The sequence below is a fragment of the Eptesicus fuscus genome, chromosome 11 (assembly GCF_027574615.1).
Source record: "Eptesicus fuscus isolate TK198812 chromosome 11, DD_ASM_mEF_20220401, whole genome shotgun sequence".
Lineage (NCBI taxonomy): Eukaryota > Metazoa > Chordata > Mammalia > Chiroptera > Vespertilionidae > Eptesicus > Eptesicus fuscus.
The window spans coordinates 43,132,537-43,250,635 of NC_072483.1; the positions used below are offsets into that span (position 1 = coordinate 43,132,537).

Sequence of the window (118,099 nt, forward strand, 5' to 3'; positions counted from 1 at the left end):
CCTCACTTATAAAGCAGATGATTATCCACCCACTACAGCTGGGCCTGATCTAATCTAATTCTGAAAGACCAGCTTGCAAAGATAATAGGCATTACAAAGCTTTTGTTTTGAGAATAGAACAGGTGTTGAGGTAAAAACCTACAATGGCTGAAAATAATGAACAGGGACCTGTGAAAGCACAGATCTAAACCATGTGGGTTCACTGTGTTGAGAAACCACAGTAGAAGCTGGTCAACCTTCTGTGACCCATTGGGGTAGAACAGCCCCCTGTTACTTTTATGCCTGGCAGATGCCTTCTGGGCTGCTCTTTTAATGGAAAGCAGTCACCAGGGATGTAATTCAGAATGCAAATAAGAAGATACATATATGTAAGAAAATGAAAAAAAAAAATGTGAATGTGTTGACAGCTTCCATCTGAATTCTTTTTAGGACCAGAATGACAAAGTGGGGTAAAGTGGGAGAGGGTCCTCTAAAAGCCTGGAGGTGCTGGCACGTCACTGAGGAAGTCAGAGGGAAAAAATTGCTCACTGATCTGAAGAAGGAGATGGAAAATGAGAGAAGTAAAGGAAACACTTAGATGGTGAATTCTGAAGATTGGTTGAAGGCTGTGTTTTGGGATGTGATCCTTTCTTGTAACCACTCTAAATCTTCAAAAGATGCAACAGCAATAGTTACACAATGCTGATGTGAGCGGACTTTTATGGAAACTGATGACGGGATTGTGTTTTGTATCAGTCCATAAAGTTTTAAGATTCAGAGCAAAACAACACTAGTTTTTGATGGTCTAGAGAAACATGAGAAAGTAAGCCAGAAGAATTTGCCAAAATTATGGAATAGGCTCCTGATTGGAATGGGTTTATGATCAGGTTTAACCATATCACCTGGGGGCAGGGATTCCTCAGCTGGCATTTAGGTTACACATACTGAATCACTTGTTCCAAAGGAAATTTTTCACCTGAAGCCCTTATTTTTAATTTCTTATTTTCTTGTTTAAAATGTCTACTTTGAAAGGTCAGATTGTCTTCTAGAACAGGGAGCACCTTCTGAGTGTTTCCTAGGCCCTATTTTTCTAAATACTTAAAGTTAATTATCATGTCTATTCTTACATCTTTTTAAACAAACGAAAATTTATTTTGAAATGCTTTGAGACATAGAGCACATAAAACCCAAGGTCATATTACTCAACTTCCATTTTGCTTATATCTTGCAGATGGAGGAACAATAGTTAAAAGGTGTCACTTAGAAAAAACAGTTTTTAGCACTTCACCAAAATGCAAAATTGTTTAAGAAAAGTCAGAAGTCACCCAAAGGCTGCCAGTTGGGGATAAAATAATTTTTCCCCTCAGAAGATGCTTCACTATTTTTTTCTCTCAGAACCTAACGAGTTAAAGAATGTTATTATCAGAGGTGACTATAAGAAGCCTGGGCTAGATTCATTGTTTTAATACTGGCCTGGTGTCCTCTGGCCAGATAAAGCTTAAACATAATGAATACATAGCTGCCATTGTGCCTTGGAAATACACATTTCCAAAGTCTTTCAAATTTTAAACCGCAAACTGATATGTTGCCTGAGGTGTTATCTTATATTGTTGTCTGCGTGTTCCTAAACCACCTCTTGTTTTTAGTGCTCGATCAAATTACTGAGCTGTCTGCTGAGATTAAGCAAAGTGATGATTACACCTAAACCATAAATACATTTCAGTTTAAAGTTTTGACACTTTGTTTTTTTACAAATAATATTAAATGAAGGGGTTAATGTAAGTTTTCTTGGTGAGGTATACATTTAAGTTAAATACATCTTAGATAAATTCAAGTGATTTAATGTTTATCAGTCACCTTGAATGAGTAAAATGAGCATACAGTGGCAAAAACAAAACACAACTAAATATGACATAGTCTTAGGTTCAAGGAGCTTACAATTTAAAAAGATAAAGTAAATGTTTATTTAGCAGTCAAAACAAGTAAAGAGATGTGTACTGATTGGTATGTACTTGAAGATCTTTTTAAGAATTTCAAAATATTTCTCTGTAGGTTCTGTGCATAATAAAACAAAAGAAGGAACCCAACTTAGTAATATAAATCAGCTTGTTGGACAAATGCATCACATTAAATTGCTAATGACAATCATTATAGCTAGAATAATCCAATAAAATAATATGTATGCCTTTGGTACAATTAACCATTTTATACCATCACTATTTCTTCAAATACTTAAGTGCTTACTACATTCGAGGCACCATGCCATGAGCTATAAAGAATAAAAAGAGGCTTTAAAACACATTATCTGGCCCAGCCAGCATGACTCAGTGATTGAGCATCGACCTATGAACCAGGAAGTCATGGTTCGATTCGAGGTCAGGGCACATGCCTGGGTTGTGGGCTCAATCCCCAGTGTGGGACATGCAGGAGGCCACCAATCAATGATTCTCTCTCATCATTGATTTCTCTCTCTCTCTCTCTCTTCTTTCTCTCTCTCTCTCCCTCCCTTCCTCTCTGAAATGAATAAAAATATATTTTAAAAACACACATTGTCCTCAAGGAACTTTTAATTTGGTTGGGCAAAAAAGGGTACTTCATACAACATAACTATGAGAATGACAGAATTGCAAAGGAGAAAGAACTAAATTGCAGCTAAAGTTGTCAGGCATGGCACAGGGAGAAAGAAGATAAAAGGGTTGATAGAATTTTGAAGGGGCGAAGGGGGGATGGGCATTTCAGATGAGAAAATGGAAAGAATTCAGGGGCAAAGGCTAAAGGGGTACAGAGCAGTTTTGGTATAAAGTAGTGCTTTAGCGATGTTAGTTAGAATAAGGGTTCTCTCCCTGCAGTCATGGGAGATAAGGCCAGAAGGACACACTGAGGTCATATTATGAAAGCTTTGAATATAGGCTATGGAGTTTGTACTTTATCCTGTAAGTGCAAGAGTTTCATGGAAAGCTTTGGAGCAAAAAAAAAAAAAAAAAAAAAAAAAAGTGGTATTATCAAAGCATGCATTTAATAAGATAATTCTTGAAGTGATGCACAAAATCATCTTGAAGGGAGAAGTGCCTGAAGGCAGAATGCTCAGGTAAGAGTTCATTAGTTTAGGTCTTAGGTGGTAAGGACCAGCATTAAGTGGGAGTGAGGAAGGCAGGACAGACTAAATCTGCATGTGCCCTTTAAAAAAATAATAAAATAAAGCATTTAACATGTTGCTATAAATATATAAAATAAAATTTCCAAAGCTAAATTTACTGGTAATCTTTATTGTTGAAAAGCAGATGTTAGTGGGATGACTATGAAAGTATTCTATAAAAAAAAACATGAGTTTTTATCTGCATGATGAGTATAACCCAGTTTTACTTCTGTTCCCTGAGTAATTTTCCAATTAAGACATTCCATTGAGAGTTTAGACTGGTGTATTTTCTTTCTTCTCATATTAAGAGCTGAGAAGCACAGGTAATCTTCCCTGAATGCATGTAGGTTCTGAGCCAAGCTTTCAGTTTAACCACTGCAGCTGTGTTGACTTTACATTATAATTTATACTAGAGGCCCAGTGCACAAAATTCATGCACGGGGGGGGGGGGGGGGTCCCTTAGCCTGGCCTGCACCCTCTCCAATCCGGGACCATGTCTGACTGCCGGTTTAGGCCCTGGATTGTGAGACATCCCTCTTGCAATCCAGGACCACTGGCTCCTAACCACTTGCCTGCCTACCAGCTTGATCACCGCCTAACTGCTCCCCTGCCAGCCTGATGGCCCCCATGCCTTCCCCTGCCAGCCTGATGGCCCCCAACTGCTCTCCCCAGCCAACCTCCTGGCCCCCAACTGCCCTCCCTGGCAGCCTCATGGCCCCCAACTGCCCTCCCCTGCTGGCCTGATTGCCCCTAACCCCCTCTGCCTCGGCTCCCACCACCGTGGCTCTGTCCAGGAGGAAGTCGAACAGTAGGAAGATGTCCGGTCTCCCAGCCTAATTAGCATATTACCCTTTTATTAGTATAGATTTTCTACTTTGTTAACTCTCTTCTCCTCTTACTCTTCATGAACCTTACCATCTTGGTTCCTCCTTTCCCCTTAGTAAGCATCACCAAATGATTTTTCAAAGAGGCAAAGGATGAATACACTTAATAAGTGCTAATAGCTCTCCCTACTGCCTCCTGCCTGTTTCTTCCCTGAGCTCCAATATGGCATTTCTACATCTTGCTTGTATTTTGCCCAGCCTCTAAACAGATGGCCCCAGCTAGCATCTCTCTTATGTCCAACCTCCTACCTTATTTAATTGCAGCACCATCACCTATCTGGGAACTTTTCTGAAATTTAAATTCTCGGGCCTCACCCCTAAGGTACTTCTCAACCCTAAACCCTAGAGGTGAGGCCAGGCAATGTGTGTTTTCACAAGCCCTCCAGGTGATTTGGGCACGTGAAAGTTTGAGAACCTGCGGCTTTAGCGGATGACTGTACTCTTGTCTTTCTCTCCTAGTCCAGGGATTCTCTACCTCATGGTGTCTCTCATCCACTCAGTTTGCTCTGTTATCCAGGCAAATCCTTTATATACTTGTTAGAGTAATTATAAATTCTTAAAGGAGCCTGTTTGGTGTAGTTAATTATTACCCCACCATAGTCAGTGAAGCATATATGGTACCCTACCGCCTGGTCACTGGCTGGTCCATGCTTGAGCCAATCTTGGCATATTGGCCAATACCAGGTCCTGTCAGGGGCCCGCGCTACTAAAAAGGAGACTAGCACTGCAGCAGACAAACCAGAAGGAAGCTTGCTCTGACCAATAAATTAACCTTTACCTGAGTAGCTGTGTGCAGCAGAGTAATCAGAATTTTCTTAGTTGGGTAAACTGGACTTCAGAGTCTTTTAAGAAAGACAAAAAGCAACAATTATTGCTTGACATCATTGGAAACAGTCAGAGGCAAGGCAGTCTACCTGTTCTGATATTTTAAAATGGTTCAAGTTAGGATTGAGATGAAAGATCCCATTATCAGTGACATGGACGGGGACCCAATTTATGTTATACAGATGCAATTCCATCTATAGCCTTAAAGGAAATGTATTGTGTATTTGCATTAGTGTGTAAAGATACCATTTCCTCGCCTCTTTAAAAACTAAGCATTTTATAAGTTCAAATGTAGTGACAACTTCAAAAATTGGCTTAAAAATCTCAAGTTGCTTTGTTAAGAACAAGAATTAGCAGAGAGGGCATGAGTTTATTTGAAATCTCACTGAGGCAGAAAATAGAGTGGGGGTTTCTTAAAGTTCTGAATGGTGGCAAAATAATGAAACAGACAGATATTCTTACAAAATAGATAGGAGTTTTAAGATTTATTCTATCATACCTTAAAAGTATGATAACTGCATCCAAGGCAGTCTTGTTCTACAGTTGACTCAGAAAAAAACAAAACAACAACAACAAAAACAGAACAATTAAGGCCTATTTATTAGGCCTTAATGTAGCACTCAGTTCCTATCAAAAACTTTCGACTTACTAGAAGAGTCAAGGTTAATGTATCTGCAGCCAAACGAAAGTACCAGATAATAGGCAGTTAAGTGCTAAATTACGTTATCCTTGACGTGCTTCTCTTTGTACATTCTTGGAAATCTCATCTCTCATGATCTTATCTAATAACTATGTAGGTCAGTGTTTCTCGGTCTTGAGTAATGTAGAGATAGGCTGCTAAAAATTTTTTTCTTACATTCCCTCAGTATGGAATGCAAGAATTTTTATTATTTTACCAAAACATATAGCAATCTAAAAATAGCCACAAACTACTTAACCTTATGATTCTTGAGCAACTGTAAAATCTACAAATTAAATACAGGAAATCTTCACAGCCAATAGAATTTAAATTGTTTAATTGAAGCAAAAATCACCACTCTAAGCCTGAGCATGGATCTGCCTGCTAAGGTGCAGCTTCCTTCGCTTTCAATGGCCTTTCTTACTATGAGAGACACACGATGACTCAGCTCTCACCACTTCTTTATTCAAATGACTGTGAAACTCTCCTTTATGTACTTCCTGTGGAATTTTTTTTTTTTTTTGCCTGTGAATTGTACAAACACACCATGTATGTATGTATTAACTCTGCTTGTGATGCTGTCTCAGTATTTGGCAATAATTAATATAATACTATGAATTGTCAACTTGATTGAAATATAAACAAAAAGGTGAGAAATAAAATCTTGGGCGATACTTGATATAAGGTAGCCACCCAGATGGTCCCAAATTATGTTTTAAAAGATTGTCATAGAATGATGCCAGGTGGGTACTGGAAATATTGAGGGAACACTTTGTAGAGCAGTGGTTCTCAACCTTTCTAATGCCGCGACCCTTTAATACAGTTCCTCATGTTGTGGTGACCCCCAACCATAAAATTATTTTCGTTGCTACTTCATAACTGTAATTTTGCTACTGTTATGAATCGTAATGTAAATATCTGTGTTTTCCGATGGTCTTAGGCTCTACAGCAGCGGTTCTCAACCTGTGGGTCGTGACTGTTGTAGAGCATATGCATGTCCAATCACTATTCTGTACACCTGGAACTAATACAAAATAATATTGAATGTAAATTATAATTGAAAAAAAATAAAAGATAGTCATAGATATAAAGACATGAAATCCTCATTTCCTGCCTTGGACAGTGTGGCTCAGTTGGTTGGAGCATTTTCCTGTGCACCAAAGGGTCGTCAGTTCGATTCCCTGTCACAGCACATACCCAAGTTGTGAGTTTGATCCCCAGTCAGGGCACATATGGGAGGCAATGGATCGATGTTTCTTTCTCTCTTTCTCGCCCTTCTTCTCTCTCTAATATCAATAAATGCATATCCTCAGGTGAGGATTTAAATTAAAAAAAGAGACAGATGTAAGAAATTCTAATTAAAACTGAGGTCAGCTGTGTGGACATAGCTGTGCCTCCCAGATCCCCTACAAGGAAACATGTGGTGCCCCAGCTACCAGCAGACAGCCTCCAGCTTTCAGTTGCTTTAGGGTTTGGTTGGCTGCAAAAAGCTGCCTAGCACAAGGGCACATCCTTCCCCTGGAGCCCACCTTCAAGGACTGATGCAGGCAGTGGTGCTAAAACCCGGTCATTTCTTCTGAACAGGGACAACTCTGATGGGCCAGGTATGCTCCAGACTCCCTATGGACTTGGCTAAGGCTCTGTTGGTCTGCACTGCAGTTCCACTTTGCCCTCCCAATCCTGCTTTCCTCCTCGCTCCCATTAGCTATGATCCCTAATAAATACCCTGCATGCCAAACCCCATCTCAGTGTCTGCTTCTGGAGAATCCAGGCAACCAAAGCTCCCATGAATGCCTCTGAGGAACTCCCCCACCCACCCCACCCCGCCTCTGGAAGGAGAATTCCTTTTCTGTAGTGCTGATTGTTCTTGCAAGCTTCTTGTCTGAAAGTTCAGCTTCCAGTTGTATATTCCTGCCAGCACTTCGAATTCAACCCAGGCCCAAAACTGATGCAAAATGATCTATTGGGCTCCTACCTCAGAACAACTTGTGGGGTTTTTCCCTCCTGTTACATAATTTATTTAATGGCACTACCATCGTATTCTCACAAGATCAAAAGTTGGGAGGTATATTGATTGATTCCTCACATACCTTGCTCCATAAATCCAGTCTATTATTCATACTCTTAACACAGCAAGGACCTTACTCATTTCTCCAGGGATTCATTTCCTTCTAAACAAGGGATGCTGCTGAAATTATAATGAGAGCTTCATTTTGCTTTCCGAGTATTTACTCTCTAACAGTTTCCCTTCTCTTCCCTTCGATTCCATAGACTTTAAAAGACAAAAATTGTGGGCTTTTTTGTTTGCTTGTTTGTTTTTCATAAAGGACACACATACAAAATTTATACCAACAATCATCCACTTATTTGAAAGAAGAATATGTTGTCTCACATCTACACTAATAAAAGAGATAGATGCAAATTGACCATACCTTCGTGACGCCCACCAGCCAATCAGGAGTGCATATGCAAATTAACCCAACAAAGATGGCGGGTTAATTTGCATACACAGGTGCCGAGTGGCCGGGGTTGGGATGCTTGCATCATCACCATGGCAATGACGCAGGTGTTCTGCACCACCCCAGCCGCTCTGAGCCTCTGGGCAGCATGGGAAGGTGGAAAGGTGGCTCCAACTGGAGTGAAGGCCGTGCCGGCAGCCAGGGGAAGGAAGGCCCATTCTTGCACAAATCTTCATGCATCGGGCCTCTAGTCTATATATATAAAAAGCCAGTGTCTGTGACAATCAGGATGACCAAATGACCAGTCACCATGAGGTGGCATTGACTACCTCTCGGTCCCTCGCCCCCCAGCCCGCTGGACTGGGGACTGCTGAGCAGGCTGAACAGCTGACCTCTCGGTCCCTCGCCCCCCAGCCCGCTGGACTGGGGACTGCTGAGCAGGCTGAACAGCTGACCTCTTGGTCCCGGCCCATGGCCTGCAGGCTCCAATGGATCAGCGATGGTGAACGGGGTAATTGGGGTGCATGGTGGGAGGACCGAGCTGGCTGTCAGGCCGTTGGGATCACCAGCTCATTCCTGGCTGCTTGGGGGCTCAGGCCTGCAAGAAAGCAGGTGCTGGCAACTTCACCTCCATGCGTGAGCACCAGGCTGGCCACTGATGGAACGCACTGCCTGCTTGGGGCCGCTCAGGGCGGGTAGGTCGCGGGTGCGCCCCACAGCTTCCATCAGTGCCTCAAGCCCCAGCAGCAGCGGCAGCGGTGGCAGCAGTGGCGGTGGCAGCAGTGGCGCCCACATGAGTGGCCCCAAGCGGGCAGTGTGTTCCATCAGCGGTCAGCCTGGCACAGGCACATGGAGATAAAGTCGCCAGTGCCTGCTTTCCCGCAGGCCAGAGCCCCCGAGCTGCCAGGGATGAGCTGGTGATATAATGGCCTGACAGTCCAGTGGCGGAGGCAGCATTCGGCCTGGGGACTGGCAAATGAGCAGAAGATGGAGGCTAGACCTAGGGACCTTACCCGCATGATTTTGTGCACTGGGCCTCTAGTATTAAATACAAGAATAATGCTTTGAGAGGATGACAGCAAATGTCAAAGGCTTCACTTTCCTTCTGAAATTAAGATTAGTGCAGCAGTCAGTAAAACAAAACATTTATTTTGTCCCAGTTTAAGATAAAATGGGATTGATTTTTCTTTTTATATTTCATATTGAGCTAAAGAATAAGGAAAGCCAGGTCTTAATAAATGCCAAGGTAATAATTTTATAATACAGACACTAAAACATGTGTGAATGCTATTATGTGGTTAAGAAGTCTATGAAGATGTACATATTTTATAAAGCAGTCAACTCATTGAAAGGTACTGATGTTTAAATGTGAAAGTTGAGTTGTCAGTTGAAAAGGAGAAACTGAGATGTTTGTGAGAGAGAAATTGTCAGGAAAGCAGTAGAACATTTCCTGGCCGTGCGTGCAGTCCTGCGGATTTGTCACGGCCATGATGAACCCAACAACCATTACCGTAGCACCAATGGGGAGCATGACACAGGACATAATCTTATCGGCATGTGTCCTCGGTTCTTCAGACAGTTTCAGATAACAAGCTGATGGGATGATAAAGATTAGGGGAGCTGCACAAAGCACACCCTGCGTATTGAAAATGAGAAAGGAGATAATGTTATCAGATGGAACATTCCTTGGACAGTTTTTAAAAACATTTACAAAATGTATTTGTCATTGCACATGGTAAAAGTTAGATAGGTTTGGTTAACTCAAACAAAGGAAAGAAAAAAAATCCCCAAATAAATTTAGAAATAGGGTTTTTCTTTTCTAGTGGCATATTTACAAATGAGAGTGAAATAAGAGTAAAAAAAAAAAAATATATATATATATATATATATATATATATATATACACACACACACACACATATATATATAGTAGATTAAAATATAATTCAGTAAAATAAAATTATATTGAATAAGATAAAATAAAATTATTAAGACTAGAAAGATAATCTGAAAATAAAAATGATGGTAAAACTGACTTCTGGAAAACTCTTGAAATTTTCCATATTTTCATTATATCATAATACCTTATACAAATTATTGTATATCTACTATGCCATTTAAATCTAAGAGATCTATTTGTCATTGTGTTTGAGAGGGAACTATTGCGATGCATGTAGGGCATAGCATCTTTCCTTTGTACTTGAGTTTGTATAAAAGTAGGAGCCTATTTGAAAAAGAATAACTATAACCCTAAGGGCACTCAACATGAAATCGTATTACTAAATCATCTTTCAAGTAAAATGAAACACATTAATTACCCTAGAAAACTGACAGTAGAACCTAAATTGTTACAGAAAACCGGAGAAGAACCAAGCAATACTGAGAGAGATGGAGTTACATTTATTACGCGCAGGTCCAGAGGAAAATGTCTCTTAAATTCTGGGCCCCAACATGGAGGAATTTTCCCTACTTATATGTTTTTACCTTCTTTGTCTCCCAAACATGGGGTGTTTCCGGTCCCCTTTGCAAGTTCTTAAAGAGCCCCTATGTGCTGGGGCCTTGAGACCTCAACCAAAGGCCTGGCCTGGTGCCAGCACTGATAATTTCATCCAGGGAAGGTTTAATGGCCTCTCTGAAGTGGGAGTAGTCTTATTTTCCTTATTATTTAAGCAAGCAAGCATTTACAGAAGCCAAATAGCAGGGTTAAAATTTCAAACAGCAGTTTTTATATAAGATGGATGCTTCAAAATGACTGTGACTCATTCGCCTTCCCCAACACTAGCTTATGGATAAGTCTAACCTGAGGGGAAATGTCAGATTGAAAATTATGAGTAGTGTTTGTCTAGCATACAAATACCAAGAGTTTTTTACTTCAAAGGAAAAGAAACTTTCCCCTGGAGGAGGCCAAATTTACACTAGAGACAGATTAATAGATAGCAGGCAGACAGCTCTGGTGGAGGGGAGGGGTATTGGGATGATGGAAGGATTAAGAAAAAAAGAAAAGAAGTGAGAGAACTCATGGACATTGAGATGGGGGGAGGGGAGAAGGAGGTGAAGGGAGGTGTAAGAATGCATAGAGGGGATAAATGGTGATGGGGAAAAAAATAAAAATATAATGTTGCCCAGCTGTGGCGGCTCACTGGTTGAGCATCAACTTATAAACCAGGAGGTTACTAGTTCCATTCCTGATTAAGGCACATGCCCAGATTGCAGGCTCGATCCCCAGTAGTGGGCATGCAGGAGGCTAAGCAATGATTCTTTCTCAACATTGATGTTTCTATCTCTCTCTCCTTCTCCCTTCCTCTCTGAAATCAATAAAATATATTTAAAAAATAAAATAAAAATATAATGTTAAAATTTAAGTCATTTAATAGATTTACTAATTCTATTAAATGTTAATTACATATATTAAACAAAATCTGAAACATATTAATGAAATATAATTATATAACAAACAATATTCTCTTAAGCCATAAAACACAAGTTGTTTTTTTTATAACTTATATTCAATAGCAAATGTGACATTGGTTTAGAATTAAAATCAAGCTTTCCATAAAATTTACGTTTTGCTATATTTGAAAAATTTATGAAATTTGTAAATATACAGGAACATAGAAAGGTGAATATAATGAAACCTTATACACATATAACCTATAATCTAAAATATTTTTGACGACACAGTATTTGGATAATTTTAAGTTTGAATTTTTTTCTAAAAAATTTTGAGCCCTAGCCAGCCTGTGGACTGAAGGGTCCCATATTCAATTCAGGTCAAGGGCACATGCCGGGATTGCAGGCTCAATCCCCAGTAGCAGGCGTGCAGGAGGCAGCCAATCAATGGTTCTCTGTCATCATTGATGTTTCTAATTCTCTCTCCCTCTCCCTTCTTTTCTTAAATCAATAAAAATATATTTTAAAAAAGATTTGAAAGCTTTTTGACACAGCTGTAGTTATTTGGTAAAATTACAGAAAATTGATTTTGAAGGTGGATGATGTAAAACATTTTATACCCTAAAAATGTTTTTAAAGAAAATATTTTCTTCATATCACCATTAACTAAAATTACTGGGTTTTATAATAAGTACCATCCTCATACCAGAAATATTACAACTATGATTCCCAAAGTATATTTATTTTTTTTTTTTTTACAAAAACAGCAAATGTACAGAAGAATGGAAATTAAAGAAGATATGTTATAAAATCAGACTAACCAGGCAGCATCTAAAAATCTGGGAATGAATAGGACTGACCACATTTCATGGAAAGTATTTCTACAGTCAGAGATATAAGAATGAGAAACTACTAAGAGGTACCAAATTGTATTCTAATTTAAAATATATAGACAATATAATTTTGCCATTCAAATGAATACCTACAAAGGTATATACTATACACATGGTTAGTTTTCATATGGTTAGAATTGAATGAATGATGGATTCCTTGAGCTCTATAGTGACACTTGAAACTGACATTGTTTTTTTAAATTATGGGAAATCCTAGATGACTCAGTGTCTGTGTTGATCATAACTATTTTTCAATATCTTGGAAATAATTTTAATTGTCAAAAAGACAATTAAAACACACACACACACACACACACACACACATATGTACATATGTATATGGAGAAAGTCTTTTCTCTCTGTAGGAACAAGCTATAATTCGTCTGGAATTGGGACTGTGAAAGTGCCATCAGGGTGAACACTGCCACCAGCTTCTGCTAAGAAGCTGTCGTCAGTTAGCATTCTGAGACTGTTCCAAACCTAACTTGCTGGGCAGTGCAAAGCATAGGTGTGAGCACGAAATTTGTGCACAGGAGGGGGGTTGTGTCCCTTAGCCCAGCCTGCACCCTCTCCAATCTGGGACCCCTCAAGGGATGTCCGATTGACCGTTTAAGCTCGATCACCCTGGGCTGCTGGCTCCCAACCACTCACCTGCCTGCCTGCCTGACTGCCCCTAACCGCTTCTGCCTGCCAGCCCGATTGATGCCTAACTGCTCCCCTGCTGGCCCAATTGCCCCTAACTTCCCTCCCCTGCCAGCCTGGTCACCCCTAACTGCCCTCCCCTGCTGGCCTGGTTGCCCCCAACTGCCCTCCCCTGCAGGCCTGGTCCCCCCCAACTGCCCTCCCCTGCAGGCCTTGTCCCTCCCAACTACCCTCCCCTGCAGGCCTGGTTGCCCCCAACTGCCATCCCTTGCCAGCTTGGTCTCCCCAACTGCCCTCCCCTGCAGGCCTGGTCCCCTCCAACTGCCCTCCCCTGCCAGCCTGGTCGCCCCCAACTTCCCTCCCCTGCTGGCCTGGTCCCCTCCAACTGCCCTCCCCTGCAAGCCTGATTATCCCCAACTGCCCTCCCTTGCAGGCCTGGTCCCTCCCAACTGCCCTCCCCTGCTGGCTTGATCACCCACAACTGCCCTCCCCTGCTGGCTATCTTGTGGCGGCCATCTTTGACCACATAGGGGCAGCCATCTTGTGTGTTGGAGTGACAGTCAATTTGCATATTACCTCTTTATTATATAGGATTCTTAAGCATTGAAAAAGTAGCAGTTAGACTATATAGCTTATGTTTGCACTGGAAGAAGGCCAGTTGGGTATCTTGCCTAGGTAGCCATTACTTTATTAACATATGAAAGCCCATTCTTGCTACAGGTTGTTGTGAGGACCCAAGATCAAATGTAAAATGATCAAGCAGTCCATCTGCTGTACTCCTCATAAAGAAGGGCAGTTTATTTAATCTATTTAATATGGCCATGATTCAGAATACACCACTGGGTTTGGAATAATTTTTTGAAATTGCTTTATAGGACATAAAAATACCACAACTGTTTCTTAAAGAGACAATAAAATATAGCCTTATTTATAAAGCCAGGACAGCATTTCATTTGATAATAACACTGTTGATGCCAGGGAATTTTGCAGTCTGCTATAGGGAAATAACAGAAGGTATTAAAGATTTTTACTGGCAATACAGATGGGAAAAGTATCTGAATTCTCCTACCTGAATAGAAACCTCTCAAATGATGACATGAAGCTGAAAACTAAATAAAAGAATGCTTTTAAATTTCGACTTTGGACTCATGAAATGTATTCCTATATCTTAAGAACGAACTCTGTCTTGGGAGGGCTTTGGTAGCTTGGACCATGGCCTGCTCACCCTCATGACTGGCTCTCTACACCTGGGCTCTCCCTGGGCAACTGGCTGACTTTTTCCCTCCCACTGTAAGCTGCACACAATGCTTGTTGGGCTGGTTACTCTGGCCGCAGGCACCAGCTGCCTCATCTTTTCTCTTTCTGCTGCTGCAAGTGGGAACCCCTAGGGCCCAATTAACACAGGTGCCTCTTTTCTCCAATGGCAGCATCAGTGTGAGATGTTACCAAGAATGGGACTTACATTTATTTTACTTGCTTCTAAAATGAATCTGTTAAAATCAAGGATGAGTTTGCTTTGGAAAAACTTGTCATTGTTGTCTATTGCCATGAAAACTATGAAATTAAAGGGAAGCTAAGTTCTAAATGAGGTTTTGCTTTTATTAAACAAGAAATATAACCCTGAATAATTTATCCTATTTTTTTTTATTATACTAAGTAACAGAATTTGGATAATTGTACAAATTGAAGGTCTGATTCTATTATACATCTCATCTGTGAAGATCATTATTCTACTTAGTGATGATTCAGAAGCCACAATAGAAAATAATTCCTAAAGTATTATAATTATTAACTAAGATAAAACATATTAGTTAAAAATTATTAGTTTAGATGCAAAGCTTTTATTTCATCTCATGGTATTCATTTTAAAACATTATTAAAATTTTTCCTATATATTATGGATTACTCTTACTTGTAAACTCAATGCATAGATTTTTAACTTAAAAAATGAATAGAGAAATGAACATATTTATTTTACACAATTTAGAGCCCATACTTTGGAAACCTCAGACTAGCATAATGATTAAAAATGTGGGCTTTAGGGTCTGAAAACCTGTGTTCAAATGTTGTAAACACAGTGACCTATTTAATCACTTTGTGCCTCAGTTTCTTCATCTGTAAAATTAATGCAGATGAAGGAAAATAGTGCATGCAAAATGCATGGCACAGAGTAAGTACGCAATACACATTAGCTCACAGTATTGTTCTGAAGTGGAACACAGCATGCTTTCATTACTTTTAGTGCTGTATGGTCCAGCCTGCATTAGTTATTGACAGAAATGATGCCTGACGTGACTCTATTAAACATGACAAATGTCCACACAAAAGGAAGTTGAGTGGAGACATAAATATGTTATTGTGTGTACCAAAAGATTTTTCATTGAAAAACATATGCTTAGGTGGTCTGAAAGAAAAGATCTTATATTTTATTAACATACAAAGTGCTTTAAAACTAGTATAATGGTGTTGGGTTATTGGATAATAACAGAAAATTTAGCACTCTTCTTTGATTTTTTCTTTATGAATATCTATATAACCAAGTTTTTAAAAATCTAAGGACCTACAAGCATGTTTTAAATTTAAAAAAATAAATAAATAGTCCTCTACAGCCAGCTCAGATCTTGACTTTATAACGGATATTCACCAAATATTTTTCTCTGATTACAATACCAGAATTCTGTCTTAACCACAAAAAATTTTGAACATAAGTACAATAGAGAATATTTAATGGGTTGAATGCTTACTATTTGTTATGTAAGTGTCAGGGAGATTAGCAATTAATAGAAAGTAATGGTCGAATTTACAAAAATAAATCATTCCTGAAGAATAAGTAACATGTGTGTGGCTTGGTGAACTTAAAGGCTATAAAAAATTGTTAGGCTATCAAGATGTGGTGAGTGGTCAGGCAGTTGATAAACATATTTTCTCTCATATCAAAATCTTATAATATTTTTAAAAAAGTGAACTCAAATGAGACAGGTCATGAAATAAGAAATAACAGAGCTGGTAATTATTATGTTGATCATCTCCTCAGCCTAGTTGAAGGATTACTATTACTGTCAACATCAACAATTTTTCAAAAATTTTATTTATTAATTAATTTTAGAGAGAGAGAAACATCAATTTATTGTTCCACTTATTTACACATTCACTGGTTGATTCTTATATGTGCCCTGACCAGGGATTGAACCCACAATGCCGGTATATCAGAGAAGGATGTTCTAAACAACTGAGCTACCTGGCTAGGGCACCAAAAATATTTTGTAACACTTAATTTCCTGGTGCTACACTAAACAATGTCCCTTATGTTCAGGAGCACTTGTAGAAATAGTTCTTAAACGGTGGTCCCCAAGGAGCAATTACCCATGTAGTAACTTGAGTTCTGTGATCTTAGCACTGTACCGTATATGTGGAGGATGGAGAAGGCAGCTAAATTCATTCTTGTCTTCAAAGCGCTTATAATTTGATATGGAAGGACAGCTTATGGATGTCTAAACAGTACATGATACAAGGTAATATATAAATTAGTACATTAAGGTAGCAGTTATCCATCTACATAAATCAAGGTTGGAAAATAAAATGATTTGGGGTGTAAATGGTGCTGGGAAATTTGGTCAGATATATGCCAAAAAAATGAAACTAGATCACAAACTTACACCATACACAAAAACAAACTCAAAATGGCTAAAGGACTTGAATGTAAGATGGGAAACCATAAAAATCCTACAAGACTCCATAGGCAGCAAAATAGCAGACATATGTCGTAGTAATATCTTTACCAACACAGTTCCTAGGACAATGGAGACTAAGGAGAAAATAAACAAATGGGACTACATCAAAATAAAAGCTTCTGCACAGCAAAAGAAACCATCAACAAAACAACAAGAAAGCCCACTGCATGGGAGAACATATTTGCCAATGCTATTTCAGATAAGGGTTTAATCTCCAAAATTTACAGAGAACTCATACAATTTAACAAAAGGAAGACTATCGATCCAATCAAAAAATGGGCAAAAGACCTAAGTAGACACTTTTTGAAATAGGACATAAGGCCAAGAGGCATATGAAAACATGCTCAAAGTCACTAATCATATGAGAGATGCAAATCAAAACTACAATGAGATACCGTCTCACACCTGTCAGAATGGCTATCATCAACAAACCAACAAACAACAAGTGCTGGAGAGGATGTGGAGAAAAAGGAACCCTTGTGCACTGCTGATGGGAATGCAGACTGCTGCAGCCACTGTGGAGAACAGTATAGAGTTTCCTCAAAAAGTTAAAAATGGAACTCCCATTTGACCTAGTAATCCCACTTCTAGGACTATATTCCAAGAAATCAGAAACACCAATCAGAAAGGATATATGCACCCTTATGTTCATAGCAGCACAATTTATAATAGCTAAGATTTGGAAACAACCTAAGTATCCATCAGCAGATGAGTGGATTAAAAAACTATGGTACATCTACACAATGGAATACTACGCTGCTATAAAAAAAGGGAACTTTTACCATTTGCAACAGCATGGATGGAACTGGAGAGCATTATGCTAAGAGAAATAAGCCAATTGGAGAAAAATAAATATCACATGATCTCACTCATATGTGGGATATAATGATCAACATAATTTGATGGACAAAAATAGATCCATAGACAAATGGCAGGGGAGGTGGGGGGGTTAGAGAGCAACCAAAGGACTTGTATGCATGCATATTAGCATAACCAATGGACACAGACACTGGGGCAGTGGGGGCTTGCCTGGGGTGGGAATGGTTGCAGGGGGTCAATTAGGGGGAAAGGAGACATGTAAAACTTAAGACAATTTAAAAAAATAAATAAAAACTAAATTAAAAAATGATTTGGGGTGAACCTACTAGGCTTTGGCCTATGCAAAATGAGGAAGTAGGCACAGGTTATTTTGAATTTTGTCCATTTCTCCCATGAGCTTTCTTTCCATTGCTGGTCAAATAGATGGTTCCCCAGTCCTCTGTGGTTTGGGAAGATATTTACTCCCTGCTTTCCACATACTCTGCTACAAGAAAATCTGTATAGTGTGTTCCTGACTGAATCTCCCACTGCCTTTGTCTGGAACTTCAAATCCAAGTGGCATCTGGAAGGAACAGTGTCTTGGACACTGACAATAATACCTTCACCTATCTCTCAACCCTCAATGGAGTAAGTAAATAATGACTTGGGATCCCATCTGTAAAAGTCAGCCCTCCATAATTCATGATTAATAAATGTTAAGTGCTGTGATTCTGAGGCATTATTCATGTCTCACCAAATGACAGCATTATCCTAGTTCCACAAGGTAGAACCAAGGAGTCATTCTACTTTTCTGTCCCCCTAATTGAATCTGTCACCAAATCCTGTCAATTTTTTCTCAAAAACGTCCTTGGGAGTTCATCTACTTCCCTCTGTCTTCTTTATTGCCTATATAGCAGCTGAACTTTCATGTTTATCTGTGAGCTCCATGAAAGCATGAATATTTTCTGATTTCCTCCCATTGTTAGATCATTATTATGTGGCACACGTTGAACAGGTATATATTGATGATTATTCAATATATACCTGTTCAATGAATAAATGAGAAGCTGCGATAAACCTTAAATCTGTGTACAGATTTGTACAGAAATGAAAGGAAAATAATAATTATAAGAAAGAATAAACATAAGCTAAAGGATAAAATAACTAATATGACTTGTAGGCCAAAAATAAGATGGACTAGAAATGAGGGTAGGTTTTTGAGTAAATGGTAAATAACTTTCCATGGAAGGCATAGGGTCAGATTATAGAAGCAACAGAGTTTATGGGAAATTGGAGATTTTTTAAGCAGGATGGTGATAAATTGGAAGGAAAAGTTAAATATGTATTAGTTGAAGCAAAAAAGCCAGTATTAATTCATATGTGATATGATGAGGACCCAGATTAGGAAGGTAGCAGTAGGTTTTACAAGAGAAAGTTTTAGAGAGAAAAAAAAAATTTTTAAAGAAAAAGAACTTGGGTCATTGTCAGTGAATGTGGGGCATGGATATCACTCTCTCCTCGTATTTTAATTAATTTTTCTAGACTTATTTTTACTTGGCAATGGAATTCCAGATGCATTAATTTATAGTTATTTTAACAATATCTACGTATTATAGGAAATAAAATATGAAAAAGTGCTCTAAACCTGGATGTTTAAACATCAACCACTTTGACACTTTGGATTGGACAATTCTTTGACATGGGGCCTGTCCTGCGCATTGTGGGATGTTTAGCAGCATCCCTGGCCTCTAGCCCTTAGGTGCCAGTAGCATCTGCCTACCCAGTTGTGACATCAAATATGTCTTTAGCCCTAGCCAGTTTGGCTCAGTGGATAGAGCGTTGCCTGTGGACTGAAGGGTCCCAGGTTCGATTCTGGTCAAGGGCACATGCCCGGGTTGTAGGCTCCATCCCCAGTAGGGGATGGGCAGGAGGCAGCCTACAATGATTCTCATTATTGATGTTTCTCTTTCTCCCTCTCCCTTCTTCTCTGAAATCAATAAAAAATATATTGTAAAAATACATCTAGACAATGCTAAATGTCCCATGGAGAAGGAAGGGAAAAATTTCCTCTGTTAGAGAACCACTATTCTAAAAGTAGAGTCCCATAAAGTGCATAATATCATCATTATTATAGGAAGAGATTAATGGGGGTTGGGGGAAGGAGGATCTATGTAATTCTTTCAACAATAAAGATGTTTTAAAATATCATCATTATAAATAGTTACTATTAAAAAACAAACACATTTTAAATTTACTTCAGAAAGTGAATTCTTAAGGAAAAATTTGAGGAAAACACATCTTATGTTAAATGTAAACATCATTTTTAAAGGGATGTTTAGAATGGAAGGAGTAAACCTTTAAATGTACTTACATTGAGTTCTAAAACTATTCCAAGGCAATCAATCAGCAATGACACGAGCGTGGCTATGGTGATGATAACCACTGTTACTATTACGTGGAACACTGATGAAAGATTCCCACCAAAAAACACATTGGCAATTACCTGCCAAATAAACATATTATTTAGAACGGGATTCTCAGACTCATGCAGGATTTATTAAGAGAGTATTTCATATCATGGCACTTAGGACTATATAAAATACTGCCAATCAAAATTTAAGCCATATGAATGTTGTACATTTTTCCAAGTACTTACACATAGACATACACACATCAATAACAAGGATTCTTTGTCGAACTATTAGACAGGAAGTACATAGCATACTAATGTGTGAATAAATATATTCCTCAAGTGTAAGAGAGACTTTTGAAAGTTGCCTATCATTCTTCCTTGAGTCCAACAATGTTACCTCTAAGACAATCCATAGATGCTACTGAGATTATTTGAATGACCTCTAAGAAAGAAGTTACCATAATTTTCTTTAATAATAATGGATGTGTAATATCCTTTACTGACAGGAAATTAGTTTTATGTAATCTAATCCTATTTGATACAAGTTAAATCTATTTTATCTTGCATTTCCTCAACATAAATGGAGAAAAGCTGATCACCATTTTCCACTGATACTTAGATTAGGAAATCAATCAACAATTAACTATTTAATATGTCCTATCCTGTGATATGTTGGCAAAGAGAAAATGTCTAGATGATTCCTATTCTAATTGGAGAGATCCAATCAATCTCATGAAACAAATAGTAATTGATTTGTGTCAGGATAAAAAAAGTTCAAATAGAACTTAGAACTAGAAGTAGCTTTATTTACCTAGATCTGTCTTCCTTATAGTAATTGGCTTTATAGCATTTCTGAAATGTGCTTGTTCTACCTTGTCTTGAGGTAGGGCTTGAAACATGGATAGGATTTAGAGCAGAATTATAAACTGATGCAACAGTGTGAAAAAGAACAACGAGGTAAGAACAGGAATGAAACCTATGAAGGACAAAGAGGAGACAGTCTGAACAGGGTGGTGTCTGCACCACAAAAAACATGAGCCAAGAATTGGAAATGGTAGAAGATTGCCATAGGGTGGGGAACCTTCACAAAGCCAACTCTCTAAGCTGTGATAAGTAAACGTCCTAAATAAGTAACATTCCCCATAGAGGCATACCACTGTAACCTTGGCAATACTTTAATGGGGATACTAATAACTTTTACTCATTTATGGTTTTACAATTGGTAATGTCTTTCCAAATATTAACTTGTTTAAGATTCATTTTTATAGAGGCCTCTATGATAGAACTGTAATTGTGGAAAGTCACTAGTGAGGCAGGATAGTGAGACACGCTTTTGGACACCCTTGTATGCGGCTGGCTACTTTACCTATAACTAAAAATGGCTGTGATTATGTTTTTACCAAAACATTGTATATTTGTGTGTGTGTGTATGCGTGTAAAAAAAGAAAAAAGAAAAAGAGAAAGGAAGTGAATGGGTGAGGTATATGCAAGATTCCTTTAATAGAGCCAAACTAAGTTTTTAAAAACAAACAAACAAAAAACAACATTCTTACAAAGAAATTAAGTAGTAAAGTTTAAAACATGTTTTACAAAATTATCTTTTTGCTAAGCAGTTGTTTATCTTTAGCCTAGCAGTTGTTCTGATGGCAGAGATCTTGATTTAGTTCTGTCTTCCTGTCATGGCAGCTAGAAAGGAAATACAAGTTCCAAGTATTGAAGACATAGCTGTGCAGGTGGAATGACTCAGACTGTCCACAGACAGTTCACCAGAAACCATATGAGGATGACCATCTGTTATTGCTCATCTCGAGATCAGAACTGAACCTAAAGTACTGGGCAGAAGCTAAAATAAAACCATTTCCTGCCTCCAACATTAGTTGGCAAAATTCTAAAGGCTCTTAGATTTTAAAAAATCAACATAAAGTTCAGTCTAGGACTTCATTATATTCAAGGTGGAGAACTGACCAGTGAGTTGCACATTTGCAGGTGAGGACAAGTGCTAACTGTGAAGGACCTACATAGTGCTGACCATTTCCTTATTCCATGTCCCTGTGCTGTTCCTCATCCCCAGCATTGGCAGAAGGTAAGCACCGCTCTGCCTCTAGAAGCCTGCCCGTTAGTTAGTGTGTTTAAGCTCTGTAGGAGTTTCACTTCACACATTGGAGCCGTTCACATGGTACACTGTGTAAACAGCGTCTAGGAATAGATCCTAAGACTAATCCCCTTTCAGTGTGATCCCTGAAAGAACCACTGTGAAGCAAGATCATGTTTTTTTGCTAACTGGTACAGTGGATTTTTAGCTAATTTGCATAAAGAACTCCGGACAAGCCATGTTCTCTAAATTTTATACAAAGAGGATTAGTTCTCTTTCACCTAATCTTCCTCCACAAATCCAGGTGGACTAGATAACATAACTTGGAGTTGATTTAAAAGTGAAATATATAGAATACTATTTATAATACAAATAAATTTATATAAACATATAAAATATATCCATAAAATGAATGGTGTAAATGGAATTTTGGGTTTCCATGGAAACGGTATTTTTGTTTTTAAAATATAAGAAAACTGATCAGAGTCTGTCCTATGGTGCCTTTAATACATGTTTACTCATAAAATATCTTAGCAAAAAGATAATTTTGTAAAACATGTTTTAAACTTTACTACTTAATTTCTTTGTAAGAATGTTGTTTTTTGTTTGTTTGTTTTTAAAAACTTAGTTTGGCTCTATTAAAGACTGGCATTCATTTTGGAATGCAGTTGTGTAAATATTTACACTTATGCTAATATAAACTAAACCAAATCTAACTTTAAAAAAATAGATCTTGTAAACACTGAATATACGTTTATCTTTAAACTGATTGAAAAAAATTTGGGGAATTTGCAGATTCAGATTACTTACAAATCTTTCTAAATTAAATGTAGTAGCGAGAGCCCCTAGATAAAGTGTTGGAAAGGAATTGTGCTTACCTCTCTCGTCACAAAGCATTCAATTGGGTACGTCAAAATGACAGTGACTCCATAACAAAACCTTCCAAAGGTTACCAGGTCATCATTTCTGCAATAATTTTCAAATAAGTCTCCTAGAGAATGATATAAAATAGATTTACTTAATAAATATTATACATTGATATAAATACCTAATAAAGAAGATAGTGGATATTTATTATATCAATGAAGCTACATAAACTTCATTTTATTTAATCCATAGGATAAATTGCAAATCTAAATATGTTTTTGAATTCAATAATTATTTAATTATTGTCTGATATGAAAACTAGTATATGCTCCACCTGAAGATGAATTAATCACTAGTAGTTTTCCTCTTATTCTCATTTTTTTCTTTGGTAGATTTGCTTAAATTTGTATCAACTTCTGAAAAGTATTTTTATCCATTGTCTTCGTACACCAGAATCAACTCCCTAAATTCTTGTGCATTGGTTTTATAAACTTGCTTCTGGTCTTTGTTTCTGGTAAGTGACTTCATTATTTTGTTAAAGGGTCTTTTAAAATAAACAAATTTCCTTTTGAAATGCTATTCATAGATCAAGGACAATCCTGAAAGGAAGAGTGGACCATTGCGTCTGGGGAGCTGAATTTCCTGTGTATCACACCACGGGGTCTAATCACAAACTCAGGCCACAGCAAGGAATTCCAAACATATTATCTTTCATGGTATCCAATGAACTCCAGTGTAAATGCACTGATTCAAAACTGAAAATATGGGAGAGTAGTATATTTCATTAGTCCCAAACTCAATGAGGGACCATATATACCTTGAACCAGTTCTTACTTAGAGACTGTATTTTCTCAGATACCTCTGTGATCGGAGGAGGGCAGAGAAGACAGGTCAGCAAAAAAAGTTTCCCAATACTGTAACAAAAAAAACTTTGGTCTGTGTATTTCCTAAATATAATACACTTACGTCTTAAAATTTTGGTCAGTTTCCATTAGACTGAATAGGAAATTAGTTCAAAGTCACACACTACTACATTGTTGAAAAAGAAAACAATACTTTTGTACTTTCTTCATTTAAAAAGCAAAATGACCTGCCTCTTCCTAAGACTTATTTCAAGTGACTCTTCTCTCTTCCCACTATCCACTAGAACAAATGTATATTACTTCCTGGTGTTTCTTTGGGGCCGAAAGGGATTAACCACAGAGCAGTAGTGGCAGAGACCTGTTTCAAGGTTGATAGAAAAGGTTCCAGCACTTTAAGAAAACAGGACAGACACTCCCCTTCACTAACCTCCACTAAAAAATGAGCCGACACCGGCTCAAAAGTCACTGGAAATGTCAAGAACAATCTAGAATTCTGACTGCCTCCTCACATGCTGAAATTAATCTACTGAAAAGGGAAGGGAAAGAAGCACACAGTTTGCACAAACAAGACCAGATCTGCCTTAGGTGAAATGGCCTGAAAAAACAATGTCAGCTTATTCTAGCTTGAGACTAAGTGTATTTTAGGGAATTATAGCTAGGGAAACCACACACACACACACACACACACACACACACACACACACACCAACCCTACCAAACCTGTCAGCTTTGTTATATAAAGATTTAATTATATCTGAGCAATTACCACTGTTAAATACACCAATGAGATGTGACCAATAAAAAGGGTTTGTGTGTTACAGAGAAGGCATTTAAAAACCAAGGTTTTGTATAGATTGGAGCCCACAGACCATTCATCTTGGCAAAAATAGTGATACGTGGCAATATTTTGAGAAGATTCTTAACAAGACTTTCAAGGGACTTTATTACTGCACTTTTATGGTGCACACATGTATTATATTTTTATTGCATTGAGCTTATGTTAATCACTCTCTTTTGAAACCATCTTTATTTCTCAAGTAATATCTGTCTTGAATCATAGTCACCTGTAACCTCTGTTTGAACACTCACCTAAGAGGAGCAGGCATCTAAGAGACAGCGTTCAAGGGGTCACACTCGACCAAAATGTGGTAAGCAGCAAGAAAAATGAAAATAAAATTGTACTGGAAGTCTGGAGACTTGTTTTCCACTTTGTCACCAGCCAGCTTGGGCAAGTCACTTCTGTTTGTGTTTTAAACAGGGGGTAAAGCTGGTTCTTCCACTTACCTTCCTAGAGTTTTAGTTTAAAGGTCAAATGAGATAATAGATCTGCAAAAGCTGTGAGAGGCATGAATCATAGCATTTAGCAGGCTGTCACACTGAATATTATACTACATAGATGAGGGAATGTGAGGGTCAAAGGAAGAGAAGAGGTGACCACTCAGTTGTTGGGCCTGGGTGAAAAGACCAGAGAAGAAAGTTTGGTGCGGTGCAGTGAGGTGAGGTTGGGGGAGGGAAGAGGCTGGTTTTGAGAATAACGATGTTTTGTGTTTAAGGCAAGAATGGAACAACTAAGTAGAAATGTCCTGCAGGCAAGAGGCTGAAGATGGCTATAAAAATTCTGGACTAGTAAAGATAATGAAAGTCTGCAGAGAATTTGTTAAGAGGAAAAAAGGCAACTTGCTTGAACCAATTAATGGGAGGTGGGGGTATAGAGGGGGAGGGATGAGAAAGCAAAGATGAATTACTTGGAGAGAAAAAAATTATTGACAGAGCAAATGATGGCACGGTAGTGCTCCTTTCTCTTCAGGAGGAAAGGATGTTCAGTGCTATTAAGTGATTCAGAGAAGTCCATGAGAATCAGAACCAAGAAGATTCTTAGCTTTGACTAGCTTTGAAGAGTGGGAGGATATTGCTGTTTTCAAAAATAAAGCTGCAGTGGAGTAGCAGAGAAGGAAACTAGAATTCAGGTACTCTGAAGGGAAAGCATGAAGGAGGGAGAATGGACTACAGAATTTTAGCAGTTTTTCCAGGCCATTGTGGCTCAGTGGTTGAGCATCAGGTTTCAGGCTCAACCCCCAGTAGGGTGCGTGCAGAAGGTAACAGTGTGATAATTCTCTGTCATCATTGATGTTACTATTTCTCCCTCTCTCTTGATTTCAGAGAGGGAGAGAGAGGGAGAGAGAGATAGAAACATCAGTGATGAGAGATAATCATTGATTGGCTTCCTCCTGTATGCCCCCTACTGGGGATTGAGCTAGGGCTATATATTTTTTAAATATATTTTTATTGCCCTAGCTGGTTTGGCTCAGTGGATAGAGCTTGGGCCTTTGGACTGAAGGGTCCCAGGTTCAATTCTGGTCAAGGGCACATGCACATGCCCAGGTTTCAAGCTCGATCCCTAGTAGGGGGCGTACAGGAGGAAGCCAATCAATGATGATTTCTCATCACCAAAGAACTTGTGTGCATGCATATAAGCATAACCAATGGACACAGAGACCAGGGGGGTGAGGGCATGAGCGGGGACGGTGGGGGGGGGGGCAATGAAGGGATAAGGACACATATGTAATACCTTAATCAATAAAGAAAATAAAATTTAAAAATATATTTTTTAAAAAAAAAAGTTTAGCAGTTTTAAAATGAGAAAATTAGGAAACAGGAGCAGCAGAGAGATAAGGAGGTAGAGGAAAAAATAGAAGAAAGATTTGTCTGAAGTAGAACATTGGGTATAATTGTACCCGAAATGAAAAGTGATAACACCACTCTATGTGAATACTAAATTATGGTAAGACCAAACTTCTCATTTTACCTTGGGTGAAGCCAGTAAATGTCAAGTATCCACATGTAGCAAAGAGAACACTGATAAACACAGAAACCAAGGTGGACACATGGATGATGCGGGACCACTTAGCTACTGTGCGTTCCTCCAAAGAACCATACACTAAGAAGCAGTTATGGTGGCAAATAAATGCTGCAAACAAACAACAAAAATGATTACTGAAACAAGCACCAGTGTCCTCTTTTTACTTCTGAAAATTCAGAGATGCATGCTACTTTGGAATGATGATGAACTGAAGTTCAAATATACTAATTTATGAGATATATCAAAAAATAATCTTTCTAGCAGCTTGGGGAATGAGAAATTTCATTCACATTAGGCCTGTGTAGTCTCTTCATGTCACTCTTGATATAAGCCAGGCCTATTCAATTTTCTCTCCCATTTTCCGTTTTCTAGTGGCCTTTCCAATCTTAAGGGAAATATAAACAACACTATATTTCCAGTCCACGGCTTCTTTTCCAATCTGTGATGTAACAGAGGCACTTTAGACATCCGGCCAATTCCTAATACTTTGTGTGCAAGGTTTTAAAGAAATCCATAACATTTGCTAGATTTTCAAGTGAAGAAAAAAAATGGCTTTCATGAATGTTCTGCATGAGAAAGAGACTTGTCCAAATGGAAGCAAATTTTAGTGATGAGTGAGAAAAGTTTGGGCCTAATTTTATGTTGGCACAAACTAGATCATATGCTGCTAATAGGATGTCTAAGACACAGGACATCTGTTCTCCAGACACAGATCTGAAACACAGCACTTCTTCACTGTACAGGAGACTCCATATTGAGAAAGAGCCTTTGAAACCATATACTCACCAAACGACATGACACCAACAGCCTGAATGGCATTGGGTTTTGCAAATACCCAGGCATCTTCTGTTTTTGGTCTAAAAGATAGTTAATTTAATGAATAATTAAACAGATACAAGCATAAGCATATCTGAGAACAAGGAATGCTGTCACAATATAAATGAAAATCTTTATGTCAGAAATAATAAGGGGTCTCCATTAATTGTAAATAAATTCCTTAGGAATATCAATGCTTTCTGTTAACCCCAGTCCTCTAAAAATGCATGTCAAATACTTGGAAAGGCTATATTACATATTTTAAATATCCACCAATTACTTAATTTTGTGACTATTTGGTCACTAATTTAACAACAAACATTTGTTATGTAGTCATTTGATATATTAATTGATAAAGATACAAAAATTAATAATGCAGTGTTATTCTTCAATTAATCAATACTGCCCTTTATTTCCCTCCAACTAATTCTTCCAGATTCATCCTACACAACAGAAATTCATAGCTGGCACTACTTTATTGAGGAAGGTGGACATGAACTAATGTCAATCAATGATACTTAACCATGTTCGGGAAACTATCTTATGTTATCTCAATCTTCACAATAACTTAAGTATTATCATCACCATTTAATATATTAGGAGAGGAAAGTTCTGGGTGGTCACATAACTGGTCAATCTTCCTCAGATAGTAAGGGAAGAAGTTGAGATTTCTCCTTGGTCTGTCCATCTCAATATCTCTTCCACACTGAACTCCCAGTCACCTTGTTTCCACCTGTGGGCATAGTTCTCAAAAAGGTTGGAAACATATACACTTTACATAACTCAGAGGAGCCTCTTTCTCAGTGGAATTAAAATATTTGCTAGCCTCTCTATTGGCAGGGATTGGTTCCCCAGTAATGGTGAAGAGCATAGGCTCCAGGTAGGACAGCCTGTTTTGGTTTTCTGGCCCCTTCCACTTATTAGCTGTGTGATCTTAGGGAAGTTACTTAACCTCTCTGTGTTTCAGTTTTGATATGTACAAAAGTAGGATAATGATAGTACCTTGTTCATTGAGTTCATATACTAAACTCCTGACAGAGAGCCTAGAATATATTAAGTGTTCAGATTATGCACTGTATTGTCGTTATTATCCACTGTCATGAACTAAAAGGTAGCGAAAGTCTAAAAAAGTATGGCTAGCTTCCCTGAAAAGAAAAGGCTTTAGCAAAACCCAAAGAATGCATGAAATTAGAAGAGGGGGATGGGGAAGAAAAGTCCTAAAAAGCACAAAGCCATCTATTTTATGTTTGTTATTAATTCTAGAGCAAAGTAGACACAAAAACATCCCATTGGTTTTGTCAAAGTTAGTGAGATTTATGCATTATGTTATTTCTTTCCACTTTTGAAATGAGCAGATGCAGACACAAAGGAACTAGCTAGCCTCCGAGGGAGGCCTCCAGCTGGTACAAGGCTTGCTCCACTTTCCTTAGTTTTTTGAGTGGGTGTTGCTGCCACCTGCTGCCTCCACTACTACCTGTCAAATTCCAATGTTAATGTGGAAAAATACATATTTTGTCCATGGTTTTAAAATATTTTTTTAAAGGCTGTACTAACAGATGCAGAAACTTGACTATTTTTAACTTTCTAATATATTTTAAATGATGTACTTTTTCTGTTAAAGGATTTGCAGGCAAATAAAACTCATTTTTTTTTCTGTTCAGTACAGATTGTAGTGGTGTCTTACTTTTTAACTATTATATTAGTAATGAAAAGATAGGAGTTTGATATTCATTTTTCTTCTTTATTTAAGTTTTTAAAGATGTTCTTGGCCCATACGGTTCCTTCAGTATATTCCTAGCAAGGAGGGAGTATGGAACAGTAACTAGACATCATTTTGGATTTTCTGTGTTCAGTGTAATGATACTGATTTTATAAGATCTAAAGTACCAAAAAAAAAAAAAAAGATGTTATAGCTTGGGAAAAAAATATGTGTTCAAATCTAGATTAAGTGAAAAGAAAAGATATTGAATATGGCTTTGCAATTGTTTATGAAATAGCCTGTGATTGAGTCCTAGACAACCATTTCAAGAGAAAAAAATGAAAAAGTATCTTTTTATATTTTATGAGATTGCTCAAACCTTGATACCCAATGTGGATGAGAAAATGAACATATAGATTGTTCTGAATTTAGGCTTAGATGCTGAAATAGAAAATGAAATATCAACTGCAATCAAGAAAATATATAAGAAAAAATCATGACAAAAAAGTTTTTCTAATAAATGCAAGGGTAGTTCAATAACTGAAGAATCTATTAACATAATTCATCACATTAACAGATTAATGGAAGTAAAAGCTAACACCATTGAAAAATATTTTGAATAGCCTATAATCCAGTATTTACTTTGATAAGCAAAATATTAGTAAAATAGAACTTCCTTAACCTAATAGAAACATGGCATATTTAGAAGTGGGAAATTATCAATATTACAGTTAAAGATGGAAACCAGATAAGGATATTGACCATCATGTCTTCCATAATACATGTGTTAATTCTAGGGGAAAAAAACAAGTATGTAAGAAGAGAAATATTGTATAATTCCACCTATATTTCATTCCAGAAAAGGCAAAACTATGAAGACAGTAAAGATCAGTGGTTGCCAGGAGTTGGGGTTTAGGGAATGGGACGAATAGGCAGAGTGAGAGAAATTTTAGGGCAGTGAAATACTCTGCATGATAATATAATGATGGAGGTATTGTTGGAAGCTGCCCATTGCCTTCACTAGCAGAGAGGTGTAGACAAGGAACCCGGAAGGCTGGTCAACCTTGAAGCTCTGAAAGGTCAGAGCCAAGCACCCACTGTTTAGTTGAGACAATGGTAGCTAATGCAATTTCCACCTTTTAGTCTTATGTAAATCCTTGCTGATTTGGCTATTATTGGAATTGCCTGCCTAAAGGCTATGGGTGTATCCCATCCTATCTAATAAAAGAGTGATATGCTAATTGACCGTACCTCTGCCACAAGCCATGCCCACCAGCAAATCAGGAGCGAGTATGCAAATTAACCCAACCAAGATGGCTGCGGCCATGGAGCTGCAGCAAGCAGGAGGCTTGGGTTTCCCAGGCAATGGAAGAAGCCAAGCTTCCCTGCCGCCCTGGCTGGCCCACGCCTACACTCAAGGCTACAAAGTTTCAATTATAGTAGATAAATAAATCACAACAAAAATGGCAGCAGCCACAGAGCTGGAAAGAACAGGAGGCTTGAGTTGCCCCCTGGCGATGGAGGAAGCCAAGCTCCTGCAGCCCTGGCCTGCCTTGGCCTCTGCTACAAAGTTTCAATTATAGAAGATAAATAAATCCCAATAAAAATGGCTGTGGCCACGGAGCAAGCAGGAGGCTTGGCTCTGCTCAAGGCTACAGTTTCAATTATAGAATATAAATAAATCCCAGATACCAGGGCCTCTGCTTGGGTCGCCAGGGGGTGTGGCCGGTCTGCAAACCACCACAGGCCCCTCGCCCAGGCCACCCCACACTCCAAGGGAACCTCCACCCTGATCCAGGACACCCTTCAGGGCAAACCAGCTGGCCCCCACATATGCACCAGGCCTCTATCCTATCTAATAAGAGAGTAATATGCAAATTGACCATCACTCCAACACACAAGATGGCTGCCCCCATGTGGTTAAAGATGGCTGCCCCCATGTGGACACAAGATGGCCTCCACAAGATGGCCAGCAGGGGAGGGCAGTTGGGAGGGACCAGGTCTGCAAGGGAGGGCAGTTGGGGGCGATCAAGCCTGCAGGGGAGGGAAGTTGGGGGTGACCGGGCCGGCAGGGAAGGGCAGTTGAGGGGGGGACCCAGGCCTGCAGGGGAGAGCAGTTAGGGGGGACCAGGCCTGCAGAGGAGGGCAGTTAGGGGTGACCAGGCCTTCAGGGGAGGGCAGTTAGGGGTGACCAGGCCTTCAGGGGAGGGCAGTTAGGGGCAATCAGGCTGGCAGGGGAGCAGTTAGGCATAAATCAGGATGGCAGGGGAATGGTTAGGGAGTGGTCAGGCTGGCAGGCAGAAGTGGTTAGGGGCAATCAGGAAGGCAAGCAGGCAAGCAGTTGGGAGCCAGCAGTTCTGGATTGTGAGAGGCATGTCCGACTGCCCATTTAGGCCCAATCCTACCGGATTGGAGAGGGTGCAGGCTGGGCTGAGGGACACCCCCCCCCCCCGCATGCACGAATTTCGTGTACTGGGCCTCTAGTAGTCTTAATAAAAGGGATAGTAGGCCAGAGCAGGGTGGAGTCTTTCCTCTTGAGTTGGGCTCCCACCTGGCCCCCAATATTTGCAAATTAATACTTGCTTGTCTAGTCTCTTTCATTTGTGTGTGGCCTCCTCCAGAGCCCAAAACCTGAACCTGAACCCTGAACCATGCGGGACGTGGGGGGACACTCGCAAGGCATGTCATTATACATTTGCCCAAACCCACAGAATGTACAATACCAAAAGTGAACTCTATTTAAATTATGGACCTTGGTTGATTCTGCTATACTAATCTACATTCATCAATTGTAACCAATGTACCACTCCAGTAGGGGATGCTAATAATGGGGGACCTATATGGAAAAATCTCTATGCTTGCCTTTCAATTTTGCTGTGAACTGAAAACTGCTCTAAAAAAACAGTCTTAAAAAAAATCTGAACTGGACATCTAGCTAAACATGGTTAAAAACAAAGCCAAAAGCAAGTGTTAATTCGAGAAAAACCAAGTGTGCAAGAAGAGAGCTATAACTATTTAATTTTGAACATTATCCTATCTAATAAAACAGTAATATGCAAATCATCACTCTGCTACACTCACAAGCCACGCCCACCAGCCACGTCCACCAGCCAATCAGAAAGCGAATATGCAAATACACCTAACCAAGATGGCTGCAGCCTCGGAGAGCAGCGGTGGTTGGAACTGGGATATTGGAGCCGAAGATCAGAGGGGAAGATCAGAGCCAGCGGGGGTCCCCCACAGGTGATCAGAGCCAGCTGGGGTTCCTGCCCAGGGCCCGAGCCTCAGCCAGAGGCTTGCAGCCTTGGCTGAGGGTGGAGACCCTCGATGGGAGACAGCTGGGGGTCCCTGCCTAGAGCCCAAGCCTCAAACAGAAGCTTGAGGCCTTGGCCTTGGATGGAGAAGGTGATAGAGCCAGCTGGGAGTCCCTGCCCAGGGACCGAGCCTCAAACAGAGGCTTGCGGCATTATCTGGGGGCGGAGTGGGGTGATCAGAGCCAGCTGGGGGTCGGAGGGCGATTGGAGCCTGGCAATCAGAGCCAGCTGGGGTCCCCGGAGGGCGATCGGAGCCAGCTGGGGGACCCTGCCCAGAGCCCAAGCCTCTGCCAGAGGCTTTAGGCCTTGGCTGGGGGTGGAGCCCGTGAGCAGAGCCAGCTGGGGGTCCCTTCCCAGGGCCCAAGCCTCAGCCAGAGGCTTGCAGCCTTGGCTGGGGGTGGAGCCAGGCGATTGAGCCAGCTGGGGTCCCCTGCGGGTGATCGGAACCAGCTGGGGGTCCCTGCCCAGGGCCCGAGCCTCAAACAGAGGCTTGAGGCCTTGGCCAGGGGCGGAGCCTGGTGATCGAGCCAGCTGGGGGTCCCCTGCCAAAGGCTGGAGGCTTTAGGCCTTGGCAGGGGCAGAGCCAGAGATCACAGGAGATAGGTGTGAACTACAGAGGAAATACCTTTTCTGACCTCTCATTGGCTAAACTCCGTGTATGCCACTGATAATATTCTTAGTAACTTGGGTATAAGAATCCAAAAAGGTGATCTAGGGCTTTTCCACCACACTCCTGGAGAAAAAAATGAAGGTCCGCTGCTGGAGGGCTAAGAAATGTCATAACCTGCCCTAGTTGGTTTGGCTCAGTGGATAATGCCTAGGTTTGCCAACCGCAGAGTCCAGGTTTGATTCTGATCAAGGGCATGTACCTAAGTTGCAGGCTCCTCCCTGGCTGGGGCCCAGGTCAGGGCTCATGAAGGAGGCAAGCAATCTAAGTATTCCTCTCACTTTGATGTTTCTCTCTGTCTTTCCCTTTCTCTTTCACATTCTCTATGTGAAATGGAAACATATACTCAGGTGAGGATAAAAAAATAAATTAAAAAAAATGTCATATTCTATGAAAGACACATCTTGAAAATGCCTAAAGAAAGTTGTCATTTTTTCTTGTGAAGGGACTGGAGTCCGTGTTGATGAAAACACCTTGGCTGCAGTGACTTGCAGTGGCTCCAGCAGCGGGGTAATGGGGCTGGTGCCTTTCCCTGATTAGCCTGGTTGTCTCTCACAAGACATCCCCTGAGGGCTCCCAGTATGTGAGAGGGGGCAGGCTGGGCTGAGAAGATCCGTTTCCCCCCCCCTCCCCCAGTGCACGAATTTCATGCACCGGGCCCCTAGTATTATATATTTGCATATTATGATAGGGAAGGAGAGAAATGATCATTTGAGAGAGAGCTAAATCCTCATTTACTATGTGACAAGACAACAGTAAGAAACCAGAAATAGCAATTACAAGCATATTATGTAGAAGTAAAAAATGTAAATGCCAAATGATACATCTGAAATAGGAAAAGATTTGGTAGTAGATCACTCCGTTTCATTAAAAGCCATCAGTAATATTTGATTTTGTAGAAATATATGAATGTATTCTTTTGAGAAAAAAATAAATCCAAATGAAAGTAATATGGGGGAAAATCAGGATCCTTTAAAGTGCCCCACAAAGCTTCAAATAGATCACAGCAACATAATGGAGGCTTACTGTAAAGTTAAATGCTTCAAGTGTTTTAATATATTTTAATACTAACAAAAATAGAGGCTGGCTTATGGCAGTTTGCAGCCTTGGTATGGCAAATACTTTCAAAAGAATAATTGCTTGCTTCCCTTACTCTAAAAAATCCAGTCATATACATAGTTAAATTTTTTAAGAAGCCTTTTTGTGTGGGAGTGGGGAGGTTTGGGGGAGTTCTTCATTCTGCAAAATTATCTCAGCTTGTATTCTGGATTCAGGCATTTCATCCTATTTTGAAAGACAAATTCCACTTTGACAACAGTTGGGTGGTAGTAATAAGGCAAAGCAATAGGAAGCAAGCCCTAACAAATATGCCTTCAGTCTCCACAGACTTAGGAAAAACAGCTTCAGGGGGATTGCTTCTGATCCCCAGAACATAAGACTTCAGATCCGAAAGATCAAACATCACACCTCTCTGTGGCACCTGCCCAGATTCTTTTCCGCTAAACACAGGCACCTTCCAAATCAGATGATCTCGGGCAGGGTCTGCATTTTTGTTAAGAGAGCCTTACACATTAACCTCTTCAACCAGACACATCGGAGAGTGAAGTGCTCCAGCTGGCAGGCAAACAAAGGCTCCACGTTTCCTGTCAGGCCACCAGCTATTAATGACGGAGGCAGACCTGCCCACTTCCCCAGCGCGGCCTTGGCTGACAGCTCTCTGCCACTTCCTGGCTCCCAGCTCACGTTTCTTCTGATTCTGTTATCTGCATAATTGTGATTTATATGAACATTAAAGCTATTCAGGAAAATTCTTCTTGGGAATCACTATAAACATCAAAACTGATCTTTTTTTTTAAAAAAACACACATTTTACATAAAGCTAATCTTGAGTTAAAATGTACATAAGACATTATGCTGATTTTTTTTGGCCAAAATACCTTCTTTTTTATATGAATCATAAAAAGCTTGCACAGCTTGGCACCACAAATATCACAAATACTTCTTTTTTTCTCATTTGGGACACTAACCATTTTTGATTTTTATTGTCTCTTTCTTTCTTTCTTTCTGTCTCTCTCTCTCTCTTTCTCTCTCTCTCTCTCTTTCTTTCTTTCTTTCTTGCTTTCTTTCTTCCTTTCTTTCTTTCTCTTTCTTTCTTCCTCCACTATTGGCTCTAATTTCTCTGTTAACTCTAAAAATTTGGTGTTAACTGTTTTTGTCAGTTTGGATTGAAAAAAGCAGAGAGTGGATCAGAGAGGGCAGAATTTCACTTTTCATTTATATAATTTTTAAATTAAATTTATTTTTAAAATTGATTTGAGAGAGAGAGAGAGGTGAGCATTGATTCAATTCATTGTTCCACTTATTTATTCATTAGTTGCTCTTTGCATGTGGGCTGACTGGGGATGGAGCACTCAACTTGGGTGCCTCAGGACAACACTCTAAGCAATTGAGCTACCCGGCCAGGGCCTCACTTCTTCATATAATAAAAATTTGTTAGAATTATGAGTGTTGTTTTGATTCTCAACTGTGTTTTTCACAGAACAGAATTACATGAAAATATTTTACATTAAAATAAATGTAATGCAGTTAATTATTTTCTATTAGGGTTCTACTTGGGTTTACCTCTCTTCACCTTATACACTGTCTCTGTACAATCTTGTGCACAGCAGACTCTCCCTATACTCCAGACTTGCATTTCCAAAATGCTGGGTGACTTCTCCTTCTTCTTCCTCTCTCTGAACACCAGGTGTTACTCAAAATAAAGATATTAAAATATTAAAAACTCATTATTTTTTCCCAGACTGCTTCCTCTCCTATCCTGGTTAATAACTTAGAAAAACCTGGGCCCCTTCCTCTACATTTTAATATACCCTATTAAGTAGTCTACTGAAGTGTGTTTGTCTACCCCACCTCAACCCCAATAAGTTTTAAGAGTCCTGCAAAAAAGGATTGTGCTTTATTGATCTCCCCAGTCCCAGTACCTGAAAAGTGACTAAAGCAAGTAAACATTTAGTAAATGCTAACTGACTGAACAGATTCTTCCATTTCCTCATTTTGGTGGTGAGCTCTGGACCATCTACCAGTCTGGTTATCCAAACAGAAAACCTTGGCATCACCCGCCTCTTTACTTCCTCTTCCCTTGTATCATGTCTTTCTACCCCCAATCTGTGCTCACCTCTGCTGCAACATAAAAGCAAGATAGAGTTTTTGAGGACATTCTTAAGGGAGACGCCTTTATTTTTATTTGAAAGTCCCCTAATCCATGGCAAAGTGTCCGTCCTCTCCATGTCCCTGTCCTAATGTGATAATCTTGAACTGATTCTGTCATTATATGCATCATTCCTCTAGGCCTCACACACTTCTGCCAACAATAGCTTCCAACCTCCTCCCACTCTCCTTTTTCATCCAATTAATGCCAGCACATTTTAAGCAGCCGAGCACATATTGCATTATCTTGAAATTCTATTAAATTAGTCTACGGAGGTTACCTTCTATGTGCTTGTCCACCCCACCTGCCTGCCTGCCCAGCTTGTGTTAAGGACTCTTCCTCTGTTTCCATGGCACTTTCCTATAATTCTATTAAGTATTTTATTCAGATTATCTCTCCGGTGTCTATTCTCCCCATCTACACACTATAGGTGTCTAAGGCCAGGGATTTTTTTCTTCATCTTCACAGTCCCAATTCCTAGAAGAGTAATTGCCATCAGCTGGACATTTAATAAATGCTTGTTGGCTAAAAAAAATCAAACAGGCTACTCTATTTTTGTTCTTTGATTATAAATCTATACCAGAGACCAGTATGTGTTCTAACTGGCAATAACAAACAGGTTGCCAACCTCACTAAGGCAGCCATTTATAAAAATATTAATGATGGACCCTGGCCAGTGTTGTGAGGTGGTTAGAGCATCAGCCCATGCACCAAAAGGTCTCAGGTTTGATTCCCAGTCAAGGGCACATTCTATTTGTTGCTTCATGTAGGCAGACTGGTAAAACTTACCAGTAGCTCTAACAGTGCTGCAGAACTTGCAGTCAAATGATATTTTGCAAATGAGTTAGAAATCTTTCTAGTATGGAGATAACCTTAGGAACATTTTCTTTGACAAGGGAATAATTTTGTATGAAATTTTTATTGTCCCAAGATAATTTTTATTTTTTCATTACTTCAAATATTTGGTCGGTCAGTCCTCAAGTTGAATCAACTAAAATCAGAAAAAAAAAACATAGATTCATCCACTTATTCAACTAATCAACAGTTCTTTGCTGAATTCGAATTCTTTGTTAGCCACCGTACTGAGTAATGGGGATTCGGTGTGAAATAAAACAAATGTGATCTCTGTTCTCATGGAGTTCACAATATGGTGAGAAATACATAAAATACACAATAAAACATGAATAAAGATAATTTTACAAATAGCATTATTATTTTATTCCTATGTGTAAGTCCCTTCTCATGTCCTATGGTAAAATTCCAAATTTAACCAACCAAAGTATTCAAGTTCTGAACCTACTCCTGTCTACCACACTCTCAGATAATCACATTTCAGAAAGAAATAGAGGGTACCGCACATGAACATGCAAATTCCCTTTACTGGTCTTCAGAATAAAACCGTATTTACTCTCCATACTCTTACTGTTTCAACAAGAAGAAGTATCCCAACTCCACTGCAAGGATTACTCTATATTGTAAACTAGGGGCCCGGTGCACGAAATTCGTGCACTGGGGTTGGGGGGGTCCCTCAGCCCAACCTGCCCCCTCTCACATACTGGGTGCCCTCAGGGGATGTCCTACTGATGTCCCGTGGGGAGCGGGCCTAAGCCGCAGTCTGGCCTCCCTTTGTGGGAGGCAACCGGGCTGATCAGGGGAAGGCACCAGCCCCATCACCCCGCTGCTGCAGCCACTGCCAGTCACCACAGCCACCAAGGTGTTTTCATCAATATGGACTCCAGTCCCTTCACCAAGAAAAGATGACAACTTTCTTTAGGCATTTTCAAGATGTGTCTTTCATAGGCTAAGCATTTCTTTTTGTTTTTTTTAATCCTCACCTGAGGATATGTCCCCATTGATTTTTAGAGAGTGTGGAAGAGAGAGGGAGAGACAGAGAGAAACATCAATGTGAGAGGGACACTTTGATTGGTTGCCTCCTGTATGAGCCCTGACCATGGGCGCCAGGCTGGGGGGCATGCAGGGACCCCTGGGCTGCACGCAGCGGTGGCCGCCGGGGTCTCCACACACCCCAGAGGCCAGCAGCCAGGCCCCCATCGTGGGCGCCAGGCTGGGGGCATGGACCCAAACTGCCTCTTGGTGCTGGAGCATTCCCAAGTGGCTGGGGGTACTATGGTGACACGGGATGTTCCTGCCCTGCCCCCAGCCCCTTGGCGCCTGCACCTATAGGCTTGAAGAAGCCAGGGGGTGTTTTGGGACCCCTGCCACCCAGGACCTAAGCGCAGGCCTATAGGCTCTGAGCAGCCTGGGTCTGGAGGATGTTTACGGGACCCAGGCCGCTCAGTGCCCACATATGCAAATTAACCACCATCTTGTTCGCTCTGATTGGCTGTGGGTGTAGTGAAGGTGCAGTCAATTTGCATGTTTGTCTATTATTAGGTAAGATTCCAACTTTTCAAGATCTCCTGGCTTGATCTACAAGTTCAATATCTTCTATGGTAAAAAAGATACTTTATTAGGGTTCTAACTCCCTCAAACCACTGTTTTGTCATGTCATTTGCATTTATTTATGCTCTTCACACACAAATAAGGAGGAGGAGGGAGAGGATTTGCAAAATTTACTTTCCTATCATTTTGCTTTCATCTTAATTCTCTCTCATCTGGCTTCTACTCATATTATTTGATTGAATCTCTGGAAGGTTACGAGTAACTTCCTGTCACCTGAAGTAGAAGCCTGTGGTTTGCATCAGGCAGTGTCTGCTTCTGGCATCATTGACTTGCTTTCCTTTAGGGTCGTCCTTCCCCCACTCTGAGTCCATGTGACTTAGTTTGGTTGACCTTATCCTTAGCATGGAGGGTAATCAAGTAATCTAAACATGAGCAACTCAAAGAGGCCATGCTGATAGGGTTTGGGATTGTCACAGGTCCTCAGTAGAGCCAATCAGAACTGACACTGGAAGTAAAGTAGGAGATAATTTATAAAACAAAGCTCTTTCTTTTTATATAGACTTGAACTTGAATGGATGTAGGCTGAGACTGCTGCTGTCATCTTGTCATGATAAAGGGAAAGCCTGTCAGAAACTAGAGCCATAACAGGAAGTGAAGCCAAGAGATTAAAAAAAAGGAGAGAAATTATGTCTGATTTCATTGACTGAGCTCCTAAATTCAACCAAACCTCATAACGGAACTACCCTTGAGCTTTACAGTAATCTGAGCAATAAATTCCCTTTGCTTCATTCAGTTTGGGTCCTGTGGTTGTTGTCATTGGCAACAAAAAGAGCAATAATGTATACATTATCAAAACATCCCATTTAACAAAACTAATTATTACATTTTTTCAAATATGCATTATTCTTCTATCTTAACACATTTTTTTCTGATCCTTTCTTTAATTCCCTTTAGTTCCTTCTTATGTCTAGGATTATATTGTAGAATTTCAGGATTAGAATGGATAAGGGGTAGAGGAACTAATATGTGTTGAGGTCCTTGGGGAAGGCATATTTTATGTGCATAAATACCTGGGGAAAGTGTAGCTGCATTTTTGCAATTATATTTGGAACACCAATCACACACACTGTTGTTTAAAATGCTGTAAAAGAGATGCCACGTGAAGAGAAAATAGCTGTAAATATGGACTGCATACTATCATTTCTATTTTAAATATAAAGAATTGAATATTAACAAAGCACAGAATGAAGGTTTTCATAGCAATGTCTCTGATCCTAGTTTGGAAAAGAATGGGAGGACTGTGTTATTACATTTTCATACTAGCACGCTTTCTAGAAAGCAATTAAATTGCTGCCTCAGTTTTTCGAAAACAAAAGGTTAGAAAATACAATAAACTGACCATTATTTCCATAAAGAACTGAAAGTCATTGGACTGTGAGCTATTTGAAATCATATCAAAAAGCAGAATTTATGGCCCTCTGAGTTATGAAAAAGGAAATTGAACTGTGTTTCATTTTTAAAACACAACCACTAAAAAGGTGTTTCCATAGTAACAAGGTCAATACCAGTAGCCATTACAGACCTTCCTCCTTTCTGATAGTGGGTTTAAAGATCTCTTTCAAATACCAATTTAAAAACCCTATGAAAAAAATATAGTTTTTCTGATCAGTCATCTGAACCAAGAATGAGGAAAAACACACATTGGAGTACTGAATTTCTCATGTTTTATGGATTACGAGCATTTGTGGCTATCATATTTTCAGAAAGAAGCCTGCCTGGCCAGCTACTATGCCAGTCCCTAAAGATGGGATTTGATTAGCCTGATTGTAAATCTGGACAAATAGAAGTTGTTTGCAGTAGTATTCAAACAGAAATAAAAGGCGGCACAGTATTGAGAAACACACTTCTTTAACATCTAAATATTGAAAGAGTTAAGTAAATAACCACTGTTATTAGAAAAATTTCAAAGGCTCAGATAAAATAAGACATCACCACTAGAGCAAGCTTAGAAAGATGCAGTCCTCATTTTGATTACAGTAGAAATAAATAGCTCTGTGGCCATAAAGTCAATTCATTAAGGCCAACCAGGAAGTGGCTTCTCCTTTCTCTCTTCCTTTGTATTGAGATATGCTGCCTTTATGATGATCATTTGTGAGATATTTTATTTCTCTTTGTATTCAAAATAGTATCTCACATAACATTTTGTATATAAAAGATACTAAAAAAAGTAAGTGGAAAATGAATCATGAAAAATAATGACAAAAGAGTAACTAAAGTAACATAAAATCTCTAGTCTATTTTTAGAAATGATGCATCAGTTAAAAGTGTACTCATAATTTTAATCTCTTTACCAAGGGGCTCTTGATTCTGTTCACAGATTCATTAACTGTTAAATAATGAATCCAATCGCCTGGTCCCTACGCAGATCTCTCAGAATTTCTGCAGGTAGGGACCTGACATCAGTATTTTGAAAAGCTGCTCAGCTCAGGTAATTCTAATGAGAAGCCAGAGTTGAAAAATCATTGCTTTAAATGGTTTTCCTGAAGGTCAATTAATGAATAATTTATTTTCCCTCAACTTTTAAGGACTTGTTTTCCCCCCTCAATATTGTATCATAGTGCTATACCAAATCTACAAGACTTTTTATTATAACCTACTGGTTTATTCTCTAGAATCACTTTTCATAATAAAAACTTCAATGAAAATAGTTGTCTTACACAATTGAAAAATTAAGCCAAAATTATTAATTGAATTCTGTGTTCAATATATTTCTTAGCTCTTTGTTGTTGTGCAATCAACTTTTGAAAATCAGAACTGAATACAGACCAACATAATAGATGCTAAGTAAATATCAGTAGAATTTAATATATGCTTTTGGGTTTTTATGCTTTCCTTTCCTGGGCCTGTATTGCCTTTTACACCCTTATCTATCTGGAAAAGTTCAGATTCATCCTTCAAAACATACAGATCATGTTTCTCTTCCTCCAGGAAGCCTTCTCTGATTCAGACAGACTATTAAACACTCTCTTATGTAGCCCTGCCACTACACCTCATTTATGCTTCTATTTAGCACTCCTTCTACTATACTGTCATTTCTTTTCTTTTTTAAACATATGTCCCTTCTCTACAACTGATTGTGAACAACTTGCAGCAGGTGCTGACTTATGCCTCTCTGCTCTTTTTCTCTCAGGGCACACCAAAATAGCCAGAAACAATAGGCACTCTGAGTTTACTATATGAAAGAATACGTGGCCACATTGAAGTGAACCAGGTGCATTTCAAAAACTCTATTGTAATGGACTAAACTGTCTCCCCAACAATGTTCAAGGGCCAACCTCCAGTGAGATGGAATCTGGAGATAGGGACTTTGGAAGATAATTAGGTTTAGATGAGGTCATGGGGGCTGGGCACTCTTGATGGGATCAGTGCTCTTATAAGAGGAGACACAAGAGAGCTTGCTTTCTGACACGTGAAGACACAGCAAGAAGACCAGGAAGAGATTTCTCACCAGAATCTGACCACACTGGCAGCCTCCAGACTGTGAGAAAGTAAATGTCTGTTGTTTAAGCTACCCAACTATAGTATTTTGTTCCAGCAACCCAAGTTGACTAATACAATTATGAGCTGGGATTAAGTTGTTTGAAGAGAACATTAATCTAAGCATCAGAGATAATTACACATTTCCCTTTTATTTAAGTCTTTAAAAAAAATGTTTGTTTTTTTACAAAGGAAAGGCCATATCCAATGCAGTTAGACTAGATATTTCGTATTTTCTTCCCCCAAAATTTGAGGCTTCGTTTTTGGTATTTACCTGATACAGCATCGAGTAACAAATGAAGTGATTTTTGCATAAGAACAGTTAACCAATAGGAAAAAAGTAAGCTACCTTGGGGACCACATTATTAATTGTAGCTATTCACCAGGCTTCCTTTTTTCCCCCTCTCTCACAGGTAACATTCTTTGAAGATCCAGCCTGTCATTATGTCTTAAGTTAATTTCATTTTGTCTTATTTGGGATAGTGAAAATATTTAAGGTCTCATGGAAACTCCATAATGTATTATGTATTTATTCAACAAATACTTATTGTGCATTATGGGAATCTAATTTTGCATTTAAAGCCAATTTAGTTAGTTTTATTCCAGCATTCTCTTGGGACTATGGAGATGAACTACTCAGTCCTTATCTGGTGAGTCTATTCTATAACCAAATCATAAAAACTGTGCAGTTTAGATCAGCAGTACTCACACTTTGAATTTCACGGATGAGTAAATAAAATTTGGGAAACTGATACCAAGTTTCCAACATTTATTTGGCCAACTATTAACATTAAAAACAAATACCACTATCATCTTTCACTATTAGTTCACAAATGACAAAGCATCCTACATAATAAAAAGGTAATATGCAAATTGCATCACTCAGCTACGCCCACGATTGGGCCGGCTGGAGGCGTGGGGGGGCGGGACTCAGGGTGGCTGATTGGCTGGCAGGAGGAGCAGGGGGCGGGGACTCGCGAGTCCCCGCCCCCCACTCCTCTCACCAGCTTAAACGTCCGGCGCTGCGGGAGGACCCATGGGGCCCGGCAGAAGGCGCCGGTGGCGGAACTCAGGGTGGCCTATTGCGTGGCTGCCGGCATCAGTTTTCCGCCAGCACCAGTTTTCCTCTGGCCACCTGACGAGGAGCACCTCCAGCCAGCGCCATCGGCCACCCGGAGTCCCACCCCGAGCCTTCGGGAGGCGTTCCGATCGGCGGGTGGTCAGAGGAAATGGTGCCAGGTGGCCAATCGCGCTGGCTGGAGGCGCTCCGATCCGCGGGTGGCCAGAGGAAAACTGGTGCTGGCGGAAAACTGGTGCTGGCAGCCAGGTGAAGGAAAGCCTATTGCACGAAACTTCGTGCAACGGGCTTCTAGTGTTACTATAAAATAATTAAAGAATATAATCTTAGTAGAGAGTAAAGGGTGGCTTTCAATGTGACTACATTTTGTTTAATGGCCAAAAGCATCCAAAATATTCTTTATTCCTCTCATTTCAACCTAGATTGATGAAATTTATTAAGAACAAATCTATCTCTGAGGTATATATAGAAATTTCTATCATCTACCACTTTTCCTCCTGAGTGCTCTACCTAGACCCTATTTCTCACCATTCTCATCAGCTATGCAGAGTCCAAGGTAAACATGCATGCCTAGCTACATGTAATTATTTTCTCTCATTTTTGAAAATAATGAAGAAAGAAAAATGATGCTTCTGGTACCACTATTACTTTACATTTCAGAATTTACGCCAAACAAATATCTATTTGAAAGTCATAAATCAAAGACCAATCAATATAGCAACAAAACTTACATGTGTGGACCCAATGAAATTACCCTGGCCATTGCAATTCCAAGAATCACAGTTGTTAAAACTGTGGAAATAAGAGAGATCTGCAAAAGAAAATGTAACGATACCATTAGTTGCTTCGTAGAGCAGTGTGCTGCTGCATTAATAATTAAAAATGCAATACCCGACTATTTAGTCAGGGTCACTGACCTCTTTTCCCCTAGATTGTCAAATAAAAAAATGACAACAGCCAACACAACAATAGCCATCTGGTGTGAATGAATCAATATGCCTATTTCTTTTGTCATATCAACAAAAAAAAAGATAATATTTATTTGGTGTGCCACAGAATTTTAATAATTAGTTTATGTGTTGCCATGAGATTAAAAAGGTTGAAAATCGCTGGTATAGGAATTATTTTATTGAAAATATTAGGTGTTTCTCTCTTTACTTGAGTAAATATATGCCCAGTTTCAAATACAATAATTTAGTAGTTTATTCTTATAGGTTGGGTTGATAATTTCAAGTATATAACTTTTTATCATATCATAGTCTGTTTTTTTCCACTTAAATAGGAGAGCAAGTATCATATATGACTTGTAATCTTGCAAGATGGCTTTACATGATTTTAGTGGCTTCCTGTGTAGAATACAAAACTGATGATTTTCTTCTATGAAAGTGAAAATATCTTTATTTTTCTTCAGGCCCTATGTTAGTGTTGACTTATGCTTTTTTTCTATCTATAGTTGCTCCTTCTGCTTGTCTTTATCTTACCCTCACCCTTCCAACCCAACAATCCCCTCTCACATTTTTGGGGTGCCTTTAATGTTTCCTTTTTGTTCTCTAGCTTTAGTTGTTTGCCTTTGTGATCTTGCCATTTGGTCTGTATTTCTAAGTCTTCTTTGCTTCTTCCTTTCTCTTTGGTCACTATTTCAACTGGTTAAAACATAAACCGATCTGTGTATGCATGTGTTCTACACACTCATTACATTAGATTTATGTTTAATCTCTTACTTTTTAATGGATAAACACATTTTAGACTTTTTTCTCTGATAAGATAAATAAAATACAAACTTTATTTTATTTCATTTAATGGTTGTTAACCTTGTTTTCTGTGTTGTTAGTTTTTAACTAGAAGGAAAGTTCTATTATGAGCCCTCTGATCTACTGAGGAACAGAAATGTTAAGTAACATTCCCAAGGTCACACAGCAAGAAAGTGGCAAAGGGGAAACTCAAATGCAAGTATCCTGACTCCAGATCATGGCTTCTAACTACCCTGCTTTACTCATTAGGAAATTTGTTTAGATATTTCTATATGACACTTTGAAGGGGCATTTAGGGGAAAATGTTCAGGTAATAATATGATAAGAGTATTAGCAGCCTTCTGTTCATGAATTCCTTGTCTTCTGCTCTGTGAAGGCAACATTTATGTTTACATTGAACATGTGAATGGAAAATAGTGCAGCCATTTCAGATATTTCACCATAAAAAGCCCCCTTTGAAATACTCTTGTTTATCTCCAGATGACTGTTAGGGAAGGCAGGCAGAATAGTCAGAATACTCTGGAATATCATTTCCATTCTCAACTCTACCTGAAAAGAGGGACGTCTTAACTATAGACACACATCAAACATCACAGTAAAAAGTAAAAGTCAATCAGCTGTTGGATTTTTCAAAACAGAATACAAAAATATATGTATAATTATTTTTAAAAAATGTTTCATTGGAATGCTTGGCATCATGTAGATACAGCATCAATAATAGTTTGGGTAAAATATAAACATCCTTGTTAGTAAGGAAATAAAATATAACCAGATAAAGGCTACTCTATGTTGATGGGCATATGCAGAAAATTGAATAATTATGTGATTGGTCTCATTAGAAAGAAATCAGCATTTGTCTTTAGCAATACAAATCATAAATATTGACTAAATTCTCAACAATTAATCAATCAACACATTGACATGCAATGGATGAAAAATAGGCACAACAGATATTGTAATTTATAAACAAAATTTTAAGCGAATAAAGTGATTCCTCCCTATTTCTAAATTTAGTTTACTTTTTTTTTTTTTTTTTTTTACAGAGAGGAAGGGAGAGGGATAGAGAGTTAGAAACATCGATAGAGAAAAACATCGATCAGCTGCTTCCTGCACACCTCCTACTGGGGATGTGTCCACAACCAAGGTACATGCCCCTGAACGGAATGGAACCCGGGACCCTTCAGTCCACAGGACGCTCTATCCACTGAGCAAAACCAGCTAGGGCTAAATTTAGTTTACGTTTAAATTAACTTACTGTCTATAAAAACAATAAAACATTTTTTTGGAAATTAAACTTGGTTTAAGTATAGTTCTTTATATTTTCTAAATGTAAAGGGGTACTGCCTGACATCAATTAGAGTATCTACCTCACAAAGGAAAAAGGGCCTGATCCGCGTGGCTCAGGGGCTGAACATCAACCTATGAACCAGGAGGTCACGGTTTGATTACCAGTCAGGGCACATGCCTCATTGCTGGCTTGATCCCCATTGGGGGGCGTGCAGGAGACAGCCAATCAATGGTTCTCTCTCATCATTGATGCTTCTATCCCTCTCTCCCTTTCCCTTCCTCTCTGAAATCAATAAAAATATATTCTTAAAAAAAAAAAGAAAAGAAAAAGAAAGGGCATATTTAGTTCACACTCATCAACTATTTAACCTCCCATTCCCAAAAGTAAGCTAAAGATCCAACCATAGTTTATTCTAGCACAATTATAATTAAACTAAAAGAAACTGAAGATAAATACTGTAAATAAGAACTTAGCCATACAGACAGCAGTTGGACAAAATTAATGCAAATTAGGAAGTACATTTCTGTGCCAACTTAAAATGTAAAAGTTACCTTTCCAAGCTTTGCTATGTCTCGGTACAAGGACAAAGGCAGAGTAAAGACAATCGTGGAAAGCACAATAATGAAGTGGCGACCAATAAACAAGTTTTCAGGATCAACTAAAACACAAATTTTATAAAGTGTTTATAGGTATGAGCAACATACCAGTGACACAGTAAATACTGAATTATCAAATGACTTTAATATTAAATAATATCTAAAAGACAAAGTTTTGAGAGTAAATATGCTCCATAAAACCATGTAAAACTAGAAATAATACATGAAAATATAAATACAAAATAACTTAAGAATAAACCTACAGTTCAAATAATGTTAAAATATTTTACATTTAAATATTTTAATAGCCTCCTGGTCAGTTTCCTTGTTTCTCCCTTTTTTGTCTCCTTAGAGTACAGTGTAGTCTTAACCTGGAAACCACAGGGATCCTTTCCAAAAGCAAAAAACATTATGTCACTCCTTGTCCAAAACCCTCTAATGGCCAAACTGTTCATTCAGAAAGTAAGCTACACAGGGACAAGGCATGTTCTGAGGCTTTTTGGTTTTTAATCCTTAAAGATATATATTTATTGATTTTTAGTGAGAGAGAGAGAGAGAGACAGAGACTGACAGAGACATTGAAGTGAGAAACATTGATCAGTTGCCTCCTATATGCACCTGGACCAGGGATTGACCCCAAAATCTAGGTACGTGCCCTGACTGGGGATTGAACCCGGGACAATGCTCCAACCAACTGACCCACCCACCCAGAGCTATTCTGAGGCTTTAAAAAATATTTTTCTGTATTTCAAAGAAACTTGAACAGTAAAACTTTAACAAAGTTTCAGAAATAAATATTTAGATAAAAATATTCACTATATATGTTTTCCTTTTACTGAGAAAGAAGTATTTTCCTTGAAGGAAAATAGAGAGAAGCAACTTGAATAGAGAAGTAAGTCATAGGGAAGCTGCTGAAACCTAGTATACAATGTCTTAGACGAGAGAGAGAGAGAGAGAGAGAGAGAGAGAGAGAGAGAGAGAGTGTCTACCGTCAAATACCCCAAAAATTGTAAACATAAATTAAAACATACTTACAAGGATTTATATATATTTTAAAGCTGTGCTAATCACAGTACTGTATTTGCTTCAGAAGCTCCACATCTATTCCAATGAAAACACCATTGTTTTAATTTTTTAGCTCATATTGAATTCCTTCAGAGATCATGTAGTTATATTTTTTAAATATCCTTAGTAGTACCAAGTCTTTGTGTGTTTAATTTTGTGAAGTTTAAAGTCTGTAAAAGCCAAATCTGTCAAATAAGTGATTGTGATTTAAAAAAAATAAAAAAGAAGCTATTAGTCTGAAAAGTGGGACTAATTTTCTTATATGGCTAATTAACTAAAAGGAAGTTCCAAGATAGGAATTTCAAAATGGCATAAATTTTACACACACATATGAATAAAATAATTAATCATGAGTATTTAACTCAGCCATAGCTAACAATCATAACAAAGTTGTGAATTAAAACAATAAAAGTTTAAGAACCCCAAACCCTGAATGTAAATATTTACATGTTTCTGGTGAATATAATTTGAATTAAATTATCTGCATATCTGTTTCTAGTTACCCCCTTCAAACCGCTCCCCCTATGATATATTTAGTAGAAAATATACTTTCTTTATTGGGAAAATTCTAAGGCCTAGAAAAACACTAAAATAGACTGGTATGAACAGCCTGAAGGAGCTTAGTAGCAGGATCTCTACTCATGTAAAGGACATTTTTCACTAATGATCCAATGATGAGATCTATACCTATCTTTTAACAAAAAATTACCCAAATATGCATTCTAAATGTTTTAACAGTAGTAGGGAGTACTGAACATTGTAATATTTCAAAAATTTCAAAATCAAAGACATACTACTTCTTACACCAATGTTTTTCATTACTTTGACTTGTATCATGATCCAAGAATTTAGTTATCTGGAAAAGGTATAAGCAATTGCCCACTTGTCAATCTAAGACATTGGTGATCTATTTCAGGAGAAAAAAACACTAAGGATTTTATCTACTTCTAAAAAAACTTTGGCATCATATTAAACTTTATAAAATTATCATACATTACAAAATAACATTCAATGATGTAAAGAAACTGTGGTAAGAATAAAAGTGTGTTCTTTGCTATGTAACTATGTTTTAAAAGTAATTTTTAATGTTTTATAAAATTATTAACCAGGAATGGGTTTCAAAGGGAACTTTAGCCTTGTCTATGACGTTTTATTTATTTATTTTTAAATATATATTTTTATTGATTTCAGAGAGGAACAGAGAGGGAGAGAGAGATAGAAACATCAATGATGAGAGGGAATCATTGATTGGCTGCCTCCTGCATGCCCCCTACTGGGGATCGAGCCTGCAACCCAGACATGTGCCCTTGACCAGAATAGAACCCAGAACCCTTCAGTTCGCAGGCCCACACTCTATCCACTGAGCCAAACCAGCTAGGGCTAGGTTTTGTTTTGTATGTCTTTTAGAATGAGTGTTTCAAGAACTAAGAGGATAGGCATTATTGTTATTGTACTACAATAACAACTATAGAGTTAGGTCACAATAAAATGGGGATTATGTGGCTTGGATGAGAAGCTCTTCAAAGCACAAAGACTCTGAATTATGCAAATAGCCATAAGAGAATGAGAGGTTGAACAGGGAGGGGGCTGTGTCACATGGTAAAAAGGTCCACTTGAGAATACTCATAGCTGCTTTTTCATAATCACCCCAAGTTGGAAACAACCCAAATGTCCCTCAACTAACTATGTGACAGATAAACTGTTATTCATTCATACAATGGAATACTCCCAAGCATGTTTTTTTTTTTTTTTAGAGCAATCTATTATGTCCCAAAAGTCATGGCTGAAAATCAAATGCACTATGCTAAGTGAAGGAAGCTAGACTCAAAAGACTACATACTATATGATGCCATTGGTTTGGCCTTCTGGGAAAAACAAAACTAGACAGAGAAATCAGATTCCAGTGGTTGCCAGGGGCTGGAGATGAGGGAGGGTTTGACTAGAAAGAGAAATAAGGAACATTTGGATATTATGGAATTGTTCTGTATTTTCATTGTAGCTGTTGCTATATGACTACATGCATTTGTCAAAACTTACAAGACTATCCAATAAAAGGGGTTAATTTTACTATATTAAGTTACATATTAATAGAAGTCATGGGGGAAAAGATCGCTTGCTTATCTAAGAAATGATGCAGTAAAAATAGTACATGAGAAAATATTACTAACAGATGATGATATGTAGCATAAGATATTTCAAATATACATATTCTAAATATAGTAATAATATTTATTATCATAATGTTTACTATTAATTATAATACATATTACTGTTAATTCTTACTATTATGCTAGGTATAGTTTAATAGTGATAATATTGAGTACAGCTATAATAGTAATAACATTTTTAACAGCTAAATAAGAATTAAACTGCATGTAAAAGTAGATTAATACTTTAGGATCAGAATGGATCATAAATATTGCCAGATATTTGAGGTCATCCAGCTCTTGAACTTGCAAATACTTTACTTATAAATTATTATGAACCACATTAACTATATGTAATAAATATATTACTTACCTCCTGGGATTCTTTGGAAAACTTTGCTCAAAGTGTCTCCAGTTATTATGTTGTAACTTATCATGGCTAAAACATAATTAAAATAATACAGTCACCAACAATTTTCATATTGAATATTTTGAAAATAATCAGTTATTACTTCATAAGTATTGGTATACTCTTACTACTTTCAAATATAAATTTTGACTACCAATATGTACAACTTTAAAAATAACTAGACAATAGATTTATGAAAGATTATCAATTTGTATTAAAAACACATGTATTTCTCAAAGTGAGTATTAATAACATTGTATTAAAAACACATGTATTTCTCAAAGTGAGTATTAATAACAGTAAGTTCTAAAGGCTCCAAAATATCTCCTCATTTAAAAAGTAAGATTTTTTAGAAATATATTCTTAGCCTTTGGTGGAGACATAAGAAACTAATGGTTTAAACAACAGCTTCTGTATTACTATTACAATTTGGCTATTGTTGAATGTTAACATTTTACTTATTTAAGAAGTGCTAGGTGACATTTTCACCATTATGGTACATGGCTTCCACAAATCCTTAGGTTTTCAAAAATTGTATTTCAGCCTTAGAAGAAATCTATTGTTTATCTCATTCACTTTTAATCCCAGATCATTCTATTTTTCACCAAACTAGGGAAGCACAAGCATTAACCTAATGAAAATCACTCTCATTTCATGTCATTGAAATACTCAGAAAACCAACCAAAAGGACCAGGAAATAAATAGAAATGGCTAAAGAAGAAAATACTTAATTTGGAATATATCTCAACAACTGGTACTCTTTAATGACTAAGCAATGACTATTAAAACTATTTTATTCAGAAATGGAAGTATGTTTATGGAAATAAGTATAATATGCATCTTCACATTCATCTTACCTATAAAAGGATACAAAAACTGTAGGACAGAGAGGAGGAGATATCCTGGAAAGCCAAAGGTTTTATTGACCAAAGACTGGTAAGTGTCTGTTCCAGAGAGAGCCCCTCCTTTTATCAACAAAACAAGGGAAAAGTCTGTGGCAAAAATAACAAATGTCAGATTACATTTAATACAAAGGTTTTTCATGTTTTTGACTTAAATAAAGAGGAATTTTTTTAAAAATTTAATTTAACGTTACAGTAAATTAGCATAGCAAAACTTACTTTCTTTTCATTATATATTACTTTTCATGAAATGGTATTGTTTCCAGTTATATATTTTTCAATCAAGACACCAGTATAGTTAACATATCCATGCAATGGACTGGACAGAAGAAGGTGTGCAGACTAGTGTCAAGCATCAGTTTTTCATTTTACTTCCTAATTAACCAATGCAAAGACTATTAGGGTGTGGCTTAACCATCTATGCAATGGAATGTAGGTAATCAAATATTTCATAGGCATTCAATGTCTGAAGACTGAGAATGAAAAATGTTGTGAGCATACATAAAAAATAGATTTATGAGACTCAGATAATTTGTTTTATAATGAAGTACAACTAGTAACTCTATTTTATAGTTATTATGGTTGAGAGCACTCTAAAATTTTTTGAAATTTACAATTTAAAGATTTAAGTTTCAATTTTAGAGTTGAAATGGAAGGTATAAATATATAAATCTACACTAATAAAAGAGAAACATGCAAATTAACCATGACTCAGCTATGCCAAACCGCGCCCACCAGCCAATCAGGAGTGAGTATGCAAATTAACCCAACCAAAATGGCGGCCAACCACGGAGCTGGAGCAAGCCAGAGGCTTGGGTTGCCCCGGCAATGGAGGAAGCCAAGCTTCCTGCCTGCCCTGGCCAGCCCTGGCCTCCACTCAAGGCTACAAAGTTTCAATTATAGAAGATAAATAAATCCCAACAAAAATGGCAACAGCCACGGAGCTGGAGCAAGCAGGAGGCTTGGGTTGCCCCCGGTGATGGAGAAAGCCAAGCTTCCTCGCCGGCCCTGGCCTCTGCTCAAGGCTACAAAGTTTCAATTATAGAAGATAAATAAATCCTAGATATTTGCTTCTATCTGGCCCTGGCCTCCACTCAAGGAGGCACTGAAAAAAAAAAAGAGAGAGAAAGAAAAAAAGGAGGGGTTGGGACCTTGGGTCGCTCGGGGGTGATCAGGCCAGGATGGGACAGCAGGGGCCGTTGGGGGTAAGCAGACCAGCAGGGGGGTAGTTGGGGGTGAGCAGGCAGTCAGTGGGGGTCAGTTGGAGGTGATCAGGACAGTGGCGAAGGAAAGTGGGGGTGAGCAGGCCAGAAGAGGGGGCAGTTGGGGGTGATCAGGTTGCCGCAGGGGGGGCATTTGGGGGCAAGCAGGTTGGTGGCGGGGGGCAGATGGGGGCAAGCAGGACAGCAGGTAGAGTGGTTAGGGGCAATCAGGCAGGCAGACAGGCAGGTGAGTGGCTGGAGCCAGCAGTCCCGGATTGTGAGAGGGATGTCCGACTGCCGGTTTAGGTCCGATCCCTGTAAACCGGCAGTAGGACATCCTTCGAGGGGTCCCAGATTAGAGAGGGTGCAGGCCAGGCTGAGGAACACCCCCACCCCCCCATGCACGAATTTCGTGCACCAGGCCACTAGTATTATATAATTAAAAGTTAATTTTTTCCCATTTAACTCAATGAACCTAGTGAATGCCATTTAACCTAGTGAACAACAATGCAATGTATTGGGTACACAGCTATGCACAGGGAGTAATTATTGCTCTTTTCTCTTACTCATATTTCTACCCACAAGTGATTTCTTTTTGTCCTTTAAGTAACTTGGAAATGCATTAAAAGACAAAGATGAAAATGCCAATAATTGTAGTATGATTCCCACCCTGACTCCCTCCCACATCACTGAAACTTCTTTCAAGTTCTTCAATAAACTCCAAATTGATAAATCCAGTTGACACACCCTAATCTCATTTGTTCTTTCAGTAACATTTTTTTGTTTTGTTTACCATTTCCCTCTTTTTCAATCATCCTCCTTTGGCCTTTGTGACTTCACTTTTGCTTGAGTTTCCTCCTACCTTTTTGGCCATTTACTAGTATACTCCGTTTTCCACCAGTTTATTTTTTTATTTTTTTTTTATCCAGCATTCTTAGACTTTTTTCTCACTCTTCAAGATGTCCTACTGTGATCTCATTCATGTCCATGGTTTCAATTTTCCATAGATGTTAGTAACCCCCAAATTTGTATCTCTAGCCCAGAATCCAGAACTCCAGATTTCTACATCTAGCTGCCTAATAAATACTTTACATTGGGTGGTCTCATAGGGTGGTCTCATTGGGTGGTCTCATCTCAGTTTTAAAATATCCAAATTCTAATTTATATATTTGTTTTCAAACCTGCTTCTTCATCCATATTTCTCCAATCCCTGAATAGTATCAACAGAAATTTGAGAATCACCTAGACTTCTCATTATCCATCATCTTTTGTATTCCTTTGGTCACCAAGTCCATTACTACATCATAAATTATTCAACTGTATATCCTCATTTCTAATATTTAGCCTGTTTTATTTTAGCCTGGTATATGATAAAGGGCTTAGGCTTTTATCATATACCATCTGGATTACTGCAATAACCTTCAAATAGTTTTCTCATCCACCAATCTCTCTCCCTACCAAAACATTTTTTACATCTGCTAAGATGTTCTTACTATTCCCCCCACAAATGGGTCTTAACCATATCATAAATATGATCATGTCTTTTGCTCAAAATACTCCAGGGGATCCTTTAATAAATCTGAATAAAAATCAACTTCTTTTTATGATGCATAAAAAATTATGTATTAGCTGTGTGACCTTGGGTGAAGGACTTGACTTTTCTGAATTATTACTATATTACAACCACAAAAATGCTAGCAAATACTTACACAATATTTCCTTAGGCCATTTTCTAAATGCTTTACTTATATTAACTTATTTAATATTTACAACAATCCTAGGTAGTTGCCATTATTAGCCCCATTTAATAAATGAGAAAAATGAGGCAAAGAAGGTTAAGTAAATTGCCAAACTTCACAGAGTTAGCAATGGAGCAGTCAGGATTCAGGGCCTGATAGTTCGGCCCCAGCATCCATGTACATAATCAAAACCTCAACTCTGTTGCATGTAACTGTAGACCTTGAGCAAGTCATTTTAATACATTAAAATTTCAAAGTCCTCCTCCATAGAAGCAGAACATAAATACCTACTTCTTGGAGTCAGAAGGATTAAGTATAGTGGGGCTCCGTGCTCAGCATCTGGCCAGTCCTCAGGAAATGGTAATGATGAGGAGCCACTCATGAGAACCTTCATAAACACCTCTGCAAACTCTCTACCAGCATCTTTCTCAACTTACGAACATCAGCCCTAAACTTCAACTAGACTAAATATTTACAGTCCCTTTTGTATTTCCACATTTCCATCTACTTAGGGTAACTGTCCATTTTCTTTGCTCACTCATATATTTTCAAAAACACTTAGTGGAGATATCTCCTGCTCCCCAAAACATGCCTGCTATGTTGAATCCCAATGTCCCTATCATCATGTACATATTTTTATTATGGTACCAGAGGCCTGGTGCATGAAATTCATGCACGGGGAGGGGAGGTGTCCCTCAGCCCAGCCTGCACCATCTCCAATCTGGGACCCCTTGAGGGATGCCTGACTGCAGTCGGACAATCCAGGACTGCTGGCTCCCAACCTCTCGCCTGCCTGCCTGCCTGATTGTTCCTAACCACTTCTGCCTGCCAGCCTGATCACCCCCTAACCGCTCCCCTGCCAGCCTGATCGATTCCTAACTGCTCCCCTGCCAGCCCGATTGCCCCTAACTGCCCTCCCCTGCTGGCCTGGTCACCCCTAACTGTCCTCCCCTGCAGGCCTGGTCACCCCAAACTGCCCTCCCCTGATGGCCCAGTCACCCCTAACTGCCCTTTATTGCCAGCCTGGTCACCCCTAACTGCCCTCCCCTGATGCCCTGGTCACCCCCAACTTCCCTCCCCTGCAGGTCTGGGTCCCCCCAACTGTCCTTCCCTGCTGGCCTGGTCCCCCCACTAACTGTCCTCCACTGCAGGCCTGGTCACCCCCAACTGCCCTCCTCTGCCAGCCTGGTCACCCGTAACTGCCGTTTACTGCAGGCCTGATTACTCCCAACTGCCCTCCCTTGCAGGCCTGGGCCCTCCCAACTGCCCTCCCCTGCTGGCCTGATCGCCCACAACTGCCCTCCCCTGCTGGCCATCTTGTGGTGGCCATCTTGTGTCCACATGGGGGTGGCCATCTTGTGTGTTGGAGTGATGGTCAATTTGCATATTACCCTTTTATTAGATAGAATTTTTAATGAAGTATTGGAACTGTATTTTTGTCTACCTGAGACACTACATATTGAGCTTCATACAGGCAGGGATAATGCTCTTCATTGCTAAATGGCAGCAGTGTCAGTAAATATTGAAATCAATCAATGATCAATATATAACAGGGTTCAAATTTAATTTGACAATGACCTAATAAATATATTTTAAAATATTCTGCAAGCACAAAGGGCATAGCAATTAATTATAATTCCTTTGTTTAAAACTAGGAAAAGCTTCACAGAAGAGTTGAGTAGTGCCTATTCTCTATGTGAGGAATGATATATGCAGAATAGCTAAAACATAAGGTCCACACGTGACAGTGTTGGTGACAGTGTAACAGAGAGGTTACAATAGTTGGAGATGAGACTGAAAATTCATACTGTGACTACGCTACGAAGGAATTTGAATGCAATACTACTTTGTTCCTGTTGTCATTATGAAATCTTGGAATGCTTTGATTGGGGGAGTAACAGTTATTGGGTCAAGGTTTTATAAAGTTAACTTGAAGCAACATGGAGGACTGATTAGAAAGTGGACAGATGCTAAAGGCAGTAAAACAGCAACTTATTGGCCAAAGAAGATCATCAATGAAAACCTGAGTAACAGAGAGGAAGTAACCAATTTCACAGGTGTTGTAAATTTTGGTGAAGAACTGTGTGCTTGGAGTGAGAATGTGGAGTTTCATAAAAGTTCAAAAGGTATTGCTTAAAGTTAACAATTTGGTAAGAATTTAGTCAATAATAAATATAAATGATTTCATCTGCTTGTAAAATACAAGCTATAAATATATTATCTTAAACCTTTTAGGAATCTCAAATATCAATCACTATAACATTTTGATCTCATTTTAAATATATTATATGCAAATTTTAGTTAATCTATGAATGAGTCTATGTTATTCAACATGAAATTTTTCTTTTAAATAATTCTGTATGTTTGGACAACAAAAGTTACTTTACTCTAATCAACAAATAAAATTTTAGGGCAATTTAAAATAAAACTGTTGTAAATAGTTGTAATTCATTTTTTGTTTCTCAATGTTTCACAAACATGCAAACAGAACTTTGAAAAACTCCCTGTTGAATTGGTCATATTTCATTAAAGGCCTTAAAAAGACAAAAAAAAATATTAGAGACAAATTATTGTGTAATTACAGTATCAATTTAAAGAAAAAATTAAAGAAAAGTGTAATATTATACCCTACTTATAAATTTTGCTCTTAAAAGTCTAATTAAAAAACAAAATCATAATCTCTAAAAATTTTTGCTTTTGTGTGGTTATCCTTTTTTATCAAAATAATATAAGGATTTTTATCACATAGCTAAATTAATGAGTCAACTAATATATAATTTTGCAAAGGACTGCTCACAATGACTGCTGTAGGTATATATATAGCATCAGTTGAGAAAGTTATTCACAGCATGCTTTGTTTGTATATAATATGACTTAGCTTTAGTAAACTGTTCATTCTCCTTAAGTATTTAGTCCTTAGTTGCTCTATATATTTTAATTTATGTAATGTGTGTAAATATTTACAGTGCACTTAAATAAACCATGGTTATTATGCCTGGGTGAAAATTAATTATTTGTCAGTGCTGATTGACTGGGAAGCAGGAAATTAGAAATGATAAGGGTAAATCCTTAAATGGGATTTTTTTTTTTTTGGTGTGATAAATGCTTGTATGAATAGAATGCAATTTTTAAACACCAGCAACTCTGAATGTTATGGATTCCATTATTAAGTTACAAATTAAGCTACAAATTAAGAACTATAGGAGCAAAAGCAGCTCAGGTTTTAGGTGGTGAGGAGAAGGCAGGAGGAAGGAGCCCAGTGCCTTCACAGCCCAGACCGTGGTGTCTACTTCATGCTTTATTCTCTCTTTCTCAGCCTGAGAAAATTAGCAGTTACAAACTGGGCCTGGAAGCCTGAGAGTTTATGGGAGATAACATCTTGGTAGGGTCTCCAGAACACAGCTGAGATAGAGATTCTTGGGCAATTGAGGGAGTGCTCCCAGAAGAAGGTGAGTGAGAGGATAGGGCAGGGGAAAAAGTCAGCAAGGATGAGGTCCCAGGTGGTGACTAGCTATGCTCTGGAGCTCCAAAGGCACCACACATCAGTTCCTTCCTGGAGGCAAGTTCCTATATCACCCGTCAGTCATTGGCTGGAGGCTGTGGGGACATGGCAGCTGGGGGTCGTAACCTCATAAAGGAAGGTGGTGCCACTGAGGCTCAGGTCAACGCTCTGGAGAAGGGAACACTGAGGTGTTTTGCACTATCTGGTAAAAAGGCATCAGGGTGGCTGCACATAGCGGCCACCGTAGCAGCAACCACAGCAGATGGTTTCTGTGACTGCTGCCTCTTTCACAGTGATGCTAAGGTAGAGGAAAGACTCTGTATTTGTCATGACGTGAGTTGATAGTATGACAAGGCAGAGAGGAGGACAGCAGGAAGAGGAGCTGATTATGAGTGTATAGTCTGCACTTATAGGGGGCGTGGCAAAACATGGGTGTGAATGAACATGGTACATGAAAAGGGGGAGGCAGAAGAGAAGTAGTAAAAAGCACCCTGTTGCTGCACTTAGAAACAGGGGCTGGTGGGGAGCCTGAGCAGGCGTGGGGGAGGTGGGAATGCCAGGGCTTTCAGTTCCACCTGCACAGATGTAGCTGGAAAAGGCCGCTCATTCTTGTGCACCTGCCCATGGTCACTGTGGGAAAGGAAGTCCTGATGAGTACACTTTCAGCACATAGCTGACTTAGCTTTAATCAGCCTTTAAAATGACTTTCCCACCTACCACTTGCTGCATAAAGTGAAAGGCACATGAAAAGGATTTAGGCTTGGTAATATATAATGCTTTTCTAATCTGTTCAGAGGATTAGCAAGAAAAGTAAATCTCCTCAGACATGATGTCTAAATTCTTTAGGATTCTTTGATCCAGTAAAGTCAATTACAGCGTGTGTGTGTGTGTGTGTGTGTGTGTGTGTGTGTGTGTGTAAAATAGTCCTTGTGCACTTTAAGTTGCAGGAACTAGCAATTATATAGTATTTTACCTGTAATATATGAAACCCAGAATAAAAGCAATATTCCCAGAGGAAAGCCAGCTTGCTTCATTGAATATGGCAATCCTGAAAAAAACACACAAAATGCCCCACCCATCATATTAATAAAACATATAGAAATACAGAAGTTTTCCCCAATTCCTGTATATAATAGGCTAAGTAAACTGACATAGTTATATGACATAATTATAAACAATGCATATGACTACTAAATTCAAACATTAATATATTAATACTTATTTCAGAATAAAATGTTTTAAATTAAGGACATGTCAAGAGAGCAAGTTTATAAGGTGATGAAATAAGAATAAGAAAGAAGCCAATGAAAAATAGATGTCAGTTCACACAAATAATGTTCACCTCAGAGTGAAGGGATCATATGACCTAGAATATGGAGAGTAAATACCCAAAGCTTTCTTTATGTGCTACCTGGGCAAACAGAGAGGATAAAAAGAGCACAGAAGGGTGATGGGATATGAGTAGTCAAAATGGGCAGCCATGTAAGAAAAAGGAGAGAAAAATGAGAAGGCCAAAATATTTTAATGAAGTTGAAGGGGGCAATGTGAAATATTTTGTTATGAATTGTTTGGAAAATGAACAAATAAAGTATTTAAAGTAAAATATATTCAAAATATTTCCACCCAGAAATTTTACTTTCTGAAATATTTTTCTTGTAAAAAGTCTGCTGAACAGATTAAGAGGTGTTTTACATGTTGCTGACATGGATCAGCATAAAATGTTCACATCAGGAATTAAGTCTGGAATTCTGCCAAGTAGAGCTGCCCACTCATCTGTGGTACATAGAGGCAAAATTTCAAACAAGTCTTTAACCCTGTGTGTTACTACTCTGCTTCAGCTTCCTCCACTTGATGTGCCATTTGAAAAGAAAATTATCTGTATATTGAGACAATATATAGATAAAATTAAAACATTAAGTTATGAAGGGTAACTATTCAATGATGACTATGATTAAAATGTCAAAACTTTACAGGAAAAAAAGAATATTCTCAATGAGTAGTGCAGGGTTCAATTTTGTCCCTACTTTTTCTTAAATTTGGATATTTTCAAATAACAAAAAGAAAAGCAAGTATGAAAAAAATAAATACCTTTATTAATATAATGTCATGAACTTAATTTTGTCATAACTTTCCCCTTGCTTCAAATTGAGAAAATATGAGCTGGTCATTTCTTTCAATTATGATTTGGCTCCTTTGTTTAAAAAATCATATGCACTTTTATTTAAGCAATTTCTATTTATTTAGTAAGTGATATTTAACATTGATATAAATTCCTAAGTTTGTGCTTTAAATTTAACACTCTATAGATGGGTAAGGGAACACTGTCTGGATTTAATTTTTCATAAGATTGTTATATTTTCACATTAAATTTTTGTAGCTCCAATATTTCTAAATATTGAGGTCTTACACCTCAAGAAGGTCATAGAAAGGTGATTCAAGTAATGATGGACACTTCAGGAAGAGGGAAAAGGTAAATTAGGTAACATTATCAATAACCAGGCAGCCTAAGAAAAATGTTTCAGCATCTCTCATGTGATGGTCCTCCTAACCTAACCCGTGTGGAGGATGCTCTCAAACTTAGAAAGAGTGTGGGTCACCACCCACCCTTCAGGGAAAAGGGGACTTATGTAATGCCCATTGTTACACTGGAAAAAATGGAAGACTTTTATGAAAGAAAATTACCAACTTATCATTTAAGATCTTTACTTTAAAAAATTCAATAAACACCAGCAGCATAATAAGAGTCTTAAATTTGGCCTTTTCACTTAAAATTAAAAAGACAACAACAAAGCAACACTTACCTATTATACCAGATCCTATAATGGAGTTGACAACATTAAAAACAGCAGCAGACTGACGGCAAGTTTTCCCTTTGTGCTTATGTTCAGAAATAAGGGTTTCTTTGTCAGCTAGATCGCTCTGTTTAAACATATAAAATGGCCAATGATATATAAAATTAAACAAATATTGACTAGTTCAAAAGACAGAAACGTGTCAGACAAATATGCAATGTAGGAGACTAACAATATCAGCAATGATGATAAGTAACATCAATCATGATGAGAAAATAATGATGAAGATAATAAAAAAAGAGTATTAACAATGGCTAGTAGTAGCTCAACAGAGCTTTGTAAATAAACTCCATCCTGAAATGTCCTGATTGCAGCTTCACCAAGTTCAAGGACTGCTACATGGGACCTCAGAGTAAAGGATCTGTTAGAGAGCCAATGATGTGATTTTGTGAAATTAAAGGAGTTACATTAAAAGTGCCTGCGAAGAAAAAAAAGAAAGAAAGAAAGAAAGAAAGAAAGAAAGAAAGAAAGAAAGAAAGAAAGAAAGAAAGAAAGAAAGAAGACAAACAAGTCAAATCAAGGCAAAACTTTTTCTCCTGGAGAACTGTCGGTGGTGCTAACGCAGGACCCAATGCGGTAAGCTGACCTCTGCTGCAGGTGAATGAACCTTGCGGGGACTCGGCTTCAGAACCTGCCCCAGCCTCCAGCGTTACCTGTGGCGGGATGATGGGCTGCTGCCCCTGGTAGCCCATGGCAGCAGCCGGGTCCTTAGCAGGTGGAAGGTTAGTGGTCCTGGGTACCCCACTCTAGCCACACCTGCCTCCTCCGAGACCTCTCGCATCCCGGTCCCGCGCGGCGGGAAACCTCCGCCAGGCCCGCGGTTCCTGGGTCCTCTGGCCCCACCCCCGCCCCTCCCGCCGCCGCAGGCTGCAGCCGCAGCTCACTAGGCGGGCTCAGCCCTGAGGTGATTTCCCTGAGGGACTTGCGCGGTTAAAAGCACCTTCCTCCTCCTGCACAGAAGCCACCAGATGTTTCTGATCTGGACAGCCCCCTTTCCTCCCTCTCCCACCCCAGCTCCAGCTGCAAAGTGCAGTTTGTTCTGCCCACGGTGCCTGTCCAGACTGTACAGTTACGATGGCCTCATTTTAGTCCATCCCCAAGTTAGCTGCTCCTTGGCTGGACTGATGCCCAGGTAAGCACGCAGCAGGACCCGCTCCTCCAGTATCTTTTCTATTACCTCCTCCTCCCTATATCACTTCTATGGCAAATATGACGGATGAAAAGGCAGGCTTTTAAATTTAAGTGGAAAACATCTTTTCTAGAGTGTTAGCGAACTCGATTACTGACCATGCTTTGGTCAAATATTTCAGGAAAGGAGACTTGAAGAGGGGAAAGGAAGATGGATTGGTGACATTCAAGGAGTGAACTTTAAAGGGGGTGGTTTGTAGGGTGATGGGAAAAGGAAGACACCTGAGCTAGAAAAAAAAAAATCTTAACTGTCCATTTATTCACCCTTTTAAGTTACAGATGAGGAAAAGGCCCAGCAAATATTCAATCACACAGAGGATGCATAGAGGGCAGTTTCAGGAACAATAAGAGTTGTAATGTCACATGAGCACTTATCAAACAATTAAGGAGATTCTTGTTCATAGACATTTATTTAAAATTATGAACCATTTAAAAACATGGAATAAACTAAGAGAATTCTAAAGCATCCTATACTCTCCACCATCAAATTAACAATCATTAATATCTTATATATTTTTTTCAAATTGCAAAAATAAACATTTACTGTCACAATAGAAACCCCACTTATTCTGCTTCATCCCTAGAGTCATCCAATTCAGGAAATTGGTGTGTATCTTTTCTATCCATTCTTTATATTTTAATTCATTCATTTGCTGCCATAAGTGATACATAACATTGAGTTTGTTCAGCTTTTTACTTTTTTGGTTGGAGTGGAGCATTCCAGCTTCTGGTCCCAGTTTTTTGTATACTGGACCAGAAATTGGAAGTTCATTATACATATTTCAACAATTTATCTTAAATTTTTTTTTTATAATTTCAAAAGTATTATTTGTTTAATATAATTTCAAAAGTACTATAGTGTTAATGACAAAACATGAAGAAGAAAGAATTGGATACATAGAATCACTGGCAATTCACCCATGGAGAGGTAAACATAGTTAATGTTTTAGAACCCTATAGTTTACTCAGATATTACAGTGTTTGAGGTATAGAATTAATGCATATTACATGCACATATAGCAGTTTTATTAAGTCTGTCTTCACCCCAGGTAAAGGCCATGGGAGCCAGACTCTCAGGAATGTAGAGAGCCTTAATCTGAACTTTTTATCAGATGGCATAATTATGTAGATAGCATATTATGCTCATGTAGAATTATCACTTTTCTTCATTATTTGGTTACAGTCCAGGCTATGTGACTTCTAAGGGCATCTAGCTCTCTTAGAGGTAATCAAAGAAAGATCTCTCTTGGCAGAAGTCTGAATTTATAAAGTTCTTCCTGATGGCTAATCTGACTCCTTTCTGACGTTAAGATTCAAGTTTGCGTGAGAATAGAGATAAAAACTTTCAATCAACTAATCTCCTTTTGCTCCTTCCTACTTGCTGGAATGCAGAGACATGATGGCTGAAGCTGGTGCTTTATCCTGGACCATCACCTGTTGGGCACTTCAGTTTGAAGACGACCTAGTAACAAGATAGAAGGGTCCTGGGTCCTGGTGGATACGCTAGATCTGGATTGTCCAGGTAATATGAGAAGGAAGTAATCTTTCATCTAGTTTAAACTACGCTGTTTGGGGTTTTCTGTCATTTACAGACAAATATAACCCTTAATAACACCTCCTATGGGTGTTAAGACTGTGATTCTAATAGTCAAAGGGATTCATGCAATCCAGATATTTTTAAATAACAGCATCTAAAGAAGGTCTTTAACGGAGCTCCTTGTGGGAACAATAAAAATGTTCATTGTACTTAATTAAACTCTGTATTAAAAACATACACTGTTTACTATTAAATGCATATATAATCAACTGTAAGTCAAATGACTTTGATATTCTTAGTTTTTCCTCATTAATGAACTGGTGAAATCCTTGGTTAATATGGCCAGGGGGATGTTCTCTCTGTTGATGTGGTGTGGGTTCCCTTCTCTGTGTGCCATGTTGGTCTTAATCTTAGGTCGTTTGGTGTCTGGTCAGCACTGTTTGTGCATGTCTTGCTTCAGGGTCTGCATCTGCTTATCACAGAGAATTATTACTAGATTTGGATCACTAACCCGAGGACTGACCCAGAAAAACTGGAGCTATGACTCTGCCTTGAGTGCACTCTCAGCCCCTTCTGCACTACTGCCTGTATTTTCTGCACATGTGATAGCGCATTTAAAGCCTCTACGCAAAGGAGTGTCTCTACTGGGGATCGAACTCCAATTTGACCTACATCTGCACAGCTCATAGTATTTACTTTGTAATCTCAGAGCCGTTCCCCAAGCTCCAGCTGCTGGAGGTGAGCAGCTATTATGCATTAGCCACTCCACACCCACTACAATATGAAGAGCATCTTGTAAGACAGTAGGTGAGCAAGCTGTGATTTGTCCTCAGATGGTACCAGTTTTTTTTCACTCAATAAATATGCCCAAGCACCTGTAAAGTGACAATGTTGAAGAAATTAAATTGGGCGCTACCTGCCCTTTCATACCTTTTATGTAACCTTCATTTATCCTATGAAGGTTACACTAGGATAAATAAGAGCTGATTTGCCTATTTTGATCTTTTTTCTTTTGTTTTAATAAAGTTCCATTTGCAATATTTCCATCCTGTATCAGTTGAACTAAACTGGGAGAAATGAAATTCTGTGCCCTCAGTTGAGCTGTCAGGAAGATCAGAGTCTCTCCCAGATAGTGCTCTAGAGACTACATCATCTCAAGGACTTGCAGAACTGGAGCAGAGAGTGAGGTTCTGGGACCCTGGCAGCAGAAGTGTGAGTGACACCTATGGGTGTGTATTCTCTCCTAGCTGGAATGCTGCCTTCTCCTGCATGATGTGTGACAGAAATACTCTTCATCACAAAGAATAGCAAGTGGCCCTAGCCAGTTTGGCTCAGTGGATAGAGTATTAGTCTGCAGACTGAAGGGTCAAGGGCACATACCTTGGTTGCAGGCTCTGTTAGGGGCGTGTGCAAGAGGTAACCAATTGATGTGTCTCTCTCACATTGATGGTTTTTCTCTCTGTCTCTTTCCCTCCCTTCAACTCTCTCTAAAAATCAATGGAAAAATATCCAAGGGTGAGGATTAACAACAATAACAACAAAAAACAATGGCAAGTGGGCTTAAGATCAGGAAGTGGGATTAAAGGGACCAAAATAACTTTGTGACTAGAGCCTGGATTGCCAATAGTATAGAAATACTAGGGGCCCGGTGCACGAAATTCGTGAACTGGGGGTGGGGGGGTCCCTCAGCCCAACCTGCCCCCTCTCACATACTGGGAGCCCTCAGGGGATGTCCTACTGATGGCTTAGGCCCGAGCCCCACAGGGAGCGTACCTAAGCCGCAGTCTGGCCTCCCTTTGTGGGAAGCAACCGGGCTGGTCAGGGGAAGGCACCAGCCCCATTACCCCACTGCTGCAGCCACTGTCAGTCACCGTAGCCACCAAGGTGTTTTCATCAACACGGACTCCAGTCCCTTCACCAAGAAAAAATGACAACTTTCTTTAGGCATTTTCAAGATGTGTCTTTCATAGGATATGGATTTCTTTATTTATTTTTTATCCTCACCCGAGGGTATGTTTCCATTGACTTTTAGAGAATATGGAAGAGAAAGGGAAAGACAGAGAGAAACACTTTGATTGGTTGCCTCCTGCATGAGCCCTGATCTGGGCCCCAGCCAGGGAGGAGCCTGCAACCTAGGTACATGCCTTTGATCAGAATCAAACCCAGACCCTGCTGACTGCAGGCTGAGGCATTATCCACTGAGTCAAACCGGCTAGGGCAGGATATGACATTTCTTAGCCTTCCAGCAGCGGACCTTCATTTTTTTATCCAGAAGTGTGGTGGAAAAACCCTAGATCAGCTTTTTGGATTCTTATTACCCAAGTTAGTAAGAATATTACCAGTGACATACAGGAAGCTTAGCCAATGTGCAGTCAGAAAAGGTATTTCCTCTATAGTTCACACCAATGGAGGGCTGGGCCCTGCCCAGGCCTAAAGCCTCTGGCCGAAGCTTTAGGCCTGGGAAGGCCTCTCCAGCTCCCTCTGATCACCGGTTCAGCCCCTGCCCAGGCCTGCCGAAAGCCTGTTGGGCAGGAGCAGACCCCCAGCTCCCTACAATCAATCTCAGGGGGTCCGCTCCTGCCCAGGCTGAAAGCAGACCCCCAGCTCCCTGCCCAGGTGATCAATTGCAGGGGGTCCGCTGGTATACCAGGCCAAAGCAACCCCCAGCTCCCTGGGATCGATTGCAGGGGGTCCGCTCGTGCACCAGGCCAAAAGACTCCGGGGGCAGGTCAAAAACCTGGCAGGGGAGCTGTGGGTCCACTCCTGCACCAGGCCAAAAGCCTCCGGGGGCAGGCCAAAAGCCTGGCGGGGGAGCTGGGGGTCCGCTCGTGCACCAGATCTTTTTGGCCTGGAGCCAGAGCAGACCCCCAGCTGCCCGCTTCCGATGGCCGGGGAGCTGGGGGTCTGCTCATGCACCAGGCCAAAAGCCTCTGGCGGAGGCTTTTGGCCTGGAGCCGGAGCAGACCGCCAGCTGCCTGCTTCCGATGGCTGGGGCAGCTGGGGTTCCGATCCCACGGAGGCTTTTGGCCAGGAGCCGGAGTGCTTCCCATGGCCGATGGCCGGGGCAGCTGGGGGTCGCTCTGGCTCCAGGCCAAAAGCCTCAGGTGCCTCTCAATGACTGGATAGGCCACCCCAAGTCCCGCCCCCCAGCCTTCCGCCGGCCCAATCGTGGGCGTAGCGGAGTGATGGTTATTTACATATTACCTTTTTATTAGGTAGGATGGGGCTGACAAACTTCTTCTAAACCTACTAATCTGACTGTGTCTCTTTCTTTCTGGCTTCAGGTACTTTTGTTTATTCCTAAAATATAACACCCAGTCATTTACTTAGTGCTCTATGTAATTGTGGACTGTCTGTGGGAATGGAATGGATCACATTTATATTGTTCTTGTTGATGATGATTATTTTATTTTTTCACTGAACCTAGTATAGTTACTGCTGCTCATTAAAAATGTACCAAATAGAAGAAACAATCTCAAGAGAAATCAGTTAGTAAAAAGTCTCGTTAAGAGAGAATGAGTTTAATGTGGCCAGAAATCAGGGCCATCAGGAGAACATTTCAGTAATGAGATCATGATGCTCATTTGCCTCTAGGGCATCTGAGAAACTGAGAAAGGCCTGGATCATCTCCATTTATTAATACAACCAGAATACTGAAAAAATAAGGAAAATATAGGAAAGAATGACACACAATTGTGACACAGTTTTAAATGTTTTCATTTAACAAATTAATCCTCTGCTATTAAACTCCAAAATACAATGTAATATCACTGTTATTCATCTAAATATGTAAAAGCCTAAGCGACCTAATGATCAAATGACCAGTCGACCAGTCGCTATGATGTGCACTGACCACCAGGGGACAGACGTTCAATGCAGGAGCTGCCCCCTAGTGGTAAGTGCACTCCCACAATGGGAGGGCTGCTCAGCTGACCTATTGGTGCCAGATGCAGGGCTCACGGCTGGCGAGTGCAAGCCTCTTCCGGATCATGACTGACTCAGCGGCATGAGCCCACAGCAGGCATAGCAGGGCCAGGATGAGGAGTGGCAGGCAGCTTTGGACTGCTGGTTTTGGCCCAGTCCCCACAGACCATGTCAAGGGACCCCACCGGTGCACGAATCTGTGCACTGGGCCTCTGGCATGATAATAATAGGATATATTAAAATATATTTATTTATAATGCATAACAGCGGGATGGTGTTTTAATGTTTAAAATTGATTATGGGGGACAAAATTTAATATCTTTAATGCATCTCTGCAACTGTATATATAACTTCATGTAGTATTAAGCTCTAAATCTGAGCTTCATCAAGCACTGAAGACTCAAGCCAAATGACCCTTTCAACCACCTGTGACAGGCACTGTCTGTCTTACAAATGTTTAGTAGACATATATTTTAAAAGTTGCACCAAATACTAGCAATTAAAGGTATCAATTATCCACTCATGTTTTAAGAGGATTATCTGCTCATCCTCTATAAGGAAGGGGAAAATTTACTATGCTCCATTTCATAGTCCCACACTAGTCACATATCTGGAAGCTCATAGATTCTGACTAGAAAAGTAGTGTATGATACATCAGGTATGCTCACCATTTTTTTCATTTTTTGAACATTATTACTATGGGTAAAGTTTTTGTGTATAGCACTCTATAGTTTCTGAAAATAAGATATATTAGCTCTGTAACTGAGAGCCAACCTTCATTAAAAGATGAATAACTTGATTAGGTAGTATAAGTAATGTACCAAATGAGTAAAATAGATACATTTGCTAGAACAATTCAAAGGATCAATTTATCTTAAAAGGCTGGGTGAATGGTCAGGGACATTTGATGGAAGACTGGAAACTGATGAAAGTTAACCTAGCAAAGTAGAAATTTAATTTGTAAGCTTAACATCCTAACTTTGGATCTAAAAAACAACTATATAGGTGCAAGGTGGGTACATATGAGTTATCTGAAACTCATTTCAAAATGAGTTAGTGCTTTTAATTAACAATAAGTTTTAAAAGATTCAACAATGTCATTGCAAAAAAGTCTACTGCAGTCTTAGGCAATAGAACTTGAAACATATGACACAGAACAAGGAAAGTAGTAGTCCAGGCCATCTGTCTTGGTTACATCACACATGTGTAGACTATTATTTTCAGCTATGTGAGCCACAATTTGGAAAATTTACAGATAAATTGGGCCATTTTCAGAAGAGAGGAATCAGAATGATGAAAGGTCTCCTGAATCTTTAAATAGCTAAAGAATATAAGACTCAGGGGATTAAGGGTTTACTCAATATAAGAAATGGCTTCATATTCTAATTACCTAGAGATATTCTGGGATAAGTTGGGTGGTAAATTCCTAGCGGAGATATTTAAACATAGGCATGACCACTGGGCAGGGACGTTGTATTATAGAGTGTTCTTGGGGATGATGAAGGATAAGAAGTGGGCTGGGTGTACTTTGCTTGCAAGTAGGAAAAAGTTACTTGAGCTCCTTAGAAATGAGGAGGGGTAGCTGTTAGAAGTATTTATATACTAGATCTAGGACTAGAAAACTTGGCAGGGCTCCTGATAGCTCTAGATGTTTGCTCTCTCTGTCTGTCAAGGCCAGCTTATCTTTATCTTAATTTTGGCTCCTCATTCCTCCTTGCTATTCATTTCTCCTAGGCAAAATCTAGAGGAAGCCGCCGAAACCGGTTTGGCTCAGTGGATAGAGCGTCGGCCTGCGGACTCAGGGGTCCCGGGTTCGATTCCGGTCAGGGGCATGTACCTTGGTTGCGGGCACGTCCCCGGTGGGGGGTGTGCAGGAGGCAGCTGATCGATGTCTCTCTCTCATCGATGTTTCTAACTCTCTGTCCCTCTCTCTTCCTCTCTGTAAAAAATCAATAAAATATATTTAAAAAAAAAAAAATCTAGAGGAAGTGAGTTTGACCTGCTCAGCTAACTACAGTCACCTCTGTTGAGCACAGCCTTTTGAACCACACATCCTGTTGGGTGGCTGCCAGCCTAGGAATGAGCTCTCCTTGGGTTAGATTCCAATCCCTTATCCAGTCAATGGCCACGCTGTAGGCCAGCTACTATGGTTTACCTGCCAAGCACTGGGGAATGGATTGGGAAAACAGTTTGAAGTAAAGGTGGGCTTGGGCAGTGACCTGAACCATAACAGGTATAAATGAAACACTAAGTAATTTTAAGTTTCCCCTGGAATGGGTAATTCTTCATGATGCTAGGTAGGGTCTGAGTTGGACCTTGATCATTGAAAGTAAGATAAGGAGAGGTTATGGCAATTTCTAATATGGGGAATAAGGCAGACACATGTATTATTGGTTTAAATATAAAAAAGAAAGAGGAAAAGGTATTTGAAAATTGATAAAGGTAGATTACAATTAATTTTATTATTATTTCTCAATATTTTTCAGTTTGTAATATTGCCTTGTATTACATACTTTCCTCCTGTTAACTGGAGAGGTACCATGGGTATATTAGACAAAAGAAAAGGTGCTTGATTTGCAAAGATGTAAATGTGGGTGTTGTGTTCTTTTTTTAAATATAAAGTACTATTAGTGTTTTATGAAGTTAAAAATAATATGTTGTAATAAGTGGCTTTATTCTTATTAGTGGATGATTTCTGAATATAGAAAGCCATGTGGGAAAATGAAATAAAAGCAAGAATGAAGCAAGGCATTTTTTTACTCCATCTTTTTTTTAAAAAGCCATTTGTTTTACATTTCAGATCATTTTGCTTTAATTTTCCCTTTCTCAGCTGTGTTCCTTTCTCCCAGCTCTTCCAACCTATTTGCTCAGTATGAGACTCTATATCTAAGACATTTTCTAGAAAAATGCCAAGTAAACAAAGTGGCCTCTTGCCAAATAGAAAGTCAGTCTGATTATAAGAAGAAGTTTTAAAATAGTATGGGCAAGAATAATAAGAATGCATGTACTAAATACTACTACCTTCTTCAACATGATGTCCAAAAGGGCCTCCCTGAGGGCTGGAGAAGGCGCAGTGCAGGCAAGCAGCTGCATTCTCACGACCTTGCTTCCCAGGGGCTGACCCGAGGTGGTGGGAAGCAGAGGACAGCAAAGCCCTTAAGTTGGCCTGGCCTTAAATGTCCCCACTACACGGCAGAAAAAATGGTAACTAGAGAATGTAAAACATACTGCTAGTAAAATGTAAATTATCTAAAGAGAAGGAACCATGGGCTTAGATATTAGAAATGTAGAACAGTAGCAACAACGAGAATAAGTAAACCGTAAGAAGACTGTGTGTGCTTTAAGGTTTAATTTAAAAAACCAGAGAACATTTTGGTGTGTAGTATGTCCTACTAAAAACCCTGTAAAATTTCCCCTTGGGGCAAAAATAAGAGTAATCTAATAAGTGTAATGCATATCTTATCCCAAACACCGCCCCCCCCCCCCCCCCCCCACATCAAACTAAATGGTGGAGGGGGTAGTGAAAATAAATCATGTACACAGCCTTCCCCTCTAATTTAAATAGCCAATTCCTATCAGGGAACTATAACTCTTCAGTGATTCAGCTAGAGAGAAAGCAACCACATTTTAAAATACATTTTTATTGCCCAGATGGTGTGGCTCAGTAGTTAAGAGTTGACCTATGAACCAGGAGGTTATGGTTTGATTCCCAGTCAGGGCACATGCCAGGGTTGTGGGCTGTATCCCCAGTAGAGGGTGTGCAGGAGGCAGCTGGTCAATGATTCTCTCTCATCATTGTTGTTTCTCTCTCTCCCTCTCCCTTCCTCTCTGAAATCAATGAAATATATTTTTTAAAAAATCATTTTTATTTATCCTAATTAGAAGAAATATTTCCCTTTTAGAAATTCTTTTTGAAATAATTTTGTAAGTGTCATATGACTATACATACTTGTGTGATATAAGTCTCTTTTGTTATCTATTCCCCAAATATTTATGGGAAAAGGTCAGATTCAAAGTAATATTAAAAAATGAAATGGAAAACACAACAAAATCTGAAATTGCTATTATCCCATAATCCATTTGCAATGGTTTCTGTGTTAGCTCAAATGATCTCCAGTCACTTTTCTGATAAGCTACTAACTGACATCTTTTTGTGTGTGATGTGTCCGCCAATAAGATTCAAGGGAGGCAACAGAACTCCCTCAGTGATTTCAGTGATGATAAAAATATTTACAGTCAGAGAGACATGGTCTTTAGTAGTTAAATGATTCATAATTATTTATATTAGTTTCAGGTGTACAGCATAGTGGTTAGAAAAATCATAGACTTTGCAAAGTGATACCCCCAATAATTCCAGTGCCCACTTGGCACAACACATATTGTTACAATATTATTGACTGTATTTTCTATGCTGTATTTTATATCCCCATGACCGTTTTGTAACTACCAATTTGTACTCCTTAATCCCTTCACCTTTTTTACCCATCTCCCCAACCACTCTTCCTTGTGGCAGCCATCAGTTTGTTCTTGGTATCAGTGAGTCTGTTTTGTTTGTTCTTTTATTTTGAGAAACCACATTTTCTTATTCTTAATTTAATTCTCTTCATATTTAAATCAGGACAAATTTAAAATATTGATTTTTCTATACGATTTTATTGAATTTATGTTCTTATTCAATTACTGTTTGGCTGGTTATTTCTTCTTGTTCATCATTGCGAACTTTAGCTCTATGATAAAAACTAATAATCACTCAAAATAGATTTCCTTCACAAAAATATATTTCAGATAACTTAAAAAATAAACCTTTAAGCCAGTATTCATTTAGGGAGACTTACTTATTAGGTATTATCTTTTTTCCATACGATTTTATTGAATTTATGTTCTTATTCAGTTACTGTTTTGCTGGTTATTTCTTCTTGTTCATCATTGCAAACTTTAGCTCTATGATAAAAACTTAATAATAACTCAAAATAGGTTTCCTTCACAAAAATATATTTCAGATAACTTAAAAAATAAACCTTTAAGCCAGTATTCATTTAGGGAGACTTACTTATTAGGTATTATCTTTGTTCGCTACCTAATTATTTTTTAAGCAATTATTTTATAAGCCATTCAGAGGTGAATTGACTAAAAAAGAAGTGCTCTGTGGATTAGCTCTGATCCTGTAATTGCATTTAGCCCTGGCTCAGATGAGCTGAACAGGTCCTGTGCTTAGTTAACAGATAGGCTGGGCACTCCATGGCACGACACAGCATCAGTACTATTTCAGTGCTGTGCTAAGATCAAGTGGCTAGTGAGAAACAATTCAATAAGAGTTCCTGGTTTCTACGTACACACAGAAGTTCAGATAAAAACTTGCCTGAAGCAAGATTCTATTTCAGCAAATAAATACAGGAAATAGGACATTAGAATAAGGCTCAGATATCAAGAACAGGAAACTCCTTGTAAGCATCATTGGTTTGGCCATTTTGATTGAATTGTTTACCAAAAAACGCCTACTCCTTTGTAGTGTTTTTTAACAGAAAAAAGTGGGAGGGAGTCTTATTTAGCTCTTTAGCACATTTTAATTACTATTCATCTCTAACATGGCACATGACACCAACGCTCTTTTAAGTCCAAAATTTTCTTATTCTTAAGTACTTGTTTTGTGTACGCTATTTTTTTCATGGAATTATAGTGTACAATGAGACATGGCCTCTCAAAACACCAGATAGAATATGCAGTAGTCAGTTTAATTTGTAGTCAATGCTCATTGTTCAGCCAAGACTCTTTAGTAGTTTAATCAGCTATTAACTGACTTGAAACTTAGAGATTAAAAAATAATGTCTAATTTTGGTTTCTTTAGTCACAAAAATGCTGTGGAACGAACTGTAGATTAAGATAGATGGATGAGTCCTCAACTATCCCAGTTAGATAGTTAAAGAAAATTTCTTGAAATATTACCATTTCTCCTTATACTTATTTGAATTTGGGGTTGAGGAAAAGGGGAATTATGGATTGATTAATGAATACTTGATTTCTGGTAGGCACTTGACTTGCGTAACTTTACTGTTTCATTACAGATATTTTTCACGGTGTGGGTTATTACCTTATTGGATGTAGTTGCATAGCCTCACGGATAGCTTACAGTATTTCCAAAAGGTAGTTAATAATATCTCTTATTTAGAAATGTTGCTGATGAAGCCTTTCAGTTTAAGTAGATAAACTACCCAAGGTTATATACTATGTGTTAATTAAGGTAGTTTAGGGGACGAAAATGTTTCTCTTGACAATCTTACAGTTTCTGATCGCTTCTGAAAATGAAACTGACAAAAAGATAAACAGTAGAAACATATACAGATTTTATTGAAATTTTGCATGTACATGGGAGCCTTCACAGAGAATGAAGACCTGAAGAAGTGACCACAGCAGAAAGACTTTATTCCTTTTAGACAAAGTCACAATAAATTTGTGAAGAATTGACAACACACAGGGTTTTGAGTTAAGGGTAGTTTTCTCAGATTTCTTCAGTTTAAGATATTTAGTATGCCAAGGTACCATATTTTGGGATAGCATGTCCTAAACACTATCACTGGTAAACTCATGCTTGGCTAATTACAAAGCTCATGCTCTGTCTAATACACAAATGCAAAAATTTACAAACTATCTTAGGAAGAGAGACATTTAACAATTGGAAAATCCACAAGATTTTATGATTTAATATTTATGAAGACTTTTGAAAATCCAAGTAGTATAGGTGGTTTTTAGTTAGCAATACCCTATAAACTTGTGTTCTACAAAAGGAATGACTTTCAAATATTTACTTAGTTTTTGAATAGTTAAAATTAGTCTGTTAAAATTTACTTGGCTTAATTTAGTCACCTTTTGTATTCAATTATACTGTAAGGTCAGTGATGTTTCGATATTTTAGATTATATACATATATATTGGAAGACTATAAAACAATAACAATAACATGATATTGAATGCTTTCTACTAGTTGGTGAAAAAGATACCATTAATTTATACATAATCTATAAATCTAAAGTATATAAATCATCATCCTTAATTTACAGAGATTGAGTATTTTATATTTGAGTAAATGCAATAATTTTAGTATCTGGAGCAGGGCATCAGGGCATTGGGTAAAAAGTCAAACACACACTTTCTCTAAATATGATCTTCTTTCTTTGTTTCTATGCTTAGTATTATAAGGTTCTAGAGAAGAGGTTTTTTTTTTTTTTACTTCAGTTTGTACTCTTGAGTAAATAAATTCTATAATATGATTAAAATACTCTGCAAAGTATGAGGGGGAAAACTCTATAATCTCACAGGTTTACTAAAGGGTGTTTAATGTGTTAATAAAATGATTTTATGATATATATTTTAAATCCATGTTGAAACAAGGTGGGGGTATAAATAATACAAATAACATGGTATTTTGTTCTTTAAGTAAAATAATTGATAAGGATTTGATTTGTCTTTTAGGTCTGGTTAGCTTAAAGTAATCTTATCCAAACATGAAAAAAATTGAAAGCATTTGAATGACCTCGTTAAAATTACACAGTTCAGGGTGGCAACTGTTGGAATAAAGCTAATTTATTCTTTAGTCATGTGTTGTCCATTAGCTTCTAGTTCTTTCACTCCCTAAGATTAAGTTCTAATGAATAGTTAATCTTCATTTGATTGACAAATGGACTAATGCCTTCTACAAAACAGAACTTTTCCTTTTTCTTTCAAGATACTATATTCATGTGTTCTTGTAGTAAATCTTCTTCTAGTTGTTCAGAACCCATAAAAATAAATGTATAACTCTACAAAGAACTATGGGAATGTCTTGTTTACACTAAGCCAAATATACAATTACTAGCCACTGAAAATCTCTTTAGTAAACAATGAACTCAAGAGTTCATTTAAACCAAGAGTTTTATGTTAAATCTTTAAGCAATGTCAGTGCTACTATACTGCAACTATTCCCTTGCTGTACGATGAGCCCAACTATTGAACCACATACCTTTCACAAGTGTTCTCCTAAATTTGAATAACTTATCAGTCAGGAAAGGCTAGGTTATTCTCTGGTAGTAAATCATTCCTAAATTTCAGTGCTTAAGGACCAAATATATATAAATACACACACACACACACAGTATATATACTGTGTGTGTGTGTGTGTGTGTGTGTATATATATATATATATATATATATATATATATATGTTTAAAAGTTGCCTTTATTTTTTATTTTTTAAAATTCCTTTATTGATTAAGGTATTACATATGTGTCCTCATCCACCCTTTACCCCCCCAACCCCCCCACTCATACCCTCACCCTCCTGTTGTCTGTGTCCATTGGTTAGGCTTGTATGCATGCATACAAGTCCTTTGGTTGATCTAAATATATCTTTCTTCCTCATATTAGATGGCTCACACTTACTCATACTACTCTGCTCCTGGTGGTCATTACAGACTCATCAGTTGGGCTCCCACCCTAGAAAATTTATGTTCTATGTGCTAGAGACAAAAGAGAGAACTGTGGTGGATTTCTCAGTTAAGTACTCTGGTGCAGGAGTGGCATGGTGGCTTGTCATTTCTACTCATCACTTACTAGCTATGGCTAGTCACTCAACCCCACCCATCACAATTGGGACAGGAAGTACAGTTCTAACATTTGGATGCAATAGTTTATCTGCCTTTTAAATTTATTCTATGTTTTCATATTAATAAAGAGTCCAGGTTATTCCTTTTACAGATTGTCTTAATTTGTGTTTTTTTGGGGTAATTTCTTCACTATATTTAGACAAAATATTTTTGACAAAAATACTACATAGGTGATGTGTCTTTCTAATACAGACTTTAAAATTTTTAAATTTTTATATTGCCTTTCTCCTAAGAAATGGAATTATCTTTTAGCCGGCACTCAAATAAAATATGAAATGCCTTTTTCAATTGAATTTATCCTACCTTATCAAGTTCTCAATGTCCTCTCCTGAGTTTTTTCTAGTTTGTTTACCTGCATACTGTGTAATACAATTATATTCCTCATAAGAAAAGAAAGGAAAACCTCTGATATAGCTAAAATTGTCTAACTTACTCATCTCCTACATTACACTTACTTTGAGATCTAATAATTTTTTAAAATGTATTTTTATTGATTTCAGAGTGGAAGGGAGAGAGAGAAAGAGATAAAAGCATCAATGATGAGAGAGAATTATTGATTGGCTGCATGCCTGCCACTGGGGATCAAACCTGCAACCCAGGCATATGCCCTGACTGGGAATCGAACTGTTCATAGGTCCATGCTCAATCCCTGAGCCACATCTGTCAGGCTAATAATTTTTGTATGTGCTTAATCCCACTATGTATATTCTCCTGATATAAATTGAATAACATAAAATATTGAAAACAAACTTATTTAACATATAAACTACTTCAAATTTTATTTCAGCTACCTAGAAATGTAATTTTAAATTTTGAAAAAAAATCGTGTTTTTCTTAAGTCTTCATAGAAGGTTCATAACTTATCATCGTTTCTCACATGTGTCCCCAGTGTGACTTCTCTTATAAACTTGTAATGGATTTTACCTTGCATAGTCTTGTTGAAACAGATAGTTCCTACCCTTCCACTCTTTCTCCACATCATCCTTCCTCTCTTTTTCCTTCTTCTTTCTTATCCATTTAATCTCTTTTCCACTCCCCCCTGAATGAGTACTAGCAGACAGTGTTTGGGTGATTAATGACTAATCTGTGGGTCAGGGCTTCTATCCTGATCCCAGGAAGCTTCCTGAAAAAAAAAAAAAAAAAATCCCCCAATAATTGTAATTTTAAAGGAAAGCCTTTCTATTTATTTAGCCATTTTCTCTGTCTTTCATTTTCTCTTCACTTTAATTTAAATGATACTTTTTATTTTCCTCTAAATTTTGAACTGTAGTTTTTTAAGTTCTATCAGGTGTTATTACATTAATTCAATGCATGTTAAGTTTTTCTAGATAAAGGAAGTGAACTAATGTTCAAATGTTAAGTGATGTAGGATTTTCATTAATTTCACTTAAGTTAGGTTTGCCAACAAATTAGTTTTTAAACATGTACATTACTGTTTGGTCAGAGACAGGAAATGGGTTTTCAGCTTTCATTCTCTCTCATGTCTACCCCTCCTTGGTTTCTGCCCTCCCTCCGTTTCACCCTTCCTTCCTTCCTTCCTTCCTTCCTTCCTTCCTTCCTTCCTTCCTTCCTTCCTTCCTTCCTTCCTTCCTTCCTTCCTTCCTTCCGGCTTCCTTTCCAGCATTACTTTAAAGAGGAATGGTAGCAGAAGGAAATAGATCTCTAGCAGATCTCTTTTTTTCTAAACCACAACCAGCAGCAGTATTAGTCATCACTCCACCAGCTGCCCACCATGCTATTTAAATATTCCTCTTTGGATATGTTTTTTCCTAAGTTTCCTTTTCTGCTGATAGTCATGTCTGTGGAGAAAACACTCCAGGCAATGCCTCCCACACATGACCACATAAATATTTATGAGTTTTTAATTCCATTCTATACAAGCTATACAGTTGTTTTTTTCTTTTCTTGCTGACATCCTTGTTTATCTATTATTTCAAGTGAAAGATATTATGAAAATTAAGAGGATTATATCTTTGCCCATGTTTTGAATGGTAGAAACCTTAAACCATCACAGCTCAATAACAATGTATGCTTCCCTTTTAAAACATTTAAGAGACTGTTTGTGGCCATTTCCTTTGTTTAACTTGCTCAGTAACTCATAATTGACTGGAAATTATTTAAAGCTATCTTAAATCAGTTGGTGGGCTATGTTTTCTCTTTCACTTAGTTCAGTGAATATTTTCTTTGAGTGTTTTCTTGACAACAGGTACTGAATCAGATACTGGGGATGAATATGAGATAGGCCCAGCTATCAAGCACTTTTTAATGTGGTTTAAATTAAACAGAACACAGTTTCACAATAAATAGTAGATCTTAATAAAAGCACGCTGTGTGCTGGAGCCTAAAAGCTTGCTGGGTGTGTGCAATTAGGTACGTGGTTTTAGTCTCTCTGGCCCTCATTTCCTCTCTGTAAAGTGGAAGGGTAGAATTAAATGCTATTTTACATTATCTAACACTATACAATCATTTTATCAGAGGGTGTGCTAGTCCTGGGCCTGCGTGCCCTCAGACCCATTCTTCACTGCTCCCCTGCTCTGCTCTGCTCTGCTCTGCTCTGTACCTTGAAGGTGCAGATGATCCCCTGTTACAGAGATTCGGAACAATCAAACAATGCAGGAGAGTTTGGAGATCCACTTTATTCACCGCAGTGGGCTTAGAGAAAATGAATTCAAATTCTAAGCAAGGCTACAGAATTCTAAGCAAGGCTACAAGCAGAACTTCCCTTTTTATTAAGGAGCCAGCCCTATGTGCACTTAGTGGTTATCTCACAGCTGGCCTTGAAAACAACACAGTTCTATTCAATTAAAAAATGCACCTGGCATGGCATTGAAATTATGGGCATATCTAGTGTCTGGCCTACAAGGTCAGGCAGCTAAGTTTATCTTCCTCATTATTCAAGCAGACTAAAGCAGGCTAGAAAGCAAAGTTATTTTTTTAGAATAAGTGTCTGTCTAAAACAGCAGCAGAGAATTCCAAACAGTAGTTTTACAAAATAGGGGTTTGCCTTCTCACCCCTTCGGGTGGACTTTTCCAGGCTCCTGTATTAGCTGACTTCTGTCAGGATGAGTCAGGGGGAGGCAGGGTTAAATCAATGGTTGGAGATTGAAGGACAGGGGGAGGAGTGGTTTGGAGGAGGGTCAAGTCAAGACACCTCCTTTTCCTTTCAGCGTAGGATGGCTTCTCTAATGGTTTCTTCTCCTCTGTGACTCCAACCTCCACTGCATCCAGACCCACCACAGTTCCCAGTTCCCATAGGGTCATCCTGGCCTCTTGGTTCCAGTCATTGCATGTTTTCCCGTTGTTCCTCCAGCTTAAGGACGGTAAGGATTTCCTGCTATTGTCAAAGTCCTAGATTGTTACAGCCCTTTGTTTAACTCTCAGTTTTTACATTCTCTACAGACCCACCCATGCTCCACTGGAGATGGTTTCCGTTTGCCTGGTCATATATGACTATTCCACCGCATGTACTTCCTCTTTACTCCAGAGCCGTAAAAGAGCTTTGAACAATTGAGGAAGAAAAACATAAACATGGATAGATTCACTGAGCTGATGCAGACTGATTCTTACAATGGATATTGGCCTCAAAAGAAATGTTTGTTTTATGTTCTTTTCAAATGTTGAAAGAAATACAGGATCCACTTTTTTATTGAAGGTGCCAAATTGAATCTTTTGAAAGTTAAGGCCCATGTAAATCAAGGTGGTGGAAATCTTCAGTGAAGAATTGCATTAATCTGTGTGCTTCTTGGTTCTTTATTATAGCCTCTACATCTATGAGATGTGTTACTTTTCCACCAACAGTATTAATTTAAATTTAAAATAAAATTATAGTGATAAATGAATCAGAAATCCAAAGTTTTGATAAAAGAAAGAGATGTAAGAAACTCTCTTTTTTTAAAGAAGTGGTTTAGACAGTGTGCTTTTCTTACATTTCTTTTATGCCCATTGCCTTTAGGTTGCTAAGATACTTAATTCTAGCAGTTTCACCAGGCAAGGCAAGAACACAAAATGAGGTGATTTTACTTTAAAGTGGGATGTAGTATACTTCTCTTGTGGACATATTCTTTAGCTTGTTCGCTAAGAAAGGAGATGGAATAAAAATGCATTCTATTTCCTCCATCCCCCTCACTTTGGATATAGATGTAAGAAGGGGAGAAATTCCTGGTGATTGGTGGCAAGGAGAAGAATGCTACCATTGCTGATACACTATTTCCTGATAGGAATAGGTAGCTACCCACTGAGAATGTGTGTTTTCATTTCCTGTGGCAGGTGGCTTAAAATACACACTTGGTGGCTTAAAGCAACACACGTTTATTCCCTCAACATTCTGGGGGCCAGGAGTCTGAAATCAATATCACTGGGCTGAAATCGAGGTGTCCGCAGTGTCACACTCCCTCTGGAAGCTCCAGGGGAAAGTCTGTTCCTTGCTCGTCTAGCTTCTGGTGGTGGTTTGCTCTCTTTGGCTGTGACCACACCACTTCAATCTTTGCCTCTGTGGTCACAATGTCTTCCTTCCATGGTGAAATTTCTTTCTGCCTCCTTGATAAGAACACTCATGATGGCATGTAGGGCCCACCTGGATACTCCAGGACAATCTTTTCATCTCAAAATACTTTATCACGTCTGCATAGTACCTTTTGCTATACAAGGTAGCATTCACCAGTCCTGGGAATTAGGATGGGGACACATTTGGAGGCACTTAATTCAGCCTGGAACACTCAGGTAAAGTGCATGGAGAGGCTGGCATGGGTTTCATTTGCATGTGGTCTCTAAGAGTCTTATTAGATAACTAGAGGCCCAGTGCACAAAATATTGCACTCGGGGGGGCAGGGGGGTCCCTCATCCCGGCCTGCTCCCTCTTGCAGTCTGAGAGCCCTGCAATGGATTGCCCCACAGAGGGAGGCCATGCCCACCCAGCTGGGGCTCCGGGATGGATCCCCCCCCCCCCGAGGGAGGCCCTGCCCACCCGCCACAGCCCGCTGGTCAGTGGCCTGGGCCTCCCTCTTTGGGGCAATCACAGAGCCCCCAATTGATCTCCCCGCCAGACAGTGGCCTGGGCCTCCCTCTATGGGGCAATCATGGGGCAATGGCAGGACCCCCTGACCAAATGCATTGCAACTGCCTTGGCTGGCCTGGCACCAGTGGATGTCATAGCATGGTCACCCAGATGGTTGTTCCACTGTTCGGCCGTTTGGTCAATTTGCATATTACGCTTTTATTATTATAGACTAGAGGCCCAGTGCACAAAATTCGTGCACTGGGGTGTGTGTCCCTCAGCCCAACCTGCACCCTCTCCAATCGGGGACCCCTCAAGGGATGTCTGACTGCCCGTTTAGGCCCTATCCAGGTAGGATCAGGCCTAAATGAGCAGTCGGATATCCCTCTCACAATCCAGGACTGCTGGCTCCCAACTGCTTGCCTGCTTGCCTTCCTGATTGCCCCTAACCGCTTCTGCCTGTCAGTCTAATCACCCCCTAACCCCTCCCCTGTCAGTTTGATTGACGCCTAACTGCTCCCCTGCCAGTCTGATTGCCCCTAACTGCCCTCCCCTGCAGGCCTGGTCCCCCCCAACTGCTCTCCCCTGCAGGCTTGGGTCCCCCCAAATGCCCTTCCCTGCAGGCCCGGTTGTCCCCAACTTCCCTCCTCTGTTAGCCTGGTCACCCCTTACTGCCCTCCCCTGCAGGCTTGATCACCCCCAACTGCCCTCCCTTGCAGACTTGGTCCCTCCCAACTGCCCTTCCCTGCTGGCCATCATGTGGTGGCCATCTTGTGTCCACATGGGGGCAGCCATCTTTGACCACATGGGGCAGCCATCTTGTGTGTTGGAGTAATGGTCAATTTGCATATTACTCTTTTATTAGATAGGATAGAGGCCTGGTGCACATGTGGGGGCCAGCTGGTTTGCCCTAAAGGTTGTCCTGGGCCAGGGTGGGGGTTCCCTTGGGGTGTGAGGCGGCCTGGATAAAGGGCCTGTGGTGGGTTGCAGGCCAGCCACACCCCTCGGTGACCCAAGCAGAGGCCCTGGTATCTGGGGTTTATTTATCTTCTATAATTGAAACTTTGTAGCCTTGAGCGGAGCCAAGCCTCCTGCCCACTCTGTGGCTGCAGCCATTTTTGTTGGGATTTATTTACCTTCTATAATTGAAACTTCGTAGCGGAGGCCAAGGCAGGCCAGGGCTGCAGGACCTTGGCTTCCTCCATCGCCGGGGGCAAGTCAAGCCTCCTGCTCTCTCCAGCTCCGTGGCTGCCACCATTTTTGTTGGGATTTATTTATCTTCTATAATTGAAACTTTGTAGCCTTGAGTGTAGGCCTGGGCTGGCCAGGGCAGCAGGGAAGCTTGGCTTCCTCCATTGCCGGGGAAACCCAAGCTGCCTGCTTGCTCCATGGCCGCAGCCTTCTTGGTCAGGTTAATTTGCATACTCGCTCCTGATTGGCTGGTGGGCATGGCTTGTGGGTGTAGTGGAGGTACAGTCAATTTGCATATTACTCTTTTATTAGATAGGATGACTAAATCAGTGCTAACTGCTGTCTTCAGGCAGGGCTAAGATCTTTAAAGAACAGAAGAATATTGATTACTTCTTAACATATGGGGTGGGGGGTGTCTCACACTGGATATAGAAAAATGTAACCCTGGGATAGATGAATGAAAATTCTATTTTATTAAAACTAATAGAGTCAATTTTAATATTTGTTCTGTGGATGTTGTAGAAAAGTATACTTCTTCTGTATAATATAAAGTTTAATCCTGCCTATTAATATTTTATAATTATTCTTAAATTTCTGTTTCATCTCTTTGTTCTATCTGTTAAGGTACTATGTTAAATTTTAAGTAAAATTTCCCTTTATTTTCAAATAGTTTATATTTTATGTATTTCTATGCTATATGGATTGTCCACAATTGTCATACTATCATTATGCATTATAAAGTAACATAAATTTTATAACTTTGTAAAGTTATTATTGTAAATATATAATAATCATTTTATATTATTTACTTTTTTGCCATAATACATGATACTTTGATTCTAATATTTCTACTTCACTGCTCTTTTTAAAATTCCTTTTGACTGGAGAAACTTTCTGAACCCCTTTATTTTCAACATTTATTTGTCAATTTGTTTATATCTTCTTATAATTAGTAATGACTTTGATTTTACCTTTTTATCCAATCTGATGGTGCATTTACATTTACCATGACAAGTAATGTATGGTCTTATTTTGCCATTTTATTTTATAATTTATGGTTTATACTTACTATTTTCTTCTCCCTTGTGTGTTGTATGTCATTAGACATTATCTTTTTTCCTATTAGTTATTTTTTTCTAAATATGTTTTTATTGATTTCAGAGAGAGGAAGGGAGAGGGAGAGAGAGATAGAAACATCAATGAGAGAGACTCATTGATCGGCTGCCTCTTGCATGTCCCCTACTGTGGATGGAGCCGGAAATTCGGGCATGTGCTCTAACTGGGAATAGAACCGTGACCTCTTGGTTCATTGGTTGACGCTCAATCACTGAGCCACCCCGGCTGGGCCCTATTATTTTTTTCCTACAAGTATTTGTAGAATGTACATTTGTCCCATTTCCCCCCACAGTTTTTAATATATGCATAGTTACATAGGCATATATTATGTACACATATTTTTACATGACATACACATATTTTGATATATATATATATACACACAGATTAATATACACAAATGTAATTTTAAAGCAATGACAAATATATATTACTATAATTTATACATTATATGTTTTACATTATATGTTATACATTAGACTCAAAAACACTTCCACTCTCCCTTTTCTTCTCTTCCCCAACATGTATTTTTTAATTTATTTGAATCAAATTATTTTATATTAATAATTTTTATATTGTGTATTTTCTCTTTCAAGAAATATTTTTGATAGATTAATTATGTAACAGCTGTGTTAAAAACTACTGATTAGATATTAATGCTAATGTTATAGGTATATTATATATTATCAATTTATAAATACCAAATATCCCAAGATTTTATAATTTTTATTTATTCTTTCAGTCAGCTCTAGTATTTTTTCAAATATCAAATACTTTTAATTTTCCAGGAGTAATTCATAGATTTTTGCACTTTCTGATTTCTTCTCACTTAAATAAAAGTTTGACTAGTTTCAGATTTAATTTACTATAAATCATTTTTCTGCAAAATCTAATAGGACAGTCTTACTCATATAATGATTCTTGTGCCATGTGCCTAAGACTCTATGGAGATAAGATCCAGAATTCATCTCGGTTCCCCTAACCCCTGTATTGCTCAGGGTCAACTGTATTTGTATTTGCACAACGAGTAAAAGTGTTTTCTCTGCTTAAATAACAGTGATTATTTTACCACTTATCACATATCCATCTGTCCATTCATCATTCAATTGGCATTCATTCATTCATATATTTATTGGGCACACACCATGTACCATGCCCATGATAAGGGCCACAAAGGGACTAAATGTATCCTTGCAAACAGGAAACAAGACCCAAACAAGTGTAGAACCAAGTGTTATTGGAAATCAGAGCAAGAAAAGAACACATCTGGCTAGCAGCGATTTTCAACCAGTGTGCTGTGGCAGGTTCACTGGTGTACTCCAAGAAATTTTAAAACATGCAGTATACCTGATCACTTAGTCAGGGACACTGACCTCTTTTCTCTTAGATTGTCAAAAAAAAAAAAAAAAAAGACAACAGCTAACATAACAATAGCCATCCGATGTGAATGTATCAAAATTATAATTATCTTTTTTTTCAGATTAGCAAAAAATATAACATATTTTTTTGGTGTGCCACAGAATTTTATTTATTTTTTAATATGTTTTTGTTGATCTCCTTTAGGGAGAGAGGGAGAAGGATAGAGAGCTAGAAACATCAATGAGAGAGAAACATTATCGATTGGGTGCCTCCTGTACACCCTCCACCGAGGATTGAACCTGCTACCAGGGCATGTGCCCTGACTGGGAATTGAACCTGCGACCTGTTGATTCCTGGGTTGATGCTCAATCGCTGAACCACACCAGCTGGTCAGTGCTGCAAAATTTTAGTAATAAGTTTATGTGTGCCATGAAATGAAAAGGGTTGAAAATCAGGGGGTAAGAAGAGCTAGGGTCTGACAAATTTTTTATTGAAAAGTTAGTCTAAATGATTTTGCTGTATAGATGGCAAGGGTTGGACCAGGATTTTAAGTCAAATTTGGAACTTCTTGGAGGAAAAGTCTGCATTTAAGCATAGTAGTAATTAGAACACTAGGCCCCATTTTGAAACACTTTAATGTGATTTCTTGAAGGATTCAGTAGCATTATATCAAGTTGTTCTTGTTCTTTAAAGTGCAAAAACATTTAAATAAAACCTGAATGCTGCTCTCTGCTGAGGCCTTCACCACTAAGGACTATCATGAAGGAACAATGCTAAATGTTCATCAATTATGCACTTTGGCCACTAGAGGGAAGCATTTTACTGCTTTTAAGATTTAAGGTGGGACTCGACAAAATGCTGAGTTGTACCTGGAGGGCTTTGTGGTGTGGAAATCTTCAGATATTTGCAGTGAAACCCGCCATTTTCTCATTGATCTTCCAAGAGAAGAAATGATTGTATGCGAGTCTTACTAGTAATTCTTAGACAGAGGACCGAATAATTTGGCCAACCTGTTAGACTTGATGGTTGAGGAGTTACCGAGACATTTCAAATGTAAATTCAAAATTACAGAGTCCCTAGTGAAGATTTGCTTTTTAATTATGTTTTGGATGCACTTCTTTTTCTGGCCTATCTTTTCATCCTCTTTTTCAGGTCTATATTTTCACTCTCCTTCACACATCCTGCATACAGAAATGTAATCTCTTGGCAATGACACCGAAGCAGGTTCCCTTTCCCCATGACTCCACCTATTTCAGCTTCTTCCTCTCTCATTCTTACTACATTTGTCTACTTTTTGTTATCATTTACTTTTGTAGCTCATCATTTATTATATTTTCATGTGTGTTCGCCTTGTATGTGTTTTATATTTCTCTTTCATACCACAGTGTTCAAGATGGGCACAGAGAAGATGCTTAAAAAAACTTCCTGAATCAATGAAGTAATACCAGCAGACAACTACAAAGTTAGATGGCAAATTACCTGAAGGGCATCTTTGGAACTCTCTAATTGTATGTGCAGACCCCTCCCTGATTTCCATTCTTAGAGCCTGTTCTCTTTGTTTGTTTGTTTGTTTGTTTTTAATATATTTTTATTGATTTTAGAGAGGAAGGAAGAGGAAGGGAGAGGAAGGGAGATGGGGAGAGAGATAGAAACATCAATGATGAGAGAGAATCATTGATTGGCTGCCGCCTACAGGCCCCCCACTGGGGATTGAGCCTGCAATTCCCCGACGGGGAATCATACTGTGACCTCCTGGTTCACAGGTCAACAACACTCAACCACTGAGCCATGCCAGTTGGGCATGAACAATACTTTTAATCCTAATAGAAATTCTACTTTATCATATTATTAGTCTTTTAACACACTGTTGCATTAACTTGTTGCTGTTTCTTTTATAATTTTCCATCCATATTCATAAAAGATATTGATATGCACATTTAAAAACCTATTTTATCAGGGTCTTAAAAATTGGGTTATTATATCATCATAAAATAAATTGGTGAAACTTTCTTTTGCTGTTGTATGGAATAGTTTAAATGATAGACTATCTGATCTTTAAGATTTTAAAATTTAATTTATTTGAGTATTGTTGTTTTAGTGCCTTACAAAAAAGGTTGAGAATCTCATTTGCTAGAATATTTTTTTTCAAATTTTATTTCTGCCCTAAAAAACAAGTAGAACAGAATTTAAAGGGGGCATGTTTATTTCCCCTAAGGAAGCTCTAAGCACCAAACAATTTTCACAAAGCAATTTTGTAGGAAAAATAAATAAGAACAACCCATATAAAGAAAATTCATACCACTATAATTTTCTTTACTGAAATAAGATGTTTATAATGGAGAACCAAGGAAATTAAACCTACAGGGAAAGTTTTAGGTTGTTCAAACATGGGGGTAAATCCATGCATCTATCATTAGATGCACAGAGTTGTAGAGATTAATACTTCATTTGCAAGAACAGTAGAGAGTGAAAATAAATTTCATATAGACCCATTCCACTGAGACATTAAAAGTTATTTACATATGAAAAAAATATGCATCATTGACCATACAAAATGGCCCTTTCATAAATGGCCCATTTTCTAAGACCATAATATATCTCAGCGTAGATGTACACTTTAGATCTCTTCCCTAATTATCCAGTTTGATTTCAAGAGCTTTTGGTTTAAATGAAAATTATTCCACAGGCAGATCCCAGGACTCCTCCAGCACAGGAGATGCTGCCTCATTTACTTATATTTTATTTTTTGTCTTGACCAATTAAAACTTCTGGCATCCACTGAGATTTTATATGATGAAATTAATTATTCTGCATGATCTGGGAGCAAGGGCTATTCTGGTAACAACTGTTTAACTGTGATTTTGCAACTATTTCCTAAATAGTCTCTGTCATTCTGTGAGACTAATGCAGGTCTAATAACAAATGGTTGAATCTATATTGTCATTTCCTTAATATCAAAAAGCAAATAACTTTTAGAAATAAAGACGTTACCATAGTCTGAAAAGCAACTTAAAGTCTGAACAATCGGCCTAAGGGAAAGTGAGATAATTTCATATAGAATCTTCATAATTCTCTGTAGCAATATGTCCCAAAGGAATGTGCACATACACCATTTTGAGAAAAAATTATTACCAACGGATGAATGTTTGTGCATACCAACTCCTCAGGAGGAAAAGATTATGTATGTTATAGTGTTTAGATGTAAAACAAAATTAATCATGTAAAAGAATTACATAGATCAGCAGAGTCCCTGAATGTACCTTTTTCTGAATTTTTGAAACTGAAAATACTAGAAATAAAGTTTTTATTCAGAGAGATATATGATGGTATACTTGTTGTAGGTTATGAACACAGAGTGAGAAAAAACAGATGTGAACATGGAAGGTTTAAGGTGGGTGTGGAATCAATAGGTGACTTTTAGCAAAAAGGGACACATTTTTTTTAAGTGAGATTAAGAGACTAAAAGAAGAGGTGTAATTATTTAAACATTAATAATTATTAGTTTGAAATATATTTCTTTTTCTGTCTTCTGAGGGACAGTTAAAAAATGCTGAGGTATCTCAAAAAAACTGCTTTTTCCTATTATCATGCAGTTCATTATTATATATTTAATTATTCAATGTCTGTAGATAAGTTTTCTGTTGTTGTTGAGAGTGAACCAGGATGTTACTGAGATCAAGTAAATTTTCTTAATCTTAATTTTAGTGTCAAGGTAAAACCTGAGAAAAGGGTTGGTACATTTATGTTACACAGAGTGGCTCACCTTTCATTATGATTATACTTTTTGTTTCTATATTATTATTTATACTAGAGGCCTGGTGCACGAAATTCGCCGACAGCGGGGAAGGGAGGGTTTGTGTGTCCCTCAGCCCAGCCTGTACCCTCTCCAATCTGGGACCCCGTGAGGGCAGTCAGACATCCCTCTCACAATCCAGGACTGCTGGCTCCCAACCACTCACCTGCCTGCCTGCCTGATTGCCCCTATCCACTCCCCTGCCAGCCTGATCGACGCCTAATTGCTCCCCTGCTGGCCCAATTGCCCCTAACTGCCCTCCCCTGCCAGACTAGTCACCCCTAACTGCCCTCCCCTGCAGGCCTGGTCACCCCTAACTGTCCTCCCCTGCAGGCCTGGTCACCCCCAACTGCCCTCCTCTGCTGGCCCGGTCACCCCTAACTTCCCTCCCTTGCCTGCCTGGTCACCCCAACTGCCTTCCCCTGCCAGCCCTATTGCCCCTAACAGCCCTCCCCTGCTGGCCTGGTCACCCCTAACTGCCCTCCCCCACAGGACTGGTCCCCCGCAACTGCCCTCCCCTGCTGGCCTGGTCCCCACCAACTGCCCTCCCCTGCAGGACTGGGTCCCCCCCAACTGTTTTCCCCTGCAGGCCTGGTCTCCACCAACTGCCCTCCCCTGAAGGTCTGGGTCCCCCCCAACTGTCCTCCCCTGCAGGCCTGGTCCCCCCCAACTGCCCTCCCTTGCAGGCCTGATCAGCCACAACTATCCTCCCCTACTGGCCATCTTATGGCAGCCATCTTGTGTCCACATGGGGGTGGCCATCTTTGACCACATGGGGGCGGCCATCTTGTGTGTTGGAGTGATGGTCAATTTGCATATTACCTCTTTATTATATAGGATTTTGTTTATATCATATTAACCAAATTAATAATATTCTATATTGATTATCTTTTTCAGCACTTGACTGTTTAACATGCTTTCACATTTCAATAATCCTCCTATATAATAAAAGCCTAATATGCAAATTGACTGAACATCAGAACGACTGGTGGAACAACCGGTTGCTATGATGCACACTGACCACCAGGAGGCAGATGCTCAATGCAGGAGCTGCTCTAAGCCTACAGGCCCCAAGCCAGTCAAGGAGGGTGCCAGTAGGGCCCCCCCAATCACCTCACTGGTCGCCCTGCAGAGGGAGGCGACCAGCAGCGGCGAAGGCGAGGGGTGGGGCCGGCAAGCGGGTGGCACCAGGCCAGCCAAGGCGGGTGCCAGAGGGGGCCCCCCTGATCACCCCACCAGTCACCCCACAGATTGACCCTGATTGCCAACCAGGCCTAGGTACCCTACCCGTGCAGAAATTTCGTGCACCAGGCCTCTAGTTCTATCATAATATTTGTAAAACTTCAAGTATATTTGGTAAGAAATTATGTAAACTATATAAACCAGCACCCTTAATTGCACACTAATGAGTTTAGATTCTTTTGAAGGCTTTCTGTTTTAATCAGGACCAAGGAGTGGCTTGTGTTGAAAATAAAACCTCTACAAATAAGGAAAGATTGAGGCTTGCTAATATGGAACACAGATCTAGTTGCTTAAAAAAGGAAAGTATGTAGGAAGAGCCTATAATTTTCACTACTATCTTTGGGCTTGGAGAAATGCCCAGGTTAGTGACAATGGGAACTTTGGGGGAAGACTCTAAATTTACCACATTGTAAGAAAGAAAATGGGAAATCTGATGGATAGCTTCATTAAAAACATAAGCCATGTAAATTTTTGAAAGTTAAAGAAATAATAGCAGGATTTCTATTGCTATTTTTCCAAAATGAAATATTACTATGATTTTACAATTTAAATTATTTTGAAAATAAGGCATATGACAACTGTACGCCTTAACTAGAGTCAAATTCATTATGAATTTGCTTTTGGGGCCAGTTTTTACGTACAGTAACCCAATCTTGAAAACTTACTGTCTTCTCTGATCTTTAACGTACAATTTCTCTTGGATCAGACCCTCTATTTTTCCATTTGCTATTTTATGTTGCGTTGGACATACTTTCATGTACAATAAATCCCCTGAATATTTTATTAAAATGCAGATTCTGACCCCATGGTTCTGGGGTGGGGCCTGGGAGTTTGCATTTGAACATGTTCCCAGGTGATGTTGGCCTGTGGCCATATAAATAGAAGTGGCCTTTAGGATACTGCAATAATCTCCTAATGATTATCACTATACTGATCTTTCTATAGCACTCTTCATAAAAATCTTCCTTTGATGGAAAAAATTCAGGGATCTATCAAATCTGAATTTGGTAGAACTCAGTGATTATGGCCACAGTTAACTCATTTATCACCCTTCATAATTCTGAAATAACTTTCTAACTTTATCCTCCACCATTCCCTTTTAAGAATGCTGAGTTTTAGTCAAAGCATTCAAATCTCTTTTTTTCTTCAGAGCTTCTATTTCCACCCAAGAGGTAGATGTAGCAGGCCTGCTGACTTTTTCCTCCCTAATCCCCCATTCCTGGCCTGCCCCAACTCCCAAATCCACTGGAAAAGAACAGAGAGAGAAAAACAAGGATCCCCTGAGTGGAGGGATTGGGGGAAGACAGATGTTTTGAACTCGTAGGGGATGGTAGATTTGGCCAGGGGCAGGAGGCAGCTAGCTCAGCCTGCCTGTAGGAAGCTAAAATAAAATCTTTTCTCTCTATTTCCCTTGGGATGATGCAATACCAGGCCCTGTGTCTACAGCAACTCAATCTTTGGCTCAGGTCTCTCCAGCAAGTCAAGCAGGGCACATAGCTGCCCAGTGCTTGTGGGATGTTAAGCTCTGGGCTTTCAGTATTTATTCCTCTCAGAGCCCTAGGGTTGGGGAAGTACAATCTCTTAACATCTGTGGGTGAGGACTTATTACCTGTGGTTCTCTGGTATCAGCTTCATTAAGTTTCATTAGCAATGTTCTACTGGCTTTGGGGGTGTCCCTCAGCCCGGCCTGCACCCTCTCCAATCTGGGATCCCTCAGGGGATAACCAGCAGTCAGACATCCCTCTCACAATCCAGAACTGCTGGCTCCTAACCGCTCGCTTGCCTGCCTGATTGCCCCTAACTGCTTCTGCCTGCCAGCCTGATTGTCCCTAACTGCTCCCCTGCTGGTTTGATTGCCCCTAACCACCTCTGCCTCAGCCCCGCACCCAGGACCCAGGATTCCCTCCTCCAGCCGGTCACAGGCATTGGGATCCGGGCTTCCCTCCCTCTGGTCAGCCATAGGCACCTGGGACCCGGGCCAGCTTTGCCCGGGCCGGCTGCAGCTGCAGGGGATGGTGGGCTTCACTGGGGCTGCAGTCTCAAGCGCTGGCACCCAGGACTGTGGGGGGGTGGAGAGGGCGGCTTCTCTGTCTTCCCTGGGATGCAGTGTGGGCGGCTTCTATGGCTGGCTGCCTCCTGGGATCACGGGGCAGGTGGCTTCTTTGTCTCCCAGGCCACATGGCTTCTTTATCTCCCAGGCCGCAGCCAGCCTCAGGCACTGGCTCCCAGTTTCTCCATCTCCCCCAGAATGTGGGGCGGGCGGCTTCTGCAGCTGGCTGCGGCCTGGGATCACAGGGCAGATGGCTTCTTTGTCTGCTGGGCCACAGCCAGCCTCAGGCACTGGCGCCCGACTTCTCTGTCTCCCCTGACTTCTCTGACTCCCACAGGCCCGGAGCCAGGTTAATTTGCATACTCACTCCTGATTGGCTGGTGGGCGTCACAGAGGTACAGACAATTTGCATCTTTCTCTTTTATTAATGTAGAAGTTTGGAAGTGTTCTTTTCTTTTCCATGTTCTAGAATAATTTAAGCATAATTATAATTATCTGGTCTTTGAGGGTTTGGTAGAATTCTCTAGTGAAGCTATCAAAGGTACCTATTGCCTTTTTAATAGTGTAGTTTTGGAATAATTTTAAAAAAATTTTTCCTATGGAAATTAGTATACTTAATCTACCTATATTTAATAAGATAAATTTTGATAGATTAAATTTACTAGGAAATTATTATTTCATCTCTATTATTTGCATGAGTTGTGCAAAGTACTTGCTTAATTATTTTAATTTCTTCTCTTTCAGTGGTTACTTCTTATTTATGCCTCCCCTCTTTTTATTCCTAAATAAGCTAGCAAGTGATTCCTGCCCCCCATAAAACAGAATTTTAATTCTAATATTTTTTCTAAAAATAATTTTCTGCTTTTATTTTTACCATTTTTTGTGTGCTTTCTTGTGTTTTATAATGTTTATTTGTTTATTCTAGAATTTCAGGCTCATATTTAAATTTATTTATTTTGTTATTTAATTTTTAGTGATATAAGTGGTTACTGCTATGAATTTCTCTCCAATCATAGCTTTAATTACATTTCATATGTTGTTTTTATTATCATTATTTGTAAAATATATTCTGCAATATAATCTAGTATTTCTCTTTTTTACCAAAGAGATCTTTCATAGAATTTTTACATTTTTATCTGGGAAACTTTTCTTAATAATTTTCATTCACATTGTACTCTAATCAAAGTATGATGTTTGAATTATTTATACCCTATAGAAATAATTGAAGATTTCTATGTAATAAAATATATGGTCAATTTAGGTGAATGTTCCATTTTCACTTGAGAAGATATGAAAAAATTGGTGGTAAAATTAAATGTAGAGTCATAAGATCTACCTTATTCATGTGAGAAGTGTTTTACATCCTCCCTTGTTCTTCATCCTCTTTATTTTCTTGGTCTGGGAATGATACATTGAAGTCTCAAGTTATTGTGCTTTTGACCATTTTTCCTGGCATTTACTGGAGCTTCTACTTTGTAAAGGTGGTGACGGTGCTCATTGCTGTATAAAAATATTATCTTCGTTATGAATCATGACCATCATGACCTTCCTTGTCCCATTTAATACTTTTTGAGCTGATACATGCCTTATCCAATACAAGATTATCAACCTGCTTTTTTATTAACCTGAAATAACTTTGTCCATCCCTTTAGTTTTAGCATTCCTGGATCGCTTTGTTTTAAATGTGTCTATGGTATGTAGCCTAGCATTTGGCTTTACTTTGTGACCCAATCTGGAAATCTCTTTAATTAAGCTCATTTTCATATACTGAGATGACATATGTGTGGTCTGAACTCTGTTGTTTTTTTATTGTTACTAGAGGCCCAGTGCACAAAATTCATGCACTCAGGTGGGGGTGTCCCTCAGCCTGGCCTGTATCCTCTTGCAGTCTGGGAGCCCTTGGGGGATATCCAACTGCCTCGGAGGTGGGAGAGGCTCCCACCACCACTACTGCGCTCACCAGCCATGAAGCCTGGCTTCCGGCTGAGCAGTGCTCTCCCTGTGGGAGCGTAATGACCACCAGGGGCAGCTCCTGCATTGAGCGTCTGCCCCCTGGTGGTCAGTGCACATCATAGAGACTGGTCATTCCACCATCGGGCTGAAACCAGCTCTCCAACATCCTCCAAGGAGTCCCGGATTGTGAGAGGGTACAGGCCAGGCCAAGGGACCCCACTGGTGCACGAGGGACACAGGAGGTTGACCAGCCAGGGAGGGATCATGGGAGGGCCCCAGGCCATGTCCAGTCCGTCTTGTTCAGTCCCGTTCAGCCAGACCCCAGCAGCAAGCTAACTTACCAGTCAGAGCGTCTGCTCCCTGGTGGTCAGTGCACATCATAGTGAGCCGTTGAGCGGCCTTAGCATATCATTAGCATATTACACTCTGATTGATTGAATGGATGACCAGACACTTAGCATATTAGGTTTTTATTATATAGCATAGTTACTATGCTTCTCCAAGGAAAAGTGGTCTGTTTCCTTGCTTTTTTTGAGGAGGCTGAAATGGGCAGAATATTTAATTTGGTATTTAGAAAAGTTTATATTATTTTCTGATGTTTACCTTTATACGAATACTTTTTACATTGTCCTTAGTCTCTTTATTTAGGCTTCTACCATTGGTTTGTCAGCTTAAAATACTATTCTTTTATTACTATATGGTATTCAGGAAATATTTCCTTTTTTTCTCTTTTTTTATTCCCATTTGCTTAGCTGTATGTTTAAATTAAAAAAAAAAAAAACAGGCAACAGTTACAAACCATTCTTTCACCTTTTCCCACCTTTATTGTAGTCTTAGACACATAATTCAATACATATTAAATATATTCAGTGCTCAGCAAAAATAATTCATTTTTGCTGAAGTTTTCCAGTTCGTACCTGGCTGATGAAGCTCCCCTTTAGTAGATTCATAAGGAATGGCTCATGACTATTTTATTCTCTGTGTTGTTTAAAATTATTTCCTATCACCTGATTTACTGTGTGCAAAGGGGAGAGATTTGAATGGTTTTCTGGGATTCTTAGTTCAAAAGTGCTTTATCCTATTGCAGCACTTTTTAGAGAGGCCTCGTGGTGTAGCCTCTGGTTCTGATTCTCTTAGTTTTCCTTAATTTCTAACACTTGCTTCTACTTCCTCTTTATCACCAAGTCTCCAAGGGATCCACCCAAGTTCCCTCCCTCTACCCAGAGACCACAACTTCCCTAAGACTGCTGTCTCTGCTTCTGTGCATTTTTCTACCTCTCCCTTTCGAGTCTCTGAGCCTCCCGGTCTCATCCCTATATTTGAAGTTTCTCCAGTCCAGGTAAAACTTTCTCCTCCTGGGAGTGATGTTATAGCCTTCAGGGTTCTGCTGCTGGTGTGCCCTCCACTCACTCCTCACTTTTGCCCTGTCCTGGGCCCTGGAGTGGGCCTGGGCTTTGGAGGCTTGCTCTCTACTTACATGTAAACTGAAGTTTGTCACATTCCTTGTTTCACAGCTATGCTGTAGGCATGGCTTATGGATGATTTTATTTGCTTCCTTTTTGTATCTGTGTGAAATTTGGAGATTGTGAGCAGAGATTTGAGCATAGGCAGTCACCATCACCCTATAGGAACTCAAAGAACAACGGACACCACTTTTATATTTCAGAAATTTAAGCCCAATTTTGTTGTAAGAACTTGGGACACACCTAATATAATATCAGATATATAATAAGTGATAATGAAGCATCTTATGGATAAATTAATACCTACACTAATAAAAGAGAAAGATGCAAATTGACTGTACCTTTGTGATGCCCACCAGCCAATCAGGAGTGAGTATACAAATTAACCCAACAAAGATGGCAGGTTAATTTGCATACACAGGTGCCCAGCAGCTGGGGGCGGGGGGGCGGGACGCTTGCATCATCGCCATGGCGACGTTGCAGGCGTCCCGCACTGCCCCAACTGCACCAGGCCTCTGGGCAGCGTGGGAAGGTGGAAAGGCAGCTCCGGGCCAGAGCCAAGGCAGAAAGGCGGCTCCGGCCAGAGAAAGGTGGAAAGGTGGCTCCGACCCGAGTGAAGGCGGTGCCGGCAGCCAGGGGAAGGAAGGCCCATTCTTGCACAAATCTTCGTGCATCGGGCCTCTAGTATATTATAATTCACTTTAGTCAAAGAGATTATGGGTGAACTACTCTAATATTTAGGATAAAACAATCATGTTTGTGGGTGTTAATTTTGTGTGTGTGTGTGTGTCTAAATTTTGTTAGTTGCTGGCACAGTGTCTTAATTGTTGCCAGTCTATGAGGAATATAATACTGCAGAGATTAAATTCAGATATTGTTTCATTCATTTGGATACAATTCTGAGAGACACAGTGAGGTGAGCCCATCTCAGGATAGAAAACAACGTGGTAAAGGTTAGATTTTCCTAAGAATGCATGAAGTTAAATGGAACTTTTAGGTAAAGAACAGAATATGCTAACTTTATTTTCTTTGATTAAAAAAAAAAATCACATATACTTCTACTTGTACCTACTTGGAAGGCTGTTATGTAAGGAAAAAAAGCCTTGAAAAATCCATGGAATCTGGCTAGTGATTTTGATTAAGGAAAGTTGGCAGACTGAAGGAAGTGGCTGATAAAGTAAATGTTGCCAAATAATGTCAATGTTTATAGTAGATGGTTTTCGTAAACGTCATCGCGTAGCTCTGTGATGACGGGAAAATGAGGTAACTCAGAAGCCACTTTCAGGGGACAGGACTGGCAGTGGCTCCATCCTCCTCTAGAGCAGGACTTTCTGCGTCGGCGAACATGCTGCATATCTGAGCTGGCCAATGAAAGCTGTGACCCACGTGTGGCTAATGGACTGAGCAACTACATTTTTTTACTTGCTATATCGTTAATTTATATAACCACTTGTGCTTCATGGCTACCGGATTGGACACTGGAGGTGTCCAGAGAGACATTCATGAGCTCAGGCTTGAAGTTATCTCATTTGGGAGGGAGAACAAGAACTAAAAAGGAAATCGGGTGGCAGGAGGAAGTGGGGGTGGGGAGGGAGGGGGCAGGTCTATCTATCACCTATCTATCATCTATCTATCCATCTATCTATCTATCTATCTATCTATCTATCTATCTACCTACCTACCTATCTACCTACCTATCTATCTATCTATCCACATCTATTTATCTGAGAAAGAGAGACAGATAAACACTATCTTTCATGGGGGGAAAAAAGGAAATGCTGCTCTCTGCTTCTGGGTGAGCCCAGGACTATCTATTGCAAAGTGTCGAGGCTCTTCAGTTGTTGCTTCTACTATTTGTGTAGGGTTATAATATACACCTTTATGCTCCACTCTACTATTTCCTGATTATTAGCTCCTATCAGTGAACTCCATACATAGTCTCACATGGTGAGTTAAATATTTTGAATACTAAGCTGAGGAACTCATATACACTCACACTAAACACACACACACCCAACCCACCCCCACATTTGTCCTGCTGTGAAGCCAAGAGCTACATAGAAATTTGTTAACCTCATTCGTGTTTTACTGGTTTGTTAGCTTGCCTAAGGTTTAGGCTCTCAGATTCTGGACCCACGCTGCCTGGCTTTCAACCCGGAATTCTTCATTTATTGGGTGTGTGACTTGCAGGCATACGTATCTTTTGCATTGGTTTCCCCATGAGGTTCTTACCAAGATTAAATTCACTTATATTTGTAAAGTGTCTATTGAACACATTTTAAATTTAAAAAGATTAGATGCTACAAGTATCTTCTCTTTCATCAGAGCTCATTCAGATATCTGTCACGTGACGGGCACCAGAAACTCCCATCCGGTAGCTGGCCAGGTTGGTGCTGATTTGGAAGGTTTCATATCTGACAGTCTCCATGTTCAGAATGGTAACACAGGCTCTCTTGTTCTCCACCGCCAGGCAAATGGAGAGCAGGAGAAATGTTGAGGCTTTTAGTGAGATGAATTTGAAATAACTGCAAATAGAAAAAAACATGTTGTCTGACTTGGCCATGAAATGCCTTCCAATTTAGCAATCCTGAGACAGATCTGTTTGCAAAATGCAAATAGGTACTCAGGTTAGGCTGATAGAGTACTCAATATTCTGTTGCCAAGGATCTAAGCCTATTCATGGTATCCTATTTTTAGAGCGTACAAGAATGAATCAGAGACCTATGATTAATTATTAATGATTGTGAAATAACACCGTTGGATGACAGAAAGTAGAAAGTTTTAATAACAGCTGCTTTGAGGATTACATTTTACAAACACATAAAAGGATTTTTGAAGTTATATTTTACCTCTGGAATATTGATTGTTTTGAAATATCTTTTTTCTAAATGTCTATGGTTTAGCCCTATTTAAAAAGAAAAGACCTTGGCAATGAGAAACTCTAAAAAGTTAATTATAGCTCTTTATTTATTAGCATGCAAACTGAATTTCTAAAATTTGTGAATGTCTAATGGCCTATCAGATTAGAAGAAAGCATGTATTTTTTTTCCAGTTTGGCTTTTAGTGTCCATAATAATGAGTGATATTGATCATTTACTACATCCACGCCCTATTCACTATAGGTTAGATAGGTGAGAATACTCAAGGGTAAAAAAGTTACATATCTGGTCAAGGTCCACAGGTAGTAAGGATGGATTTGACCTTTAACAGCCTGACTAGAGAACCTGTATTCTTAACACTGATTTCTTTCCTGGTTCAAGTTAAGGACATTGACAGATTACATTTTGTGCACAGTCTATTCTTCCATATCTTACCATATGGCCATTAATTTGTTTAACAAATACAGAACACTCACTAGACTAATACTAGATATACTTTGTTGAACATTTCTTGGCTAACGGGTTAAATGTACCATCTTATTTAACCCTTTCAGAAATCCCATGATGTAGCGTAGAGGCCTTAAATGTCAATATTTCAGAGCCTGTGTGGAGGCAAGAGTTGAACGCAAGTCCCCTGACCCCAGGGCTAATGCTGCTGAACATCACCTTACAGGTGCCTGGTGCCACAGAACATGGGCAGTGCATTACCTACAAACCCTTCTTCAGAGAACTTGGGATGCAGTGCTGCTGATGAGAGATGCATACCAACAACTGATACATACGGGAGGAATGTTCTGCTGCTAGGGATACAGATGCTGTGCTATGAGTATCACCAGAGAGCAGTTACTATTGACAAAACAGGAAAGACTACATAGAAAAGGATATTTGATATGAGAATCATCAGAGAGCAGTTGCTTTTGACAAAACAGGAAAGACTAAATAGAAAAGAATATTTCCAGAAAGTGAAATCTGGAACAGGAGATAAAATTCAGGTAGTGAAAACTACCAGTGAGAAAATGTAGTGGAAAAAAAGAACCAAAAAACCATTAGCTTTGTCAATAGGCCAGTTTTCATGTTTAAAACACAGTATAGGAATTTTCTTTCCAAAGTTGATCTACACTTTCCTTATTGATGTCATAAATATATATTGATCACCTATTGGGTACCAGATATTGCTAACGCAATATTGAGGATATGGCAATGTTACAGGAGACAACGTATTTCTCCTCTCTTGGAGCTTATGGTCCAGTGAAGGAGAGGCTGACAGTTAAAAAAAATGAGCAACTGAAGTGTGCAGCCTGTCTCATGGTGATAGTGCTGCCACCAAAATCTAAGCAGGGAAGAGGCGTGGAGAGTCAGGGGCAGGTGTAAGGTGGTTGCTACCTCAAGTAAGATGATAAGAGAAGGACTTACCAAAGAGGTAATATTTTAGCAAGAACCTGAAGGAGGTGAAAGAGCAATTAGTACATTTAACTTGCAGAACTTCATATCTGAGGGAATGTACCAGAAGCTTCCTTTTACCCACTGCCCCTGCCCCCACAAGATCCACTCTCCCATCCTTCTTCATGGGCTGTGTGGAGCAACTTTGCAAAGTTACTTGCATTAAGGTTCAGCTGACAGGAGCTGGGTGCTCTGGCATGAGATCAGAGAGGGAAGCATGAGGTGGGGGTACTTACTTTCTCCATCTGTCTCCCAGTGCAGCCCCAAATAACGTGGGGCATAAGGGAGCCATCATTAGCCCTGTTGTAGGAAGTAAAAATGGGAAGCATTAAAAGATGCAGGGATCTGATCACAATATAACAGGGATGGTGTCAATGGCATAAGAATGGAAACTCACTTGATCTAAATGCCTAATGTTTTGTTTACTGAAATTAGCCTGGAAAAGTGAGGAGACTCCTCTAGAATACAGGGCAATCAAGACGGAAGCAGACTGGGGACAGTAGGAATTATCCTTTTATTTTGAGACTCTGGTAAGACATTCAAAGACCAGAGAAGCTGGAGAACCATTTGAGAATCATCTGCAGAAGGAGGATATATGAAGCTTCGAGGATACAATCCCTAAGGCAGAGAATAGAAATAAAGAAGAAACTTGGCCTATTTGAAGAGCACACTAGACCAGTTAGCTCCAAGTAGAAATTTTCTTTCACATTCTGTGTGTAATATATCATCAAAATAACTTATTTTTAAAGAAATCAGTATATTTAGTTTTAGTAAAATGAGGTTAGATGAAGTCCCTGATGTATACCATTCCATTAGCAAAAAATGTAAGGTGGGGAAAAAAAACAAAACACCTCAGTGAGGTTTAGTTCTTGGCATTAATCCTATATAATAAAAGTCCCACAACCAAAACAGCGGAACAACCAGAACAACCAGAAACCAGAACGACTGTGGCCCCTCGCCCTGGCTGGCTCCACCCCCTAGCGGGGACTGCCACCCTGATCGGGGCATGGCTGGCCTGCAAACCGCCCACGGCCCCTCACCCTTGCCGGCCTCACCCTCCAGTGGAGACCCACACCCCAATCCAAGGCCTCCATCAGGGCAGGCTGGCTGGCCCCCACCCGTGCACTGGGCCTCTATCCTATATAATAAAAGGGTAATATGCAAATTAACCATAACAGTGGAACGACCAGAACAATTGCTCGACCAGTCACTATGAGGCACACTGACCACCTCTCAGTCCCTTCCCCCAGCCGGCAGGATCTGATCATCCGATGGCGAACGGGGAACTGGGGATGGATGGCGGGGGATGCAGGTGGTGCCAGGCCAAGGCCCCTGCCCCGCCAGTTGCCCCACACTCAGAGGGTGACCCGTGGCAGGGGCAGGGCCGGCAAGCGGGAGGGAATGGCTGACCTCTCGGTCCCTTCCCTGGGCTGTCAGGCTCTGATTGCCCGATGGCGAACAGGGAACAGGGGGAGGGTGGAGGCAGGGGGCAGGGCTGGCTGCAAGCAGCTGGGGAAGATGGCCCTGATTGCAGGCCAGGCCTAGGGACCATACCCGCGCATGAATTTCGTGCGCTGGGCCTCTAGTTGTTCTATAATTGTACAAGTTGGAGCCTTAATTAGCCAATTACAGGGTGCTTCTTTATCCTTTATAGTACCTAAATGTATGTTTTGAGCTCTCTTTGGATGTTGGAAAAACTCTCTTTTCTTGTAAATAAGGCCTGAAAATATTATTTAATAGAAACCCATCTGTGTAGTGATTGAGTCACAACAAATCCAGATTCCTGGATTCTGTGAGAAAGGCTTGTGCTTGTCACATCATCCCTCTCTCATTATAGTTCCATGCCAAGGACATGCAGGTTTGTTCTTAGATAGGATTTTCTGTGCTGCTCTGCTCCGTCAGCTCACATGAGGGCAGCAGAGAGGCAGAGTAGACCTGGCCCTGAAAAGCAGAGAAGCCTGAAGCTCTAATTTTGGGCGTAGTGTTTTCAGAAACACCCCTTCAAAAATCAGACACATGTTTTTATCTTTTTAAACAATCCTAGTCAACTGACGTGCCTACTCTGCTCCTTTAAGAGAAAAGTGAGATCGGCATTAAGAATAGGTAAGTACTGTACATGTGAATACAAACATTCTCAAGGGTTGTACCTGGTTTGCTCAGAATACATTTCTTAGTTTGGGAGAGGCGGGGACAATTTGACAAAAGACTTATTTAGTAAATATTGTCCCATGTTCTTGAGAATAATTATTTTGAGCATAGTCCGAGGCCTGTCACCTGTTTGGGTACAGATGGACGCACATTGCATTAAATGTAGTTTGAATGATATTGATGACAAACAACAGCTTTTATATTACATTTGTGAACTGCCTTTGGCTGTATTCTAGCTTCCAATAAAAAGTTCTTGAGGCAATTTGACGCAGAACTGAAAACTTACGATGAATACTGTACTACAGGATGGAGGGTGACATATTCCCCAGGTGCCAGACTTCCTGTGTCCTGAGAATGCCTTTGTTCTCTCTGCCAGATAGATGTCCTGTCCCCCCATCTCCATTCCTCCTCACTTTATAAAGACTCCCATCCTTTTGAGGCACTCATTTCTGCAGGCTCTTAGGGCCTCATGGCGGAGGTATCATCTCTCAGCAGCTGCCTCCATTGCATCTTGATTTTCTTGGCCATTAAATGCCTCTTGTATTTATTCCCATGGAGCCCTATGAGCTCCTAGGGGAACTGGGTCTAATCCCTAATTTTATCTCTAGGACCTAGCACACTGCATTAAAATTTTTTTTTTAAATACAATTTTTATCAAGGAAGTGAGAGTGAAGGGAAGAAAGAGAAACAGAGAACTATTTAAACCATGAAGAGGTTAAAAGAGGATTTGCTACTCTGCCTGTTGTAGGGTGGGGTGGGGTTGGGGGTGGGGAGTGTAACATTGAGGGCATAGTAAAGATGTTGGAGGTCAATTTTTTTCCAACAGACATTTGACATTCAGATAGACCTGAGGCCTGTAGCCAGTCAGGTAGGTGATCATATGACTCAACACTGGTGAAAGCCAGGGGCTTAAAAGAAGTAAAAGCATGTTCGGGAAAATTCACGTGTAGTGCTAAGCAAAGAGGAGTGTGCACTGTGTTGTCTTATTTAAAAACAAAAGAAAAAGCTTAGACCTGTAGCGATCTTAGCAAAACTCTTTTCCTGTAGCTTTCTGGTTAAGGTGGTTCTCTCAAGGGCATCCGTCTGTGCTAGAGGTCATTGCAGTGTGGTGGGGAGAGAAGAGAGGGAGCCCTTTCTGGAAAGGACTCAGCTCTCCTTCTTAGCATCTTGTTGCTAGGCGATAGCTCCTCTGGTGAAAGCTCATCTCCCTCTTTAAAGATGGAGTAAGTCTTGTGGAGAAAAATGCAGTTTGTAGAAATTGGACCATATGCAAACAGTATTTTGTTCTAGTTCTCAAAACTGCCTTATCCTATAAGGAAGACAAATAATTCCTATTTAAAATCCTGCTGCTTAGCAACTAGATACTATAACTCCTCTTTTTTGTTGTTGCAAAGCAATATACTTCCTTTTTAATCTTATTGATTTATTTTTACCTTTCCACCCATATGCCTTTCCAAATTGATTTAATGAGATTCAGGGGGCATTGTCTTGTGATAGTATTTCCCTAGACTGCTGAGTTAATTTCCACTTGAAAAATTACTTAGGATCTGCAGCGTCTAGCCAGCACCTGGCATATTGCTCTCAGTGCATATTACATAACAGTGAAATATAATGAGTTGCCAATTTGAAGGGCCAATATTGAAAGAATATAATTTTTTAAAGGAAGTATAGACAGGTCAGTGCTATTTGTGTATATCTGAAAAACCTACACATGGTTTGCTAGACTCTGAAATTTCAAAAATCAATATAGAATAATTATCCTTGTCAGAACTGCAAAATACCCCCTAGACTCTAAGAACCTTTGTATTAACCTTTCAATATTTTAAATTGTTAGTCAATTTAGAGAGCAAAATCTGCAATTTACTTTTATCCTCATCTCATAATAATGTTACAGACTTTTGGAAGCCAGACGCCAAATTAACAAAGCAACAAAACAGTCTTTTTATTTTATTTCTGTTGTTGTTAATCCTCACCCAAGAATATTTTTTACATTGATTTTTTTTTTCCTTTTAGAGAGAGAGTGGAAGGGAGAGGGAGAGATAGAGAGAGAAACATCAATGTGAGAAAGACACATCGACTGGTTCCCTCCTGCACCTGCCGGAACAGGACTGGGGATTGAAACCCCAACTGAGATAGGTGCCCTTGACCAGAATCAAACCCGGGACCCTTCAGTCTGCAGACTGACACTCTATCCACTGAGCCAAACTGGCTATTTCTATAGAGAAAAACTGATTGTTCTGTTTTCCTACCCAGTGCTAACAGGGGTTCACTGGTGTTTCCCTCTCAAGCTGGTCAACACCCGCCTTAGTCTCCACAGCAGGGACTAGATGGAAGAGAGGTAGGGCTTTAGGGAAAGGGCAGGGCCAGGCTCTGATTCTGAAGTGATGTGAACAAGGGCCGCTCTCCTTCCCACAGTGGGACCCCTCTTGCCCAGCCCCGGGACTGCTCCAGCTGAGGAAACCCTAGCTCGGTGCTCAGGGGTTGGTGGCCTTCTGCCACCACCAAAGTCTACACTGTTCATAGTTACCCCTAACCAGGGGCAGACCCTGAATCGGGGGCTCCAGCTTTGTATTGCGGTATTAGGGGAAGCCAGGGATCTAGACGTGCAAAACAAAGTGAAGTAAAATATATGATTAATACAAATCCATTAGTGTAATGGGAACTTCTTCTGTTGCCTTACTCTTTATAATTCCTAGTTTAAGTATGTTAATGATGATCTCCCTGCAGTGATTTTCCTTTTCATTTTGCCATTGTGTGTGTGTTTTTTTAAATTTATCTTTATTGTTGAAAGTATTACAGATGTCCCTTTTCCCCCCCCCATTGACCTCTTCTAGCCCATACCTGTCCCTTGCCCCAGGCCTTCATCACACTATTGTCTGTGTCCAGAGATTATGCATATAAGTATATAAATTCTTTGGTTAATCTCTTCCCACCATCACTCTCCCTCTGAGATTTGACTGTCTGTTCCATGCTTCTATGTCTCTGGATCTATTTTGTTCATCAGTTTCCTTTGTTCTTTAGATCCCACATATAAGTGAGATCATGTGATACTGGTCTTTCTCTGACTGGCTTATTTCGCTTAGCATAATACTCTTCAGGTCTCTCTGTGCTGTCTCAAAGGGTAAGAGATTCTTCTTTTTTACTGCTGCCTAGTATTCCATGGTATAAATGTACCACACCTTTTTTATCCACTCATCTACTGATGGGAATGTGGGCTGTTTCCAGATTTTAGCTATTGTAAATTGCACTGCTATGAACATAGGGTGTATATATTCTTTCAGACTTGTGTTTCTGGTTTCTTAGTATATATGCCTAGAAGTGGGATCACTGGGCCAAATGGGAGATCCATATTTAAATGTTTTCCACAGAAGCTGCACCAGTCTGCATTCCCACTAGCAGTGTACTAAGGTTCCCTTTTCTCCACATCCTCACCAGCACTTGTCATTTGTTTTGTTGATGGTAGCCATTCTGACAGGTATGAGGTGATACCTCATTGTTGTTTTAATTTGCACCTCTCTGATAATTAGTGACTTTGATTAGGTAAACAGTACACACATCTGTTTTTAGATTATGTAAACAGTACACACATTTTACCCTCAAACAGAGACATAGTCAGAGAAATGCTCCGAACAGGTCTTTGAACTAAGCTCAGATATTTGCATTGAATATGCTGCTTAATCATGTATTTATTCAGTCTCCTAGGCTGTTTAGTGTAATGATGCGCATATGAAATCTGACAGTTTTCTAAAGTCTAGCTAGAAAAATTCTGAATAGATGATGTTGGTAATACTTTTAATGGCAATAGATATGTAGTGTAGTCATATTACAAAAATGATTTGAATTTTTGTTCTATTTATTTATTAGAAAGGTTATAGCTCTACTGACCACAATTAACCTATGAGCCTTTCTCTGTGCTGTTTCATTTAAAAATATATATATTTGCTTATATACCAATCAATTTAACTAAGATAAAGGAGAATTAAAACTTTTATTATAGACTTTGTATTATTTATGTCATATTCATGGTTAAGGTACCTAGAACTCAATTAATGGAAACTTCATGTTAGTGAAAGAAAAAGTTGAAGAAAATGCTGTCCAGTTTCCCCAGAAGTCTGCACATGAGAATGGTATTAGGAAGCAAAAGTCTTTAAATAATGCACTCTAATACTCAAAGTTAGATATTAGAAAATACTTCCCAAGAAGGGACAATTTTATCGGAGGATCATTAGGATGGCAATGCTATATATAGGTGCAGTTGCATTAGAAAAACCGCACAATATTTTACAAGTAGCCTTTAGGCTGAATTGTAGATAATGTAAAGGAAATTGCAGTCGTTAATAGCACAGTACCTGCAATTGTGATGAAAATTTAAATTGAATTTGTTTTAGAATCTGCACGTATAATGTTGCTAATGCAAATGTTTCATTTGTAATGGCAGAGATGAAAATGTCCTGTTAAATCATCTCCTGCCAATGCAAAATAGACTCCTGAAGTCTGCTTGTGATGACTTTGTGGAAACTGCTTTAACATTGTTGGCTCAAACTTAATAGTTTTGGGAAAAGTCTATTTTAATGGAGAAGGTAGTTATTCAGATGTGACTGTCCTATTAAAAACAGCCATAGAGTCAAATATCACCGTTATGGTTTTCATATAACACAATTACATATCAGGTGACTCAGCAGAGGTGTCGAAACCAAAAGCAGCCCTGCTATGTCTGATAACCTTTCTGTACAACACTCAAAGTGCTTCACGGATCTTTGATGCTATTTAGGTTGATACGTAAATTATCTGGCCCAGCGTGTTCAAAGACTCACCATGCAGCAACATCAAAGATCAAAAGCAACATGCGTTGTTATTCTATTGAACTTCAAAGACTAATAGAAAATCATGAAGTAAGTTAAAACGAAAAGCATTTTATACATAATTTCAGAAACTCTTGAAAAATGTAAGGCATAAAGTCTTGGCTGAACTGAAGATATTCTAGTGGGTTCTTGTTTAAAAGTTCTCTAGCTAGTTCTCACTGCTGCCTCTCACAAATCCTCAGAACCTATGAAGACACAGATAAAGAGGAATTCTAACAGTGCAATCACAATATGAAAATGAAACATAACCTAGTATTTCCGAAATCTGAAAGGAATTTTCAGTAACTGCAAGAACCACAAAAAGGGCTTTTAAAGTGCAGGAACTAGATTCCTAATCCTATGCTGTTTTATTATGATTTTCTTTAATTCAAAAATTATAATTTCTTGTCCTTCAGGTAACCTTGTCACTCTTTCCCTCTAGATGCACACACTTCAGAGGGTCTGAACCAATAAAACCTGGGGCAAAACTAAACTGTTATTCGTGTATCTCCCCCCCCCCCCCATATACGCACTCAGTAGAGGCCGTTGAAGGGATATCAGGCAGAAGGAGGAGGGTGGTGTATTTACTGGCAGTAGCATGTTACATTTTGGAAACCAGGCTCCACACAAGTCCTGTACTGTGGAGGGGATGCCCATAACCATGGTATCAGCCTTGTGTCCCTGACTCAAGGGTGAGAGCATCGGAGAGTCCGTCCGTGAATGGCAGGTAGTCAAAGGTCTCACTTCAGTGCAGTGGAAACTCACTAGGTTAAAAGCCACTTATACATTGAGAGGGGGGCTAAGGATGTGTTTATTATTTGCCATAACATCATAGATCATAGAGAAATATTGTATTAGGACAAGGCATGCGAAGGTTAATTTGCTCATTTGCTATCCCTGATTTTTTTTTCCTATCAATAAATGTTAAGGGTCTAGGCGTGATGTATTCAGTCTTGAGTAACTGAAAAGAAAAACATTTGCCTTGAAGACTATAAAAATTCCCTAGGAAAGAAAGACCTGAGGGTGGAGAAGTAGTCTTGTGAATTAGATTTTAGAAAAATTATTGGCATTTCTGATATCCTAAAAATGTATATATAGTTATATATACAGTTATATATATAGAAGTTTTGATAGAATATGAGATGAGATGATAATTTATTATCTGAATTAAATTTCAAATTGGAGCCCTAACCTGTTTGGCTCAGTGGATAGAGCGTCGGCCTGCAGACTGAAAGGTCCCAGGTTCGATTCCAGTCAAGGGCATGTACCTTGGTTGCGGGCACATCCCCAGTAGGAGGTGTGCAGGAGGCAGCTGATCGACTATGTTTCTAACTCTCTATCCCTCTCCTTTCCTCTCTGTAAAAAATCAATAAAATATGTTTAAAAAAAATAAATTTCAAATTGGAGACAGTAAAAAATTCAAATTGGAGACAGTAAAAGACAGATTTGACACTGTGGAAAATCCATAATGTGAAAAACAGTGAGTACCTGTCTCAGGATGTATGAAAAAAGGGAAAATAATGAAAAAGATGTGGACAGTCATAAACATGAAAAGCCAAAAATGTTAAGTCAATCTCAAAATTACACATGATCTGAGAAAGAGACTAGAATAATCGGATCAGAGTCACCAAAGATAATTGGTGGAACATGTCCTGGGTTGATAATGCTTGTTGAAAGGATTCTCTATGTTCTAGCAAAAATCAATACAAAGAAATCTATAGGAAGGCACATCTAGGTAATTTAAAAAGAGTTTTCAAAAGAGTTACAAAATATTTCAAAAGCATTGAGGTCAATAAAAGCAATTTCTTTGTAACAAAATAAAAATTATGATGACATCAGATGACTTCTCTGCTATATAAATGTAGGAAGATAATAGAAGTATATAATTTTTAAAAAAGTTTTAACTCAAGAATTTTATATACAACAAATCTTTCATGAGTAAAAACAGCAAAGGTAATTTATACAAAAGCAGATTCTCTGAAAATACATTACTCATCTATTTTTAAAAGTAACATGAAAAATATACATCAGTGAAACAAAAGACAAATCAAAACTAAGAATTCAAAAAGGACAGTATCATAAATAGTATTTATGGCCCTGCACTTACTTTTTGTGGACCCCAAATTTAGTAATTTCATATGAATTTGGAGTCTAGGTTACCACCTTACCTTTTTCATACTTCCCTCAGCTCTTGCCAATCCTTCCACAGAACCAGGAACTCTGAAGTGCTTGCAATAATTATTGACAAGTAGTTCTAAAGGGCTATGTTGACATCACAGCTTAACAAAACCAAAGCTCTGCTGTTTTGGTTAAGTTTGATACTGAAAATTTGTTTCTATAGGAGAGTTACTTAACTTACCTGTACCTTAGTTTCCTTATCTGTAAAATGGGGATATTAATAGCACCTATCTCATAGAATTATAAGAATTTAAAAAAATCAACCTAACATTGATGTTAGCTGTTGTTATTTCAGATTTTGAAATACCACTTCACAGTATATATTTTACATGTGTAAATTGGAGAAATGAATAAAGAACAGCATAATCTTCTCTGATTGGAAGAGAGTATGTTATACTGTATAATACAGAGCAACACAACTGAACCCCTTTTGGCTACTTTTTACCGGTGGGAATTTGCACAAGTTATTGAATCTTCCTGAACCTCAATTTTTTATACTTGTAGAATGAGGCAAATAATATATAATGAATAAGTATGGTGACCAGTTCATCAGGGTTCACCCTGGATGTTTTCAATTTTGGGGCCTAAAGTCCCACATTATAAAAACCTCTCAGTCCAGAAAAACTGGGACCAGTGGTCATTCTATTACAGGATTGTTAAAAAGATCAACTGCTTGACATATAATCTTAAAACATAAGTGTTCAATAAATGTTTTTCATTATTTACATTGTTTCTTGTAATGTATTCAAAATCTAGTGTGTATCTTACACTTACAGCACATAATTTATACTCACCACATTTCGAGAAAACAGTAGCTACACATGGCTAGTGGCTACCATATTGGACAGCACAGCTCTAGATGCTGAAGTAATTTGAATAAGAGATAAGTACCTCCCCAAAACTGGTTCTTTTTCTCTCTACCAAAAGATACATTTTTTCATCTTATTTCACATACACATTCAAAATGTTCAAGTCCTTGAGTTCTTTTGTGAAGTCAGATATTGTAGCTAGATGATGAAGTAAAAGGATGTATAGCACATATTTGTGATTATCCACAGCACTGATCAACAACTTGATATATGTGTAAGGTTTTGTTCATTCAGAGCAACCAGGCCAAAAGGCATAGGCTAGGAAAGCCTATGGCTGATTTCATTTTATAGCTCATTTATTGTTATTATTTTTAATCCTCATCCAAGGATATGATTTTATTGATTTGAGAGAGAGAGGAAGGGGGAGAGAGAAACATAGATGTGACTGAGAAACATCTATCAGTTACCTTCTGTACAGGCCCTAACCAGGAATTGAACCTGAAACCTAGGTATGTGCCCTGACCAGGAATCAAACCCACAACTCTTCAGCGTATGGGATGACACTCCAACCAATTGAGCAACCCAGCCAGGGCTGCTCATTTTTTTCCCCTCACCGACTTTTAAATGGTATAGACAGTCTACATTTACAAATAACTTGGGCTAGGGAGCAACCTTAAATCTTTGGTCATTCTTTTTTTGTCTAAAAATAATGTTTGCCCAGGAGATTATTAATCATAACATGAAATACAAAATGGTGGTAGCTAAAGTTGAATGTTTCCAATTTTTTATATCAGTTGTTTAAACCCCAGATGACTATGAGGAGATCATAAGCGAGAGTTATTTTGTGATCTTAATGGATATCAGAAATTTGTCAAACTTTTTCTTAGCCGTTTCTAAATTTTAGACATTCTACTTTATACTTATGGACTCCACATAGATTATATAGCTAATAATATTATAACTAAAGAATGAAATGAAAGCAATTGGATCTTCTTTTAGTTCTGAGTCCTGGATAGAAAACAAAAATAAGATAACCTTTTAAAAGTTTTTATAATATACTGTAACCTCTAAGTACACCTATTTAATAAAACCAGGAAAACTAGCTCAAACTAGACTTAGTCTTTTCTACATAATATTTCTGGACACTCAGTAAAAACTAGTATTATATGATAATCCAAAATCTATTCTCTGGTTATTTTAGATAAAAGCTAGGAGGTTGACATTGAAACCATTTGGCCCAGGGTGACAAGTTACATCTCCGATGCTGGCCCTAATTGGTTATTAGTGGCTGTATGAAAGGATCTGCTAAGGAGGACTGTGTGGTCCAGTACAGTTCTCTGTAAAAGATGAACCAAAGATATCAGCCATGGCTGTGGGAAGTGGGAGCACATATGCACATCCTTACCTCTCATTAACAGCAATCCTCACAGAAAGGGCGCGCCTTGCCTAGTAAGGCAAGGGTGACAGAGGTGCAGTCATTATTTCAGCAGATCAGTCTGGAGCTTCAGGCAGTGAAAAACTGGGTCAGCGAGATGCTGAGCCTAAAGGAAAACTCTGCTATTGGAATTCTGCAACAAAAGATAGACTCCTGGTGCAGATGCTCTCGGGGGTCTTCCTGGGGAAGCCGCTTGCCTGAGCATTCTGAAAGCACCAGCATGTTTGTTGATGTGGTAACCGGTGGGCATTTGCAGAGCGTGGATTGAAGGTGCCAAAGAAGATCAAGGTTAAAAAGGGAAGCCCTCTTAAAGCATCACACATCTGTGTAAGACAATATCAAACTATTTTAAAATGGGTTTTATCAGCATTTTGGTGGAGAATAAGTTCTATTTAGATCCCCTTACAAAAAGATAATCTTTAAAATGTACAATTATGGACTATAAGAACTGGAAGTGATTTCACTTATTCCACCTCATCACTGAAGAGTCATCATTAGATAAACAGTCTAAGGAAGGTGGGTGAACTTCAGGGTCTAAGAGCTTATGTGTATCAGAACTGTGTCCAGAATAAGGTCTGGTTCTACCAGGGTATTTGATTTCAGCAAGGGACAAGGGTCTTAGTTTTAGAGGCCTGCTAAAAATTATCAGAGGACCCCTTAACTGTTATTTATTTCATTTTACTTTCCATAAGTAGAAGTTCCCTTAAATTATTTTGGACAGGTAGCTTTTCATTGTCTTTAAAGACCCCTAGGATGTGCTGTTTGTTTGTTTTTCTCCCCTATCACTTAAATATAAAAAGAAACTAATTTTGTTATTCTCTTACCTAAATGTCTTCCACTTCACACCTTTACTTGAAACACTTTTTTTTTTAAGAGAAAGGGATACATTAACATCTTTATGTATTACCTAATCTTTTAAAATATGTAGTTTCAATAGAGTCATATTTTACATAAGGAAAATCATAACAAGTAAAAGTTGTCTATCTGTAATGTATTATTTAGAACTCTCTGCATTCTATTGCATCTTAAAGTCTACTGATTAGATGACTCAGTTGAAAAAAAATCAACATTAATCAAATTTTATGTAAAACTCAGTTTTGGAAAGCCAGAAGATGTGTTGATTTTAGCCAAAAGATAATATATTTATTCATTTACTAAACATTTTGAGTACTATGTACTATATATGAGGAAGAGCAAAGAAGTAATCATGAGATGCCCATAAAGAACTCATATTTTGAGTGTAAAAATGCACAAGTACAACTTTAAAATGGTATATTTTACATAAATAACATGGATAAAATGCCACAGAAAATATAGTCCAGGAAGACTTCGTGGAGGAGATGATATTTGAAGGTTGTAGAGAATCTTCAAGGAAGATAAGACATTACAGAGAAAGGGCATTAGAGAAAGCAAGGAGACACAATGCTATGTGCCATTCTTAAGGAACAGTGAACAGCTTGGTATGACTGAAGTACAGGGTATATGGGATGAAGTGGCAGATGCTTTTAGAAAAGTGTATTGTATACTAGGAATATATTCCTTAAGATAAGGGGACTGTATCCTCAAGACATGGATAGTATCAAAGTTTTGAAACAGGGAAGTGGTAGAATAAGATCTGTATTTCCAAAAATAACCCTTGTGGCAGCATGGAGGGGAGACTGGAGAAGAGAGATAGACTGCAGTCTGCAGAGAACTTAAGCTGGGAGATTTAAGGAATGAGGCACTGCTCAGGGGCCCCATGCTCTCCTATATTTACTTCCCTCTTTCTTATTCTTTTTCCACTGATCCATTTTACTTATACATCATCCCAGTTCCTTAAGACAGCTTCTAAGGTTTGTCATGATCTGGTCCCTGCCTGCTGTTTGAGGCTTGGCCCACACCAACCTTCTGACTCCCCACCACACTCAGCATGCTGTTCTTCCTTCCAATTTACTAATCCTTCCTATCTCAGAGATTTTACACATCTAGTATCTCCTGCCTAAACTGTTCATTCCCTTTCTCTCTTTGTATGGCTAATTATTTTTTTAAAGATTTTTAAAATTAATTTTTAGAGAGAGAGAGGAAAGGAGAGAGAGAGAGAGAGAAAAACATCATTGTGAGAGTGCAACATTGATTGGCTGCCCCTGCATGCCTGATACCAAGGATCAAGGCTGCGATGTAGGCATGTGACCTGACCAGAATCAAAGTGGCAACCTTTTGGTACATAGGACAATGGCCAATCAGCTGACCCACACTGGCCAGGACCCAACTAATTATTTTTTAAGTTCCAACTTGGAGTTACTTACTAATCCTTTGATTTAAAAAAGTTACTAAGCGATCCCTTTCCTCTAAATACACAGACATGTGGGCACAAACTTACAACACTGTCAGCCCTCTTACATCCCTTAATAGTCCTCTCCTTTGCTGTGAGGTCATACAAAAGGAAAGCCTAGCCTAGACTTTTAAAATAATTATTCATACAGTTGTTTGCTTAATATCATTCTCCTTCACCAGAAAAGTTTTTGGACTGTGCATGTTTTGTTTATTGCTTCATATGCTCAGTAAATATCCTATATAATAAAGAGGTAATATGCAAATTGACCATCACACCCTCGCACAAGATGGCCACCCCTATGTGGTCACAAGATGGCCAGCAGGGGAGGGCAGTTGGGGGGGACCAGGCCTGTAGGGGAGGGCAGTTAGGAGTGACCAAGCTGGCTGGGGAGGGCAGTTAGGGGTGACTGGGCCAGCAGGGGAGGGCAGTTGGGGGCAAACAGGCTGGCAGGGGAGTGGTTAGGGGGTGATCAGGCTGGCAGGCAGAAGCACTTAGGGGCAATCAGGCAGGGATGCAGGAGAGCGGTTGGGAGCCAACAGTCCCGGATTGTGAGAGGGATGTTTGCCTGCCTGGTTTAGGATCAGGCCTAAACCGGGCAGTCGAACATCCCTCTCACAATCCGAGACTATTGGCTCCCAACCGCTCTCCTGCATCCCTGCCTGATTGCCCCTAATCAGCAGTCAAACATCCCCAGAGGGGTCCCAGATTGGAGAGGGTGCAGGCTGGGCTGAGGGACACCCCCCCTCCCAGTGCATGAATTTTGTGCACTGGGCCTCTAGTTTTTAATAAATGAATGTGGTTACCATTATGGGGGTTACACAACATTATAGCTCAACACCAATGGGAGGTAGTCTTTGTATCTGTGAGAGAGAAGGAATGAGAAGAAAAAGGTTCTGATTGATTTGCTTGCAGTGCATCATGTTTTCCTTACTGAAGATGGAAGTGGCAGGGTTAGTGGGTATGATGCTCAGCAGGAGTGACCATCACTCAGCAGACTTAGTGACCCTGGGTGTGACATGGCAGATATCCTGATGTATGCTTAACATGTTAGTAACCATTTATAAGAGGCTAAGAAACTCATAGAAAGTCACACAGAGGATATCTAAGAACAAAAAGCAAACTATACAGGTGGAAAATGACTGACCAGGCAAAAATATAGGTTCGAAATTATTTGGATTCTATGCAATGACTAGCTGTGAGTCAATAACATAATGCTGTCATTTGAAATTTCAGTAACTGAAATATGTTAATAGGAGGATAGGATGTAACTACTTCTCATAATCACCATTACCATAATGCTTCTGTTCTAAGCTCCTCTCTACCTTCAAATGGCAGAAGAGAAATAATTGGTGTAGAGATGAATAAAAGAAATAAATAGTGTGAGAACTAGACTTATTAGAAGAATGTTGAGAAAAGATGTAATCCTTCTTTGATTTAAAAAGTTATTATGGATAGAATATCAATCCAGCAGTTGTCCTTACTACTAAGGAATTAAGAGGAAATAAGGATAAATCATTAAAATTATTAACAATATCATAAAAAAAACCCAAAAAAACAATATCATAAACATGTAGATAAAGATTGCTTGTATATTCACTGTTATTGCCATAAATTATGTTTTGTGTGTGTGTGTGTGTGTGTTTGTTTGTTTAGGGTGGGAAGAAAGATGGATGCCTTCCGGACACAATAAATGCTAAATTTACATCTTCTAAAATACTTCATTGTATTATGACTTTTCTTCACATGAGTTTTCCACATTAGACACTAGCCATGTATGTCAGAACCTATCTTATTTACCTTAGTATCTGCCCAATATTTTTCATAGAATTGGAATTGTACCAGAATGTGTTAAATACTGATGCTCTGGTAATAGTTATATGGGTAGTTAGATGATGACATGATAATAGATATACATACAGAAATTCATATGAAGTGCAGGGTTTTTTAAGACAGTACCTGGTTTGGATTGCTCTACTTAACTGTGTTCTAAACCCAAATTTCTTTTTTATATAATAGCTCAGAAAGTGTTATCAGAATGAAATAGGCACTTAGAGAGGCCAAGACTGCCTCCTGATTGCACGTTGGTTATTCAGCACCCAACATACTCCCCAGATCATTGTTCCCAAGGTCTTTATTCAGCAGCTATACGACAGGGAGCTAACAGATCGAGTGGCCCAGCTGTGCTGCGGCCAACCTCAAAAAACTCAGAATGATCATGATGGGAGACAGTTAAATATTTAACGGTAATAAAAGGAGCAAGGGTTATTATTGCAATAAAATGCCATTAAACTTTTTTAAAATCTCAAGTCAGCATATTTCTGTGAAAGCTTGGTGGTTCATTTTACATCCCTTGATCTGTAGGATGAGCTTTGTTTCTCCTGGGAGAACACTCCACCAAGCATACTAGAGGTAATTGCATTTAGCTATTTTAGATTGTAAAATCAATGCACATTGAATATTAGACTGTTCATGCCACAGTCTTGTGCAGAAAGAGAAAAGCAAAAGGGCACATTTCCACATATTTGTTTAAATTTTAATTGCATTTTGAAAAAACCCAAAAGCCTGTCGCCAAGATTTGCAGCTATGAGAGTCTAGGTCATCAGAATCTAGGTCAAACTCTACTTCTGGGACTGTGCAACAATGTTTACAGAAATAATTTAAATAATTTTTTCCTAATGCTTGCCAAATCAATAAAAATATTTCAGATAATTATTATGCTAGATAAAATGGATTCATCCTGTTCATCATATTCTATGAATTATGTCCTTTGGTGTCTGCTTTGGTCTAGGTGATTTAAAAAGCTGGTTTCATGGATAATTGCTACAACTATTAATTGAAAATGTGAACTTTAGAATAATTTCTTAATATTACCCTGCAGAAGGCTATAATTTCCAGCTTCCTGCTTTATATCAAGCCAACCCAACTTGATTGAGCATCATTTTTTATAAATATCTATGGGGCAAGAAGAGAAAAAAAAATCAAGGTTTCTTTCTTTTTAAAAAAATACATATATATCTATATTATTTTTATTTCATAGAGAAGGAGAATTAGAAACATCAATGATGAGAGAGAATCATTAATCAGCTGCCTTCTGCATGTCCCTACAGGGGATCAAGCTGCAACCTGGGCATGCCCTGACCGGGAATCAAACCATGATCTCCTGATTCATAGGTCAACGCTCAAACACTGAGCCACACCAGCTGGGCTAGTTTCTTTATTTTTTGTGATCTATGTTAAACTAAACTGACATGGCCTATATTTTTATTATTTATTAGTTTCTAATATTTCTTTACTTGTTTTTATTTATTCTCATGTGAATGCCACAATAATGGTAGGCAGGTGTGAATTAGCCTAAGTTAAGAACTTTTTAGCAGCTAGGTAGACAAAGTTGCACTCTTATTTATTTAAAAAATTTGAACTTTTATACTTTCTCTCATAGAGAATTTCAATAAAGATCAGGGCATAATTGGCTAACTGAATATATTTTTAAAAATTTTTTTAGAAAATTTTCTAATTCATACTTTAATTCAAAAATAATATATTGAGCACCTCCTATGTGACAGCCATGTGCCAACACTGGGGTTACTAATATGAATAACACATATGCTTTGTTTCCAAGTAAAGATTGACTGAGTCATTAACTTTTTTTTTAGTTATTGAATTTTATAAATGTGAAATATGAACTCTCTAATAACTAATGATTATGAAAGTTTGAAACTTTCTGTTGAGCCATATTCCTATATTTTATATTTGAATGCTTAACTACCTAATACTTCTATTTCTAGATAATAGAAATACATCTTGAAAGGAAAAGTTTTGTAAAAAGAACATCATTTCTGGACTTTTTCTTTTCTTTTGTAATACCTTCTGACCTGATAAGCTTTTCATTGTTCTTGAAAATGGATCTACCTTAAGGTAAAAGAGAAAAGTGTTTTTGAGCTGTATGCTGGGGCCAGATGTTAAAGAAAGTCCATTATACCTCTGTTGATCACAGTCATCAAAAGCTGGCTTTGAGCAAAAAGCAACACAACCTTGATGTTTTGAAGATTCATAGCCTCTTACTTTTTTAAAAAATATATTTTTATTGATTTCAGAGAGGATGAAAGAGGGAGAGAGAGATAGAAACATCAGTGATGAGAGAGAATCATTGATCGGCTGCCTCCTGCATGCTGGGGGATCGAGTCTGCAACCCAGGCATATGCCCCGACTGGGAATCGAACCATGACCTCCTAGTTCATAGGCCAATGCTTAACCACTGAGCCACACCTGCTGGGCCATAGACTCTTACTTTTAAGGACAATTACAGCAAACTTTCAACAAGCTCTTCCTAACCCTATACTAAATTCAGTAGCACATTTATGCCTCATACCACCCCTAGGATGTGTGGCAGAGTTTAGGTGTTATGAATATACCCTGTGCAGCTACTTAGTCTGGCTTTGAATTAACCAGGACATCCCAATAATATCCCATATACAACATTTTCTAAATGGAATCTATTGCTTTTGCTCACCAACATGCCCCATTATCTATATTTGTTCTATTAGACATTGGTACTGTCATTTTTATCCAGTCAACAACTCTGCAATCTGTAATTCATCTTCAAGCCTCTGTTTCTGTATCTCCCAATTTTTAATACTATTTATTCACAATCAATTCCCCCAACATTGCATTCATTGCAGCTTGTAGCACTTTTATGTGGGTGCTTCCACTAACCTTGTCCCTTGTCTTCAGTCTTGTCCAACTCCAGTCTATGACTACAGAACCATCCCACAAATCTAATTATGTCAGACTCAAGACTTAGCTCAAATTTTTTTTAGTTTCCCCTTTGCCTTCTATTCATTTATTAAAACTTTAGGTGAGGTCTTCCGTGTCCCAGATTGAGTTAGGTACTGATCCATTCACACATCCAAAATTTACTATGATA

General features: G+C 39.0%; 1 protein-coding gene across 2 annotated transcripts; it reads right to left on the reverse strand.

Annotated features, from left to right (window-relative positions):
* Positions 1-9,304: 9,304 nt before the first annotated feature.
* SLC38A11 (solute carrier family 38 member 11) lies at positions 9,305-61,385 on the reverse strand. Of its 2 annotated transcripts, XM_008138622.3 has the most exons (12): positions 61,340-61,385; positions 60,636-60,753; positions 58,808-58,882; positions 51,347-51,481; positions 50,454-50,519; positions 46,824-46,930; positions 43,965-44,044; positions 27,298-27,368; positions 26,458-26,619; positions 22,800-22,912; positions 19,788-19,919; positions 9,305-9,598 (listed from the first exon to the last, which is right to left on the reverse strand). In XM_008138622.3, the coding sequence occupies exons 1-12, from the start codon at positions 61,376-61,378 to the stop codon at positions 9,305-9,307; spliced, it is 1,392 nt and encodes a 463-aa protein (XP_008136844.2). In that variant the 5' UTR covers positions 61,379-61,385. The 2 variants fall into 2 exon arrangements, with proteins under 2 accessions (XP_008136844.2, XP_054579316.1); XM_054723341.1 differs by lacking the exons at positions 50,454-50,519; positions 60,636-60,753; positions 61,340-61,385 and having other exon boundaries at positions 58,808-58,868.
* Positions 61,386-118,099: the final 56,714 nt, after the last annotated feature.

Bases quoted from the DNA above. Each gene is read 5' to 3' on its own strand.
- SLC38A11 (XM_008138622.3), bottom strand. From the start codon at position 61,378: ATGGGCTACCAGGGGCAGCAGCCCATCATCCCGCCACAG. The intron at 51,482-58,807 runs GTAAAATACTAT...TTTTTGCCACAG, and splicing joins CTGGGTTTCATATATTACAG to ACTTTTCCCTTGTTTTGTTG. The intron at 50,520-51,346 runs GTAAGATGAATG...ATTATGTTTTAG, and splicing joins GTTTTTGTATCCTTTTATAG to CCATGATAAGTTACAACATA.